Below are 144,179 nucleotides of genomic sequence, written 5' to 3'. Positions count from 1 at the left end.
GAACAGTTGGTGAGTGGACTGGAAGAACACAACAAAATATCACCTCCAACATGCAATAGTGTGAGAAATGTGTCTACATCTTTGTTCCTTTCACGCACAAATTCTGAAGAAATTTTATCAGTTATAAAAACCTTGAAAACAGGGTACTCATGTGGAATTGATGGAATACCAGATGCAATTATTAAAAAATGCTGCCTTGCCTTAGCTGAACCCTTGACACATTTGTGCAACAGCTCACTCCATCAGGAATCTTCCCTTCATGCTTAAAAACAGCAAAGCTGAAACCACTGTTCAAAAAAGGAAATCCAGAATGTGTTTCAAATTATAGACCAATAGCCCTACTGCCTGTAATTTCTAAAATTTTAGAAAAAGTTTTTTACAAGAGATTGTCTGATTTCCTAAATAAAAATAAAATTCTCTCTCCTTCACAGCATGGCTTCAGGAAAGGCTATTCAACTGAAAGTGCAATATTTGAATTTCTTAATGAAATCTATACTAAACTGGATGCAGGTGAGTTTGTGACAGGCATATGTCTTGATTTATCTAAACCTTTTGACGTCATTGACCATAGTACCCTACTGCAGAAGCTTGACCAGTTAGGAATTAGAGGTATATCCAATGATTGGCTCAAGACATACCTATGTGGTCGCAAACAGGTGGTTGAAGTGCAATATACTGACCATAACAAAATCAGCTACTACTATTCAGGATATGAAAATGTGAAATATGGTGTCCCTCAAGGATCAGTATTAGGATCCATTCTGTTTCTCCTCTATGTCAATGATCTTATGTACAACAAGTATTGCCAAACTACCCTCCAATTTGCAGACGATACAAGCTTCCTTATTAGTGGTAAAACAGAAGAAAAACTAAAAGACTCCGCTATCCAAACAATGAACAGTGTAGAACAGTGGTTCAGCTACAACAAGCTAATTATAAACAAAGAAAAGACAGTAGCACTGAATTTCTATAATGTAAAAGGAAGACACCACCCAAACATAGAAATAGAACTTAGGGACAGAGTTCTCGAAAGTGTTGACAGCACTAAATTTCTGGGACTCTGGCTCCAGAACAACACAAAATGGGCGGTACATATTGAATATTTGCAAAGAAAACTAAGCCAAACCTGTTACACGATACGGATCTTAAAAACTTGTTGCAGCCAGCCTGTTAAATGTATACTACTCCTATGTGCATTCTGTAATTACATATGGCATAATCTTCTGGGGCAATACAACAACAAATATTAAACTTTTCAGGATGCAAAAGAGAATACTAAGAATTATTGAAGGGGTAAACAATACGAAATCGTGCAGACCCATATTCAAAAAACTGTCAGTTCTTCCTCTTCCTTGCATTTTTATCTATGAAACATCAGTTTTCATCAAACAATATATCGATAGACACCCAGATATCTTATTAAAAAATGAATGCACACAATACAAGGCAAATATCTGACCTTCATGTGAAACAGGTGAGAACATCATTGTGTCAAAAAGGCACACTACATACTGGGATAAAGATTTTCAATAATCTACCTAAACATATTAAATCAATAGGTAAAACTCTGTAGTTTTAAGGCTGAAGTAAAGGCATATTTAATTGATAATTGCTTTTACAGTCTGACAGAATATATAAAAGCCAAACAACAAAAATAAAGATGCATTATTAATATTCTACTTTGTATGTTGCCTGTAATGTTTGTTGTATTTATGAATCTGTGCTAAATTACTTCAATATCTAGTCCTTAGGATTGCAATACAAACTGTATTTTATCTTGTAAATACCTAACCATGTCCAATATCCTTGTATATATTCTATACATATAGGATTTGAAGGACTAAATAAATAAAAATAAAAAAAATGTCGTGCAAGTGTCAATGATTCTTCATTCACTAAATCATAATGTATAGTACTTACATTTTTAGCAGTGTTGTTCAGTTTTATTTAGTATTTGTTTAACAAAGTCATTGTGCAAACAGTTCGTACGCACAGTGAATATATTTTCGAAGCAGAGTAAAGTGGGCCTAAAACGGCGAAACGCAAACGTTTCGTTGAGAGTCCACCAAAAACTGGACAGCACAAGAATACTGGAAAAAGGAGGGAATCGAAACAATATCATGAGTGAAGTTAAAGCCTAGTTTACATGACGACATTAGGTTGCGCCACTAGTTGGGTGGAATGAGTTGCACGCAAATGGTTTCATATTTGACTGTAGACACGGAGAAACCAGTATACACTTCAGTTTCGTCGTTTTGTGGGTTCCTGAGTCGTGTCTGAAATGAAAGTTTTGGCAGCTGCACGTCGCACAAGTTGTGATGGAGTTAAAGCATGTGTAGAATCGCTGCATGAGAAAAAAAATAAGAAACTTGTTTCGATCCGTGACTGGATTAAGGAAAGACGTCAGCTTGGTTGCTCAGCATCCTTGCTGAAATAATTTGTAATGGAAGACCCAAGAAGTTTTTTAATTATCTTAGAATGTCACCAGAACTGTTAACGTTTCTTCTAAATAGAGTTAATTATGCGATAAGGAATAAAGATATTGTAATGTATGACGCACTGCCGCCAGAACTGAAATTACATATCACATTGCATGCATTACAATCGAGAACACTCGGTATGCTATAAGATGCGGTTTTAGTTGGTGATGACGCTTTTTCATTAACACCAATAATTATTAACAGTAATGATTATTAACATTAACAGCAGTAATTATTCGAAGCAGGCCGCATTAAGAAGAGGATGGTTTGCAAACTACTCTCTCGAAGATAGATCTGTTCAGTGGCAGTATTTGAAAATTCAAACATACGTATGTGAATGGGGAGCACTGCTGCGACGTTTTATACAGATGAATACTCATTAAAGGCTGTAGCTTCTCGATTTGTGTAGCCTTCCCTCCTGTCAACAACATTTATTTATTCACTTGTATATGTGCTGCTAATTTAGTAAATTTTGCCCTGCAGCTCAGATAATGTCGAACTAGCTATGTTCTGATCGCACGTGACGGCAATATGTTGCTTATCTTTGTAATCAGCATCACTGAAATACCACAAACACCTATGCAATGCATAGATATCCAAAACGGGAACATTATTCTCCGTTTCCCACTTCGTATTTCAGTTTGTCTACACTCTGTGAACACACATAACCACAAAACTCACGCAACTAGTGTCGCCAAGTTGGAACACGCCGAAAGTGTTTAGTTTCACAGACGAGTTGCGCAAACGCGCGGCGCGCATGCGCAGTGGCCGGTTGCGCAGTGGCCTGCAACCTAGTGTCGTCGTGTAAACTAGGCTGAATATCGTATCTTCTACCACATATGGTGTTAAAAAACGAAAACTGCAGTTTCAAAAATTTGTCTCACAATCTGCTTCAGTTAAGAGCATAGAAATCAGGCAAACTCAAAAAAGAAAACCTAAGTTGGAAACCCTTGATGAAGTTTTGTATAAGTGGTTTGGTGCAAAGAGAGCAGAGGGAAAGTCAATAACGGGGTCTATGTTAATTGGAAAGACCATTTTTTTCACGAGGAATTAGATCTGCCCACAGATGACGTTCTTTCATTCTCGAAAGGATGGCTTCTTAATTTCAATATTCGTCATGGCACCCACAAACTAGACGTTCTGGTGAAATTAATTCCCCTGATGAGGCTGCTGCTAATGAGTACAAAACAACGTTTCAAAACCAAATTTACAACGCTGATAAGACTGGCCTGGTATGATGGTGTCTGCCAAATTCAACCCTGGAGGTAGCTGAGGAGTGCAGTGCAAATTATTTTGAAAAGAATAAAGACGTATGATCGTCTTAGTGTGGGGAAATGCTTCAGGCAATCATAAACTGCCTTTTGTTTGTGATTGGGAAATATCAGAAGGCAAGGCGTCTAAAAATGAGACATATCTACATCTGTGGTATTACTCTGCTATTCACAATAAAGTGCCTGGCAGAGGGTTCAATGAACCACATTCAAGCTGTCTCTCTACAGTTCCACTCTCTAACGGCGAGCGCGAAAAACGAGCACTTAAATTTTTTCTGAGCGAGCCCTGACTTCTCTTATTTTATCGTGATGATGATTTCTCCCTATGTAGGTGGGTGCCAATAGAATGTTTTCGCAATCAGAAGAGATAACGTGTTGAAATTTCATGAGAAGATATCGTCGCAACGAAAAACGCCTTTGTTTTAATGATTGCCATTCCTATTTCGCAATAATACAAAACGAGCTGCCCTTCTTTGCAGTTTTTCGATGTCACCCATCAGTCCCACCTGATGCATATCTCACACCGCACGGCGCACAGCAATACTACAGAATAGGGAGGACAAGCATGGTGTAAGCAGTCTCTTTAATAGGCCTCTTGCACCTTCTAAGTGTTCTGCCAATGAATCAAGGTCTTTGGTTTGCTCTGCCCAGAACCTTATCTATGTGATTGTTCCAATTTGGATTATTTGTAATTATATTTAGTTGATTTTACAGCCCCCAGGTTTGTGTGACTTATAGCATGATCGAAATTTAGCGGATTTCTTTTAGTACTTATGTGAATAACTCCACACTTTTCTTTATTCAGAGGGTCAATTGCCAATTTTCGCACCATACAGATATCTTATCTAAATCATTTTGCAATTCGTTTTGGTCGTCTGATGACCTTACAAGACGGTAAATGACAGCATCATCTGCAAACAATCTACAACGGCTACTCAGATTGCCTCTTATGTCATTAATATAGCTCAGGAACAATAGGGGTTCTATAACACTACCTTGGGGAACGCCGGATTTTACTTCTGTTTTACTACGAACTGTGACCTTTCTGACAGGAAATCGAGAGTCCAGTCGCACAACTGTGGCGATATTCCATAGGCACACAGTTTGGTTAGAAGACTCTTGTGAGGAACGGTGACGAAATCCTTCTGGAAATCTAAAAATATGGAATCAATTTGACGTCCCCTGTCAATAGCACTCATTACTTCTTGAGTATAAACAGATAGTTGTGTTTCACAAGAACGATATTTTCTGAATCTGCGCTGACTATGTGCCAATGAATCGTTTTCTTCAAAGTACTTCAAAATGTTCGAATGCAGTATATGTTCCAATACCCTACTACAAATCGACGTTAGTGATATGGGCCTATAATTCAGCGGATTACTCCTACTTCCGTTTTTGGGTATTGGCGTGACTTGAGCAATTTTCCAATCTTTAGGTACGTATATTTCTGGGAACGAGTGGTTGTATACGATTGCTAAATATGGAGCTATTGTAACAGCGTACTCTGAAAGGAACCCAACTGGTATACAACCTTTACTAAGTGATTTTAGCTGCTTTGCTACATCGGGGTTATCTACTTCTGTGTTTCTCATATTGGCAGTTGTTTTTGATTGGAATGCAGGAATATTTACTTCGTCTTCTTTGGGGAAGGAGTTTTGGAAAACCCATGGAGGTATGAATAGATTTACCTCCATGGGAAAACCATATTTAATTACTCTGCTTTAGTGGCACTGTCATCAGTGACTTCACATATGCCGGGTATCTATGTGCACATACTTGGACGACAGCTGAGATGTTCAAGGACTGATTTCTTCACCAAATCATTCCAGCTGTGAAAGAAAATTTCGAGAAAATACGATCACCAACAAATTCTAGAGAAGTTCGCATTTTGAACAACTGCCGAGCTCACCCCCAGGAATCAGAGCGTGTGTCAGGTAACATTTATTGCACATTTCTTCCTGCCAATGTTACATCACTAATCCAACCTTTGAACCAAGAACACAAAATTTCAGGTGCCGGTACTGAGGTACGTTTGTACAAAAACTGCTCAACTCACATTCAAGCATCAAAGAGTTCCAGTACAATTTTAACATTAAACACGCTAGATTCACAGCTGCAGTTGCTTGAACCTCTGTGAAAAATACAACATTGCACGGGGCCTAGAGAAAACTATGGCCTGAACTGGTCGAAGAAGCCGAGATGGAAAGCCATGTAAATGATGATGATTCGGCAACTGATCGCCCTGAAATTATACAAGTGATAAGAAGTAGTATATGAACTGACTGCCATTATGTGAAATTTTCCGCCTGCCGGGGTCTTCCACTTCGACTACTATTTGCTAATAATGCAACTTCACTACATCTCAAAAAACGAATTGTCAAACAAAATACTGCAAAATTAAATGTTAAAATTCATATAATATTGGGGGCTGTACTCATTTGGTCCTTTTTGTCTATCCACTGCTGCAACAGTCACTGAGTTACTGTGTGTCCACTGTAACTTGGTGTTTTATGCCAAGAATGACTAAATTGAACATTGTTTCAGAACTTTTTTTTATATCACCTAGTTTTTAACCTTTTCATGTACACAGGTGTAATGATAGATCAGTCTTATTACATATTCCATACAATTTGGCAAATCTGACATGCTTACTGCACGAATTTACATAACTACTCACATAAGCAATTACATGCTTCTTGCACAAAATTTATAAGATACTGACGTTTTTACTCCATCGAATGATCATAAAGCACTGCCTTCTTTTTGTGCCAACATGGCTGCCCCTTTTATATACAATTCCAAACAATCCTCAGTATTGCTATAAATGGTTTTTTTAATAAAATTACAATTAAAACTTTTACCTCAAAATTAATGACTCATTTCAACAGTTACACTAGCTCTTATAGAGCAAATACATAAATGAATTTTCAAGCGTATAACATTTTAAGAGTGTACAAATGCTCAAAATATGAAGTATTAACAATATTTTTACTTTTTTAATTAAATTCAAAAGATAATTGGTTTGGAAAATGTTCCTACCAATGTATATGTTTCCAAGTCTCCCACTGAATGTAGCAAAATAGGTCTTTTATTTATTATTGACAAAACACCTAAAGAACTAGCTATGTTTACACACCACTTACAACATTTTCGCTAATTACATTTTAATCTTCTAATCAATTTTGATTCTCTCAGCTGGTTTTTCCTTTAAATACCACAGACTTTAATTTAAATACTGTTTTGACACAAATCCATCTCAGTTTCAAAGAAATGACTTTGACCGTTGTACTACATCATTTGTTCCAGATTTCACCTAATTACGTTAATTCTAAATATTTCTACCAATTAAAGGACCTATATACTTCAATACAATTATAATTTAGTAACCAGTGTCATTGTAACAATTTTATACATATAGTTTTACCTAGACCACTATATTTTGTTTACATCAGTGATTCCTGTTTATTTCAAACTGGATTGAAAAATACGTGTTTTAAATGGGTTTCAATGGACTGTTGCGTCTCAATTGACAAAAGTATAGCCATTGAAGAAGTGACTGACGACGTGATATTACAAAGCGCTTTCAACCCATAGGGGTCACCAGAGACTGTGACCAGAAGAAGGAACGCCTACAGCTCGCTTCTCTAGGGCTGAGGCTTCAGGTGTCTTAAACACCTTTGTGAAATTCACTGAGAGTAGCAGACAATACAATGCTTCTGAAGTTCTGATTCTGCATATCATGCAAAATAATTTTTGTCAAGAAAGAGATCAATCCAATAAACTAGCTAGCATTTCTATAACGTTCCAGAGGGCTGAGATGAAAATTTCAGCTGAACCATCAGTGGCAGTTACCAGTCCCACATACTCCACACCGTCTACAACGTCAGATATCTGTACTATTACTAAAGACAATTATACTACACCAAATTCTTGGTATCAATTTTTATTAATTAGCTTTTTCCTGAACTTTTCAGTTCAGTGGTGGTTATTTTATTTCTTAACTGGCACACAAAAATTATTAATATCTATTGAATTTTTCTAAAACTTGGAGCATTAGACTTATTTTATATCCCTTTTTAAACCAGTTTTTTAAACGTAGCATTGATAGTCCGCTGTATTTGATAATCTGGTATTTACAGATCGCCAAGCAAGCCGGATTATCAATGTCCTACTGTACTCGGAAATTTTGAACTCCACACTTAGCAGAATCTATAGATTACTGACGTCACTGACACACTACTGAGGTGGTTGACTGCTGATTTACACACACGTACAAAAGGTGCACGCTCTTCGACTAGTCGATTTTGACCAGAAAGTCACTCATGTAAAACGGGCTTTACTGACCTCTCTCTCTAGATCAACGTGGTTCCATCTCTGCGTCACTGATGCCACAGATGCTTCTAAACAATGTCTCTCTTGCATATCGACATCTGCAAAATTTTGAAAAACTGCACTAATTTTTGAACCAGAGGATCGTTCTTCAGTACTACACCAAAACAACCTTAATAAGTTATAAGTGAAACCATCCAGGTAAAGACGTACATTGTATCTGAGAATCCTGACTGTGCTCATTATCAATTATTATAGCCCCAATGTCATCTCCACATCCTTCTGACTCCCCAGATACTGTTTATGTTGCGAGTGACACATTGATTAACAATGTCGTCCCTTTTTGCAGCTTTGTCTGTTTCAGCCTTACACTTTCGTTTTTGATGACCCAATGAAGTGCCGTAACATTTTTATCCTCTTGGGTCATTTGTTTCCATTATAACAAAACTTTTAAAACTGTATGATGCAACGATACAAAGACGTAACATCCTACACAACCACAAAATATTCATTGGACTGTTGCCTGTAAACATGTGCAGTGTCAGTGGTCTTGGAAGAAAGCTGTAGAGCGGCTCTGTTATTGTTCTCGCGTAGTGATTTGCAAAGATGGAAAAAATTGAGATTCGAGCAGTGATTAAGTACTTCATAAAGAAAGGTATGAAAGCAAAGGACATTCATGCTGATTTCCAGAATACACTGGGAGACTCTGCTCCTTCATATTCAACTGTTGCCAAATGGACAAATGAATTTAAATTTGGTTGGGAGAGCTTAGATGACGATCTGCACAGTGGTCGGCCAAAATGTGTCACTACTCCAGAAATCATTGCAAAACTGCACAAAATGGTCACGGAGGATCGCCAATTGAAAGTGCGTGAAATTGCTCACGATTGTCAGATGTCATCTGAAAGGGTATGTGACTTTTTAACTGAAGAATTAGAAATGAAAATATTGAAACTTCCTGGCAGATTAAAACTGTGTGCCCGACCGAGACTCGAACTCGGCACCTTTGCCTTTCGCGGGCAAGTGCTCTACCAACTGAGCTACCGAAGCATGACTCACGCCCGGTACTCACAGCTTTACTTCTGCCAGTACCTCGTCTCCTACCTTCCAAACTTTACAGAAGCTCTCCTGCGAACCTTGCAGAAGTAGCACTCCTGAAAGAAAGGATATTGCGGAGACATGGCTTAGCCACAGCCTGGGGGATGTTTCCAGAATGAGATTTTCACTCTGCAGCGGAGTGTGCGCTGATATGAAACTTCCTGGCGGATTAAAACTGTGTGCCCGACCGAGACTCGAACTCGGGACCTTTGCCTTTCGCGGGCAAGTGCTCTACCAACTGAGCTACCGAAGCATGACTCACGGCCGGTACTCACAGCTTTACTTCTGCCAGTACCTCGTCTCCTACCTTCCAAACTTTACAGAAGCTCTCCTGCGAACCTTGCAGAACTAGCACTCCTGAAAGAAAGGATATTGCGGAGACATGGCTTAGCCACAGCCTGGGGGATGTTTCCAGAATGAGATTTTCACTCTGCAGCGGAGTGTCGGTCGGGCACACAGTTTAAATCTGCCAGGAAGTTTCATATCAGCGCACACTCCGCTGCAGAGTGAAAATCTCATTCTGGAATGAAAATATTATCTGCAAAATGGGTGCCACGACTCTTGACGCTGGATCAAAAATTCATGAGAATGAACATATCAGAACAATGTTTGGTCTGTTTTAGGAGAAACGAACAAGATTTTTTGCCTGGTTTGTGATCACAGATGAAACTTGAGTGCACTACTGTACCCCAGAGACAAAACAACAGTCACAGCAGTGGAAACATGCTGATTCTTCACCACCAAAGAAAGCAGACAATTTCTTCAGTGGGAAAGGTCATGGCATCAGTGTTCTTGGATGCAAGGGGGATTCTATTTGTAGATTATCTCCCCACAGTTACTGGAAAATACTATAACCTCCTGGACAAATTGCAACAAAAGAGACGCAAAAAAAGGCCACGTTTATCAAGGAAGTAAGTCATCTTCCATCAAGAGAATGCGCGCCCACACACATGCCGTCGCTATGGCAAAATTACACGAACTGAGGTACAAATTGTTGCCACACCTGGTTATTCACCTTAATTGGCTCCATCAGACTTCCATCTCTCCCCAAAACTGAAAATTTTTCTTGGTGGACGAAGATTCACTTCAAACAAAGAGGAAAGTCATTTTCGAGATGGGATCAAGACACTGGAACATCGTTGGATCAAGTGCATTAATCTACAAGGAGACTACATTGAAAAATTAAAAAAGTTTCAGTGATGTAAGTCCTTTTTTCTATTCCGTTCCGAGAACTTTTCAAACCACCCTTGTATCACCCACAGAATTCCATATGCGTATCTGTTGATGCTACAGGTTGAGGTGTAGAGTGGCCACGCTATCCAACAAATTACTTCACTAGTACAGGGGTCGCCAAAAGATTTTACCAACAGACTTGTCAACTTCCAGATGTGTGGAATCCAAATACAGCTGCAATACTCTTACCCTCTACACCAAGTCAGTAACACCAAAGGGAAGCCCATCATTCGGGATATACCAAGCAACATTACAAGTGACTATAAAGGAGCAAAGACAACCCCACCATCCAGGATATACCAAGCAATATTACCGGTGACTATAAAGGAGCAAAAAGTATCTCATAAAGAATAACAGGAAATGAAGAACTAACGTTACTGTGATGTTTTAAGTCACAGAATAGGCAGAAAAGCTGGCCCCTCCATGTTGTTTGTAAGTTAAAACTTAGGCTAAGAATATTTTTCCTACTGCTTACTGGTTTTTGCCAAGAAAATGTGCATGACAACAGAATTATTGATGGCTTGGCTAACTAATGGTTAGTGCCACAGACCTTGCTCAGTAAGGGAGCTAACCTAGTGTTGGATGACTTCTATGGTCATTGCATACCTGAAGTAAAGAACAGAGTTGCTGCACTGAGCATAGACCTATTCATTATACCTGGATGTAGGACTTCAAAACAGCAAGTGCTAGATGCCATTGTAAACAAGCCCTTTAAGGACTATCTCTAAAAACACTATCCTGACAGATTTTTAGAAGGGCTCACAGACTCACTCCTTCTGACAAGTTCAAAAAGCCATCGGTCGGCCTTATGTCTGAGTGGATTCTTTCTTCACTGTGCACAGGAACTGTCATCAAAATGCTGTGTGCCCAATGGCCTAGTATTCGTAAGTAGACATTACAGCAATATGTGGAGAAGAAAAGAAGAATTTTTGTGTTTAACATTTGATCAACACGGAGATATTCATTTATTATAGATGTAGCAAAAGCTTGGATTGAACACTTTTTGAATGAAATAACTTAGTGGTCAGACAGGGATTTGAAATCCATTCCTCCTGAATATATGGCCAAACAGCTTAACCACTGTGTCATCTCGGTCAATGCATGAAGAAATCTTCATTTCAATTTGGATGCCCAGTGATGCGCAGTCTTCCCAACTATCTTTGATACAACAACCACAAATACTTCCCATCTGGAAAATTTTTATGGTGCTGTGAGTCAAATGCACAATGTAAAACACTTCTTTACAGATTTTCAAATGTGACATTACATGCCAGTCACTGTCCCATGTAGCTGAGATTTGGGCCACCATTATTGTTTTGAAATGTAACATTACTGGGGAAGAAATTATACCAACAAATAATTCACTTCTTAGAAGAAAAACATTAGCAAAACAATTTAGTCATGAAGAGGAACATCAAGAGTGTTGAAGATGGGCTGTACAGATTTAATGGCATAGGAACATACAAAAGCAAATTTAAGTGTATGAGAAACTAAACCACATTTCACACAAAATGCTTTATATTTTGTTTGATGTGTAGCTTACAGAGTACAGAAGGGTTGAGAAAACAGCTAGCCAATAATATCAGACAATGATCAAAGATAAGAACCAGAATACAAAGTGACAATGACTCACCCATGGACCAAACTGGTGGCTGAAGTGCAATTACGCTGCCACGGCTCTTGCATTGCATGAAGATTGGGTGACAGTATATGGTGCAAATGAGGATTGCTGAATCTAATGGTTTATTTCAATGAAAGATGTGAACTGATTATGTTCTGGCATAACCACAAATGCCAGAATGAAGAGGCAGCATGCAAGAGCAGAGAAGTCGGTTAAGAAAGGGCAGCTAATGGTGCGTGGAATCAGACTGCGCCGCACCAGGCGTGCCCTCTGCAGCAAGTAAATATATACACAGCTCCTGCTAGCCTCGGGCACTTAGATTGGCCCGAGTCTGCAACGTGTTTAGAGCTTCACAATCAGACTGTATTGTTTTCATGTGGCCTTTCGCTAGTGACATTTGCTATAGTCAAGTTAAGTAATTGTCAATTTGCTTTCTGGGAATAAAACTACTAATGTTATTTGACTGAATTGTTGTATAGCTTTCTGAGAATGCTTCTTCCCTTGGGCACCCTATTAGCAATGAGTGGGGCAAGGCACCACAACTGGCGACGAGTCTTATCACGGAACTCTGTGTCTGCCGGCCACAGACTTTTTTTATGTGTAGGTGCCTTAATTCTTTTACAGATTAGGTGCAGTGCTTTTGCACAGAATTGGTGATAAAGACAGAGCTATTGCTTTCACATCAAAAGTGTTATCCAAAGCTCAGTGTAACTATTCACAAATTGAAAAAGAGGCATTGGCTATTGTGTATGGTATCACAAAATTCCCCCACTATTTGTATGGTAGAAAATTCTACTTAGTAATGGATCACAAGCCATTGCAGTCATTGTTTCATCTGACAAAACCAGTTCCTGCATGAACTGCCCAAAAATTGCAAAGATGGGCTTTGTTGTTGTTTCAATACCAGTACAAGATTGTGTATTGCCTGACAGCTCAACGAGGTAATGCGGACACACTTTCACGCCTTCTGATTGGCCCTGACATGGACTTTGATGCTTCTGCTGCGTCTTGTTATCACATTGACGGTCAAGATTCTGAATTGCTTCAGGCTTTTCCACTGACCTATAAGAAAATTGCACAGGCCATGGAAGCTGATCCAGATGTGAACATTTTGCTCAGTTATATTTGCACATCTTGGCCTTACTCATTGAATAGCATAAAGAACTCTGTAGTGCACTGATACTTTGCATATCAGCATAGCCTCACTGTACAAAACGGTGTGATTCTTGTTCAAAATGACAATGAATAGTCACATGTATTGATCCCTAAAGTTTTGCTAAAGGAAGTGTTGCAGTTACTTCACCAAGGACACTGGGGGATTGTTCGTATGAAACAGGAAGTGCGTTAACACTGTACTTGGCAGGGAATTGATGCCCAAGTTGAACAGATGACTCACAGTGCCACACATATGCAGCAAATATGTCTGTTCCACCACAAGAGTTCTCTGATTGGCCTGAGTTGCAATCGTCATGACAACTTGTGTACATAGATTTTGCGGGCCCCTTTTGGAACACTCACTGGTTAATTGTGGTTGACTCATATAGCAAGTTTCCTTTTGCTGTGCCCATGAACTCAACAACAACATAAAGCACAACTCAGGTGTTGTCTTCGACTTTTTGCCTAGAAGGTTTACTTGAAGTAATAGTGTCAGACAATGGACCTCAGTTCACGTCACATGAATTTCAATCATTCTGTGAACGTAATGGCAGACAGCATCTATGTAGTGCACCATTCCACCCACAGTCAAACAGCAAAGCTGAACGTTTTGTCAGAGCATTCAAGCAGCAAAGCGCCAAGCTTCACTCTGCACTCATCAGGGATCAAGCATTGCAGCTGTTTCTTGCCTCCTATCATTCACACCCACAAGATGGACCATCACTGGGGGAATTGCTTTACGGCCGCTGCCATTGCACACTGCTCCTCCTGCTCCATCCTCCTTAGCACCCAGTGCAACAGGAAGGCTGCAAGTATCACTTCATGCCACATGATATTGTCTTTTACAGGGTTTTTAGCAGCAGCAGACGGTGGGCGTAAGGCGAGATTGTCTGTCGACTTGGTGCTTGCATGTATCTTGTTTCAGGTCCAGATGGTTTGCATCGCCACCATCAAAGTCAACTTCGCCTCTGTCATGTACTTTCAGTCCCCCCCCCCCCCGATTCACAGATTCAGAGCAGAGGACAGTGTGGTCACAGCAGCTGCCGGAGGGTGTCAGCACTACACCACGGGATGACCTGAATGAGACGGAGCCTTTGCCTCCTCTGCCACCTTTCATCCTACCCATGGAGATGGACCTGCCCACATCGCAGCTGTTGCTGCCTTCATCTGGTTCATGGCGGCAGGGGGTGCATGCGTAACTTTCTGTTCATTTTCCAGGGGATGTTTCCACCAGAGTGCAGTCTGGATGGCGGGGTATGGCCGGAAGCCGGTCATCCCCTGTAGCTACAGCTTCCAGCCCATCAGAGGCATTCACCCTCCTGCATCCCCTGCCATTGTCACATCCCCTGCCCTTGTCACACTGAATACATGATGATGGTCTGTCGCTTTTGGGGGGGGGGGGGGGAGGAATGTTCTGGCACAACCACAAACACTGGAACAAAGAGACGGCATGCAGGAGCAGAGAAGGTGCTGCTGATGAAAGGGTGGCTAATGGTGCACAGAATCGGACTGCGTCGCACCACACGTGCCTCCTGCAGCAAGTGAATATATACGCAGCTCCTGCTAGCCTCGGCCGCTTAGATCGGCCCGAGCCTGCAATGTCTTTAGTGCTTCACAATCAGACACTATCGTTTTCATGTCACCTCTCGCTAGCAACATTTGCTATAGACGAGTTAAGTAATTGTCAATTTGCTTTCTGGGAATAAAACTACTAATGTTATTTGATTGAATTGTTGTATAGCATTCCGAGAGTACTGCATCCTGTAGGCACCCTATTAGCAACAAGTGGGGCAAGACACCACAGATTACATTTGTTTTCCATATGGAGAGTGCCACAATAATTTTCACTGGTCTGATTATTATGAGTTTTAAGGTAGGTTACTGATTTTTGTATTCCTCTGCTAACCAGAAAAAAACTAGATATGGTGACACACTTACCTATAGCAAAGCACAAGACCTTGATTAGGTTGGAATGGGACAATGTGCTTGTCAGATGGCAAAGCCACAGAATCTCCACATCAAAATACAATTGGTGAAATAGACTGATGTGTAGTATAGTTCAATATATATGTTCATAATCACAATAACTTACTTGTGTATACCGGTATATGATTTGATTTTGTTGAAAATTCTAATGATATATTTAAATTCTAACCTAATAGAACAAAACACCATCTAAATTTATTTATGAACCATAGCAAATTTTGAATGAGCATTTTCGTTTGCTGCTGACAACAAACCCATCATTCGACATATTCAGTTCCCATAATTCATCATGTGAGTTGTTATCAACATCAGCACATAATGTAATAGCCATGAAACCGTGGTAGTTATTTGTGAGGGGACAAGCTTACAATTTTAACATAACTATCACGATTAGTTGGCAACAGGTCAGCTCACAAAACCACAAGATTGTCTGGTGATCTATGTTTCATTAGTAATTTTGCTTTAACTAGAACTCAGAGACTTTTATTACTATGTCAGGCTATTTTCCATCTATTCAAGACCAGAGAGGGTGATTTTATTTTGTAGGCTAATATTTGAACACAAATCTAGCTTACTGCCCTCATTTTATGACTGAGCAGTTATTTATTTTGTACCATGGAAATCTTACTTAAAAGGGAAAAAATAATAAAAAGGGAACTTCATATGAGGATTTTTGCTGCTATATTCATTAGGAGTTTCACACACTCCTCTCCAATAAAAAAAAGATTCAGTTAAAGCCTGTCCATATGAGGCATTAAGCTTTATTTGAAACATAAAGTATAGGAACTATCTAGTAAATATAAAATATGCATTACGCATGATGTAGCGAAGTGAATGGTAAAATAATCTACCCAATGCTGAGAGAATTTTCCTAACTGAAGTTAAATAATTCAGGAAAGCAACTCATCAAACAAACATCACTGCCAATGTGGTTGCATTAAGCTACACAATCAGAAGACAAATGATACAGCGGAAATATCAGATGAAAGAAATGTACTAGTATTAGAACACATCACACTATTTTCTTTGAAACAATTTGAAACTTTTGTACACTTGACCCTTGCCACTCCAATGGCAAGTGGCATTCAACACTGTGAATTTTGTTTTCCTCTCTGATGTCTTGCCTCACATTTGTCATGATTTTTCGGGTAGCTCCCTTATGCTCCATACCCAAATCTGACTGTACTGGCATGAATGCTGAATAGTACTGCTATCTAACAAGCCCTGTGTAAACTTCGTGTCGAACTGCAGCAGATGTGCTGAGAGAAAGGTGGTAATTATTATGTTCAAGTTAGCACGCGGAAAATGATTAGCCCTTCATGTACAGCCATTTCTGAGGAAGAGATTGTAGAGCTTTTACAGGAATCTCTAACAGAAAACAAGAGAAACAATTATTTTGATGATGATATTAATTCATGTGTAAACAATTTGCTTGAAAATGATGACAAAAACAGTGAAAATATTCATGTTTCTACTGATCCAGGTGAAGATTCACGGTGAATATGGAGTGACAATGACTGAATTTGCAGATTTTCTTTTCGATGTTTAAAAAATCAGTGAAACTAGTAATGTTCCATCATCACCAGTTGGTTCCTTTTGTTTAATTTTTACAAACAACCTGTATCAACAATCAGCAGCTGAAACAAACATGTATATTACAGTAAAAATATGGGGTGTGACATCACTTCCACAACAATCTGCAAGGTAGGCTGGAGGAATGTCACCATGGCAAAAATGAAATGCTTCATGGTGTTACAAGACTGTAAAAACTTGCAGCATATTTTTTCAAGAGACTTGTTACAATCATTTGCCTTCTTTTCTGACTACTTTAGTCACGTACGATTCATGCAGATTTTCTGAATGTTTCATGTCTCTAATCCAGAGGGTGCTTCAAATTTCAACACTCACGTTCAGTCAAGTCTGAGTAAACGAGTAAAGTGAGTCACCTTGCGGCAGGAGGGGGGGGGGGGGGGTGAAAAGTTAAAAATTAATTAATTAATTAATAAAATAAACCCAAAAACTTGATAATACTGGCAGGTTTCTCAACATTTATAGATCATATAAGTATCCAGCTGCGGAAAAATCTACAGTATTGTTTAAAGGTCCTATGTTACACAAAATGTACAATCCTCAAAAACCAACAAAATAGGGATTCAGAAGTTATAAAATTTTAGATTCATCAAAAGGTTATCTCTGCAGTCTGATACCTAATTTTGGTGCTACAACAACAGAGTCATAGGTTCATCAACACTTTAACTATTCTGGAGGAATAATTCTCCAATTGCTGGATAACATAAGAAATACTACAGGGCAATCATGGTATCATTTGTACCTTGACCATTTTTATATATCATAAGTGTCATATTAGCTGAAGAACTATTGAAACATAACATGCACCTCACAGGCACAATCCAGGCCAATCACAAGAATCTTCCAGCTGCCATCAAGAAAGGAATTCTATATTTAAAGAAGCATGAAATAAAATGCTTCCACAATAACAATATGATGGTTCTGGCATGGCAGGACACGTGAACTGTTCTCATGCTTTGTACAAAGGCAAATAATTCAGCCCCACTTACAGAAAAGAGGAACAGAAAGGAAATGGAACAAATAATAAAACCAATGTGATTACTGATTATACTTCAAAGAAGGGCAGAGCTGATCAATCTCATCATATTATTTCCACTTATGGATTATAATGAAAAGTCTCAAGTGGTAATGAAAATTGTACTTCTGTTTGTTGGAGGTAGGATATGGAAACAGCTATTTGCTATACAAGAATCACATTGGAGGGTGGGAGAAATAAAAACTTAAAAATAAATAAAATAAATCCAAAAATTTGACAATACTGTCCCACAAAGAATTTTGTAAAAGTGTTATAAGAAACTTGGTGAAGAAAGAAGATAAGTCAGAAAAGACATCTTTCAACTTCTGATAACGAGGAAGCTTAAATAATTTCACATAATTGATTAGCTTCATGGGAACAAGAATAGGAATTGTGCAATGTGTTCAGACAGAAAAAAGAAAGGTGGGAGGCATAAAATATGTATTACTGCTAAACATTCTAACAAAACCCAACTCTCCAGTCTGAAGAATGTTTCACAAAATATCAAAGTTATGTATTGTAATGCTTATGTAAATACACTGAAGGCAAAAACAAAAATCACAACACCAAGAAGGAATTGTGCAACATAAACAAAAGTTGGTAGGCATGTTTCTACACCTGAAAGTTGATGTCCATTCTGATCTAGCGCCGGTCACTTAAGAGTGGTGCTAGAAGCGCCACTTTGAGGATGCAAATCAGGTTTGTTTTAAATAGACACTATACTGTCATGAGCATTATGTACCTTAGAGATTGTACATGGTGAGTTGATGTTAGTCAAGAATGCCTTTGAATTGACAAGGACATTATTAACACCCCTGAGTTTGAACAAGCTTGCGTAAAGGGCTACATGAAGCTGGATGTTTCTTCTGCAGTTCTGCAGAAAGACTTGGTAGGAATGTAGCCAACGTACATGATTGCTGGCAGTGAAGGTTGCGAGCTAACATCCCAAATATGTTTGGGCTCACATGCAGTTCCTCTTTGTCGAAATGTCTTGGCTCAAACTTGCCAAGTGGTTGAACCACACATGTCACATTACACGCCCTAAATTAGGCACTTGTGACACTTTTGTTAAATTTTCTGGCTGCTGGCAAATTTGTATGAAACATACAATGTTAATATAACATGTAATAACAGTAATAATAATTTTGGGAGCTAAATTAATGACCAATAAATGATGTGGGCCACACAGTTGTGATTTGGTTAGAATAATGTTTATTCAGAAAGCAAACTAATAGCAAAAGTGGTCGTATTTAGAATTACTGTTACACTCGAGCACATATTCATTTGAGACAGTTTGATCATTCACAATCTCAACCTTGAAACGTAAGTCCAATAATCCACCTTGTTATTTATGCGAAAAGTTAAGAGTTCACACCAGGCGCGCAGCTGCTCACTGCTCAGAGACTAAGTCCCATGATATCACACAACAGATACGTTTCTACGTCATTTTACTTCCTAGCTACCTGAAGACCGACCATCTGCTTTCACGTCTCCACCAGCACTGTCCCTCTGCCTGTCTCCCGGCTGCGTTTCCCGTGCGCCTAACATACTCGCTCAACTGACTAGGGCAGTTCCCTTTCGTGACGCCATCCATCTGATTGGCTACTGCTTATTCTACATTTTAACATATTTAAATAATCACTTTCACATTCTAACTAAAGTAACAATAATATCCATTACATAATAAATATTACATTCTTTTACATAAAACCATTACAATTTCCTTCTTAGCTTTGGATGTCAAAGCCAGCAGCCTTGCACCGCTATGCCTTCTGATAAATAAATAAATAAAGAACAAAAGTAACTATTATGCACTAAACTTTACAACAAATATTCTGTAACCCAATGATTCAATAAGGTGTCATGCTGTCATCGTTCAATGTGTTTTGTGTGGAGGAAATGATGATCTCATGCTTAACTCAAAATACTGATAATTTAAATTTACTATATCTTTTAAAGAAATAAAGTTACAGAGTTGATATTTAAAACATTTGTCATTTTAATGATGTGCTCCTATATGAAATGTTGATTGTTAAGATCAACCAAAGCGTTCAGATTTTAGCATTCAGGTCTTTTTTGCAAGACTTGTTAATTACACTTTAACAGTAAATCCTAAATTATTATAGATATGATCAATATTCAAGTTTTATTGGCATCACCATGAAAATTTATGAAGGATGGTAGCTTAAAATTACTGTGGCTTCATTCCCTGAATTACTACAGAATTAAATAGTTTTCATAAATGCTACTCTTTATTGCCGATCTTCAGTCTGCCAAATTTAAGATTATTACATCTCCCTTGCCACAAACAGCTTCTACGGGGTTTCCCTATGATGTAGGTTCTCATCTGTCTCATTCGCACACTACAGTGCTTGGACCTCATTCAGCACAAGAGACGTCTGTGTATTTCCCCATCTTGTGGCAAATCTGTGCTCTTTATGACACATGGTCCTGGACAACAGGGTTCATTTCACAATTCCTGAAGGCTGACTCTTTTGGCCATATACTTAATTGAGAGTGAAATGCTCATTAACTCACAAGGTCATGAGACTGTTCAGTCACAAGAAGACCACGCTTAGATAGCCACGTGGCATTACTAAGAAAAAGACCATTGTGCTCTGTGTATGGCTCTAGTGCATCATACTACAACTGTAGCAGCAATTTGAGCAGCAGTTGGCACCACACTGACACAAAAAACTGTCACAAATTGATTACTTCAGGGACAGCTCTGAGCCACATACCCTGTAGTATGCATTCCGTTGACCCCAAACCACCACCATTTGCGACTTCAGCAGTTTCAAGTGAAAACACATTGCATACTAGACACACTGGACCTACACCTGGAGTTATGGTCTGGGTTGCAATTTCGTATGAGAGCAGAACTCTCATGGGTATCCCATGCACCCTGACTGCTTATTTGTACATCAATCTGGTGATTCGAACTTTTGTGCTGCAGTTCATTAACAGCATTTGAGGGGGTGGCTTTCAACAGGATAACATTCGCCCACATACCACTGTTGTAACCCAACACACTCTACAGAGTGCTGTCAGATTGCCTTGGCCTGCCTTATCCCCAGATCTGTCTCCAATCAAGCACATATGGGACACCATCGGATGACAACTCTAGCATCACCCACAAACAGCATTAACCAACCCTGTTTTGTTCAACCGAATGCAACAGGGTGGAACTCCATCTCACAAACTGACATCCAGCACCTGTACAACACAATGCATCCATGTCTGCATGCAACATTCTGGCAGTTACACTGGTTATTAATGTACCAGTATTTCAGATTTGTAACAGCTTATCTCACACTTACATTAACCTGTGATCCTGTAATGTTAATCACTTAAACATGTTTAACTAGACAAATGTATTCCTGAAATTTCATTACCCTAAATTAAATATTTTTGGTGTTGTGATTTTTTCCCCGTCAGTGTATATTTGAATGAAAGTACACTTTTTGTTTCAATGTGTAACCCATCTGTTTTCACATAAAGACTTGTGCAACTGTCTGTGGTGCACTCACAGCCCAGGCAGAAACGATTTAAATAAGATTGCACAGGGATGGAGTGCAAAGGGTTAATGACAATGACAATACTCATTAAGCTATCATCTCTTTCTCACATACGCATCTTGTTTTATGAATTCTGCACATTATACAGGGCTAGTCACATGAGATACACCCCTTTTATTTCAGGAACAGCTTCTGATGTCGAAATGAGGTTTCAGCAAATGATAGTACGCAAGGGGCATGTAGTTTTGTTACATGATAAACTCTTAACTTTTGTATCGATTAAGATTTTGAAGTAAGTATGATTTATTGTATAAAATGATATACCTTTTTTACTGGCATCCGAAGCACTTGAAAATATAAGTATAGTGATACAACACTTGTTCATTTTGAGGTTGTAACTCTTCACACAATAATCAGAGAAATATTCTAAAATTGTAAGGAAGGTCAGCCAGAATCTGCTATTGTGTTGTAAACATGCTCATGCTAGGTTACATCATTCTATCAAGCATTTTGACTGTTTACTTGCCCCACTGGAGAACTAGCAGGAACAATGTTGTCTATCAGCAGATATTTCTGTATCAACATTCCTTGCAAGCAGACATGCACACCAATGAGAAGTTAGATGTGCTACTTTTATACAGTGATTTGCACAGAAATGCTGTTGAAATGGTGCGGTGGTATGGGGATGACTATCATGCTCATTGCCATCCATTGTGCCAGTTGTCGCATGACTTATTAGATCACTAGTGGAGACAGACAGCTTCAATGTCAGAAGACGAGGACGAAGAATGCAACTGACAGAGCACTAGAGGAAACTATTCTGGCAATGATGCTTATCAATCTGCATGGTGATGTATTTTTAAGGAACGTAGTGTCAACCAGAAGAGGGTAATTTGAATCTTTCATCGACATAAATTCCATTCTTATCATGTGTCACTACATCAGCCACTCTGAGAATGTGATTTCAAACACTGTATTTTGTCGGTTTGCTCTGCAGCACCTGGGAGACGGTACTACATTTTTCCAGCAGGTGCTGTTTACCAACGAAGCAATGTTTACGAACAACAGTTCAGTGAATTTACATAACATGCATTACTGGGCAGCTGAAAGTCCATGCTCACTTCATCAGGAACAATACCAATGACCATGGAGTGTAAACATTTGGTGCAGCATCATACGAAATTCCATTGTGGGACCTCACTTCATTCCAGAGGAGTTAAATAGAAATGTGTACAAACACTTTTTGCGAGCATTCTGTTGTTCTAGAAGAGACAATCTATGTGGTTTCAACATGACTGCTGCCCAGCTCACTCTTTCTATTTTGCAACACTATTACTGAATGAAAAGATTCCTGACCGCTAGATAGGATGGAATGCTGTAGTACAATGGCTGGCCAACTCTCTCAATTTGACTTATCTTGATTTCTTTCTTTGGGGAGCACTGAAAGATGTAGTCCATTGTGAAGCACCAAATCCATCAGACAATATGCACTGGCTAATTGTCATGGCATGCAATAACTTATCTGTAATGTCGCGGAATAGTAAAGAGTTGGAAACGTGGAATATTGTCAAAGTTTCGTTGCCTATGCCGAGAGCCAGAGGCAGTAGGTTAGCCAAGAGGTAAGAGGATTGCACATGTATGGAATGTGTCATCACGCAGGGGCAATGGACTGGTTACACACAACAGGCGAGAGAGAATTGTTTAGCACGCGGGTTTGTGTTAGACGGAGACTTTCGTAGAGTGTAAGACAGAGGTATAGCGTCAGCTGTACTGCATTTCACAACTTCGCATAAGTCTGCCGTAACAACATGTAACTCTGTTGCAAGAACACCTAAGGGGCGAGTATGATGGATGAATATGCAGTGTAAGTGGAACGAATGCGTTCATTACAAACGAGCATGACGTCAGGACGTCGCTCGTGCTTCCTTTAAATAAGCCAGCTTTGATAGCAACAAGGCACTCGCAGTTAGATGTGTACTGGGTCGCTTGTAGCATGGATGAGCCACTAGGAAGAGCAGGGAAGAAGACGAGATGGGATACAGTACACTCCGCACTGCGAGAACACCCCTCATGCCGACAGTGCCGAGACTCCAACCCGGAGCCTCCTGTGTGCAGCGGCTTGCTGTCCACAGTTGAGCTGGCTGGCCAGCTGGGCGCCACCAGCCACGCGCGGCCAAAGTACAAAGTAAGGACATTCCTTTGCTACGTCACAGCACACGGCGCTGCGCTAGCAAGACTGTGCGGCCCGGAGCTGGTGTCATCGCTACGAGTCAGCGAGGACTTGGGGAAGGTCGTTGATATCACCAAGCCCCATTTTACTCGGCAGGAATAAAGGTGTTATGAATTAATAATATTTCTTTGGCATTTCTGACGTGTCCACAGTCATTTCCTAGCATCCTGACAACTGGAGAGGTCAGCGCTCGGCCTCCAGTCCACCGTAGGCGACCGGGACCACAGGGGCGCCTACAGATTTGGTGTCAGAAGTCCTCGCGCCTACTACCTACAGATTTGGTGTAGTGGTAAGTGCACGAGGCGATTTTTGTTAATAACTATGGATGCACGTTCTTTGTTTGGAGTGCACTTTGTGAGACCTGCGGAAACAGCATATTTATCTGAGTTTAAGGGAAACAGTTGGGAAACGTACTTGGTACCAGTCAGATGTACTGTGTGTAATTTAACGGGTCATGGGGAGCCATGCACGAAGTTTGTATCAGTAGAATGTTCAATAACTAGACGGTTTGGTCACGCAGTGCACAGTTGTAGAGAGTGTCACTGGGCGATAACAAGGCGGAAGAATTAATTTTGTTTAGTTGTGTATTGTGAGTCTTGTTTGTCTTCTTGTGTGTAGTGCTCAACTGTGACAAAGGAGTTGAGTAGCTAGTGTAGTTATTGTTCTGAGGAGTAAATTCAGTATAGAGTAAGTTGTTGGTAATTTGCACAAATCATGCCGGAAACAAGATCCGTTAGTACTGAAGTGAGTATAGCTGCTCTGACGGAGCAAGTCTCAAAATTGTTAGAAGGGAAAGCGCAGCGTAAGTTACGTCATGTAGAATTAATGACGCAAATGGAGACCTTGCATTCAGCGCAAGAGTCGCAAACAGGTTCAAGTGATTGCAAGTCAGTAGCAATGTCCAACCTTGCAATATATCCTTCAGTAGCTAACCTGATCATGCCTTTCTCGGGTAAAACAACAGAGGATGTCACAGCGTTCATTAACGATGTTTTGGCAACAGCTGCAATGAGCAATTGGTCGGACGTAACTACGTTACGTGTGGCAAATTTGCGACTTGCAGGGGAAGCCAAGACGTTCGTGATGTACCATGAGACGCTTAGTAAGGCAAGCACGTTTGAAGAATTGGCAGATGGGTTATGACAAAGATATCGTAAGCAGAATAGTGCAAGATGTTTTAGGGAGAAGTTAGCTAATTTGACACAGAAGGTCAATGAGACAGTGGAGTCTTTTTCAGATAGGATACGGAAAATTAATTCGCAGACCTATGAATTATCAGGTAATCCTTATACGGATCGTGTGTTACGATGAGAGGCAGAAAACAGAGCCCTCGATGTATTCCTCAGGGGAATTCCTGCAGAATTTTCTCGTAGGGTTAGGATGGAAAATCCTGAGGATTTAGCTGCAGCACTGCATATTGCAACGCATCTGCAGGAGATAGACATTGCAACAAGGGTTCGCAATGATAAACGCATCTTTGCGTCGGAGAGGAATTGTTACCGTTGGGGGAGGAAAGGTCGCGTGAAGGCTCAATGCAGACAGCCACACTGCTATGCTTGTAAACGCTACGGTCACAAGGCGAATGAGTGTTGTAGTAAGCGGAATGGTAACAGGAATAAACATGAAAAAGCATTAAACGGGAACGGGAGTGTTTCGTCCGTTGGAAAACGTTCCCAGTAAGCAGAAGTACCGTGAAAACTGGTACAGAGATGGATTGTTGTTTGATGGGTGTTGTAAGGAATAACATATGTAAGTTTTTGATTGATACAGGGGCACATGTATCTGTTGCTAGTCTAGACCTCGTGGGTAGGAGAAGACTAGGTGCTCCTAGGTATAGATTACGTGGAGTAGGGAATAATGAGTTGCAATCATTGGGTACAACACAGCTTGTTTTTAAGATTGGAGCTGTAGAGTTCGGAGAGCAAATGGAAGTGTTGCCAACTGTGGGGCAAGGGTATTCTGTGATTCTCAGACTGGACTTCCTCGATAAACACCATGCCAAAATTAATCTTTCACAGCGTACAGTTGAACTTAGTGGAAACTTGTTTTCAGTGAGTACAACAGCTGTGAATCCCAAGGTGATTATAACGTCAAGCGAACCGTCAAGGCATCTGTACTACGTGATAAGATTCCTCATTTGGAGAATGGTGATCGGAAACCTATGGAAGCTCTGTTATTAGTATTTAGATTTGTTTAATTCAGAAGGTCCATTACCAGCAACTCCTATTACACAGCACCGTATACCGACTGGCGATAGTCCGCCAGTCTATAGAAAACCATACAGGATAGCGAAACACTTACAACTACTAGAGGAAGAATTTATTAATCAACAGCTAAGGGACGGTATTATAGAGAACAGTGAAAGCCCGTGGTCTGCCAACAGTGGTAGTTCCTAAGAAGTCATTGGATGGTACTAAAAAGTATAGGTTTTGTTGTGACTATCGTTTTTTGAACGCACAAACTATAACAGATGCGTATCCTATACCGAACATCACAGAAACATTGGACAACCTAGTTCGGTGTAAATATTTTTCGACACTAGATCTAAAGAGTGGGTACCATCAGATAGAAGTAAGTCCCGAGGATAGACCAAAGACGGCCTTTACAACAAGCCTTGGTCACTTTCAGTATTGCAGAATCCCATTTGGGTTGAAAAACGCTCCTGCTACTTTCCAGCATCTGTTAGATGGTGTGCTTCCGGGACTGAAACCGAAGATTGCTATGGTATACCTCGATGATATTGTTACTTTTTCGCGTAATATAGAAGAGCACATGGAACGACTGAACGAAGTATTTAGTAGGCTAAGAGCAGCAAATCTTACGCTTAATGTCGAGAAATGTCAGTTTGCTCAGACACAAGTGACTTATCTTGGGGATATTATCAGTCAGGATGGGGTAAGAACAGATCCTCGTCTAACGTCGGCTGTGCGTGGTTTTCCAGTACCACAGACCACTAAACAAGTTCAGCAATATGTCGGTTTATGTAATTACTACAGACGATATGTAAAGGGGTTTGCGGAAATTGCAAATCCATTAACGAGATTGTTAAAGAAAGGTGTTAAATTTGAATGGACAGCGCAGTGTCAGGAGGCATTCGAGAAGCTCAAACAGATACTAACATCAGACCCAGTACTATCTTGTGATGCTAATAATATTGCTGTAGGTTGTATTCTTTCTCAGAGGGTTAATGGACAGGAACATCCAGAGGCTTACGCTTCCATGCAGCTGAATAAAGCAGAGAAGAATTATTCAACTACAGAGAAAGAAATGTTAGCAGTGATTTACGGTATCTCGTATTTTTGCTGTTATTTATATGGATGTAAGTTCAAGGTGATTACAGATCACACAGCATTGAAGTGGTTGTTGGGGTTGAAAGATCCTTCAAGTTGTTTGAGATGGGCACTGAAACTAAGTGAATTTCACTACGAGGTAATTCACAAACCAGGGGTAAAACATACGAATGCGGATGTGCTTAGTAGAAAAATAGCAGCTGTACAAGTTGTGGGCATAAGTGAGAAGGAGTGGATAAAGGCGCAAGCCACTGACAGAGAGTGTCAATTGTTCCGAACGCCCAACCACAGTTTGTAATGCAGGATGGGTTGCTTTGCAGGAAGACGAAGTGCGGACTACGCGTTGTAGTACTGGAGTCGCTGAGGGAAGAAGTGTTGAAACAAGCGCACAACAATGTATTGTCGGGTCATGGTGGTAAAAGAACGACTGATAGACAGGTAGCTGAAAGGTTTTGGTGGAAGACACATCGCAGTGATGTAGAGGAGTATACCGTGTGCACAGAGAGCAGATGTAAGTCATCAGAAAATTCAGTTACAGAGACTACCTGAAGTGGATCGTCCATTCGCATTCATAGGATTAGACATAATCGGGGCATTTAACAAGATCCAAGCGGGTAATCGATACGTATTAACAATATTAGATCATTTTATCCGATACCTGATAATGGTAGCTATTCCAGATCAGAGGGCAAGCACTGTTGCGCAAGCCTTAGTAAATAACTGGTTGCTGAAGTATGGTGTGCATGATACTATAATTACAGATCTGGGTAGTAACTTTATGTCGGAGCTGATGAAGCAGTTATGCCATTTATTGAAAGTTAAGAAATTGCGGACAAGCCCATTTCATCCTCAGTCGAACGGACTAACAGAATGGGTTCATAGGACGTTAGTTAAGATGATTAGTCATTACGTAAATTCAGAACACACAGATTGTGACATGTATTTAAATGTGTTGATAAGTGCATATAACGCGAAAGTTCATACAGGAACGGGACTCTCTCCGTATGAGGTAATTTATGGTCGGAAAATGCCATCACCATTTGATGTGCTCAAACCTCAGGTAGGTTCACAGGACGAGTTAGTGAAGAATTTCGCCAAGAAATTGAGAGAGATTTGGCAAAGAGTACAGCATGCTAATACTAAAGCTTTCGAGAAACAAGAGAGTATTGGGCAAAGAACAGGTAAACTGCCACAATACAGAATTAGTCAATGGGTATTGTTGGCTAATCCTTTTGTTCTGAAGGGTAAAATGAAGTAGTTTTTGACGAAATATTCTGGACCATATCAGGTAAATGAAATAGGGTCTCCAGTGAATGTAAAGTTGCAGCTACCAACCTAGTCGTCAGAAGTTCATGTGAGTAGGATTAAGCCGTTTAAGGGCGCAGTAGATGCGTTACCGCAGATTCCTCCAGCAGTAACAAAGGGTGTGAGGGTACCGAAGCTAAAAGAACAGCAGAGGAACATTCCTTACGCATTTAGGTCTAGGGATAAGTGTCCTCGGTGAGGAACATGTAATATTTATTATTATTAGGTAATAGGGTATGTGTAGTTTTTACTTATCATTTGTGTGTTTTAGACATGGTAAGGAAGGGAGCGATTGACATGGCTTCCTTTTTCTTCAGGTGCCGTGCCAGGATGTGGCCCGGGAAACTTTTTGTCAGTCTGGTACTGCTACACTGTTGCAGAGGAGAGGTGGTGCAGGTGCAACCATTAGATAAGGGAACTTTGTTTGCAAGACAATTAGATGTGGTATTGTCAAGCCGCAGGTGGACACTTGTGTTCACGTATAATATCTGGGGAGTGAGGAATGGTGTACGAACACTACAGGAAGGTATACGGCGCTACAGGTGGCCACGGAGAAGGAGGGGTTGTTTCAAGACATATGGAATGATTATCAGTAATTGAAGCTCTCATACGAAAAGCTGAGAAGGTAGCTGCAACAAGTAACGGAAGTGGTCCTGCAAATGCTCGTTCACAGGAAATGAGGGTGGTTGGATGCAGAGGGAAAATTACTGAAAACAGTGTTTGGAACCGCGGACGAGGAAGACATAAGGAGCTTAAATAGTATGGTGGGGGAGGTGCAGGAGTTGGCGGAGGAGACAAAGTCGAAAGTGGATTGGCACACAACATGTATAGGTAACATGGAGCAGGGGATATTGAATGTCACTAAAACAGTGCAGGAGTTGACGTCAGACCTGGAACGGTATGCAGCAAATACCAGGAAAGCTTTGAATGGGGATATAAAGGCTATACAGGCGAGATTGAGCCGAATAGACGGGAAAATACAAGTAGCAGCTTTATTGAGGGCATTAGCAGACAGGGTGGATGATGCGCGTGTCGAATTGGAAGCGTTATATGAAGCTATGCGTCAAGCAGTGCATGGGCAATTGACTGCCACTTTGTTAGGTCCAGATCAGATGCTGAAGGTGTTGCTGAAAGTGCAGAAAGAATTCTCAGAAGGTGTGCGTCATGTCTTGCCTCCGGCGAAGCGGAATTTACCGTTATTCTATCGCATGTCTAAAGTGAGAGTAATTACGGATCAGGCGAGTATACATGTAGAAGTGCAAATACCAGTGATGGGTATCAATTCGCGGTACCAGTGTTATACAGTACACCCGTATCCAATTAGATAGGGTGCCCTTGGGAAGTGGGTGCAAGTGCAAACTCGGGAAGTGTTAGTGTCAAGACGGAGGAGTGTTCATGTGGTAATGTCTACAGAAGATTTAACAGACTGTTTCAGGGGAAGTGTTTTTATTTGTCCAGCAAAGGAGGTGGCAACCCACAATCATTCGTGTGAGATGCAGTTGTTCTTGGGGAATATGGGAACCTTAGAATGCGAAAAGAAGGTGTTACTTCCCAAACCGAAATTTCAGAAAGTTGGGGAGCATTGGATTTACTCTGTGTTCGAACTAGAGACCGTAGTTGCCACTTGTTACGGAAATGGTAGATTGACAGATATATCAAAGCTTGAATTGCAGGGCAGTGGGTTATTGATTAATGGCACTGGATGTGAAATAGTGGGGAAGAATTTTCACCTACCAGCTTCTTACACAGGTACAACAATGATTAACGTGACACAGCCTATCTTGTATCATCCAGAGGAACCACCACATATAATGCCTCGCCAGAACCTAACGTTTATTAACGAGTCCTTGGATCCCACATTGCTACAATCTTTAAATAGCCTGATTATCTCGGAAAAAGAACAGATCTCAGTTAATCAACTACTGTAGCACGTGCAGCAATATCGGGAGAAACGTAAGCAAAACACAATTATATTTGGTGTGTCAACGACTAGCATAATCTTAGTTCTAGTATTTATTTGTGCAACTTACTTTTGTATACGGAAAAAGATGTCTCGTTCTGAAATAACAACTGTACATCAAATACCTATGGGACGGATCGGGAATAGTGGAACGTAATATAAATAGATAACCAATGATAAGATTGGAATCAGTATTAACTGTAAATAGATTATTAGCGGATAAGAAAAGTTTGACAGTGTTGAAGGAGTAGTTGTATTATACCTGTAGAGTATAAGGAAGTATGGCGTGCACAACCAGTAAGTCCAGAATTGTAAAATTCGGGACGAATTTACTTAAAGGAGGGGGATGTGTAGTGTCGGGGAATAGTAAAGAGTTGGAAATGTGGAATATTGTCAAAAAAAAAAAGTTCGAATGGCTCTGAGCACTATGGGACTCAACATCTTAGGTCATAAGTCCCCTAGAACTTAGAACTACTTAATCCTAACTAACCTAAGGACATCACACACACCCATGCCTGAGGCAGGATTCGAACCTGCGACCGTAGCAGTCCCGCGGTTCCGGACTGCAGCGCCAGAACCGCACGGCCAGTCAGTTTCGTTGCCTATGCCGAGAGCCAGAGGCAGTAGGTTAGCCAAGAGGTAAGAGGATTGCACATGTATGGAATGTGTCGTCACGCAGGGGCAATGGCCTGGTTACACACAACAGACAAGAGAGAATTGCTTAGCACGCGGGTTTGTGTTAGACGGAGACTTTCGTAGAGTGTAAGACAGAGGTATAGTGTCAGCTGTACTGTATTTCACAACTTCGCGTAAGTCTGCCATAACAACATGTAACTCTGTCGCACGAACACCTAAGAGGCGAGTACGACAGATGAATCAGCAGTATAAGTGGAACGAATGCGTTCATTACAAATGAGCATGACGTCGGGACATCGCTCGTGCTTCCTTTAAATACGCCAGCTTTGATAGCAACAAGGCACTCACAGTTAGACTTGCAGTTAGACGTGTACTGGGTCGCTTGTAGTGCTCAGCTCGGTGATCGACATGTTAATCTTTATTAAGGAGATGTTGCAGTAAGGGTGGCCCATCCAGCAGCAGACGTGAGGGGACAGTACCAGCTCTGGTCCTCTCTGCTGCCGCTGTCAATCTTCAACCCAGGATTAGCAGACATCGTGGCAGACTCGCTCGCTGCCAATGCTGACCACATCAGTGAGCCGCCGTCGAGATCGTGCGGGGCCTAGGCCCTGTGCATCCGCCATCGCAACCGGGTTAGTCAACGGCGCTGGGGGACTGCAGCCCGTTCTGCCCGTCCACCAGGAGGAGCAGGGAAGAAGACGGGGTGGGATAGAGTACACTCCGCACTATGAGAACGCCTCTCGTGCCGACAGCACCGGGACTCCAGCCCAAAGCCTCCTACGCGCAGCGGCTTGCTGTCCGCAGCCGAGCCGGCCGGCCAGCCGGGCGCCACCAGCCACATGCAGCCAAAGTACGAAGTAAGGACATTCCTTTGTTACGTCACAGCACACGGCGCTGCGCTAGCAAGACTGTGCGGCCCGGAACTGGTGTCATCGCTACGAGTCAGTGAGGACTCGGGGAAGGTCGCTGATATCACCAAGCCACATTGTACTCGGAAGGAATAAAGGTGTTATAAATTAATAATGTTTCTTTGGCACTTCTGACGTGTCCACAGTTATTTCCTAGCATCCTGACAAATGGAGAGGTCACCACTTGGCCTCCACTCCACCGTAGGCGACCGGGACCATCATATATATCATATCATATATACATATCATTCAATGTACTTCTATCTGTTCATTTATCTCTCAAACGGTGACTGCAAATGTGAGTTGCAGTCAATGGTAAACAATTGAGAAAATGCTTACGTAAAGTGTAAAACTATTTTACATTGAGAACAATATTTATTTTATGGATGAATGTCGTTAGTCATTCCGAAAAGTGTATACCATCTTAATCACAATTTTGAGTAGTACCTATTGACACATTTGCCCAACAGCAGGTATTTTACTTTAAGAATACTTCAGGCAAAGGCGAGTCAGGGTTTTTTCTTTCTTTTTTTCCAAATCTAAGAAAATTACGTAATATCTTGTTTTCCATGAATTGGGCAGTTCATCATTATAAAGTAAGAATGATTGACATTTCTGTTTCAGTTTTTACAAGTAAGCAGGAACAGGGACGGTTTAAATGAAAAACTACCTGACGAAACTGTAGTTGCTCCCACGAAAATCTGGAAACGTACACACACTTGAAATAGTTTTCCTAAGGCCCAGCTAGCAAACGCCATTGTTCCATATACAAGAATCATAGCTGACCCTGTATCTATGTCATGTGGGAAATGAGAGTTTATCTTATATTTTAGTAACATATAATGATGGAGCCTGGCACGAGAGCTCTACCTGGCAGTATTTACCCTCAATATTCAACTCTGTCTGCATTCCTTTCAAATTTTAGTACTTTTATGAGATTCTTTTGCAAAAGATTTCAGTGTCAATACTGACAAATGCTGTTATCACAGTAATTGTATTTCCAAGAGCTACTAAATGCAGTTATGAAAAATATATGGTTATATGTATTTAAAAAAAAATAATTCTTGTTTCAATATCTTGGCTAATACCATTATCCATACAAAACACTATGTGCTCCTTTGAGACTGCAGTCGTGTGTGTGTGTGTGTGTGTGTGTGTGTGTATGTGTGTGTGTGTGTGTGTATTGCTGACAAAGGCCACTGGCTCAAAGCTTTAAGTGTGAAAATCTTTTTGTTGTGCCTATCTGCGACTCAGCATCTCTGCTATATGGTGAGTAGCAACTTTCCTTCTCATAATCGCGTTAAAGTCCATCCTGGATTTTCCATTGTTTGATATGTGCTTCTTTGAATACTATGGATTGCAGAAAATCTTGTTTCGATACCTGGAAGAAGGAGGTGGTCTTCATGACCTTACTGGTACTAGTGTAAACAGCTTTTGATTTCTTTGGCAGGGGAGATGGGATGTTTCAACTGTTGGCTTTGCCATTTGCTCTCAGACTGTTGGAATGCTGTTGGACAGAATCATCCTGTTGCACAGTAAAATATGTGCCAACACTGCATACTGAACAAAGGCTACACTTCAGTGATTTGGTTGGAAAACACTGCAACATCCTCCGTACAGCCTGGATCTTACACAGTGCGATTTTACATCTTTGGTGACCTGAAGGAGGACAGACACACGTCAGTTTCAGTCGAACAAGGAAGTGCAAGAGTGGTTGTGGGCCTGATAGTGGCCAACCGCATTCTATGAAACAGGAATCGATCATCTTATTCACAGTGGCATAAATTTCTTACTGTGTATGGTGATTCCTTCCCTCTCAATGGAACCGTTCCCTAGTCCGGTAATGGCAGGTGTTTGGTCTTCATTTGACTGCTCCCCACAATACTCTTCATCTGAAATCAAGTTTTTCATTTTGGTTCTGTTTATCCTGACTGCTAGTTTGCTGTTACACCTTCACAACAGTTTCCCATCTTTCTGGGGAGGGGGCATCATAATCAGTACCACTATTGGTATAATTATTACACAAACTATTCAATAAAATACAGATGAATGGACTGATACTTACCTTCAACAGACTCAACTCTCAGGTCAGCCAACAGCAACACAAATATGCAAATAAAAAGCTGTATTCCTAGTTTTCACAACCACAGGTTCCTTCTTCAGTGTAAGAAATTACAAAAAGGAGGAGGAGGACACAAGAAGCATGAGAAGTCTGGTGTGGGTGAATGGACAGAAACCAATGAAATGTTCGGAGAAAAGGACATAAGAATTACATCTATTGTTTACAGACAAATCTAGTGTTAACAACAGTGACAACTGTAAGAGAAACACATTTTTCTGAGTATACACTCAGCCTGAACTAATGACCATCACATTTTTCACCTGAATCTAGGCTGACATTTAAATTGTTAACTTACAGAAAAATTTAATGTGAAATGAGTAGCATAACTGAATTACACCATCTAGCAGTGCCCCCCCCCCCCCCCCCCTTTTTTGAGTCATCAATCTTTTGACTGGTTTGATGCGGCCCACCACGAATTCCGCTCCTGTGTCAACCTTTCCACCTCAGAGTAGCACTTGCAATCTACAACCTCAGTTATTTGCTGGATGGATCCCATTCTCTGCCTTCCTCTGCAGTTTTTACCCTTTATAACTGCCTCTAGTACCATGGCAGTTATTCCCTGATGTCTCACCAAATGTACTTATATCCTGTCCCTTCTTCTTGTCAGAGTTTTCCATACATTCCTTTCCTCGCTGATTCTGCAGAGAACCTTCTCATTCCTTAAACATTTATTAGTCCACCTAATTTTCAACATTATTCTGTAATACCACAAAATGGTTCAAATGGCTCTGAGCACTATGGGACTTAACTTCTGAGGTCATCAGTCCCCTAGGACTTAGAACTACTTCAACCTAACTAACCTAAGGACATCACACACATCCATGCCCGAGGCAGGATTCAAACCTGCCACCATAGCAGTCGCGCGGTTCCGGACTGAAGTGCCTAGAACCGCTCGGCCACCGCGGCCGGCGGTGTAATACCACATCTCAAACATTTCGATTCTCTTCTGTACAGTTTTCTCACAGTCCATGTTTCACTACCATACAATGCTGAGCACCAAATGTGCATTCTCAGAAACTTCTGCCTCAAACTAGGACCTATGTTTGATACTAGTAGACTTCTCTTAGCCAGGGATGTCCTTCTCAGTGCTAACCTGCTTTTGATGTCTTCCTTGCTCTGTCTGTCATGTCATGGGTTATTTTGCTGCCTCGGTTGCACAATTCCTTAACTTTGTCTACTTTGTGATCGCTAATCCTGATTTTAAGTTTCTCGCTCTTCTCTGTTCTGATACTTCTCATTATTTCCGTCTTTCTTCAATTTACTCTCAGTCACTATTCCATATTCATTAGACAGTTCATTCCATTCAAATCAATCTCAAGATGGTGACAAGTAAAGAGTTAAATTAAGTTGTACATCCAGTTTTTGTAGAATTCTCGGAAGTTATCAGGCACCAAGGGTAAAAAGAAATACAAGAGCAATGCTCTGCAAAGTTCCAAGTCTTGTGCTACACAAAGAAACTACAGCAAAAAACTATCCAATACAAAATGTGAGAATGTAATGTGTGATGTGCACCCTGACAAATCCAAACTAATTGAAACTATTAACTCACTGCAAGAAATTGTGCACAGATCAGTTGAGGAGAACAGAGTGCTAGCTGATAGGCTGAGAAATACTGAAAGTGAATGTAATAAACTGAAAACCACCAAACAAGCTGAAAGTGGGTGTAACAAAGAAAAAGTGTACACAACAGCCGAAAATAACATTAATAATACCGTTACTCCCCCGCATGCTGCTTGCTACACAAATCATAGCATATGTACTGTGTCAGCTACGGTAAAAAATTCTCATGTGCTGCATCAAAGCATTTTATCAGACAACCATCAAACCATAAGCCAAGAGGAAAAGATTGCAAAAATTACACAACTCGTGCGTCCACTCCAGCTGAAATTGGCACTTGAAAATAAAAATAGTACATTTCCAACGCTCAAGAAGGCGAAACATGTAACTAACACAACAAATTCCTCTGGAAGAAAAGTGTTTTTATTGTGTGTTAGTCATCTTAGAGGTATTGCCCACGAAATAAAAAAACATTAACAAGGAGGTACGTGCCCTACGTTATATCAAACCAGGTGCTCGCATTGACCAAATACTATCAACAGTAACAGATACTTCTTAAAAGATAGCAAAGAAAGACTACTCTGTGATCTGTGGTTGTTCAAATGACATTGCACACAATGAAGGTTTGCATGCTGCTAATGTGTTACGAACAGCTCTACATCACCTGAAGCATTCTAACATAATTGTAGTTGATATTCCACACAGGCGTGACTTAATACAATCCTCTCGTATAAACAAGGCAGTAATAGCTGAAAATACACATTAGGCAGAAGTCTGCAGCAGTTTTGTGAATATTCATTGGATTGAAGCTCACAAATTTGGTAGACAACTTTACACCACTAATGGCCTTCACATCAACTGGCATGGGAAAAATCATTTAGCGACTATCATTTGTGATATAATTGCAAATGCAACGCACAATATCAACCCAGGAAAATCAGATCTGAATGAAGAGTTTACCACTACAAGAGATAATTGTAGGGCTAGGTGTAGGCAGACAACATTGGACAACTGGCTGGTGAAAAAACAAGGTAAAAGTGCTTCTACCCAATCAGTCAGTGTGCGTAAACAGACCAAATTGGAGAAAAGTAAAGTGAAAAATACTTTGCCCAGACCTTCAACCAAAACTTCTTTTTTAGAGAAAACAATGTAACTGCTTCTTCTAAAAAACTGTCAGTTTATCACCAAAACATTAGAGGCCTCTGCAGTAAGATCAATGAATTTATAATCAATATTCATGAGCCACAAAGTATAGATTATGCCCATGTTCTGTGCTTTAGTGAGCACCATATTAATTCTGGTATAAAAAAAATTGTGATAAATAATTATTACTTAGCAACATTATTTTGTAGAAAGTGTAAAGAAAGAAGTGGTATTGCCACTTATGTTAAAAAATTGTCACATGTAAAGCAATTGATGTACAGAATTATTGTTTAGAACAATATTTGGAAGCATGTGCCATAAAATTGTCTTTGAATAGCTCCAATATATCAGTAGTTACAGTGTACTGAGCACCTTCAGGGAACTCCAATATACCAGTAGTTACAGTGTATGGAGCACCTTCAGGGATGTGCAGAATTATTGTTTAGAACAATATTTGGAAGCATGTGCCATAAAATTGTCTTTGAATAACTCCAATATATCAGTAGTTACAGTGTACGGAGCACCTTCAGGGAACTTTAGTCGCTTTTTGAAGAAGTTAGATGCTCTCCTTATATACTTATTCAAACACAAAAGAGATGTGATAGTGCCTGGGGATTTCAATGTAAACTTTCTAATAAATTCCAGAGACAGATCAGACCTAGAAAATTTCATGTCCACATATAGTCTTGTTTCTGTAGTAGCTTCCCTACTAGAATAACTTCATGTTCAAGGACACTGATCAATAATAAATTTATAGACCACGCCTAAATAGGTGATACAACTATCAGGCAAGTCCTGAATGGCCTCTCTGATCATGATGGACAATCACTCACTACAAATAGTGCAAGTTTCTATGAAAATGATAGTGGCTCCAATAGGAAAATAACGAGGACAATTAATGATGAAACTATCCAGACTTTAAATCACATCTCCATGCCACAAAATGGAGACCTGGGTATAATTTAGAAAGTGCCAATTCCAAGTACACTCTTTTCACTAATGAAGTGGCACTGATATTTGAAAGTATCCCCCCCCCCCCCCCCCCCCCTCCCCAAAGACCCAAACCACAAAACATGCCAAAAAGCCCTGGATAACCACTGGTATTAAGAATTCGTGCAAATTGAAACTAAAGCTGTACAGAATGAGATTTTCACTCTGCAGCGGACTGTGCGCTGATATGAAACTTCCTGGCAGATTAAAACTGTGTGCCCGACCGAGACTCGAACTCGGGACCTTTGCCTTTCACGGGCAAGTGCTCTACCATCTGAGCTACCGAAGCACGACTCACGCCTGGTACTCACAGCTTTCGCAGAAGAGCTTCTGTAAAGTTTGGAAGGTAGGAGACGAGATACTGCAGAAGGAAAGCTGTGAGTACCGGGCGTGAGTCGTGCTTCGGTAGCTCAGATGGTAGAGCACTTGCCCGCGAAAGGCAAAGGTCCCGAGTTCGAGTCTCGGTCGGGCACACAGTTTTAATCTGCCAGGAAGTTTTTTAAAGTTGTACATTTTCACAAAAAATTCAGACAACCACAACCAGCCAAATCACTATAAAAATATTGTAAAATGCTAAGTAAACTTATTCAAAAGTCAAAAAGTTTGTATCTGTGCTCCAAAATTAATACTTATAGTAACAAAATCAAAACGGTATGGGAAGTGATATGGAGGGAGACTGGTGCAAATTGCACCAGTAGGTCCCAAAACATTCCCCAGTAGGTTCCAAAACATTGTTCTCAGCAATGAAGGTTGACAAATACAAAATAAAGAGACTGTGTCAAATATTTTTAATGAGCACTTTTTAAGTGTTGCTGAGAAAACAGGACATAATGGCTCCTTAGAAGAGGTCTCAAAAATACTGGAAGATCATTTTCAAAATTCCGTATAGCAGATAGGTATACCCCTATAACAGTAAATGAAGTAAGAAAAACCATTATTTCTTTAAAAAACAAAATTGCAACTGGTGTCAACAACATCTCCAACAAACTGCTAAAAGCCTGCTGCAATCAGTTCAGTTAAGTCCTAGCAAATACATTCAATGCCTCTTTCAGACAAGGTATCTTCCCTGACAGGATCAAGTATGCTATGGTAAAGCCCCTCAACAAAAATGGCATTGCCTCAGATGTTACAAACTATTGTGTCATCTCTCTTTTGAATGCACTTTCTACACTCCTCAAAAAATTAATATATGCCAGGATAATCAGTCACCTAGAAAACTTCGCAATAATTAGTAAAAACCACTTTGGTTTCAGAGAATGTATCTCCACAACTGAAGTTATATTTTCATTTACCAATAACATTTTGGAATGACTTGACATGAAGAAATTTCCTGTGGGTATATTTTGCGATCTGTCTAAGGCCTTCAACTCGTCAGTCATTGAATGCTTATAGAGAAAGCATGCCACTATGGACTCTGAGGACAAAAATGGGGAGAGTCCGACTGGGGGACAGTAAATTATGGAGTTCCACAAGGTTCTGCCCTTGGTCACCTGCTATTTCTCATATACATCAATGACTTACATTTATCCTCAAACAAAACAAACAACTTTACAATGTTTGCAGATGACACAAGTATTGTGACAGAGAATAAGACATCCCCTGACATAGAATTAAATGCCAACCAATCACTTAAGGCTGTTCTGAACTGGTTCACAGTAAATTCTCTATCAATAAACATCAGCAAAACCAATTACATTCATTTTGATTCTGTTACAAAAGCCCACAGGAGGTAAACATTGCATATGAGAGACAGCAGATACAGAGAGTAGATTTTTTGAAATTTTTGGGCATACATATAGATAACAGGTTTAACTGGGAACACCACATCCACCAAACCCTGAAAAAGCTTGGTTCAGCACCATTTGCCATCCGGATTATCGCAAAAACTAGAGACATGTCTCAAAATCTGCTTACTTTGGCTGTTTCCATTAACTTATGTGTTGTGGAATAATCTTCCAGAGCAATTCACCACTGTCGAAAAAAGTCTTAGCAAGACAGAAAAAGGTTGACCAAATTTTGTGTAGAGTGCCTCCATGAACCTCATCTCACAACCTTTTTAAGCAAATAGGAATATTAACCAGTACTTCATAAAACCTCTTTTTAATCATGATATTCATGCTTCACAATCCTCAATATGAATTGAATGAAACATACCACCATCATAACACCAGTAGGAAATGTGACATACACTGTGATCCAAAAAATTTGTCTCTAGTGCAAAAGATGTAAAATACACAAGCACAAAATTCTTCAATACACTTTCATGTAATATGGACAAACCTTGATATAACGAATTTCATGGGCCCATGAAAATTAAATTGTTGTACCAGGGTTATTGTTATAATGAGGTTTTGTTATCATGACTCGGAGCAAGGAGCCATGTTTTTGTGGCTGAGAAGGTGGTCTAGTGGCTAGCGTTGCTGCCTCTGGATCACGGGGTCCTGGGTTCGATTCCTGGCTGGGTTAGGTATTTTCTCAACCAAGGACTGGGTGTTTGTGTTGTCCTCATCATCATCATCATCATCATCATCATCATCATCATTCAAGACAATGGCTCGATGGTATTGTGAAAAAAAAATGGACTGTGTAAAAATTGGGATTTTGTACAGGCGCTGATGACCGCATAGTTGAGTGCCCCACAAACCGATCATCATCATCATCATCATCATCATCATCATCATCGTCGTCACTGTCGTCGTCGTGGCTGTGAAGTACATTACTGTAGTACTTTTCTGATGAAAAATAACATTAAAAGACAAATAATGAAACAAAATTTTGTTCACTTCACTTATTAATGCTGTACCTGCAGAATATCTTACTTTTGTGTACAGAAAAATTCACTTATTTTCGTTTGTTTCTTTTTTCTTAAAGACTCTTGTGAATATTGTCTTTATCCCCTCTAACACAATCAATTGCCATGCTGAAACACTGGGGATTGAAGATGCTAGTTGCTGATGGTTTCCAACAGACCTATTAGCTCCATCAGAGCGGGGGATTCACACTTATTACAACACTATCATCATCAGAATCCTCAACAGGCAAATTACTCTTTAACTCGCAGATGGTAATTTCTTCAGTATATGCTTCAAACACCAATGCCTCATCATCCACTAACAAGTTTTCAACTATTGAAGCATCTACGGTTTTACTAGTAACTGCTGAATAAATCTCCAGATCACTTTGATTATCATCCTGTGTTATTTCATCCACCACAACATTCTCACCAGCATCTACACTTTCAGAAATTTTTGCATTTTCACAGCAGTTCACAATCACATTTGGCTGTACACTGTTCCAGGAACTAGCAATCATGTCACAAGCCTGCTTCACATTGGAACTGTAGAGATTGCTCACCTTTCTTTCAATGTTTGTGATCATGTGCTGAACTAAACATGAATGGTATTTTGTCTTCAAGTTCTTAATTATCCCCATATCTAGTGGCTGAAGAATCGAAGTACAGTTCGGCGGGAAGCAGCATAGTTCAATGTTGTTCAAAGCTGGCATGTTGTTATGTGCACTACAATTATCTATCAGCAATGCAATTTTCTTATTCTTCACTGACATCTCTTTATCAAATGAAAGCAGCCACTCACTAAAAAGAGTAGACGTCATACATGCTTTTCGATTTGCCTTGTAATTGACTGCAATAAAGGAAATCACATTTACAATATGACTGTAGCAAAACTTTACAGCTGAAGCTATACTGTACTGAATTAACTTGTAAATTAAAGGAAGGCAAAATAAAAAGTATGTACCCTCTTGCCTGGTAAGCTTCTTACATTTTTGAAGCACCGTGGGCTTGCTGATCGTTCAGTCACCAATGACGTCAATTTGTGTGCCCCTGATGTGTTGCTGCAGAGAACAGTTAGGTGTACTTTAGACTGCTTCCCTCCTTTACAGTTTTCTCCTCTAAAGGTTATCATCATCTCTGGCATCAGCTGATAAAACAATCCCATCTTATCTGCGTTGTACAAATTTTCAGGACTGTATTTTTCTAACAGTTTACACGTGATGTTTTTTCTCCAAAATTCTGCATCACCTGAAGGGGCTGATTTTTCTTCTCCTGAAATCACTTTAAAAATGATCCCATGCCTATCCTTAAATCTTTGCAACCACCTGTTACTTGCCATAAAATTAGAATTTCCAAGCAACTCAGCGAAATCTGAGGCTTTTTGACAAATCAACGGACCATTAACTGGTACATTCTGCACATGCATCTCATCAAACCACCGCAGTGTAGCATTGTCCACATCATCAGCAGCAGCCATTTTCATTCTTTTTCTTGAAGGGTTAATATGCCACCTACAAAACTTTCTTCAATTTCTTTTCATTTTTTAAGGAATGTTGCTAACATTGATTGTGCAAGTTCATTCCTCCTCACCATGTCTACTTGTTTCATTCCATTATCAGTTTCTTTGAAAACCTCCATTTCTGTCTTCAACCTTATTGTTTCTGAGTTCCAGCCATTGTTCAAATCTTAGGTGAAGGCCAAAGCATTTACATCAACTAAAAACATTCACAGATTACAAAAATCATGGCGATAAGCTACGTATGAGCCAAACAAAACACTCCTGTCTGCTACTGAATTCAACAATGGGACAAGCTAAACACTCATTCAGATGTAGGAGCTCTTTGACATTTGCCGCTCAGCACCACTTGCCCACGGCTGTACGCTATTCTCTCTACCATCAGAATAAACACAGTACTGTAGAATGTAACAAAGCTTCTGGAAATAAAGTGCCGAAAGTCTAATAGCCAAATAAAGAATACCTACCACTATAGTGAGCTTCTTAGAAGTAGGAAACAGTAAATTCCTTGAAATTTTGTCTTCGTTATAACAGGTTGCTGCTAAATTGAATTCACTGTTGTAATGAGGGGTAATTAACATAGTACATATAGGAAATCAGCTGGGGCTATATAAAATTGTCACTGTACCTGGGTTTATCATTATACTGGTAATCGTTTAATGGAGATTTGACTGTATTAAGTGTTTATAATGTAATAATGTACTATTTAAAGGTAAGCTAAGTGAGTTCTTGCTTGAAAAAAGTTACTATTCTGTACAATGATTCTTTCAATTTGTATTCTTAATCTTGTTTACTGTTCTGATGGAAGCAATGTAATAATGAATTAAGTGTTCTAACTCATTCCACATCCATGTGTGGATCTATGGAATATGTATTGCAATAAATAAATAAACAGCAGTGCTAAACATAAATTCGAAAGCATTACATTGATTTTTTTTCAGTTTCAATATTTTGTTGATACAGGAATAGCAATGTTTTTAATGTTTCATGAAGCATTTATTACTAAATCTGTCACATTTGCAGTAAACATTTTTGGCAAGTAGTTTGGTACCAACTTGTTCATTCTCAAGCCTGATCTACGGAGGCTGCACTGAAAACTAAGAACAAGTGTCAAAATGGCAATTCATGCTTTATACAGTGATATTGGATTCTGACTTGCTAAGTAAGCATGTGTTGATTGTGACAGTCATCTGGGATCACTTTATAAAGCCTGTATTGATTTTGATGTTTGTTTTTAAGACAAGGTGCTTTCAGTGCCTCCTTAGAAGATCAGGCTTGAGAATGAACATGTTGGTTTGAAACAGATGTTGGTTTGAAACAGATGTACTGCAACTGTGACAGATTTGTTAATAAATGTTCCATGAAAAAAATAAAATAAAATAAAAAATCAAAACTGTCTGATATGAAGAAAAATTTGCTCATTAAATAAAGGGAAAAGTGGCAGCTATTATTTTTTAAGGTATCCACAGCTCACCAATTCAGTAAAAGTTTAATAAATAGTATTATCTGCAATACAAGACATCGTACAACATTTCATGAATGCATAAGGAAAAGAATGGCTGAGGAGGAGTTCGTATATACCCATAATCAGGAGAAAAATTGGAAATGGAAATACCATCTCCTGGCTAAACCAAGAAAAATACAAACAAAATTACAAACTTTATTTAAAATATATAAATATGTTACAATTTTAATATAATCTGCACTATGAGATTCATATGGATCATTCTTAGTACGTATGTGCAATACCTCATAATAAAATAACAAATATTCTTATTTTTCCTCTTGTCTCTATCCTTTACAAACCAGTCCACGAAAATGCTTCATAAATGCAAGATATTGGGATCCACTTTCTACAAGAAAGTGTATTTCATAAATTACATGTCACTAATTGCGTTTGTCTCACTGTAGTGACTACAAGTATACTGATGTCAACACTCCTAAAATGACATCAAGCTGATAAGAAAAGTGTAAACCTGTGAAACAAATATATAATATTAATCAAAATTAAAGCATAAAATTAAAATTAACATATCTGATACAGAATTGAAGCGCTAAGATTCCAAATGTTGATGTGGGAACAACTGGAACAGGGCTGATAAGGAAACCACAAAGAGAGTAAGAATTACAATGAAATCTCTATATTCCAGATGATTTAAAATTATATTCAGCAGAAAAAAAAGACATATGTAAAGGAGTGGAGGTAAAAATGTTTGTTCCTAATTAAATATCAAGAGAGAGACCCACCAACTGAGGAAAGAATCAGATTTAATAATGGCTCAACAGCCTAAATTCAAATTGTAGGGAACTAACACTTAGCAATGAAAGGGGTAAAGGGAGAGCTAAATGGATAATTGAAAGAAAAGCAAAGAAACTTTATATTAAACATGACTGGTTAATAATGTGCTGCAATACTCTCTATTTTAATTTGATACGCCTAAAAATGGTTCAAATGGCTCTGAGCACTATGGGACTTAACATCTATGGTCATCAGTCCCCTAGAACTTAGAACTACTTAAACCTAACTAACCTAAGGACAGCACACAACACCCAGTCATCACGAGGCAGAGAAAATCCCTGACCCCACTGGGAATCGAACCCGGGAACCCGGGCGCGGGAAGCGAGAATGCTAGCACACGACCACGAGCTGTGGACTGATACGCCTATAAGCCATGGACGTGCACTCTAACATAAAATTCTTGTCTTATGTTAAAATATGTAACAGGTCCATGCGGCACTAACATTTGTATTTGTGTATTACTTATACTTTTTTGTTGTTATTCACTGTACTGACATGAGGTTTAATAAAGGTGCTTAGTCACATTCACATTTAAAACGCAACATGCCCATTGGCTGTGGACATGCGCTTGTAGATGAGGCGCAATGCTAGCACCACTGTAATTTTCCTGTAGATGTTGGCTATGTTGACCTCCAGTTTGATTTTGGCTTGATAAGAGGCACATGTGAATTGTGGCATTCATTCTGAAAACATTTATGAAGCACGTGTTGCCACTTTGATGTTTATTATTAAGATCAGCCACTGTCACTCAGGTATGTTTGTATTCAAATAATTCGTTTGTTACATTTGAACTTTTTATTACAATTCCAGTTTTGTGTCGTCAGTAGGCCAGGCTTGAAATTTAATCAGTAAGTCGCCTGATATAAATAATGTAACTGTTGACAGGGTCATTAATAAACACTTTAATGAAAATAATGAAACCCACTATGGGGATTATATAATTCTTGACAGTTTTTAGGATTTTAGAGTCTTTCGAAAATAAGTTCTAATTCAACTGTTCATTGTTGTCAATGTCATTAGCAACACAATGAAGATGGGGCAGAGAATACAATTTGTGGTTCTGATGAAGGAACCATCTTAACAATCTGCTGGAACGGTTTACCAAACCCCTGTATGGTTTTTTGAAAGTTGTATTGGAATTTATACAAATAAAATTTATTTTCTGCTTTAGTCACTATATGATTCAATGGTCACACTGTCATCATCATCATCATCATCATCATCATCATGCTTGTCATAAGGTGGGTTTCAGTGTGTTTTACACTATGAACTGCACTTATGGCATGTGTAATAAGTGTCTCATCAATGACTACCAGAAAAAAGTCACACATGATTGCGACAGATACTTTATATAATGTAGAACAGAATGAAATGTACCAGATGATGACCACTGAAATGTGCAAAGAATTTGTCTAAAGAGTCACTGAAGCAAGCAACTGATATTGTTCGAGTAATCTATATTAGATGTAGATCAAGATGGCTAGAAAGGGATTTAAAACCTTCTTCCTAAACATAAGTCCTAGGTATTAACTACTATGGTACGTGTCTGCAAATAAGAAGATATTTTCTTAAATGTTCCATGCTGCTAAAATATAAAAGGATTTACATAAATGAGCTGACAAATAAAGCACAGCTTGTGTAAATGACACTTATTCTGCAGTCATAAAATATTCATTCAGAAAAGCAGATATTACATCCTTATAAAAGAATACATTCGTAAACTATATAGCAATTTTATTCTCTTTCACCTGAGTGTGGGTGTTTTTATTTTTATTTATTTATTTATTTGTTTGTTTGTTTGTATATAACATTTGATAAAGAAATGGTTGTAGGTCTATGAAAACACAGGAAAAAAATTCTACCTTTTTCCAAAATTGTATACGAAAAAGGAAGACAAGCAGTGCACCAGAAATATTTCCTAATAATCTGTTTCCTATCCAGTTTTTATAAATATTACAAGAGCATGTCATCTCACTATATTCAATAACTGAGATTCTGTATTTACTGAAATAATTCTACCAATGTTAACCATTTTACTAGGCAGTACTTTAGGTGACACTGCAGTTCTCAAAAAAATGTTTTATAGAAAAAAGGAGAAAAATACCTCATAGTACAAGAGTTATTTAATGACAGGCTTAGTGATAGTTACAACTGGGTAATAGTCCTCTGTCTTCCTAGACAATAACAACTTGCTTTACTTTTTTTCATTTCTTCTAAGAACTCATATCATTATCATACTACTATTCAACAAGTACAGCTAACATTAAATCAAGAATTTTACAATTTAAAAAAATTCCACTCCTGTGGAAGTCAATGAGACTGTGTGCTAGAAATTAAATGCGCAGCATACATTAGACAACTTACTAAAGTTCCATGTGTTTGTTTATTATTTTGGATTCAAGGTGTGCGTGCAGCTTGTCTGCTTTGCGAGCATGCTTCTTGATGCTGTCTTCCAAGTCTTCCAGTGTTGCAGGTTTCTCTCCTGCTGGTTTAGTAGCTCTATGTCCTGCGCCAAGTGCAGCTTCAGCTTGGAGGTGCCGGAGTTTCAGCAAACGATTCTCATAGTGCATCAACTCCACCTACAACAGAAGTTTTGTTAGGCTTAAACCACCTTCAATACAAATATGCACTAGTCAGAAGGAACTATAAGATCACCAATTTGAGTCTTCACAATGTACTAATTTAATTAAGAAGTGTAGCTACATTCTGCTCACAGTATAAGCTATTGCCAACAGAGATTATTTTTAAGTCTAGTTTACATCAACATTCGACCATTTGAGTTCTCCAAGTAGAAATTTTGTGCTCCCAAAACTTTTTCATTCTTTCCAACTTGGCTGCCCTTTCTTAATAAGCCATGGTATATGTGTCTGAGTATTTTTGTTTTAAGTCACATGTCTCTGTTCATCAGAGTCTTCTTTTTCCCCCCGTTTTTAATTCATTGCATAGTCAGTTATTATTGGTTTTATTTTTCCAAAAGCAGTTGAATATTTGTTTCACTAGCTCAGTTTCTGGTAACATTGATATATGGCAAAAGAAGGTGATATCTTTTTGCACATTGTATCTATTACTGATTCGCTTTCCCAAAACACCACTTCGTTTGGCACCAACCTCTAATGACCCTCTATTTGGTGTTTTTTGTTGATGACTGTTCTGATGACATTTTCTGTTGTACTTCTAAAATTTATCTGTTGTTGATTTGATATTCAACCTGAATAACGTTCTGCTTGTCAATGTTGCTTCTGTCTAACAATGGAGTATTAGTGTTTGGTGTTCACTGAGAGATAATTCATCTTGTAGCTGGCCAGCTGTTCCATTGTGCTTGTTTCAAATTAGTTTCATTTGACTACCAGGGTATGTTTTCACCACAATATTTAAACTTACTTACAATTTTAATTCGTTACCTTCAGCTGAACAGCTGGTTTTTCAAATTTAAGGGTTGGTATTTTTTGAATTTATTTAATTTAGTAAAATATAATTTGCTTGACTGTTAGTGGAATTATAAATACAGGCATATAACTGAAATATAATACATAATTTAATTACTCTGAAGGAAAGAGCAGGCTTTTTCACACTATGAAGTACCTTTAAAATTAATATAAGATATGGGTGGAATAGTCTACCCAAACATTACATGAATTCAGAACTTCAAATACAGATAACAAAACTGTTATATTATCAAGTTGCAAAAGATATAAGTGCTTTTCTGGCATATGGCCAACAGGCTGCTCTGCCTGCAACGCAGGTGACGAGGTACACAGTAAATATAGTATGCTTTGTCAAGTATGTTATTTCTAGCATATCTAACAAACACTAAAAAAGAAAAGTAAATTACTCTTGCATATTAAGCAAGGATATGTTGGAACAGCCTCCCTTCATTGTTCAACCATTTCTGACAACTGCTTAGGAAACTGCTCGTTACACTCTGCATTTCCTCTGAGAGATGGCATCAATTTCTTTTTAAGTTCATCTAAAGTGTGAGGATTTGATTTGTACACCTTCCTTTTTAATGCACCCAAGAGATAAAAACTGCATGGGATTAAATCGGCGTGAACGAGAAGGTTGCATGATATTACTGATAACTCGTATCTTGAAACATGTCACGGATTTCCTGTAATGAGAAGTTAGCTGTGTGAGGCATCACAGAGTCCTGCTGAAAGGTTGTGAAAGCACGTTCTCTCTTAGTCAATTGGCCAAAAAAAGGCTGCAAAATGTTTTCCATGTATCTCTCACTGTTAATTGTTTCCTGGAGAAAAATGGGGCCTCTTCTTTCACTGCTAATAGAACACACACTCACTTTTTATCATGCAGAGGTGCCTCATGTATTATGTTAGGCTTTTCAGAATTCCAATAATGGTTATTTTATGAAGTAATGTATCCACTTAGGCAGAATCATGAATCATCCAAAAAGAAAGTTAGGTGAGGGTTACTTTCTCTGTCATGCACCCTATCCAAAATCCATTCACAAAACTGCAGCTCCTTTGCAGGGTCACCCAGTTTAAGATCTTGTACTGCAGTTGTTTTATAGGTCTGTAACTTCATAACTTTGTAGCTGTCTGAACAGACCCATAGGAATTTTCCATTTGCCGAGAAAGACATCAAACCGATTTTCTAGGAGACCTTTCCATAGCATACCCAGTATTATCCAGAGTTTCTTCTGTGAGTACTATTTACATTTCCTGTCAAGGACACTTCCTGTTTCACAAAATTTGTTTATCAATCAGTGAATTGTGTTCCGATTAGGAACTCGAACATCAGGAAATTCCTCTTGAAATAACCTATTACTGGATGTGCTGATTCTGTATGCAAATATGAATTGTACATAAATATCATATGGCAAATACAATACTTGTATTTTACCATTTCAATTGAAGCACTTTCACTCAATACTCTGTACTGTGTCATTTAGTGAACACCTGCTACCAGTGCATGATTTCTACACACAGAGATCTTGCAGTGAAGGGGAAATGTACTCCCCCAAGAGTGCTGCTGCTGGCTGGCTACCAGCATGGTGACAAAATTCCCACCAGGAGGTTAATTTAGGGATTGATCACCCTGTACCAATGCATAATGACATAAAATCAAAGGTGAAATATAAACGTATATGAGCACAGAGCACTATTTGTCAAATTGACGAGGCACTGAGCAGCAGACAGGCACATAATGGTCAGAAAATTCAGACAAATTGAGTGTTCTCTCTCTCTCTCTCTCTCTCTCTCTCTCTCTCTCTCTCACACACACACACACACACACACACACACACACACACACACACACACAGAGAGAGAGAGAGAGAGAGAGAGAGACTACTGTCCTCTAATGGTGATGCCAGACTGGGGTGAGCAGTGTTCTTGGCTGCGGAGAGTGGAAGGGCACAGAGTTGGAAGCAGGAAGACAAAGGTGGGGTGGTGTTACAAAAGATCATGTTGGGATGGAAAAGGAAATGTGTTCAGGAGCAGGTTAGATGACAATACTGAAAGATCCAGACATGCAGTAAAAGATAGAGAACAGGGGGGGGGGGGGGGGGGGGTGGAGGCTCCGGAGAAGGAGAAACAAACTAAAAGCTACAGAAAGTTCCAAGAAGTGAGCTTGGCTGGGGTGAGTTGGCTAGGGGTGGGGAGATGGGAGGAAGGAGGTGAGAAGAGTTGGAAGACAGGGAATACTGGAGATTTAGGCCAGGGGGCTGCACGAACAAAGCTTACACTGCCAGGGAAGTCCATAAGTCAGTCAATGCTTAGAATGTGGATAAAAATCATTAGCTATGGAGGCTGATGGCTTCCGATATAAGGATTTGTGCTCATTCTGGCCACAGCCTTATCAAATGGGGCCACAGCAGCACACAGAGGTTCACAGCACTCTCTTGTTGTGGAAAACTGTCCCTAAATGCAAAAGAATTAGCAATGATCAAATAATGAAAATGTAGAAGTGAATGGAAACCACTACATTAACACACAGTGCATATCCACAAGAAACATAGCCTCCAACTGAAAAAGTGTCATGATGCTCTCTCTACTGGCAAAAGATAAGATTCCAGATTAGTCCCTCATCTGGATCTCTAGAAGAAGGCTACCAGGGGAGGGAAAGATTGAGAAACCAATAAAGTAGTGACATTATATGATCTGGAACATGGAATGTCAAGTCTAATGTAATAGGAAAGTTAGAAAATCTGAAAAGGGAAACACAAAGGTAGAATCTAGATGCAGTATGGCCCAATGAAGTGATTTTGGAAAGAAACTAAGGTTTCTGGTCAAATGAATTGATCATAATGTCAATACCAACAGAAAGTGCTATAATGGTGGAAAGATTACTGTCAGCAGTGACAGAATTATTCTCATCAGAACTGACAGCAAACCAAAACTAACAATAGTTAAGGTACACTAGTCAACATCACAAGAAGAAGATCATGAGATAAATATAGTATATGGGGTATAATGTAAAGAGAGATGAAAATCTAAAAAATGGTGGGCAATTGAAATAAATATCGTACAGGAAGGAATGGAAGGTAGAGTTCCATGATAATAAAGGCTCAGAAATAGGAATGAGATAAGAAAGAGACCCCCCTTGATTCTGCAAAAAAATTCATCTAGTAATAGCAAATAGACTCTTCAAAATACACAAGTGGAGGAAGACTGTGATGACACAGCCTAGAATGTCATACAATTTTTTTTAATGTGTCCCCCCCCCCCCCCCCCCCAAGGGACCAAACTGCTAAGGTCATCGGTCTTTTAATGTTTTCTGCATATTACATGACTATAGGGATCTAACCTAGTGTGCCATCTAGTGCCTTAAGGTGCTAAATCTGTATGGAAATTACCCTGTAAGAGAGTAGCACCCGCCACAGTCTAGCATAAATACTTAACAGAATCGCTGTTTAAGTTAGTGCCATCTGTCGAAACCTAGCGTAATTATTTAACAGAATGCACAGCTTCTGATTATCAAAAACTGCTAACTGGTAACTTTGGGCTGCATTTGTTGATGATAATTATCAAATAAACAAGATGTTTGATGCAAAGAAGGATTCATAAAACACATTTGTGTGGAAAAAAAAAAAAAAACGTAAAACAAGAAAAGGCATGTTAAAAGAACACAAGAAATCTTTATAATGAAATACAATTAATATTCTAATTAGTTGTACTTATTTATAATACATAACATGTTAATATGGCTTGAAAGAATAAGTATCGTAAAATCACTGAATGTGGGAACCACTGTCCTGTCTACGTTTGTCTGGAAAATTTGAAGGCTGTACAGAAACAGACTTTCCACTAGAAGTAAGAATCTTCCACAACCATAATCATTTAACAACAAGTAAATGGATTCCAAATGATAACTCTGGGCAACAGTGCACAAAGTTGTGCAATAGTATCAAAATATTGATACTGATGTACATTTTGCAATGGTTCAGATAAAATATCAAATTGAATGTGATGTTAATCTCATTAAAATGTTAAGTATGAATTTAACAATAATTGTGCCCATTTCAATAGCTCCCTGCACTGTATCTCATTACACTGCAGCCTACATCTACATCTACATTTTACGCTCTGCAAGCCACCCAACGGTGTGTGGTGGAGGGCACTTTACGTGCCACTGTAATTACCTCCCTTTCCTGTTCCACTCACATATGGTTCGCGGGAATAATGACTGCCGGAAAGCCTCCGTGCGCACTTAAATCTCTCTAACTTTATATTCGTGACCTCCTCGGGAGGTATAAGTAGGGGGAAGCAATATATTTGATACCTCATCATGAAACGCAACTTCTCGAAACCTGGACAGCAAGCTACACCGCGATGCAGAGCACTTCTACTGCAGAGTCTGCCACTTGAGTTTGCTAAACATCTCCGTAACGCTATCACACTTACCAAATAACCCTGTGACGAAATGTGCTGCTCTTCTTTGGCTCTTCTCTATCTCCTCTGTCAACCCGACCTGGTACGGATCCGACACTGATGAGCAATACTCAAGTATAGGCCGAACGAGTGTTTTGTAAGCCACAGCATATGTGTGAGTGCCAGATTAAGCCAGTGCAGAGTCCATAGCAAATTTTAAGATGAGGCCCTTGGTTTGCTTTAGACCATAAAGTTCAGGAAATAAAATAAAACAGCACTATACAAAAAAACTTTTCTCAATTTAATTTGGACAAATTTAGAGATAAAAATGGTCAAATCAATGTCTCTCATCAAATTGCATTCAATGTTCATTAAGGTGATGTCATTTAGATATTCTTGTCCCATGGTGCTCCTTAATTAATTTTTATGTATTTTAAAGTTGGAAAAGAATGTTCTCCACTGCAGTTGGTGATCATCAAAGATAAGTAAATGCATAAGAATATTTCCACATTTGGGAAACACAATTCTATGAATCATCCATTAAAAGCTTATTCATAATACTGCTGTTCTAGGGGCCCGTGCCTCTGCTGCCAATAGCAGCAGCCACATCTGTTCTGGGCAGCTCAGCAAACTGCACCAGTTCGTCACTTAGGCTTTCTTCAAAATCATCTGGGTAAACACTGATGATAACTGGAGTTCTTTTCAAGATGCCTTCTGCTGTTAAAGACTTAAATTGCTAGAGTATTCCAAACACACTATTCACATGATGGTACTCTTTCATGTGCTTATCTAATGCATACAGCACATTACCTGTTACGACAATAAAGACCTGAAATTCTAAATGTTGTCCAGATGTTTGATTTTCCCCAATTTCATTGAGTATAGTAGAGCAGAATTTTGGTAATCTGTATTTCACTCCATCATCTTCAAGTCTACTGCTGCTTACATTCTTCACAGCTGGTCAGCACATTCTATATTTCTGACTGGTGTTAAATACTATATGACACCAATGACTGATACCAAGAGATAATTGTATGGAATGCCTTCACAAATATGTGATTGATTTCAAGACTTTGTGCAAACCGAAGCCAATATGTTATATAGAGTATAAGTAACATCATGTGTTCTGGAAGGAATCATTAACAGAACCACTTGTGTTTCCAAGATGTCAGGTTGTTTGTTGCTGATGTTACTTTCAGCAGGAAATTGATGATCAAAAAGGACATGCAGAATGATTTAGTACTTCCATTGACCTTAAGGATGGGAGCTACCTTTAAATATGGATATATCTGTGATAATGCTCATAACAAAGAAAAAGAATCTGATAGTATCCAGTTACAAGATCAGTGGTAAATTTCTGGTGCACATCACATCATTTAAATATTTAGGGATAATACTACAAAGTGAAATGACATCGGACAAATATGTAAAATTAAAGAAGGGACGGTGAATGAAATCCTGATATTTGTTGGAAGGTTTCTGGGAAAGTGTGGTTGTTCTGTAAAATAAAGATGTTATGAAATTATTCACACTACTAGTTGAGACACTTGATGCCAGGAGTAGTCACTCCACACAAAACAGTAGCACAGATGCTGAGGGAACTTAAAGTACAAACCATTGGAAGAAGGTCACTGATGTTCTCATGAAATTCTGTACGGTACATTAAGGACAATGAAGAAAATTCTGTTACCTCCAACATACATCTTGCTCAGGAGTCATGAAAAAAATTGAGAGAGACTAGAACAATTATTGATGCATGCAGATGGAATGTTTCCCTTGTTCAATTAGAGAAGGGGATAGGACAGTATTTCAATATTCATCATTTCAATATTGGTATAAAAAACCTTTCACCACGCAACATACAATGGCTATTTGTAATTTACTCTTCAGTTCATTATTAAGAAGAAGAATTGGGACCCATGCATCAAAATGCACTGTCTCCGTGCTACAACCATTTGAAAACATGTTGGAAATGCGATCACTTTTACAAGTAACTTAACTGATTGGATGTGACCCAATAAATCACTTGTTTTACAGTTCCACTCTTTAATGGCAAAGAAATAGCTTGTGTACTCATTGATGGGTTCTCTTCAACGAGATGCATTATAGCCTCTTCCAATTTGGGTATGCGGTATCTCCTTGGAGTACCACCACAACACCTGATGATGATGGAGATACTTTTCCTCAAAATCATTGCGTAACTGTTGCAAAAAGGGGAAGTGATGGAGTCAGACATTGTGCAGAATGATACTGATAACAGCAACGAGCAGCTCCTCCATTACCATGAGCTTTCACCATTCAGAAGGATCATGTCAGCATATTCTGCAAATGTGTACTCAACCATGCTGCTCTAACACTCACAGACACCTGGTAAAAGAGGTAGGACAGATGATAAATGACATCAGCGGACCTGAGATAACAACCCCATTCCCCTCCCAACCACCATGACTAACCCTGTAACCCCGCTGCACACCTACCTAGTAAGCATGTTTTCAAACAACTGTAGCACAGAAACGGTAAGTTTTCAGATGTACGTTCCTGTTCAAAACATTATGTGCTTATTCCCCTCTACAAGCCCGATAAGTCTGTAATGGGAATTTCAGAATACTCTGTATGTATAAGTACTTACAATGCTTCTCCACATAGTCACCACTCAAATTCAAACATTTGTTGTACCATCACACCAGGTTCTTCATCACTTGAAAGGTGCTGTCTTGTGCTTCAGCCAGTTGTCAACAGCATTCTCGATCTTGTTGTCAGTCTTGAAGTATTGTGTAGTCCACTTGGCCTTCATCTTTGGGAGGAGATGAAAGTTTCTTGGTGCCGATTCTGGACTATAGGGAGGATGTTTAAAAGTATTCCAGCCAGAGTTTTTCCTTCCTTCAGGTTTTTGGCAGTAAGTGATTGCACATTGTTGTGAAGGAGAATGATTACTTCTGTAATCATCAAATGTTGTTTGTTTAATATTGACCTTCAGTGTTTTGGACGAGTCTCACAATAAATCCTTGATGCCACAGTATTCTCATGTATTACCCTTATGATGTCTGCCATCAAAATTCCTTTGCAATACCAGAAAACAGTAACTATCATTACGTGATTAAACAGTATCTGCTTGAATTTTTTGGGCTTATTGGGAGAATGAGTGTGCATCAACTGCTTGGACTGTTCCTTGGTTTCACAGTTCACGTACTGCACCCATGTGCAATCCCCAGTCACAAGTCCATTCAGGAATTGCTTCCCCTCTTCATTAGTTGCACACTGAAGGTTCGTCCAGGCTAAATTCAGCAATATGGAATAGGTTCCCTGAAATGTAAGTAGCTCGAAGACTTCTTGAGAACAGAATACAGTATGTTGCTCTCGGCAGAGAGTGTTTATCATAGATAAGGGTATCATCAGGAGTAGTAGCACTGGGAAGTGTGATAGGACCGCTGTTATTTTCTATATACATAAATGATCTGGTGGACAGAGTTAGCAGCAGTCTGCGGGTTGTTTGCTGACGACACTGTGATGTATGGGAAGTTGGTGGTGTTGAGTGACAGTTGGAGGATACAAAAGGACTTTGACAAAATTTCTGGTTGAAGTGATGGATTGCAGCTAGGTCTAAATGTAAAAAATATAAAAGCTTCAGTAGTGCGCTGCTTTAAATATCTAAGCAATACATTGCAAAGCAATATGAAATGGAATGAGCATGTAAGCACTGTTGTAGGGAAGGCAAGTGGGTGACTTCGGTTTATTGGGAGAATTTTAAGAAAGAGTGATTCATCTGTGAAGGAGGCTGCATAAAGGACACCAGTGCGACCCAATGTTGAGTACTGTTTGAGTGTTTGGGACCTATACCAGTTCAGATTAAAGAAGACATTGAAGCAATTGAGATGCAGGCAACTAGATTTGTTACCACTAAGTTCGAACAACACACAAGTATTACGGGATACTTCGCGAACTCAAATGGGGAATACCAGAGGGAAGGTGATGTTCTTTTCAAGGAGCACTGATGAGAAAATTTAAAGAACTGGCATTTGAGGTTGACTGCAGAAAGAATCTACTGCTGGCGATGTACAATTTGCGTAAGGACCCTGAAGGCAAGATCAGAGAGATCACAGCCTGTACGGAGGCATAGAGACAGTCATTTTTCCATTGCTCTGTTTGCGGAGTGGAACAGGAAAAGAATGACTAGTAGTGGTACAGGGTACCACTCTATACAGTGGCTTGCAGAGTATTTATAAGGATGTAGATGTAGATTTCTCAATTTTGTGAACATCAGTTAGACATTTTTGTACCCACTGTGCATAAAACTTATGGTAACCTAAACTCTCTGTGGCAATGTTAGAGAGAGTTGCCCTGGACACGTGAGGCATATCTTCAGAAAGTTCAGAAATTGGAAAACAATGTCTCAAATACACAATTCTGTCTACATGTTGCACAAATTTATCAGTCACATCTAAATGTCAGCCTTTAACACCTTTGTCATGTCATCCATGTGACCACCCTTGAATTTTCTGCACCATTCTGTCACAACATCACCACCTGTAACCCCATCCCCTCCACACGATACAATCGATGATGAATCTTGGTGACATTGACTCCTACTGCTTGCAGGAAGAATATGACAATGTACGTAGCAACTAGTGGGAGATGCAACAACACCGTCCATTTCAGTTACTTGATGTTTACACACTGACGAATGAGACAGAGAGCTCATTGACACAACGTCAAGTTTAAAGTCTCCTTTTCGAACCACACAAGAGCCATGAGGGTACAAGCATTTCTTTATTTTTAACAGCCAGTTGGAAGTTAATTAATGAATAGTCCTTGAATGTTGCCATAGAAGAATGGAAAGGGAAATCAACAACTGTGCTTCTGAGCTGCCTTTCATTCATATGTTATATTACATCTGCTGCTGCCTGTTAAACAGAAGCCATATAACCTTTATACAACCAGAATGATGTATAGGCGGGATCATTTCTATATGTAGTAATCAAAGAGCAACATCTGGGGAGAAAAATAAAACACTACACTGCTATTCATCCACATAGAAGGATTCATCTAGCCCAGGGATACTCCAACTTTTCCTCTGACGAAACACTTTGAGAAACCTGGTGCTTTGATGTAAAATGTTGTTTATTTTGAAGGTTAGTAAAATTTGCTTTATTCAATGATTACTTCAATTTTAAATCATACCTAATAACACAAAACTCATACCGAAATTTTAAAAAATAATTTGTATCATTAAAATGTCAAAAATGCCATTCCTACAAGACTATCATAAAAGGAATATTAACCAGCATTGTGTGGTGACTACACTTACAGTAATCAGCGTCAAGTATTGTACAATCACTATCTCTTAAAATGACTGTTGAAAGTAATAAACAAGTTATGGACATTTAAATCTATATCCACATCTACATCTTACTCCACAAACCACCTTGAGGTGAATAGCAGAGCGTATGTCCCATTATACCAGTTATTAGGGTTTCTTCCAGTTCCATTCACGTATGGGGCACGGGAAGAATGATTGTTTGGAATGCCTCTGTGCTTGCAGTAATTATTCTAATATTATCCTCATGATCCCCATGTGAGCGATACATAGGGTGTTGTAGTATATTCCTAGGGTAAGCATTTAAAGCTGGTTCTTGAAACTTTGCTAATAGACTTTCTCGGGATAGTTTATGCCTATCTTCAAGAGTCTTCTAGTTCAGTTCCTTCAAGTATCTCTGTGACACTCTCCCACGGATTAAACAAACCTGTGACCATTGATGCTGCCCTCCTCTGTATACGTTCAATATCTCCTGTTTGTCCTATTAAGTATGGGTCCCATACACTTGAGCAATGTTCTAGGACTGGTCACATGTGTGACTTGTAAGCTATCTCCTTTGTAGAGCGATAGCACTTCCTCGGTATTCTACCAATAAACCGAAGTCTAATTAAATATAATAGAGGGAAACATTCCACGTGGGAAAATTATATCTAAAAACAAAGATGATGTGACTTACCAAACGAAAGTGCTGGCAGGTCGATAGACACACAAACAAACACAAACATACACACAAAATTCGAGCTTTTGCAATCCACGGTTGCTTTGTCAGAAAAGAGGGAAGGAGAGGGAAAGATGAAAGGATGTGGGTTTTAAGGGAGATAGTAAGGAGTCATTCCAATCCCTGGAGCGGAAAGACTTACCTTAGGGGGAAAAAAGGACAGGTACACACTCGCATGCAAGCACGCGCGCACACACACACCCAAACACACACACACACACACACACACAGTCACAAGCAGACATCCCATCCCCCCCCCCTTCACCGACAAAGCAACCGTGGGCCGCGAAAGCCCGAAATCTTGTGTGCGTGTTTGTGTGTTTTTCTATTGTGCCTATCTACCAGCGCTTTCCCGTTTGGCAAGTCATGGAATCTTTGTTTTTAATATATTTTTCCCATGTGGAATGTTTCTTTCTAATATATATATATATATATATATATATATATATATATATATATATATATATATATAAAACAAAGATGATGTGACTTACCAAATGAAAGTGCTGGCAGGTCGACAGACACACAAACAACCACAAACATACACACAAAATTCAAGCTTTCGCAACAAACTGTTGCCTCATCAGGAAAGAGGCAACAGTTTGTTGCGAAAGCTTGAATTTTGTGTGTTCCTTCCCTCTTTCCTGATAAGGCAACAGTTTGTTGCGAAAGCTTGAATTTTGTGTGTTCCTTCCCTCTTTCCTGATGAGGCAACAGTTTGTTGTGAAAGCTTGAATTTTGTGTGTTCCTTCCCTCTTTCCTGATGAGGCAACAGTTTGTTGCGAAAGCTTGAATTTTGTGTGTTCCTTCCCTCTTTCCTGATGAGGCAACAGTTTGTTGCGAAAGCTTGAATTTTGTGTGTTCCTTCCCTCTTTCCTGATGAGGCAACAGTTTGTTGCGAAAGCTTGAATTTTGTGTGTATGTTTGTGGTTGTTTGTGTGTCTGTCGACCTGCCAGCACTTTCATTTGGTAAGTCACATCATCTTTGTTTTTAGATATATATTTCCTACGTGGAATGTTTCCCTCTATTATAACTATATATATATATATATATATATATATATATATATATATATATATATATATATATATGTGTGTGTGTGGATGGATATGTGTGTGTGTGTGTGTGTGTGTGTGTGTGTGTGTGTGTGTGTGGGAGTGTATACCCGTCCTTTTTTCCCCCTAAGGTAAGTCTTTCCGCTCCCGGGATTGGAATGACTCCTTACCGTCTCCCTTAAAACCCACATCCTTTCGTCTTTCCCTCTCCTTCCCTCTTTCCTGATGAGGCAACAGTTTGTTGCGAAAGCTCGAATTTTGTGTGTATGTTTGTGTTTGTTTGTGTGTCTGTCGACCTGTCAGCACTTTCATTTGGTAAGTCACATCATCTTTGTTTTTAAATATATTTTTCCTACGTGGAATGTTTCCCTCTATTATAACCATATATATACTTTTTTCCCCTTTTTCCCCCCTAAGGTAAGTCTTTCCGCTCCCGGGATTGGAATGAGTCCTTACCCTCTCCCTTAAAACACACATCCTTTCATCTTTCCCTCTCCTTCCCTCTTTCCTGACGAAGCAACTGTGGGTTGCGAAAGCTCGAAATTTTGTGTGTGTGTGTGTGTGTGTGTGTGTGTGTGTGTGTGTGTGTGTGTGTGTTTTTATTGTGCCTATCTACCAACACTTTCCCGTTATATATACATATATATCTAAAAACAAAGATGATATGACCCACCAAACGAAAGCGCTGCCAGGTCAATAGACACACAAACACACACACAAAACTCAAGCCCCCGCAACCAACGGCCGCCCCGCCAGGAAAGAGGGAAGGAGAGGGAAAGACAAAAGGATGCAGGTTCCAAGGGAGAGGGCAAGGAGCCACCCCAACCCCGGGAGCGGAAAGACTCACCCTAGGGGGAAAAAAGGACAGGTACACACTCGCGCACGCGCACGCGCACGCGCACGCGCACACACACACACACACACACCCATCCGCACATACACAGGCACAAGCAGACATTTGTAAAGGCAAAGAGTTTTGGCAGAGATGTCAGTTGAGGCGGAAGTACAGAGGCAAAGATGTTGTTGAAAGACAGGTGAGGTATGAGCCGCGGCAAATTGAAATTAGAAATTAGCGGAGATTGAGGCCTGGCGGATAACGAGAAGAGAGGATATACTGAAGGGCAAGTTCCCATCTCCGGAGTTCTGACAGGTTGGTGTTAGTGGGAAGTATCCAGATAACCCGGACGGTGTAACTGTGCCAAGATGTGCTGGCTGTGCACCAAGGCATGTTTAGCCAAAGGGTGATCCTCATTACCAACAAACACTGTCTGCCTGTGTCCATTCATGCGAATGGATAGTTTGTTGTTGGTCATTCCCACATAGAAAGCTTTACAGTGTAAGCAGGTCAGTTGGTAAATCACGTGGGTGCCTTCACACGTGGCTCTGCCTTTGATCGTGTACACCTTCCGGGTTACAGGACTGGAGTAGGTGGTGGTGGGAGGGTGCATGGGACAGGTTTTACACCAGGGGCGGTTACAAGGGTAGGAGCCAGAGGGTAGGGAAGGTGGTTTGGGGATTTCATAGGGATGAACTAAGAGATTACGAAGGTTAGGTGGACGGCAGAAAGACACTCTTGGTGGAGTGGGGAGGATTTCATGAAGGATGGATCTCATTTCAGGGCAGGATTTGAGGAAGTCGTATCCCTGCTGGAGAGCCACATTCAGAGTCTGATCCAGTCCCGGAAAGTATCCTGTCACAAGTGGGACACTTTTGGGGTTCTTCTGCGGGAGGTTCTGGGTTTGAGGAGATGAGGAAGTGGCTCTGGTTATTTGCTTCTGTACCAGGTCGGGAGGGTAATTGCGGGATGCGAAAGCTGTTTTCAGGTTGTTGGTGTAATGGTTCAGGGATTCCGGACTGGAGCAGATTCATTTGCCACGAAGACTAGGCTGTAGGGAAGGAACCGTTTGATGTGGAATGGGTGGCAGCTGTCATAATGGAGGTACTGTTGCTTGTTGGTGGGTTTGATGTGGACGGACGTGTGAAGCTGGCCATTGGACAGGTGGAGGTCAACGTCAAGGAAAGTGGCATGGGATTTGGAGTAGGACCAGGTGAATCTGATGGAACCAAAGGAGTTGAGGTTGGAGAGGAAATTCTGGAGTTCTTCTTCACTTTGAGTCCAGATCATGAAGATGTCATCAATAAATCTGTACCAAACTTTGGGTTGGCAGGCCTGGGTAACCAAGAAGGCTTCCTCTAAGCGACCCATGAATAGGTTGGCGTACGAGGGGGCCATCCTGGTACCCATGGCTGTTCCCTTTAATTGTTGGTATGTCTGGCCTTTGAAAGTGAAGAAGTTGTGGGTCAGGATGAAGCTGGCTAAGGTAATGAGGAAAGAGGTTTTAGGTAGGGTGGCAGGTGATCGGCATGAAAGGAAGTGCTCCATCGCATTGGTAAGTCACATCATCTTTGTTTTGAGAAGTCTAATTAAATATTTTTATCTGCTTCCATTCTTCTAGGCAGTGAACAATGTGACATCCTAGTTACTTGTTTCTCTATTCATGCTTGCAGGAGACAATGGACAAAGGGGGAGAGGTCAATGGAAACAACTGCATGCATGAGATACTTAAAAGGTTATTTTTTATGGACAATATTGTAGATGGTCTTACCCGAAGAGACTCCAACTCCTCAGTACTAAAATTACCATTCAATGCCATCTGCCACAATCCTTGTACTTTTGGCTCCACAAATTCTTTGCTATTAGGGCCCTTTGCAGCTATTCGGTGCAAGCGATCGTATCCATCTCTGATGTCACGATGGCGTTCACTACAATTAATTTTAAAATTCAATCAATTATTATATAATGGAACATTAGAAAACCACAGTGTTGTTTTAAATTATAAAAGTTTAACCACAAGAGACAATTTTATGCATCATAATACATAAACTCACAAACAACAGAAAAGACTAAATATACCAATATCAGCAGAATAATATAAATACGCCATATTACACACAACACTGCTGCAGGCTCCATTCCTAATTTTACACAATACTGCAGAAAAATTTTTATAGACTGTGAAAATACAACTTTCCCAGGTTACTCTTAATAATATCCACTGAAGATAAATTAAATAGAGAATATCAGTTGTCAGACTGGTCATATACAAGACTATAAGCACAGTTGCTTCTGCTCCTCGATGATAATTCAAAACAACCCCTGATAAAGTGCATGGAAATGCGTATTTAATATGCCTTGCTTTACACTTTTTGACACAGCACTCTTGCATAATGCTCTGTCAAACAGTATGTTTTAGACAGGAAGAGAAAGGAGGCTGGTGCAGCTCACAAAAGCAGTCCAAGGAGTAGTCATGATTATTTTACTTATTATTCAGTATCAACAAAATAACCGTTATTGTACACCTGATCATTATGAACACATTATTATTATTATTATTTCTAATAATTTCTTTGAATTTGGTGAAATTCTGAAGTGGTACTAATTTGCTCTTATTTGATAAGATATTATATATTTTGACTTTAAATTATTACTTGGTGTCAAGCAGGCAGGCTGTGATAGTTTACTAAAAACCTTTATATAGGTTATTTTGTGACTGTTTTTGGCTACTACTGTCAGTGTCTTTGGAGTAATTAATATTTACTTTGCGTACTGTGTTGTGGTAGTGAATGACTCACAAATGTAAAATTATGTTTTACTGGACATAAGGCCCCTTCCATAAACACTACTCTACCAACCTCTCCAATGTTGTTACTGTGTGTGAAGTTCCTCATCACTGCATTCACAACATTGTAAGCACTCTGATGTGAGAATTTTTGCATGTGCCATCCTCCCACTTTGTAATCCAGCACACATCAGAAATAAAGATCTACTCTATCAAAGTAGAGGTATTTGTAAGATGACCCATAATTATGTGAAATTCCAGATAAGCTTTCTACATCAGCATATTGACATCTAAGCTCCAGATAAGAATGAAAGGACAATAATACAGTTGTGAATCACAACTGCCAGCCTGACTCAAGCAGGCTGGCTGGTGCAGTATGTTAACTGACCACTGGTTTGATATCACCAAGCTCCAGTTGCCAGAGACTATCTTGTTTGAGCCACTGGCCTAACCAGCTATCAATGACCCACATAACAGCAGGCAAAGTTAACTTGCTGCACAGTGCCAAATCTAATCATTGTCTACAGACACAGTGATCCCTTGTGTGTATGCTCTGCTGTTGCATTATTAGGCTCTTTAAATATAAAGAATAAAGTTTACCACTGTTTTTCAGAGGTATGGAGTAAAACAGCAGCATTGCCACGGCTGTTGCAAAAGGGCTGTGGAAGCCTGCAAGTGCAGAGCTGACCACAGCACCGTTACATCAGATGCATCAATACCACCATCCTGTTCCCTTGTTACAGGCTGGGGCCAGCACCTGCAATACCAATGACACAGCAGAAAGGCAGGACAAACACAGCAATAGCAGGTCAGTTGCTTCACCTTCTGGCCATGTATTGTTTTAGAGTAAATGGATGGAAGCAGTGCCTCAGGACACCATATACGCATTGAACTTGTGTAAATACCCATCATTTTTAGCTAAAGGGTTCACAGCCCGGCAACAGCATCTATGAGAGGACGACTGAGGACTACACCATGCGGTGGGATGACGTGGTTCTGTAAGCAGCCTCTGCAGGACTTGGGCTCCACCAGGGATGAGCCTACTGCTAGGTCTAAGTCTGTAGGAGTGGACTTACCATCTTCCAGCTGGTGGGCCATCTTCCAGCTCACTGCAGCTGCAACCAGCCTTCTGCCCCAGAGGGCAGTCTTTCATGAGAGTGGTGGTGCAGCCACTTCATACTGACACTGTACACATCCGTTCACAATGGCGGGCACCACCACTGGGACTGCCATCTGCTACGTGAATCACAGTGGGTTTCCGAATCTGTCAGCACGCCCTGTCCTCAATTGAAAAGTCACACCAATATGGTGCATGATCTGCCACCATCAGCAGGTTGCTGGTCCCCTGCTGCATCATCACTACTACACTTGCTGCATTCAGAAAACACCAAGGGGGCACTATAAATGCTGCAGCTTGTGTTCTAATAAAATGTGTGCTGTTAATGATGTTTTCTTGAGCCACCATCGGTCAACATCCTGATGACAATCCAATGCCTCAATTCAACTCTGCCACTCAACCTTGCCACAGCAGAGGCCACCCACCCTGGGCCACAGCAAAAATATAAAATTTACTTATCTTAAGAAGTAAGTACAGTTTTCTTTAGGTTTATTATAAAGGAATTCCACTGTCATTCAGCTTTTTCCTTCATAAGAAAGAGGTTTTTAATCTAGGGAAACAATTCTCACATAACTTTCAGTGATAAAGCATTAATAGTAACATTCAAATGTAGAGCCTATTTCCTTCATTTGAAGATTACTACAATGGGGAGATGGAGCTCAATACCACAATAACTGAGTGATAGTCATTCAGCATTTCAAGTCTTTACTATTTCCTTTGAACAAGTAGAAGTTTAATAGTATTTAATTTTTCATTTAACCTCTAGAATGAAAATGTGTGGTTGATCAAGCAACAGGGAAATATTTATGCACCTTTAGTTGTACTGTACATATTACCTGAAAGTATATGACACTCTCACAATACGGCTTAGCCGCACCAGATGAACACTGCATTTCAAATGAAGAGGTAGCACACAATGTAGTGGTGTTGTGGCTGTTAAGAATCAGAGCATGTGTTGGGGTCTAGCCTGGTTGCGGGACTGAGGGTGGCTGGTGGCCAGCATCCACACACTCTGTCTGAGAAAACTTTGTGTGTGTGTGTGTGTGTGTGTGTGGCGGGGAGGGGGGGGGGGGGGTCCTGGCTGCAGTGCTATTACAATTTTCAAATCTCATCTGCTACTAATATTTAATTGTTGATTACAATCATATATTTTGCTGTCTTCCTTGAATGAAAGTCGTGTGTAGTCTCATGTCCTCCAACCTCTTTATCTCTTGTCAAAAAAACGCATCTTTGTTTCTGGCAGATAACATGTCTTTGACTATATTTGTCTGCATGTTGATGTTCCTGCTTGGTAAGTACTATTTTTTATCAAAATTTAATTGCCCTGTATGTAGAGTGCAATTTCACAATTAAAGTTTTCAGTCATTTTCAGTCATTGGCCTTCATCAACTATAGACACATATGTGAGCATGCATGCAAGCGCGCACGCGCGCGCGCGCGCGCGCGCGCGCGCGCGCGCGCGCGCGCGCGCGCGCGCGCGCGCGCGCACACACACACACACACACACACACACACACACACACACACACACACACACACACGCAAGTCACACACATGACTGTAGTCTCAGACAACTGAAACCACACTACGAGCAGCAGCGCCAGTGCATGATGGGAGTGGCAACTGGGTGGGGGTAAGGACGAGGCTGGGACAGGGAGGGAGAGGGATAGTATGGTGGGGATGGTGGACAGTGAAGTGCTGCAGGTTAGACAGAGTGCAGGGGAGAGGTGAGGAGGGGGGTAAGAAGCAGGAAAGGAGAGACTGATGAAATGTTCCCCACGTGTTAGTGGATTTCATGACTGTGTGTTTGTGTGTTTTTGTGCAGTAGTGCTGAGACGATTTTATTGCTGCATAACAGACACTGTGATTACAATAAAACCTGTCTGTAATTTCATTACCTATGTTAAATGAACTGGACAGGCAAACTTTTTTCTCTCTCTCTTCTTGATCAACCATTGTCCAGTACAGTCACAGTTAAGCAGAGATTCTATTATTTGTGCTCATTTTGTGGGGAACTTGCCCCTCAGTATATCCTCTCTTCTCGTTACCCGCCAGGCCTCAACCTCCGCTAATTTCAAGTTGCCGCCGCTCATACCTCACCTGTCATTCAACAACATCTTTGCCTTTGTACCTCTGCCTCGACTGACATCTCTGCCCAAACTCTTTGACTTTACAAATGTCTGCTTGTGTCTGTGTATGTACGGATGGACGTGTGTGTGTGTGTGTGTGTGTGTGTGTGTGTGTGTGTGTGTGTGTGTGTGTGTGTGCGCGAGTGTGTACTTGTCCTTTTTCCCCCTAAGGTAAGTCTTTCCGCTCCCGGGATTGGGATGACTCCTTACTCTCTCCCTTAAAACCCACATCCTTTCATCTTTCCCTCTCCTTCCCTCTTTCCTGATGAAGCAACCGTTGGTTGCAAAAGCTTGAATTTTGTGTGTATGTTTGTGTTTGTTTGTGTGTCTATCGACCTGCCAGCGCTTTCGTTTGGTAAGTCACATCATCTTAGTTTTTAAATAATAATAATAATTATTATTATTTAATTTCATTGTGTTTGTAATTAAGAATAATCATACCATTTTTCCTCAGTTTTTTTTCATGAATTTGAAAAGTAAATGTGGCTTACTTTGTGTGGGGGTGTCTGTTGGTGAAGGATCACGTATTAACGGCACCAATCAGTGTAATACGTTTAGTTTGCTTTCAAAATAGAGCCTGCATCTAAAATTTCACTTTTAGCAAAATGAAGTCTGATAGGTTTTAGGCATAAATCACGTCCCAAAATTATACTCGCCAACAGACAATCCCAGTAGAGAAGCCTAGCTAAAAAATATGGTGGTAATTAAATTCCAAAATTTCAATATTTAATTTAAAAACGCTAAAATAAAAGAAAAAATGGCCACCATAAAAATGGCTCCCTTAGTACAGGACTTATGTCTATATGTATGTATACGTATTATTGTAAATTTGGTATCTATTACATGAAAAACCACTGTAACGAGATACAAGACAATTTCAATGAGCTGGGTAATATGAGATGTGGAGCACGATCTTTAAAAGAAAAAAACATGAGTCGAGATGTTGCTGAAGCACAGTACAAAAGGAGGTAAGGATATTACTGTTTTCCTTTACTCTGGTGTGCAAAAGTCAGTTAGGGAGTGTTAAATTCTAAAAAAACATTGCTCACAATAGCTTGCAAATTTTTTCTGTGAATTTTGCAAAACATAATGTCGGCAAGATTGCCGCTTTCTAGAACAACGGGCAATTTTATTAAATTCAGTGAGGTGCATTTTTTTTAAATTCATGGGCTAAGTCAGTAGAAACATTAAAATGGCTACACCGCCCATAGTAGAATCGGATGTAGACAGTGACAAGCAAACTACGGTGAGTCACAAAACTCAAAATAATGAATTATCGGCAGGTGAAAATGCACCTATGGCCGAACATACTGAAGAACCCACACAGAGTGAATCATTACCTACTAATTTTGCAGAACTGTTCACATTTTTCAGAGAACAGATGTAAGGTTTACATCGCGCTGTTCATGAACAAAATGTACACTTTATAGAAGTTCAGAAAAACAGTAACAGACAGTTTAGATGTAAAACTGCAAACTGCAGCCACTGAAATGAAAACTAATATGAGTGGTAGTTTAGACACAAAACTACAAAATGTAACTGACAGATTAGATGCAAAACTTCAAAATCAGACTGACCGTTTAAGTAGAAAACTTCAAACTGTGGCCGCTGAAATTCAAAATAACATAATAACATTAGTAAACAAAAATTTGAATGCCACAGCCCATCAGATACTAGAAAATGTCGCCACACTTATTTGTGACGACCTTGATAGAAAATTCAGTAAAATTGAAACTAACTTCAAAAATATTAGTGATGAATTTGATGAAATGCAAAAAATATACAAGTATTTGCCCGAAGCTGTCAATGATGTAACCAAGCAGGTCGCGCAAGTTAATGCAGCATAAAGTTCATTAGAAAATTCTGTGCAGCAAATAACTACACAGGTACAGGCACTCACTATCGAACAGGAGAAATCTGTACAAGCGAAGTTTGTAGAGAAAGGCAATCAGTTTACTCTTGACTTTGTACACTGGTTGAACATGAAAGATGACGAATTTCAAGATTGTTTATGGAACGAACTGCCTGTAACCATAAAGAAAGTGACAAACAAAGCTTTGCCTGCAGCAAACACGTTAGGTGAAAACACCGAACAGGTTTCTGAATGGAAACAGACACTTACACAAGAAGTAGATACGTTAAAAAGGGAGCTGGCAGTGATAAAAAACGCAGCAGGTGCAGCTGATTTACGTGTCAACAAGTTGCCAGAGGCACAGACCATGACATCTCAAGGCAGCAACACTAAATAGCTGTTTGGCAACAATGCTCAGTCTGCAATCTGTTCACGTAGCTTGTGAACAGTGGGTGGCCAGTTCTCTTTCTAACAAACTTGTGGAAGAGAGTTTACTAAAATACAGACAATTCCAAAATTTTACACCTGATCACAAAACACCACACCCTGTCATTTTTATCAAAAGCTTCCATGGTATACTACCAAAGTCATTGAACAATAAAAAGAAAACACAGTTTGTCACAACCCATATTCAAGGTGATGGAGCCTTATGGGCGAGTGAAGTAATAGATTATTGCCATACTTATGAGGAATTCGAGAAAGCTATTCTAAATAAGTATTGGTCAGCAAAAACACAAGAACATTTAAGGTGTGAGGTATATAATCCCGAGATGTACAATAGTAAAGCAGGTATACTGCGTAAATATTTTGAGAAGCATATAAATAAGACGGCATATTGGGATGAACCAATGCCCAAACAAGAAGCCATATGGCTTTTAAAATCAAAATTACCAGTATCAATTAAAGAAAAGCTACTTCATGTACCAGATTCAGATGTAGAACTTTTAATGTCAACGCTTGATTCTGTTGACCAGTTACACGAAGAAGCGAAATTGAATGGGGGCAGTAATGCTCGAGTTTCGAGTAACAACAGTAATAACTATTGGCTGGCTCTGAGCACTATGGGACTCAACTGCTGTGGTCATTAGTCCCCTAGAACTTAGAACTACTTAAACCTAACTAACCTAACTAACCTAAGGACGTCACACACATCCATGCCCGAGGCAGGATTCGAACCTGCGACCGTAGCAGTAATAACTATTAACAATATCACAATAAAAACAGTAATGGTAACAAAAACGGAGATAGTCTGCCTCAATCTTACAATGGTAATAATAACCTAGGACAAAGGGATGGAAGAAATTCTCCTGCTTTTAATTGGAGGTGTATGCAACACAACCATCGAGCAAGAATGAATAATGTTCAACTGACTGATTATTGTAAACTGTTTTAAAAAACGTATTTCTGTAATAAAAACCTATATGATGATTCCTAAAAATTACTACCTTAATGTTTTTTCTAACAATGTAATTTGTTCATCCTGATTAATCATACTAAATGATCGCTTTTGTCAATGTGTAAAGTTTTTAAATTCTATGAGAAAGGAACTGGATGCCTATGCCTTTCCTGTCGTTCCGGCAGGATCGCACCCAAATGGGAGGGCAAATTACATTCCTAGCAAAGCTAAAACAGGCTCCAGCTGAAACAAATAAGATGAAAAAAATAAGAATAAAATAAAATAAAATGGACAATCTAAAGACTAAAAGTTAATGAAGTGTTGTAAATTTTTAAATTTTTTTTCTTAAAGAGTTAAAAAACTTAAAAATTTAGGGGGCTGTGTAATGTTCCCCAAGTGTTAGCGGCTTTCGTGACTCTGTGCTTTCGTGCAATAGCGATGAGACGATTTTATCGCTGCATAATAGACACTGTGATTACAATAAAACCTGTCTGTAATTTCATTAATCTATGTTAAATAAACTGGACTGGCAATCTTTTTGTTCTCTCTCTTCTTGATCAGCCATTGTCTGGTAAGGTCGCAGTTAAGTAGAGATTCTGTTATTTGTGCTCATTTTGCATACTGATCAAGAAGAGAGAGAACAAAAAGATTGCCAGTCCAGTTTATTTAACAGAATTATTATTATTATTATTTCTTTCTTTTCTCAGACGTTATGTCTGGTCAAAAATGGAAAGTCACGCGGACCTTGATCAAGCGTGACTTCCTTTTAACTGTACGGTATACGTTATATTGCATTTAGGAACTTTCGGGTAATTGAACATGTATCAATAATTACGGATTTCTGTAGTTGTATATATCAGTTTGGATGTAGCTGTATTGCATTGATGTACTGGTGGATATTGTGTGGTATGACTCCTGTAGTTGATAGTATAATTGGTATAATGTCAACTTTATCCTGATGCCACATGTCCTTGACTTCCTCAGCCAGTTGGATGTATTTTCAATTTTTTCTCCGGTTTTCTTTTGTATATTTGTTGTATTTGGTATGGCTATTTCAATTAGTTGTGTTAATTTCTTCTTTTTATTGGTGAGTATGATGTCAGGTTTGTTATGTGGTGTTGTTTTATCTGTTATAATGGTTCTGTTCCAGTATAATTTGTATTCATCATTTCCCAGTACATTTTGTGGCGCATACTTGTATGTGGGAACGTGTTGTTTTATTAGTTTATGTTGTATGGCAAGTTGTTGATGTATTATTTTTGCTACATTGTCATGTCTTCTGGGGTATTCTGTATTTACTAGTATTGTACATCCGCTTGTGATGTGATCTACTGTTTCTATTTGTTGTTTGCAAAGTCTGCATTTACCTGTTGTGGTATTGGGATCCTTAATAATATGCTTGCTGCAATATCTAGTGTTTATTGTTTGATCCTGTATTGCAATCATGAATCCTTCCATCTCACTGTATATATTGCCTTTTCTTAGCCATGTGTTGGATGCGTCTTGATCGATGTGTGGCTGTGTTAGATGATATGGGTGCTTGCCATGTAGTGTTTTCTTTTTCCAATTTACTTTCTCCGTATCTGTTGATGTTATGTGATCTAGAGGGTTGTAGAACTGGTTATGAAATTGCAGTGGTGTAGCCGATGTATTTATATTAGTGATTGCTTTGTGTATTTTGCTAGTTTCTGCTTGTTCTAGAAAGAATTTTCTTAAATTGTCTACCTGTCCATAATGCAGGTTTTTTATGTCGATAAATCCCCTTCCTTTCTGCTTAATGTGAATCTTTCTGTTGCTGAATGTATGTGATGTATTGTATATTTGTGGCATTGTGATCGTGTAAGTGTATTGAGTGCTTCTAGGTCTGTGTTACTCCATTTCACTACTCCAAATGAGTAGGTCAATATTGGTATAGCATAAGTATTTATAGCTTTTGTCTTGTTTCTTGCTGTCAATTCTGTTTTCAGTATTTTTGTTAGTCTTTGCCTACATTTTTCTTTTAGTTCTTCTTTAATATTTGTATTATCTATTCCTATTTTTTGTCTGTATCCTAGGTATTTATAGGCATCTGGTTTTTCCATCGTTTCAATGCAGTCGCTGTGGTTATCCAATATGTAATCTTCTTGTTTAGTGTGTTTTCCCTTGACTATGCTATTTTTCTTACATTTGTCTGTTCCAAAAGCCATATTTATATCATTGCTGAATACTTCTGTTATCTTTAGTAATTGGTTGAGTTGTTGATTTGTTGCTGCCAGTAGTTTTAGATCATCCTTGTATAGCAAATGTGTGATTTTGTGTAGGTATGTTCCAGTAATATTGTATCCATAATTTGTATTATTTAGCATGTTGGATAGTGGGTTCAGAGCAAGGCAGAACCAGAAAGGACTTAACGAGTCTCCTTGGTATATTCCATGCTTAATCTGTATTGGCTGTGATGTGATATTATTTGAATTTGTTTGGATATTAAGTGTGGTTTTCCAATTTTTCATTACTATGTTTAGGAACTGTATCAATTTAGGATCTACTTTGTATATTTCCAATATTTGTAGTAACCATGAGTGGGGTACACTATCAAAAGCTTTTTGGTAATCAATGTATGCGTAGTGTAGCGACCTTTGTTTAGTTTTAGCTTGATATGTCACCTCTGCATCTATTATCAGTTGCTCTTTACATCCTCGTGCTCCTTTGCAACAGCCTTTTTGTTCTTCATTTATAATTTTGTTCTATGTTGTATGTGTCATTAATTTCTGTGTAATGACTGAAGTTAATATTTTGTATATTGTTGGTAGGCATGTTATGGGGCGATATTTAGCTGGGTTTGCTGTGTCTGCTTGATCTTTAGGTTTCAGATAAATTATTCCATGTGTAAGTGTATCAGGGAATGTGTATGGGTCTGCAATGTAACTGTTAAATAATTTAGTTAGATGTGAATGTGTTGAGGTGAACTACTTTAGCTAGAAATTTGCTATTTTATCATTTCCAGGGGCTTTCCGATTGTGTGTAGAATTAATTGCTCGGGTGACTTCACATTGCAAAATTATCACTTCAGGCATTTGTGGTATCATCTTTTCTGTTTCTGCTTGTATCCACCCTGCATGCCTGTTATGTTGTACCGGATTTGACCATATGTTGCTCCAGAAGTGTTCCATGTCTGTTATGTTTGGTGGATTGTCTATTTTAATGTGTGTGTTATCTATTGTCTGGTAAAATTTCTTTTGGTTTATGTTGAATGTTTGGTTTTGTTTCCTCCTATTTTCACTTTTTTTTGTATCTTCTAAGTCGTTTGGCCAATGCTTGTAATTTCTGCTTCTTTTCATCTAATTGCTCTATCGCTTCTTGTTGTGAGATTTTACATAACCTTTTTCATTTTTTTTCTGACATTTCATTTCTTATAAATTGTGTTAGCTGTCCGATGTCTTTTCTCAGTTTTTCTATTATGATCTGTAGCCTGTGTTGCCATGCTGGTTTTGTGGGTTTCTTCTGTGTATTGGTTGGTTCTGATCTCTGCCTAGTGCGTATATTTAGTGTAGTGAGTGCTCCTATATAAACTCTTCCATAGTTGTGTTTTCATTTATTTTGTTGTGTATGATTGTGTTGATAGTTTTTATTGTTGTTTCGACTTGTGGGTTATTTGGCGGTCTATGCAAGAATGGTCTAATGTCTGTATTTGTGTCTTTGTATTCTATATATGTCAGCTGAAATTTTTCTTCTATATCTAATATGTGTGTCACTTCGTGTTCTATTTGTGCTTGTTCTGGTGGCTGTCTTAAGATTTCCTTTTCCTCTGACTGTTTAATTGATGCGTGGTGTTCTTTGCTTGTTTGCTCTGGGATGTTTGAGTCCATTACTGTATTTTCTTCTTCTTCTTCTTCTTCTTCTTCTGATTGCACATTATTTTGTTCCAGTATTTGTTGTACTTGTTGTTTGATGTTTTCTAATTCTGACTGGGGTATCCTGTTATTTTTGATTATTACACGGATCTGATCAGCTAGTCGTCGTCCTGTTAAAAATTTTAATTCTGGGTATCTGGTAATAAATGTTGTGTATACTTGTGATCTGTATCCAGTTGTGTTGGTTCCTAGGTTTGTTGCTTGGTAATAACAGAACATGAGGTGTCGGTTAACTTCACCTGATCATCTCATCCTCTGTCTTTGTTTTCCTTCTAGGGTGGTTGCAGGAAGCATATCCTGCAAAACGCCTCTATTTGGATTTAAATCATTTTCCAGTTGGCTAGCAGTGTCGTTACCATTGTGGGCGGGCATAGGGTTCAAGCGTCGTCCCCGACCATCATGGCGCTTGTCCGAGGCTTCTTTAGTTCTGTCCTGAACCAACTAATCACACTAAAAGGGGGGTTAGCCCTATTAGTGGTTTGTTCTTTTCGTCGCCTTTTACGACTGGCAGAACATTCCGGAGGCCTATTCTTTTCCTGGGCCTCCACGGGGTTTATTATTATTATTATTATTATTTAATTTCATTGTGTTTGTAATTAAGAATAATCATACCTTTTTTCCTCAGCTTTGTTTTTTCATGAATTTGAAAAGTAAATGTGGCTTACTTTGTGTGGGGGTGTCTGTTGGTGAATGATTGTGTATTAACGGCACCAATCAGTGTAATATGTTTGGTTTGCTTTCAAAATAGAACCTGCATCTAAAATTTCACTTTTAGCAAAACGAAGCCTGATAGCTTTAAGGCGTAAATCACGTCCCAAAGTTATACTTGCCAACAGACAATCCCGGTAGGGAAGCCTAGCTAAAAATATGGTAGTAATTAAATTCCAAAATTTCAATATTTAATTTCAAAATGATAAAAGAAAAAACAGCCACTATACTGGGTATGTGCAACCACTGTGCTGCATTCTATGTAGGCATGACAACCAACAAGCTGTCTATCTCCATGAATGGTCACTGACAAGCTGTGGCCAAGAAACAAGTGGATCACTCTGTTGCTGAACATGATGCCAAAAATGATATCCGTCATTTCAATGGCCACTTTACAGCCTGTGCCATATGGGGCCTTTCCATCAACACCAGCATGGGAACTTTCCTGCAATACATTCTACGTTTCCGTAACCCTCCTGGACTCAACCTTTGTTAGCCAACGTCCTCATCCATTCAGCCCCTTCCCTGTTCCCATTCCAGCACTACACAGCTGTCATTCCACCACCACACTGAGTCTTTTTATTTCTCTTCTTTTCTGCTACTTCCCCCCCCCCCCCCCAACCCCTCCCACACCTCTCCTCTGCCCACCGTCTAACCTGCTGCACTTCACTGTCTGCCACCCCCACCATACTATCTCTCCCCCTCCCCACCCTAGCCTCCTTGTTACCCACATCCAGTCGCCACTTCCATCATGCACTGGTGCTGCTGCTCGCAGTGTGGTTTCAGTTGCCTGAGACTGCAGTCATGTGCATGAGTCGTGTGTGTGTGTGTGTGTGTGTGTGTGTGTGTGTGTGTGTGTGAGAGAGAGAGAGAGAGAGAGAGAGAGAGAGAGAGAGAGAGAGAGAGAGAGAGCTCGCACGCATGTCTATTGCTGGTGAAGGCCAATGGTCATAAGCTTTAACTGTGAAAGTCTTTTTGTTGTGTCTATGTGTGACCAAGCATCTCCACTGTATGGCGAGTATCAACTTTCCTTCTCATGGTATTTTTACATTCCATCCTGGATTTCCCATTTTTTGATTTAATTGCACTCTAGTATTAGTGCATATATTGTTTTTTGAAGTAAATATAATTCATATAACCTTACTTTCTTTGATCACTCTAGCTGACATTTTATTATTTACATCTACAGGAGTAAGTAAGGAAGTTTAGACTTAAAATTCCTCTCAATAGTGAGGTTAACTGACATGGAAAATAAGCTCATAAAGTGCAAGATTAGGCATGGCCCTTTTGAAGGGTACGGCCTAGCATTCAACTGAAGTGACCTGGGTAAGTCACTGAAAGGATGGACAGATGGACACTTGAAACACACTTATCACAAGTACGAGTAAATTGTCTCTATCACTGCACCAGGTCACACAATTCTTGTCATCCAATTCCTGATCACATTTGATGCTAAAAAAGTAGTGGTATCCTTCCTTGGATGCTAAAAGTATTGGGTTGATGCATAAGTTCGTAGTTTCTTTCCACAAGTTTAATAAACCCCGTGTATACACATCACAGAGACTTTAGTCACCATCAATGATATACACTATGTGATCAAAAGTAACCAGCCACCCCCAAAAACACACGTTTTTCTTATTATGTGCACGGTGCTGCCACATACTCCATATCAGTGACCTCTGTAGTCCTTAGACATCGTGAGAGAGCAGAATGGCGTACTCCGTGGAACTCACGGGCTTCGAACGTGATCAGGTGATTGGGTGTCACTTGTGTCACACGTCTGTAAGTGAGATTTTCACACTCCTAAACATCCCTAGGTCCACTGTTTCTGATGTGACAGTGAAGTGGAAATGTGAAGGGACATGTACAGCAGAAAAGCATACACGTAGACCTCGTCTGTTGACTGACACAGACCGCCGACTGTTGAAGAGGGTCATAATGCGTAATACGCAGACATCTATCCAGACCATCACACAGGTATTCCAAACTGCATCAGGATCCATTGCAAGTACTATGACAGTTAGGCAGGAGGTAAGAAAACTTGGATTTCATGATCAAGCGGCTGCTCATAAGGCAGACATCACGTCAGTAAATGCCAAATGATGCCTCGCTTGGTGTAAGGAGCGTAAACACTGGATGACTGAACAGTGGAAAAACATTGTGTGGAGTGACAAATCAAGGTACACAATGTGGCAATCGAATGGTAGGGGTGGGTATGGCGAATGCCTAGTGAACATCTGCCAGCAAGTGTAGTGCCAACAGTAAAATTCAGAGGCGGTGGTGTCATGGTGCGGTTGTGTTTTTTCATGGAGGGGGCTTGCACCCCTTGTTGTTTTGCATGACACTGTCACAACACAGGCCTACATTGATGTTTTGACCACCTTCTTGCTTCCCACTGTTGAAGAGCAACTCGGGGATTGTGATTGCATCTTTCAACACGATCGAGCACCTGTTCATAATGCATGGCCTGTGGTGAAGTGGTTACACGACAATAACATCCCTGTAATGGACTGGCCTGCACACAGTCCTGATGTGAATCCTATAGAACACCTTTTGGGATGTTTTGGAATGGCGACTTCATGCAAGGGCACACCGACGACTGACATCGATACCTCTCCTCAGTGCAGCACTCCGTGAAGAATGAGCTGCCATTCCCCAAGAAACCTTCCAGCATTTGATTGAACGAATGCCTGCGAGAGTAGATGCTGTCATCATGGCTAAGGGTGGGCCAACACCATACTGAATTCCAGCATTACCAATGGAGGGTGCCACAAACTTATAAGTCATTGTCAGCCATGTGTCCGGATACTTTTGATCACATAGTGTATTCTACTTCACTATTTACAACAGTCAGCGAATGCTAGGGCAACTTTTTGATTACGTGACTGTAGAAATCATGTGGTTTGAGGTGAAGCACAGCAATTTCATCCAGAAAGGAAGTATCTTTAAGGCTTTTCAACAGAGAGTGGAAAAAGTGAAAATCTGAGGACACAAGATCAGGTGACTAAAGTGGGTGCAGAATGACTTCCCAACACAACTCCTGTACAGTGTTTTTTGTCAGTCTAACAGAATTTGGGCAGGCATTATCATGGAGTAGCATCACTTATCATCTTCCTCGTCATTGTTATTGGACTGGGTCCGCAAAACGTCTCAGCTGCTGACGATAAATGTCAGGAGTCATGGGGAAGCAATTTTTAGTACACCCACAGTTCCTGTTCCACCAGATGCATAACATCATCTTGGATGTGTGCTTCATCATATTTGCCATTCCTCAGGTACACTGACATGGATCATTGTGGATTAATATGTTTAAACGACCTTCATCAAACCCCAAAGTTCTTCCTGAACATGGAGAGCCACTAATGTTAAAACAATTCTCCTTCAAAAAAAACAGAAGAGCATGTTGAAAATGTTCTGATTTCTCCACTTGGCACACCATTTTCCACCAGCATCTACAGCTCCACTCAGTATCTCCAAATGACAAAACAACAATATGTACACTCAAATAGCAACAGTGAACTACAAATAAAAAATGACAATCACAGAATGAACCAACAGCAACTGGAATAGTGACATGTGAAACAAAAACGCTATGGACTAATGCACCAACCTAATACATTCTTCCTTGCATGCAGCTCGTTTAAGTAATGTGAAAGATTATGTGCATTAAAAAACAGTATAAATAGAATAATGGGGGATACAGGATGGAATAACAACAATATGGAAGGGATAGATTGGCAAGGTTGGGCCTTAGCACCTAGACAACAGTGGCTGTGTGTGTGTGTGTGTGTGTGTGTGTGTGTGTGTGTGTGTCTTTTCTACTTCTGAAGGACTTTGTCCAAACGCTGAATATTTCTAGCATTATTTTTTCATGGTGTTTGTCTGCCACTCAACACCTCCTCTATGTGGTAATTAACAACCAATCCCTTCCCTTTTTCCGATAATGGAAGATGTTACACAGCAAAGAGTGACCCACCAATATTACCTACTGGAAAGTCCGCCCCGGTAGCTGAGTGGTCAGCGTGACAGACTGTCAATCCTAAGGGCCCGGGTTTGATTCCTGGCTGGGTCGGAGATTTTCTCCGCTCAGGGACTGGGTGTTGTGTTGTCCTAATCATCATCATTTCATCCCCATCGACACGCAGGTCACTGAAGTAGCGTCAAATCGAAAGACCTGCACGAGGCGAACGGTCTACCCGACAGGAGGCCCTAGCCACATGACATTTCCATTTCCATTTACCTACTGGAAAAAAAGGAGTTAAATTCAAGTGACAATAGAGGAGTAGGTACTAATGTTGCACAGATTTAGCTATTGACATCACAATAATAAATTGTCTGGCAGTGAAATGTTAGCAAAAAACAACAGAGATGCAAAGAATAAAAAATGTGACTGGATGACAAGAACACAAGTCAAATGGCAGAATGAGAAAAAAGGAAAAGGTATGAAAACCAAAAGTGTCACTCAGCACAGTACAATTCCTTATTTTTTGCATCATCATTGCCAGCTTTAACTGTTGAGCCTCTTGGCATTTCTTTCAGCTATTCCTCACAAGCTAATGAGTTCAGTCACTTTGAAAACCTTCCTCTTATTGATTATTAGTGATTACACATGTCAGGTTTTATTATGATACCAATTACAATAGGGACTGATGACCTTAGCAGTTAAGTCCCATAAGATTTCACACACATTTGAACATATTTGAACCAATTACAAGGCATGTGCAGCCATGCTAGAGAGATACTTGGTTGGAACTTAACCTCACAGTTTCTTTTGATTACTGAGGGTGGCTCCACAGTGGAGTAAAGAAATCACTGCTTTAACACTTACAGCACGGTGCCCGTACGCCATACGGGCGCGGCCACCCTGACCTTGGTGACGGCGCCCATATAGCGTACGGGGGAGCCTTTGTTTGGCTCCGTAAACGTGTTTAGCGTGTCTCCGAAGCAGTTTCGTCAACTAATGTGGAGGTATTTCATTGTTCTTCCGCAAGAGGCAAGCACTTATCAGCTATCTCATCCTGGGAGCGGCTGGGAGCTCTGCAAAGATGAAGTTACCTGCACTTCATTCACAGATGTTTACGATCGTGAAAATATCGTGCAGCGAGTTGACGGAGGCAGAGATCTTAGATATTTTTTATGGAGATGCAGGATCTGAAATTGACGATTCTGACAAAGAGGATTCATACTCTCTACATGAAAGTACAAGTGATTATTCAGGCATGCATTGTCTCAATTGTTCATAAAGTGAAGAGTTCATTACTGCATTTTGTATTGTGAGTAGTGTTCATTACTTCACTTGCATTTAGTACCTTTTAGTACCAATCTTAGCATTATTTTTGTTCTATGCAGACAATGGTACAGACCATCAGTCACCATCTGTGGTACCTGGTCATGTGTGCCTCACTGAGCACAAAGAGCAAGATTGGTCGGAACTGGACGATCAGCCAGCCTGCCGGATTTCCAGGAAGTAGTCGGCGTAGCATCGCATTTTTCAGATGCCACTGAGAAGCTTCAATATTTTAGTTATTACTTTGATGACGACCTTATAGTTCATCAAAAGTGAAACGAATCTGTACGCTGGTAACGTTATTACGACAATGAAATGCAAAGGTAACCTGAAAATAAACTCTGTTAGGCATAAGTGGTTTGCAGTAAAATTGCAAGAGATTTACTGGTCTCTCAGTATTATTTTGCATATGTGCGTCGTCAAATTGCCGAAAATCAGTGATTATTGGTCAACAGACCTGTTTCCGCAGACAGGATTTGCGAGTTAATTGTTGAGTCGCGATTGATTTTGCGCTACATTGTCGATGTTACACTTGAACGACAATGCTACGTTCATCAGCAGATGCGAAGAAAAGCACGATCCACTTCACAAAGTGAGGCCTTTGTTTGATTTCTTTGTGAATAAAAGCAAAATTAGTTTTCGTCCAGGCATGAATCTGACAATAGATGAGGCAATGTGTCCCTTTCGTGGTAGAATAAGCTTCAGAGTATACATGAAAAACAAACCCAATAAATATTAAATAAAACTGTATGCTCTCTGCGATTCATCAACTGGTTATATGCTAAATTGTGATGTATATACAGGTTCTGCAGGCAGTGTTGACAATAGTATCCAGGGCCTCGTAAAAAGGTTGTGTTCACAGTACTTTGGCAAAGGACATTGCATTTATATGGATAGGTACTACACCAGTCCATCTCTTTTGGACATGTTGTGGGAAAATAAAGCTCTTGGAGAGGGAACTCTAATGAAAAACAGGAAAGGTTTGCGATGAATATTCAGAACACTAAAACTAAAAAAAGATAGTTTTTCAAAGGAAACACCATCTCTTGGCAGTGAAGTGGAAGTCAAAACAAGATGTTTTTCGTCTTTCCACAAAGCATAAATCTACCAGCATTAGTATTCAAGTGGGGGCCAAAGGTGGAATAGCACAAATTGTAAAGCCAGACGTTATTATTGATTACAATAAGAGTAAAGCTGGGGTTGACAGAGCAGATCACTTCTCCAGCTATTATCCGGTTACCCGAAAAACTTCGAAGTGGTGGTTAAAGCTGTTTTTCCACTTGTTTATCGTGTCAATTGTTAACAGTTTTATTTTATATAAAGAGAACACTAGGAAGAATGTATCCCTAGTAGACTTTATTCACAAAGTGGGGAAGAAATTGGCTGAGAAGAGTGGAAATATTTTTCAGCAACAAGCCGTTTCATCCTCACAAACTGAAAGGACATTTGCAAGGCACTTTCCAGAGAAGGTCCCACCCACTGCAAACAAGGTCAATACTACTAGGTATTGTAAAGTATGTTCATCACAGACAGGGGGAAGAAAGAGACAGATAAGCGCATCAGGAAGGAAATTAGATGGTGGTGCAAGGGCTGTGGCGTTGGCCTTTGCGTCCCACAGTGTTTCCAGGATTTTCACACAAAGGCTAACTACATCTGAACTATTAAAATACTCTAGTTTACGGGTACCTGCAGTTAGACAGTCCAGTGATATTTTGTTTTAAATTTAGATAAAGTAATAATGACATTACTCAAGAGAGAGATCATGTAAAACTTTTTTATCCACAATATTTTTGTGCTTTCTTTTTTAATTATAACACCCATTTGTATTTTATATTGTAAAATAAGCTCAAATTCATGTAAAGCTCTTACTTTTTCCTTTTAAGTGATGCAAGAACCATATTCATATCATTTTTCAGTTCTTTGCAACCTAATTTCAAACATTCATTAAATATGCCAGTTCACAGCCAAGTGCCGGATGTAAAGAGGGCAGTGTTGAAAGTGTTAACTGACACATGTAGTGAAAAATCATTCCCACATTCTGAGGTAACTCTCAATCATTACAACAAATATCAGAAACTGAAATAAAAACTTTGCCACCAAAGAACCTGCTGCAGACCTTACACTGTGTGACAGTTTCAGGAGGTGAGACAGCCGTCCACACTGCATGCTAGCCAATACTAGTCCGCATTATCAAACAAACTTCTGCTGTGTGATACTGGCTTGACATTTATCGCAAGGAAATAATCAAAAACTCTGCACCATGTGAACTTGGAATACATTCATCATTATTATCTAAATTACAGTTCACATTATCACCTCTTATAAAAATCTTTTCTACTGTGCAAATTGTATCTTTTTGTTTCTGAGTTTATGACACCTGTTTTGTAAAAAAAAAAAAAAAAAAAGAGAGAGAGAGAGAGAGAGAATAAGAAGAAGAAGAAGAAGAAGAAGATTTGTGGCAAGCAAACTCCCTTTGAATCACAATAATTAAAAACAATAGTAAGGCAGCAGGCAATTACTGCAGAAAATGGCTTTTGGCTTTTCTTCGCAGTTAACATACGCAATAAGCAAGAAAAAATATAAATTATAGATTAGAAGGACGCTCCTGACGGAGTCATAATATTTATGAATAGCAACAAGCTATGCTGTGACTTAGAAGGCCTAATTATAAATAAAAAATAGGTCACAAAATTTTAAAAAATTATAATTAATAATGATCAATGTAACCAAACTGTACCGTAACATGTTGGCTTTGTGCCTGTGATCCTTTGCAGGCTCTTCCTGTTCTTCAAGAGCATTGAAACGGTCTAATGTATTATCTACAGAATCTGTTGGACATAAAGGCATACATATCAACATTTAAAAACAAATGAATATACACTTCACTACTATGATGAGATCTTAAGACACTTTACATATGAAGAGTGCACATTCATGCAGTTATCAAAATAATAGAAATGTTTGAATAAACTTTTCTGTTAGAATCTTGGAACATATTCAGTCTGCAATACAGATACAATTCTTCACATCAGGGACACAGACAACCAGTGAATTGTTTCCACATAAATGTTGAATCCCCTTCCATGAAACATGGACCTTGCCGTTGGTGGGGATGCTGGCATGCCTCAGTGATACAGATAGCTGTACCGTAGGTGCAACGACAATAGATTTAAGTTAGATGATATAGTGGGAATTAGTGAATTCAGTGGCAGGAGGAACTGGACTTCTGATCAGGTGCATACAGGGGTATAAATACAAAATCAAATATGGGTCATGCAGGAGTAGGTTTAACAATGAATTACAAAATAGGAATGCAGATAAGCTACTATGAACAGCACAGTGAATGCATTATTGTAGCCAAGATAGACACGAAGCCCAGACCCACCACAGTAGTACAAGTTTATACACCAACTAGTTCCACAGATGAGGAGGAGATTGAGGAACTATATGATGAGAAAAAGAAATTACTAAAATAGTTACAGGAGACAAAAATTTAGTAGTCTTGGGGAACTTGAGTTCAATAGTAGGAAAAGGTAGGGAAGGAAAATTTGGAGGTGAATATGGACTGGGGAAAAGGAATGAAAGAGGAAGCTGCCTGGTTAGGCAGTTGTAGCCGGCCGAGGCAAAAGCAGCTACAAGGAAGTAACTGATATTGTGACTTTTACGAGTTCCTAACCAGGAGCAAATTTTATATCATCATCCGTGTGCTTTAATAATTTAATTTCTTGAATTTCTGCATGTTAATTTAATATCTAATAGCCACAGTTCTCGTGTTTTCATTTGCGCCAGAAAGTAAACCAATTTTGTGACATATTACAAGTTCCTAATCAGGGGCAAATTATTTATTTTGACCTGAGTGCTTTGGTAGTTAGTTTTCTGAATCTCTGCACATCAATCTAATTTATTAGACACAGTTCCAGCATTTATGTCAGGGTCTACTGTAGAGTTGCGCAGCATGTGCCGATAGTCCGTTTATCTGCATAGTTTAGTTTTCCACGGTCTTTAGTATGGACTGGGACTGCAACTGTTGTGTGCGGATGCGAGCCGAGTTGGTGACACTTCGCTCTCAGCTTCAGGCTGTGATGGCTTCAGTTGCACAGCTTGAGGCTGCAGTGGATGGGCACCACTGTTGTGGGCCAGCTGTGGGGATCCAACAGATGTCCAGCACGTCCGAGTCCTCAAATTGGTCCTCACTAGTGGCCAGTCCAGTTACTGCTTGCACTGAGGTTGACCCTTCACCTGTGGTCGACTGGGAGGTGGCTCCTGGGCATAGCAGGTGGCGAAAGACTTCCCAGGCGGCTGCACGTAAGGCCTCCCCAGTTTGTCTCATAAACAGGTTCCAGGTGCTGTCTGTAGCTGACACTGTTGCCTGTCCTGTTTCAGAGGAAACCTCTGAGCCTGCAAGATCTGGACAACCACAGAGGGTGGACCCTTAGGGACATGGCTGCTAAGAAGGGAAAGAAAACCAATGTGCACTCAGTGTGCATAACGGGTGGAGTCATTCCATATGTGGAATGGGTCCTCCCAGATGTCATGAACAGCAGAGGGTGCAGCCAACTGCAGGTGGTTGCTCACGTCGGTACCAATGATGTGTGTAACTTTGGCTCAGAAGAGATTCTCTCTGGTTTCAAGCAGCTAACAGAAGTGGTAAAGGCTGCCGGTCCTGCTTGCAAGATGAAAGCAGAGCTGACCATTTTCAGCATAGTCGACTGGACCAATTGCAGGCTTCTGGTACAGAGCTGAGTGGAGGGTCTGAATCAGAGGCTCAGATGGTTCTGCGATCTTGAAGGCTGCAGATTCCTCAACTTGTGCCAAAGGGAGGTTAGGTTTCGGGTTCCACTGAATAGGTCACATGTCCACTATACTCGGAGGCGGCTACACGGGTAGCAGGGGCAATGTGGTGTGGACTGGGCAGTTTTTTAGGTTAGAGTGTCGGGAAAACACAATGAGGGCTTCAGTCACAAATGGTGCATGTCGAACATAGGAAGAACATAGATACAGGAACCACCGGTATACGGTCGTAAATTGTCATAGGTGTGTTGGGAAAGTGGTGGTGGTGGTGGTTAGTGTTTAACGTCCCGTCGACAACGAGGTCATTAGAGACGGAGCGCAAGCTCGTGTTAGGGAAGGATTAGGAAGGAAATCGGCCGTGCCCTTTCAAAGGAACCATCCCGGCATTTGACTGAAACGATTTAGGGAAATCACGGAAAACCTAAAGCAGGATGGCCGGAGACGGGATTGAACCGTCGTCCTCCCGAATGCGAGTCCAGTGTGCTAACCACTGTGCCACCTCGCTCGGTGTGTTGGGAAAGTACCAGAGCTCCAAGCACTAATAGAAAGCACTGATGCTCAAATCATTATAGGCACTGAAAGCTGGCTAAAGCCGGAGATAAGCTCAGCTGAAATTTTTGCGAAGAACCTAATGGTGTTCCGAAAGGATAAGTTAAACACGGTTGGTGGTGGTGTGTTTGTTGGTGTTAGAAGTAATTTATCTTGTCCCAAAATTGAAGTAGATGGTTCCTGTGAGTTAGTATGGGCAGAGGTCATTGTTGGCAACTAGAATAAAATAATAAAACAATAATTGGATCCTTTTACTGACCTCCCAATTCAGATGATACAGTTGCTGAAAGTTTCAAAGAAAACTTGAGTTTGATTTCAAACATGTACCCAACTCATACGATTATAGTTGGTGGTGACTTTAATTTACCCTCAATATGTTGGCGAAAGTAGATGTTTAATTCCAGAGGTACACATAAAACATCATCCGAAACTGTGCTAAATGCATTCTCTGAAAATTGTTTCAAGTAATTAATTCATGAGCCCACGCAAATAGTAAACGGTTGGGAAAACACCATTAACCTCTTAGCAACAAATAATCCTGAGTTAATAATGAGCATCAAAATGGATACAGGGATTAGTGAACATAGGGTTGTTGTAGTGAGACTGAATATTTTAATCCCCAAATCCTCCAAAAATAAACAAAAAATATACCTGAATGATATTTTTACTCTGCAGTGGATTGTACGTTGATATGAAACTTTCTGGCAGATTAAATCTGTGTGCCGGACCGAGACTCGAACACGGGACCTTTGCCTTTCACGGGCAAGTGCTCTACCATCTGAGCTACCCAAGCACGACTCACACCCTGTCCTTATAGCTTTACTTCTGCCAGTACCTCGTCTCGTACCTTCCAAACTTCACAGAGAGGACGGGACGTGAGTCGTGCTTGGGTAGCTCAGATGGTAGAGCACTTGCCCGCTAAAGGCAAAGGTCCCAAGTTTGAGTCTCGGCCCGGCACACAGATTTAATCTGCCAGAAAGTATCATATCAGCGCACACTCCACTGAAGAGTGAAACACAGATTTAATCTGCCAGAAAGTTTCATATCAGCGCACACTCCGCTGAAGAGTGAAAATATCATTCTGGAAACACCCCCTAGGCTGTGGCTAAGCCATGTCTCCGCAATATCCTTTCTTTCAGGAGTGCTAGTTCTGCAAGGTTCACAGGAGAGTTTCTGTAAAGTTTGGAAGGTAGGAGACGAGGTACTGGCAGAAGTAATGCTGTGAGGACAGGGCGTGAGTTGTGCTTGGGTAGCTCAGATGGAAGAGCACTTGCCCGAAAAATATACCTATTCAAAAAAGCACTGACACCTTCTTGAGAGACAATCTCCACTCCTTCCATATTAACAATATGGAAGATGTGGCTTAAATTAAAAGAAATAGTATCGATAGCAATTGAGAGATTTATACCAAATAAATTAACAAGGGATGGAGCTGATCCTCCTTGGTACACAAAACGGGTCAGAACACTGTTGCAGAAACAACGAAACAAACATGCCAAATTTAAACAGACGCAAAATTCCCAAGATTGGCGATCTTTTACATAAGCTCAAAATTTAGTGCAGACTTCAATGCGAGATGCTAATAATAGTTTCCACAACAAAACTGTCTCGAAACCTGGCAGAAAATCCAAAGAAATTCTGGTCATATGTGAAGTATGTTAGCGGCAAGAAACAATCAATACCTTCACTCTACGATAGCAATGGACATACTATCGAAGACAGTGCTGCCAAAGCAGAGTTACTAAACACAGCCTTCTGAAATGCCTTCACAAAAGAAGACGAAGTAAATATTCCAGAATTTGAATCAAGAACAGCTGCCAGCATGAGTACTGTATAACTAAATATCCTCGGAGCAGTGAAGCAACTTAAATCACTTAATAAAAGCAGGTCTTCTGGCCCAGACTCTATACCAATTAGGCTCCTTTCAGAATATGCTGATGCATTAGCTCCATAAACGATCATATACAACTGTTCGCTCGAGGAAAGATCTGTACCCAAAGACTGTAAAATTGCACAGGTCACACCAATATTCACAAAAGGTAGTAGGAGTAATCCACTTAATTACAGCCCATATCATTAATATTGATGTGCAGCAGGATTTTGGAACGTATGTTGTGTTTGAACATTATGAATTACCTCAAAGAAAACTGTCTACTGACACACAGTCAATGTGGGTTTAGAAAACATCGTTCCTGTGAAACACAATTAGCTCTTTATTCGCATGAAGTGTTGAGTGCTATTGACAAGAAATTTCAGATTGATTCTGTATTTCTGGATTTCCAGAAGGCTTTCGAAACCTTAACACGCAAGTGGCTTGTAGTGAAATGGCGTGCTTATGAAATATAATCTCAGTTATGTGACAGGATTTGTGATTTCCTGTCAGACAGGTCACTGTTTGTAGTAACTGACGGAAGGTCATCGAGGAAAACAGAAGTGATTTCTGGTGTTCCCAAAGGTCGTGCCATATGCCCTTTGCTGTTCCTTATCTGTATAAACGATTTGGGAGACAATCTGAGCAGCCATCTTAGGTTGTTTGCATATGATGCTCATTTATCGAGTAATAAAGTCATCAGAAGATTAATTCAAATTGCAAAATGATTTAGAAAAGATATCTGAATGGTTCAAAAATTGCCAGTTGACCCTAAATAATGAAAAGTGAGAGGTCATCCACATGATTGCTAAAAGGAATTCGTTAAACTTCAGTTACTCGATAAATCAGTCAAATCTAAAAGCTGTAACCTCAACTACATACCTAGGAATTACAATTATGAACAACTTAAATTGGAAGGAACACATAGAAAATGTTGAGGGGAAGGCTAACCCAAAAACTGCATTTTAATCGCAGGACACTTAGAAAATGTAACAGATCTACTAATGAGGCTGCCTACACTACGCTTGTCCATCTCCTTTTAGAATACTGCTGCACAGTGTGAGATCCTTACCAGATAGGACTGACAGAGTACATCGAAAAAGTTCAAAGAAAAGCAGCGCGTTCTGTATTATGGGAAAATATGGGAGAGAGTGTCACTGAAATGATACAGGATTTCAGCTGGACGTCATTAAAAGAAAGGCATTTTTCACTGCTACAGGATCTTCTCACGAAATTCCAATCACCAACTTTCTCCTCCGACTGCAAAAATATTTTGTTGACACCAACCTACATAGAGAGAAATGATCACCACGATAAAATATGGGAAATCAGAGCTCTTTCGGAAAGATACAGGTGTTTGTCCTTTCCGAGCACCATAAGAGATTGAAATAATAGAGAATTGTGAAGGTGGTTCAATGAACCCTCTGCCAGGCACTTAAATGCGATTTGCAGAGTATCCATGTAGATGTAGATGATACAATTTTGCACAGAGCATAATTTAATCATAGGTAACATTTGGTTTAATAATCATGAAAGAAGGTTGTGTACGTGGATGAGACCTGGAGACATCAGAAGGTTTCATATTGATTATGTAATGACACCCCCCCCCCCCCCCCCCCCCCCCCCATGAACCATGGACCTTGCCGTTGGTGGGGAGGCTTGCGTGCCTCAGCGATACAGATAGCCGTACCGTAGGTGCAACCACAACGGAGGGGTATCTGTTGAGAGGCCAGACAAACGTGTGGTTCCTGAAGAGGGGCAGCAGCCTTTTCAGTAGTTGCAAGGGCGAAAGTCTGGATGATTGACTGATCTGGCCTTGTAACAATAACCAAAACGGCCTTGCTGTGCTGGTACTGCGAACAGCTGAAAGCAAGGGGAAACTACAGCCGTAATTTTTCCCGAGGGCATGCAGCTTTACTGTATGATTACATGATGATGGCGTCCTCTTGGGTAAAATATTCCGGAGATAATATAGTCCCCCATTCGGATCTCCGGGCGGGGACTACTCAAGAGGATGTCGTTATCAGGAGAAAGAAAACTGGCGTTCTACGGATCGGAGCGTGGAATGTCAGATCCCTTAATCGGGCAGGTAGGTTAGAAAATTTAAAAAGGGAAATGGATAGGTTGAAGTTAGATATAGTGAGAATTAGTGAAGTTCGGTGGCAGGAGGAACAAGACTTCTGGTCAGGTGACTACAGGGTTATAAACACAAAATCAAATAGGGGTAATGCAGGAGTAGGTTTAATAATGAATAGGAAAATAGGAATGCGGGTAAGCTACTACAATCAGCATAGTGAACGCATTATTGTAGCCAAGATAGACACAAAGCCCACACCTACTACAGTAGTACAAGTTTATATGCCAACTAGCTCTGCAGATGACGAAGAAATTGAAGAAATGTATGATGAAATAAAAGAAATTATTCAGATTGTGAAGGGAGACGAAAATTTAATAGTCATGGGTGACTGGAATTCGAGTGTAGGAAAAGGGAGAGAAGGAAACATAGTAGGTGAATATGGATTGGGGGACAGAAATGAAAGAGGAAGCCGCCTGGTAGAATTTTGCACAGAGCACAACATAATCATAACTAACACTTGGTTTAGGAATCATGAAAGAAGGTTGTATACATGGAAGAACCCTGGAGATACTAAAAGGTATCAGATAGATTATATAATGGTAAGACAGAGATTTAGGAACCAGGTTTTAAATTGTAAGACATTTCCAGGGGCAGATGTGGACTCTGACCACAATCTATTGGTTATGACCTGTAGATTAAAACTGAAGAAACTGCAAAAAGGTGGGAATTTAAGGAGATGGGACCTGGATAAACTAAAAGAACCAGAGGTTGTACAGAGATTCAGGGAGAGCATAAGGGAGCAATTGACAGGAATGGGGGAAATAAATACAGTAGAAGAAGAATGGGTAGCTCTGAGGGATGAAGTAGTGAAGGCAGCAGAGGATCATGTAGGTAAAAAGACGAGGGCTAGTAGAAATCCTTGGGTAACAGAAGAAATATTGAATTTAATTGATGAAAGGAGAAAATATAAAAATGCAGTAAGTGAAACAGGCAAAAAGGAATACAAACGTCTCAAAAATGAGATCGACAGGAAGTGCAAAATGGCTAAGCAGGGATGGCTAGAGGACAAATGTAAGGATGTAGAGGCCTATCTCACTAGGGGAAAGATAGATACCGCCTACAGGAAAATTAAAGAGACCTTTGGAGATAAGAGAACGACTTGTATGAATATCAAGAGCTCAGATGGAAACCCAGTTCTAAGCAAAGAAGGGAAAGCAGAAAGGTGGAAGGAGTATATAGAGGGTCTATACAAGGGCGATGTACTTGAAGACAATATTATGGAAATGGAAGAGGATGTAGATGAAGATGAAATGGGAGATACGATACTGCGTGAAGAGTTTGACAGAGCACTGAAAGACCTGAGTCGAAACAAGGCCCCCGGAGTAGACAATATTCCATTGGAACTACTGACGGCCGTGGGAGAGCCAGTCATGACAAAACTCTACCATCTGGTGAGCAAGATGTATGAAACAGGCGAAATACCCTCAGACTTCAAGAAGAATATAATAATTCCAATCCCAAAGAAAGCAGGTGTTGACAGATGTGAAAATTACCGAACTATCAGCTTAATAAGTCACAGCTGCAAAATACTAACACGAATTCTTTACAGACGAGTGGAAAAACTAGTAGAAGCCAACCTCGGGGAAGATCAGTTTGGATTCCGTAGAAACACTGGAACACGTGAGGCAATACTGACCTTACGACTTATCTTAGAAGAAAGATTAAGGAAAGGCAAACCTACGTTTCTAGCATTTGTAGACTTAGAGAAAGCTTTTGACAATGTTGACTGGAATACTCTCTTTCAAATTCTAAAGGTGGCAGGGGTAAAATACAGGGAGCGAAAGGCTATTTACAATTTGTACAGAAACCAGATGGCAGTTATAAGAGTCGAGGGACATGAAAGGGAAGCAGTGGTTGGGAAGGGAGTAAGACAGGGTTGTAGCCTCTCCCCGATGTTGTTCAATCTGTATATTGAGCAAGCAGTAAAGGAAACAAAAGAAAAGTTCGTAGTAGGTATTAAAATCCATGGAGAAGAAATAAAAACTTTGAGGTTCGCCGATGACATTGTAATTCTGTCAGAGACAGCAAAGGACTTGGAAGAGCAGTTGAATGGAATGGACAGTGTCTTGAAAGGAGGATATAAGATGAACATCAACAAAAGCAAAACAAGGATAATGGAATGTAGTCTAATTAAGTCGGGTGATGCTGAGGGACTTAGATTAGGAAATGAGGCACTTAAAGTAGTAAAGGAGTTTTGCTAATTGGGGAGCAAAATAACTGATGATGGTCGAAGTAGAGAGGATATAAAATGTAGGCTGGCAATGGCAAGGAAAGCGTTTCTGAAGAAGAGAAATTTGTTAACTTCCAGTATTGATTTAAGTGTCAGGAAGTCATTTCTGAAAGTATTTGTATGGAGTGTAGCCATGTATGGAAGTGAAACATGGACGATAAATAGTTTGGACAAGAAGAGAATAGAAGCTTTCGAAATGTGGTGCTATAGAAGAATGCTGAAGATTAGATGGGTAGATCACATAACTAATGAGGAGGTATTGAATAGGATTGGGGAGGAGAGAAGTTTGTGGCACAACTTGACCAGAAGAAGGGATCGGTTGGTAGGACATGTTCTGAGGCATCAAGGGATCACCAATTTAGTATTGGAGGGCAGCGTGGAGGGTAAAAATCGTAGAGGGAGACCAAGAGATGAATACACTAAGCAGATTCAGAAGGATGTAGGTTGCAGTAGGTACTGGGAGATGAAAAAGCTTGCACAGGATAGAGTAGCATGGAGAGCTGCATCAAACCAGTCTCAGGACTGAAGACCACAACAACAACAACATGTAATGGCAAGACAGAGATTACAGAACCAGGTTTTAAATTGTAAGATAGTTCCAGGGGCACATGAGGATTCTGACCACAATTTATTGGTTATAAATTGCAGATTAAAACTGAAGAAACTGCAAAAAGACAAGATTTTAAGGAGATGGGACTTGGATAAACTGAAAGAAACAGAGGTTGTAGAGAGGTTCAGAGGAAGCATTAAAGAACGATTTACAAGAACAGGGGAAAGGAATACACAAGAAGAAGAATGGGTAGCTTTGAAGGATGAAATAGTGAAGGTAGCAAGGTAAAAAGACGAGAGCTAGTAAAAATTCTTGGGTAACACAAGATATACTGAATTTAATCGATGAAAGGAGGAAATATAAAAATGCAATAAATTAAGCAGGCGAAAGGCACTACAAATGTCTAAAAATTGACACTGACAGGAAGTGCAAAAAAAGAACGCAAGTGCTGACAGGTGTGAAAATTATGAAGTAGCAGTTTAATAAGTCATGGGTGCACAGTACTAACACGAATGCTTTACAGAATAATGGAAAAACTGGTAGAAGCCGACCTCAGGGAAGATCAGTTTGGATTCTGGAGAAATGTAGGAACATCCAAAGTAATACTGAAGCTAAGACTTCTCATAGAAGATAGGTTAAGGAAAGGCAAACCTACGTTTACAGCATTTGTAGACTCAGAGAAAGCTTTTGACAATGTTGACTGGAATACTCTCTTTCAAATTCTAAAGGTGGCAGAAGTAAAATACAGGGAACAAAAGACTATTTACAAGTTGTACAGAAACCAGATGGCAGTTATAAGAGTCAAGGGGCACAAAGTGGAAGCAATGGTTGAGAAGGGAGAGAGGCAGGGTTGTAGCCTATCTCCTATGTTATTCAACCTGTATATTGAGCAAGCAGTAAAGGAAACAAAAGAAACATTTGGAGTAAGAATTAAAAACCATGAAGAAGAAATAAAAAAACTGAGGTTTACCGATGACATTGTTAGTATGTCAGTGACAGTAAAGGACTTGGAAAAGCAGTTGAACGGAACACATAATGTCTTAAAAAAGAGGATATAAGTTGAACTCAATAAAAGCCAAACAAGGATACGGGAATGTAGCTGAATTACATCAAGTGAAGCTGAGGGAATTAGATTAGGTAATGAGACACTTAAAAGTAGTAAATGAGTTTTGCTATTTGGGAAGCTATGTAACTGATGATAATTGAAATAGGGAGGATATAAAATGTAGACTTGCAACGGCAAGGAAAGTGTTTCTGAAGAAGAGAAATTTGTTAACATCGAGGATAGATTTAAGTGTCAGGAAGCCATTTCTGAAAGTATTTGTATGGAGTGTAGTCACGTGTGGAGGTGAAACATCGATGATAAACAGTTTGGACAAGAAGAGAATAGAAACTTTTGAAATGTGGTGCTACAGAAGAATACTGAAGGTTAGATGGGTAAAACTTCCTGGGAGATTAAAACTGTGTGCCAGACCAAGACTCGAACTCAGGACCTTTGCCTTTTGCGGAAAAGTGCTCTACCAAGCACAACTCACGCCCCGTCCTCACAGCTTTACTTTTCCCAGTATCTCGTCTCTTGTAAAGAGCTTCTGTAAAGTTTGGAAGGTAGGAGACGAGGTACTGCAGAAGTAAAGCTGTGAGGACGGGGCGTGAGTCATGCTTGGTAGAGCACTTTCCCGTGAAAGGCAAAGGTCCCGAGTTCGAGTCTCGGCCCGGCACACAGTTTCAATCTGCCAGGAAGTTTGATATCAGCGCACACTCTGCTGCAGAGTGAAAATCTCATTCTGGATTAGATGCGTAGATCACGTAACTAATGAGGTGGTACTGAAGAGAATTGGAGTGAAGAGAAATTTGTGGTACAATCTGACAAGAAGAAGGGATCAGTTGGTAGGACACATTCTGAGGCATCAAAGGGACCACCAATTTCATACTTGTGGATGGTAAAAATCGTAGAGGGAGACCAGAGGTGAATACAGTAAGCAGATTTGGACAGATGTAGGTTGCAGTGGTAACTCACAGATGAAGAGCCTTGCACAGTATAGAGTAGCATGAAGAGCTGCATCAACCCAGTCTTTGGACTGAGGATGACGACGACAACAGCAACAAATTGTTGAATCATTTATTGAGACATACAATACAGACTTCCATCAGTGGTGATCTGAGGAGAAATCTGCTCGGTGTTGTCTGAACTACAGACAATGAGAGAGAACTGATAACATTCAAAGTAAGCTTAACCCACACTTTCCTACATTCCTCTCCTACATGTTGTTTGTTAGAATTTTACCGCTTTAATGCATAATTATTTATTTTGTCCCTCTCTTCTAAAAATTCCCTCTCCTTTGCCTTTATTTCTTTCCTTTATATTCTGGTAATTGTGAAGTCTCCTCCCTTTTCATTTTATCTTTAATTCTTCTCTGTCCCTTTTATCACTACTGAACTGCTAGCATAACACTTTCTAAGGTCCTATCTTTGATATCCTACTGTGATGGTTTTTCCTTCAATATTATCTCTCGTCCTTGCCGTAACAGATGCTCTTAGTCTATAAACTATTCTACAAAATGTTATGAGTGCTGCTATCAATCTCAAGCGTTTATGTAAGCAGTGCTCATGGTTTGCCCCTCCTGGAGAAAAGTATGGGCCAACCTTTTGCCATATATTACACGAGAAAGAATGAAAAAGAATAAAAAATGAATTTCATGGCTTACTACTGTCTGAATCGTCTGCTGCCATTCCTTCCTTTACTTCGTGCAGGAGAGAATAATACTGATCTATCTTGTCCTGATGATGACCAAATTCCTCTTTTAAGGCTTGTAACTCTTCAGCTGTATGGAAGCAGAGGCAAAATAATAAGGGCAATTTATTATTTTCTAAATGTACATTAATGAAAATGGCTTAATAATATTTTAATAACAAAATGTAATGATGATTTAGCAACAGTTACATTACAGACGGTCAAAAAACTTTAAAAAAATAAGAACATATCCAAACAAAGTGTATACAACCATGTACGAGAGTGGATAGTAAAATGCTCTTTCAGCTACCTTGAAAAACCATACCTATACTTTTCTGCAGTTTAAAAATCTTATGAATATCAAGTAGTCACCTGTGAAACCCGCCTTTTCTGCTTTCTCCCACAACTTGTTCAGTTTCTTGTCCTTAAATAGACTTTTATTTATATAATCCTCAGATGCTTCATTAAAAGCCTTGTGCTGCTTGTACTGCTTTGGGTCACTGATATCTTCAAAATGTTCAAGAAGACCATATGTACTCATTATTCCTGTAAAAAAGAAAACTCTTGAATTATTGATGTCACCTAAGTGTCTAAGAAGACTTTACATACTCATTATACCTGTATGTACAATAAATAACTTAAAAATTCATGCAGAGAGAAAAATTTAGCTAAAAAAACAACCAAGGCTGCTACTGCAAGAAATTATTAACATAAATAATTAATATATATGAAGTGAATTCTGAAAGTGGAATAACAACAACATGTAAAGGATAGATTGTTACCACACAGAGGAGGCAGTGGCTCACAGACAAATACAATGAAAAGATTGACAAACTTCAAGCTTTCAAACAAAAAAAGTCCTTCTCCTGAAATAGTGTGTGTGTGTGTGTGTGTGTGTGTGTGTGTGTGTGAGAGAGAGAGAGAGAGAGAGAGAGAGAGAGAGAGAGAGAGAGAGAGAGAGAGGGAGGGAGGGAGGGGGGGGGGGTGGGGGAGAGGGGGAGGGAGGGAGGGAGGGAGAGAGAGAGAGAGAGAGAGAGAGAGAGAGAGAGAGAGAGAGCATGGTTGCATATTCTATTTTGGAAGAAGGACTATATTGTCCAAAAAGCTTGTAAGTTTAGCGATCTTTTAATTGCATCTGCGACTCAGTGCCTCCTCTATAGACTGAGTAGCAATCTAACATTTTCATATTGTTGTTAAATTGAATATGGTCTATTCTTTTCATGATGGCTACTTGTAACTAATAAATATTAAAATTCACTACACACAACCATCCATACCAAAAAATTACAGGGCTTTTAGGGAATATGGTTGGTGGATATGAGATTTAAGATACTCAACAGCACAGTTATCACCATAGATTTGTGTTTGTAATGGAATGGATATAGTTTAAAGAGTTTTAGACAGCCTAAATATATACCATAAACTACTAAGAATGCCATCTGTATTCACATAATAGCCTTGTACATAAAAGTGCTTTCATAAACATGTTCAAATCTATTACAAATTAGCACATACTAAGAGAATAAATCTAAACAAATACCTAAAACAATAATGCAGGTGCTGTACATCTGAATGGTTAATCACACAAAATCAAAAATGAGTCAGTCATCTGGTCCCACACCAAAATGTCTTCTCAATCGAAACTGGCTGCAGACCTAATCCTGCACAGAAACCTAAAATATGTTTTTAACCAATCATTACTACAGATGGATATTAGGTTGAGTAATAAGTCAAGGGCCTCCTCCATACAAAATACAGGAGATTAAAATATGGAGCACATTAACAAGTAATAGATCCAAGTGAATCTTCATGCCAGAGGACGAAAATATGCGTCAAAAGGCACAAAAGGAAAATGAGATCCATTTCTCATTGCCTATAAGAGAATGAAGAGAGGTACCACAGTCTATTTATTTCACTAACAGTAGAACCTTTTTTTTCCCTTTGCCCCTAACTTTTCATGTTGACTAATTACTCTGCTTCACTACTGTGAGAAAAGTTTGAAGAAGAACATGACAATATTCCAGAAGGCCAGCCTTTCGAGTTGATTTCAACTTTCGACCAGGGAGTTTTTATTTCTATCAAATAGTTTTCCTTGCACCCAGTACCCACAAGAATATCACAATCTGCAACTGCCTCTTGGAGAAGAAGCATCCTCAATTTGCTTCACTAATTTATCTGCTCAACTACTTTTACTTGTCTCTGGGAATTAGAGCAGACAAGGAATGTCCCGTTATCATGAAGCCTCATCTAGTGCTGTGCATGTAAAGAAATGTCTGCTTGTGACTGTATATGTGCGGATGGATATGTGTGTGTGTGTGTGTGTGTGTGTGTGTGTGTGTGTGTGTGTGTGTGTATGTGTGTGCGCGCGCGCGCGCGAGTGTATACCTGTCCTTTTTTCCCCCTAAGGTAAGTCTTTCCACTCCCGATAAACAAGAAATGCAAGCTACAAGAAAGTGATGGTAAAAACATATTGTGATGTTTCTAAAATTATGTAGATAATAAGTAGAGATGTACATGAGCCACATAAACTTTGGAACAGTATGATGATAAGTTTCTAACAACATTTTACATTATGTGACTTACCAAACGAAAGTGCTGGCAGGTCGAAAGACACACAAACAAACACAAACATACAAAATTCAAGCTTTTGCAACCAACAGTTGCTTCATCAGGAAAGAGGGAAGGAGAGGGAAAGACGAAAGGATGTGGGTTTTAAGGGAGAGGGTAAGGAGTCATTCCAATCCCGGGAGTGGAAAGACTTACCTTAGGGGGAAAAAAGGACGGGTATACACTCGTGCGCGCGCACACACACACACACACACACACACACACACACACACACATACAGACACAAGCAGACATATTTAAATATTTAAATTTGTTGCGAAAGCTTGAATTTTGTGTGTATGTTTGTGTTTGTTTGTGTCTCTTTCGACCTGCCAGTGCTTTCGTTTGGTAAGTCACATCATCTTTGTTTTTTGATAACTTCATATTATAATATACATGAAGTACATACGAATTTTAATGTGAATGGATAGATAAAAATAAATCTACTCACAAGTGGCGGCAGGGGGAAACACACACACACACACACACACACACACACACACACACACACACACGCTTACACTTTTACATGCTTTCAGAGCCATGGCTCCTCCTTTTAGCAGAAGAGTTGAAGGGGGAGGAAAAAGGGGGAAGGAAAAGGACTGGAGTGGTTTAGGGAATGGGGTACAGTTTAGAAAAGTCACTCAGAACCCTGCGTCAGGGGAGACTTACCGGATAGAATGAGAAGGAAAGACTGATTGTTGGGGGCTGCACCAGACGAGATTTGAAAACCTCAAAGCAGGTTTTCAAATCTTGTCCAGTGCAGTCCCCAAAAATCAATCTTTCCTTCTCATCCTGTCCAGTAAGTCTTCCCTGACCCAGCGTTCTGGGTGACTTTTGTAATACCCCTTTCCCTAAACCACTCCAGTCCTTTTCCTTCACCCCTTTTCTTTCCCCTTCAATTCTTCTGGCAGAAGGAGCCACTGGCTCCAAAAGCTTATAAAAGTGAAATCCTTTTGCAAGTGTGTTCCCCTGCTGCCACTTGGTGAGTAGACTTTTTTATCTATTTGTTTACATTATATTATCAAAAACTGATTATTTTCGTTATTATACGCTATGAATTTTTACATGTGTATATCACTTTTCACATTAGACAGGCATCATATTAGGTTTATTTTCATGGAAAAACTAGTCAAATATTATTGATGCTTTTCTGTCATACAGGGACTTGATGAAATGTCCAACCAAAAAAAAAAATAGTCAAGTTTTTATTCAAACAGCAGGTTATCTGGTAATCATGATATTCTTCAAATATTTATAAGTTGTGGGGCACTAACTAAATAAAATTTACAACAATAATGAAAATTCGTGGATGAAAACATAAGTAAAACAGGGAAAGGTTGGTGCATGGTGCACAGAAACACACAATAGAAAACAACACTATCTTTCAAGCTCTTGCTCTTTGATAATTTTATACTCATTTGTTGGACATTTTTGTCTGTGAATTAGTCTACTGTTTAAGGAAATGTTTCTGCAAGTGGTCAGGATTGGCAGGATTTTTTGAGTACGAATATGTTCCTTTGTCTCATCCTCAGTCAATTGGCAGCCACACAGAGGTGCAGTCATTTAAGGTGATACTTTCTGAAAAGGGAGGAACCATTTGACTACATTATCAGTTAAGATCCAAAAGCATTTAACAACACACCACATTGAACCTCAAGTTCTACGACCCACTGGCAGCATTGGATAGCTGTAACTTTTGTTAAAAATAGCAATCTTGAGCACACATTTGCATTATGTATAATAACTATGCCTTTCAGACTCCACATTGTAACATCTTGCAGCATTCAGAGGGAGTCTGCAAGTTCATCGATTGTGCAGATGACCAAATAATGGTATTGACACTGGCAGTATGTGTGGCAGAGTATGTGTGGCCTTCTGCACACTGAGAAGCTATCATCAGGTGGTGAGAAGCAATAATTCAGGTAAAGCACAGAGGCTGCGTATGGAAATCTGTTTTGATATGTTCCTACTAAGCAGCCAAACCACTACTCTTTCTGAAAGGATCTCCAAATATTACAACTAAACAAGCTAAGCTGTAGAGTGAAAAGTTGGCAATTTAGCTGTTTTGGTAGTTACAATGACGTGGCCCAATACTCCAAATTATTTTATCCAAAAAGAAAAAAAAAACTGTTCTACGTCTGCGTTCCGCCAAACGTAATGGCTTTACAATTATCCTCTCCATTACTTTTGAAGGAGAGTTTTACTGGCAGCTTCATAGCTGATGAAGTATCATATTTTATGAACTACAATACGCACCTTAATTTTTAAGCATTTTTTTTTAATAAAATTTTTATTATTAGACTGAAAAGCTGGATTTAAAAAAAAATTCTTAATTTATAAAACTAATCTAACCTTAAAAACCCTGAAAATCATCATCTGAACTTTCTTCTTCTTCTTCTTCTTCTTCTTCCTCTTCATATATAAGGTTGTCTTCACTGCCATCAAGAGCGTTACTTATGCTGCACTTCTTGAAAGATTTAAAAACAATGTTTTCTCTCACTCTAGACCACAACTGTTTTATCCACTGACACACTTGTTTGATTGTAGTCAAACAACGGAAAATCCAGGATGGAATGTAAAAATATTGTGAAAAGGAAAGTTGATACTCACCATATAGTGGAGGAGACACTGAGTCGCAGATAGGCACAACAAAAAGCCTGTCACAAATGTAGCTTTCGGCCAGTAAGGCCTTCGTCAAAATTAGATGACAAAACACACATACACACTCACGCAAACACAACTCCCACACACATAACTACAGTCTCAGGCAACTGAGGCCCCACTGTGAGCAGCAGCACCAGTGAATGATGGGAGTGGCAACTGGGTGGGGGTAAGGAGGAGGCTGGGGCAGGAAGAGGGAGGGATAGTAGGGTAGGGGTGGCGGCCAGTGACGTGTTGTTGGGGAGCACACAGGGATGAGATGGAAAGAGGGTAGGGCAGGTATGTGCATTCAGAGGGTGGACGGAGGGCAGTGGAGAGGTGTGTAAAAGAATGTGTGTTAAATTTTGCTACAAAACCAGAGTAAAGTGCAGTGAAGATTTCAAAATGTTAAATATTGCTTTTGGTGAATCTGCTATATGTGCAACAAGAACTTATGAGTGGTATAAGAATTTGAAAGAAGGCCCTGAAGATGTTGAAGATGACGAGCAACCTGAATGCCACAGCACATCGTCAGCTGCTGTAAGTGTGGAAATAGTGAAAGAAATAACAATAAACGATTCCCAAATCATGATTAGAAAGGTTGCTGACAATGTAATGCAAAGTTCTCAGTAGTCACTAGAAGAAGTCAACCAAAGATCCAAATTACTTAAATGTGTCATAACAGGTGATGAAACACAGGTATATGGTTATGTAGGTAAAACCAAAGTTTAACTGTCTCAGTGGAAGCACATTCAATAATGCACCTGTTCACACTTTGGTGCTTGTACATAAACTTTTGGTCAAATAAAGCTGTAATTATGCCTTGACTGACTTATTCGTCAGACATGGGTGACTTTTTTTATGTTATCAAAAATAGAGAAAACTTTAAACAGTACACACATAGATATGATTAAAAATGTGTTGGTGAGAGAGCTGAAAGCTACCCCAAAGATGAATACCAGAAGTGTTTCAGAGATTGGATTGGTTGGCTGGTTTGGGGTATAAAGGGACCAAACTACAGGGTTATGAGTCCCTTTTTCCTGATGCAAGCAAGGTTCAAGGTACAAAAACACCCACCACACCTAAAAAGAAAACGAATGGAACAAACAGCAAACAGGGCAAACATACACCACAAGGAAAAGCAGAAGGTGTTAAAACCATAGAGCAGATGGTCTGGGCTGGCTGAACACAATAATAAAAGAGGACGAACCAGCCACCTTGCAACATATTAAAATGTCCACCCCCAAAAACACAAGGTGAGATGAACACATGTAGGGAAAAGACAATCACCAAGACAAACAAATGCAAAGAAAGTGTGACAGAGTTAAAATGCAGGGAGGGTGGCAACCTCAGAGAGAAGGCTAAATGCCCACCCTTAGATGGTACGATAAAAATCCCCCTCAAGAATAAAAGATAAAACTAAAACTGCTGTTGAGGCATTGTCGTTCAACACCGCGCAGCTAAAAGAGAGCAGTCCAGCAAGATGTGGACGACAGTCATATGTGAGCCACAGTGGCACCGAGGTGGGTCCTCGCGACAGAGGAGGTAGCCATGTGTTAGCCACGTATGGCCAATGCAGAACCGGCAGAGAACCACAGAGTCCCTTAGAGAGGCCCGCATGGAAGTCTTCCACACATTCGTAGTCTCCTTAAGGGCATGCAGTTTGTTGTGTGTACTGAGAGTATGCCATTCCATCTTTCAAAACTGAAAAATGTTGTGGCGTAATTATGATCGCAGGTCAATTACAGGGTTGCTGATCTCCAGAAGCAGTTTCTGTGTAGCCTGTTTGGCCAGCCTGTCAGGAAGTTCACTTCCTGGGATTTCAGCATGGCCTGGGGTCCACACTAACACCACAGAATGATCGGACCATTCCAGAGCATAGATGGAGTCCTGGATGGTCACTACCAAAGGATGGAGAGGGTAGCACTGGTTGATAGCTTGTAGACTGCTAAAGGAGTCAGTACAGAAAAGAAACAACTCACCAGGCCAAGAGTGGGTGCGTTCAAGAGCATGAGAAATGGCCGCCAGCTCCGCAGTGAAAACACTGCAGCCATCTGGCAAGGAGTGCTGTTCAATTTGTCCTCCACGAACACACGCAAAGCCAATGTGACCATCAGCCGTCGAACCATCGGTGTAAACCACTTCATGGTGCTGGTACATGTCAAGAATCGAGTGGAAGTGACAGCGAAGAGTCGCGGGGTTAACTGAGTCCTTAGGACCATGTGTAAGGTCCAGGCGAAGATTCGGCCTAGATATACACCATGGAGGTGTACATGACTGGACCTTGAGTATAGATGGTAAAGGCAAGGACTCCACTTCAGACAGAAGAGATTGGATGCCAACCACAATTGTAAGCCCTGACCTGGGCCTTCGATGCGAGAGATGAACCACTGTGGGTGGGAAAAGGAGACGGTAATTCGGATGCTCAGGAGAACTACGAATGTGTGCTGTGTAACGTGCCAGTCAAACACCACTGTGGTGCACTGGGTAGTAAATGCAAAGATGAGGACACTGCCGAACCATAAACCAGACTCCTGTAGTCAAGGTGGGATTGAACAAGGTCTCTGTAGAGCTGCAGCAGCGTAGAGCGATCTGCACCCCAGTTGGTGTTGCTCAGGCAGCGGAGGGCGTTGAGGTGATGACAGCACTTCCGCTTAAGCTGACGAAGATGAGGAAGCCATGTCAATCGGGCATCGAAAACCAGTCCTAAGAATCAATATGTCTCCACTACAGTAAGTGGATCGTCATTAAGATACAGTTCTGGTTCCAGATGAACGGTACAATGCTGACAGAAGTACATGACACACAACTTTGCAGCTGAAAACTGAGCCCATGACTATGCCTTGTGGATGCCTCCCTGTAGGCGCCGCTCAACGACACCAGTACTGGACGAGCAGTATGAAATGCAGAAGTCGTCTGCATACAGAGAATGTGAGACCAACGGCCCGACAGCTGCTGCTAGACTGTTAATGGCCACTAAAAATAGAGATCCACTCAATACAGAGCCCTGCAGGACCCCATTCTCCTGGATATGGAGGGAACTATGGGAGGCACCAACTTGGACATGGAAAGTACGTAACGATAGGAAATTTTGGATAAAAATCGGGAACAGGCCAGAGACCGCACTCACGTAATGTGGCAAGGATACGATGTCGCCAAGTTGTGTCATAAGCTTTTCGTAAATCAAAAAAGACGACAATGAGGTATTGGCGTCTGGAAAAGGCTGTTCGGATGGCAGACTCGAGGGAAACTAGATTATCAATGGTAGAGCGACCCTGGCGGAAACGGCCCTGCATGGAGCCAGTACACCATGTGACTCCAGGACCTAACACAACGGCCTACTTACCATAGGTTTAACAGGAGACTACGAATGTGTGGAAGACTTCCATGCGGGCCTCTCTAAGGGACTCTGTGGTTCTCTGCCGGTTCTGCATTGGCCATACGTGGCTAACACATGGCTACCTCCTCTGTCGCGCGGGCTGATAGCTATCCACATCAAGCGGGTTTTTACCGGGTTTGAGCTCTGGAATAAAGGTGCTCTCCCGCCATTGCGATGGAAAGAGGCCATCGCACCAGATCCGGTTGAAGATGACACAGAGATGTCGCTTGTAGTCGAACAAGAGATGTTTGATCATCTGACTGTGGATCCGATCTGGCCCAGGAGCTGTGTTAGGGCAATGTGCAAGGACGCCGAGGAGCTCCCACTCTGTAAATGGAGCACTATATGGTTCACTGGGACTTTCAGTGAACAAGAGGGCTTTCCTTTCCATCCACTGTCTGAAGTTGCGAAATGCTGGGGGATAATTCTCTGACGCAGAGGCTCGAGCATAGTGCTCAGCAAAATGCTTGGCAATTGTGTTAGCGTTGGTAGATAACACGCCATTGATGTTAATGCCAGTAACACCCTTCAAGGTCTGGTACCAACAAACACGTCTGATCGTCCAGTCTTGGGAAAGTGACATACGGCACCCAATGGTCGAGATATACCTCTCCCAACACTCCTGTTTCTGTATTTTTATAAGCTGGCGAACGGAGGCATGGAGCTATTGAAAAGCTATTAGGTGCTCTAGGGAAGGGTACTGCTTATGTCGCTGTAGATCTCACCAACGCTCTTTAATGGCCTTAGCGATTTCTGGCGACCAACAAGGTACGGACTATTGCTCGGTGCACCCTAAAGAACAAGGAATCGTGTTTTCTGTTGCAGAAACGATCGTTCTAGTGACCTGCTCAACTACCACATCGATGGTACCATGTGGGAGAGATTCAACAGTGACAGCAGAGGTACAAGCTTCCCAGTCTGCACTGCTTAAAGCCCATCTTGGTGGTTATCCAGGGGATTGGTGCTGGGGAAGTGACAGGAAGATGGGAAGGTGGTCACTACCACACAAGTCAACGTGGGCTCTCCAGTGGACAGATGGGAGAAGTCATGGGCTCCAGAGGGATAAATCAATGGCCGAGCAAGTGCCATGAGCATCACTGAAACGTGTGGGGGGCCCCAGTATTTAAGAGGCAGAGGTCGAGTTGAGACAGAAAAGTTTCAACATCTCTACCTTGGCCAGTAAGCACAGTGCCATCCCAAAAGGGGTTATGGGCATTAAAATCTCCCAGAACTAGAAAAGGTTTAGGGAGTTGATGAATCAGTGCAGCCAATGCATTCAGGACTAATGCACCATCTGGAGGAAGATATACGTTGCAGACAGATATTTCCTGCATCATCCTCATCCTGACAGCTACAGCTTCACGAGGGGTTTGAATGGGCACAGGTTCACTCATACTGAGTTCAGGACATAGACACAAACTCCACCTGACACTCTACTATAGTCACTACGGTTCTCATAATATCCCCTATAGCTGCAAAGGGCAGGGGGCTGTATTGTCAGGAACCAAGTTTCCTGGAGGGCAATGCAGAAAGCAGATGTTAAACTTAACAGTTGCCGTAGCTCAGCCAGGTGATGGAAAAACCACAGCAATTCCACTGGAGGATGACATTACCGTGAGGTTGGAAAGGCATGAAGCATGCAAGAAGGCAAGTTACGCCTCAGGGTCACCTGCTGCCACCGGTTTGAGTATTTGTATCCATTCCTATTGTGGATGAGGTATCACTGACAACCAGGTCCTCAGGGGACACTGAGATCTCCACCTCATCCACAGGTGCAGAATTGGTAGCTTGAATTTTGTGTGTATTTTTGTGTTTGTTTATGTATCTATCAACCTGCCACCGCTTTCGTTTGGTAAGTCACATAATGTAAAATGCTGTTAGAAACTTATCATCATACTGTTCCAAAGTTTATGTGGCTCATGTACATCTCTACTTATTATCTACATAATTTTAGAAACATCGCAATATGTTTTTACCATCACTTTCTTGTAGCTTGCATTTCTTGTTTATCAGCAGTGGATATGAATATAATAAATCCACTCTGACTTCATTTTATTACTAACTTCATATTATTATAATAGAGGGAAACATTCCACGTGGGAAAAATTTATCAAAAAATAAAGATGATGTGACTTACCAAACGAAAGCGCTGGCAGGTCGAAAGACACACAAACAAACACAAACATACAAAATTCAAGCTTTTGCAACCAACAGTTGCTTCATCAGGAAAGAGGGAAGGAGAGGGAAAGACGAAAGGATGTGGGTTTTAAGGGAGAGGGTAAGGAGTCATTCCAATCCCGGGAGTGGAAAGACTTACCTTAGGGGGAAAAAAGGACGGGTATACACTCGTGCGCGCGCACACACACACACACACACACACACACACACACACACACACACACATCCATCCACACATATACAGACACAAGCAGACATATTTAAATATTTAAATTTGTTGCGAAAGCTTGAATTTTGTGTGTATGTTTGTGTTTGTTTGTGTCTCTTTCGACCTGCCAGTGCTTTCGTTTGGTAAGTCACATCATCTTTGTTTTTTGATAACTTCATATTATAATATACATGAAGTACATACGAATTTTAATGTGAATGGATAGATAAAAATAAATCTACTCACAAGTGGCGGCAGGGGGAAACACACACACACACACACAAACACACACACACACACACACACACACACACACACACGCTTACACTTTTACATGCTTTCAGAGCCATGGCTCCTCCTTTTAGCAGAAGAGTTGAAGGGGGAGGAAAAAGGGGGAAGGAAAAGGACTGGAGTGGTTTAGGGAATGGGGTACAGTTTAGAAAAGTCACTCAGAACCCTGCGTCAGGGGAGACTTACCGGATAGAATGAGAAGGAAAGACTGATTGTTGGGGGCTGCACCAGACGAGATTTGAAAACCTCAAAGCAGGTTTTCAAATCTTGTCCAGTGCAGTCCCCAAAAATCAATCTTTCCTTCTCATCCTGTCCAGTAAGTCTTCCCTGACCCAGCGTTCTGGGTGACTTTTGTAATACCCCTTTCCCTAAACCACTCCAGTCCTTTTCCTTCACCCCTTTTCTTTCCCCTTCAATTCTTCTGGCAGAAGGAGCCACTGGCTCCAAAAGCTTATAAAAGTGAAATCCTTTTGCAAGTGTGTTCCCCTGCTGCCACTTGGTGAGTAGACTTTTTTATCTATTTGTTTACATTGTATTATCAAAAACTGATTATTTTCGTTATTATACGCTATGAATTTTTACATGTGTATATCACTTTTCACATTAGACAGGCATCATATTAGGTTTATTTTCATGGAAAAACTAGTCAAATATTATTGATGCTTTTCTGTCATACAGGGACTTGATGAAATGTCCAACCAAAAAAAAAAAATAGTCAAGTTTTTATTCAAACAGCAGGTTATCTGGTAATCATGATATTCTTCAAATATTTATAAGTTGTGGGGCACTAACTAAATAAAATTTACAACAATAATGAAAATTCGTGGATGAAAACATAAGTAAAACAGGGAAAGGTTGGTGCATGGTGCACAGAAACACACAATAGAAAACAACACTATCTTTCAAGCTCTTGCTCTTTGATAATTTTATACTCATTTGTTGGACATTTTTGTCTGTGAATTAGTCTACTGTTTAAGGAAATGTTTCTGCAAGTGGTCAGGATTGGCAGGATTTTTTGAGTACGAATATGTTCCCTTGTCTCATCCTCCGTCAATTGGCAGCCACACAGAGGTGCAGTCATTTAAGGTGATATTTTCTGAAAAGGGAGGAACCATTTGACTACATTATCAGTTAAGATCCAAAAGCATTTAACAACACACCACATTGAACCTCAAGTTCTACGACCCACTGGCAGCATTGGATAGCTGTAACTTTTGTTAAAAATAGCAATCTTGAGCACACATTTGCATTATGTATAATAACTATGCCTTTCAGACTCCACATTGTAACATCTTGCAGCATTCAGAGGGAGTCTGCAAGTTCATCGATTGTGCAGATGACCAAATAACGGTATTGACACTGGCAGTATGTGTGGCAGAGTATGTGTGGCCTTCTGCACACTGAGAAGCTATCATCAGGTGGTGAGAAGCAATAATTCAGGTAAAGCACAGAGGCTGCGTATGGAAATCTGTTTTGATATGTTCCTACTAAGCAGCCAAACCACTACTCTTTCTGAAAGGATCTCCAAATATTACAACTAAACAAGCTAAGCTGTAGAGTGAAAAGTTGGCAATTTAGCTGTTTTGGTAGTTACAATGACGTGGCCCAATACTCCAAATTATTTTATCCAAAAAGAAAAAAAAAACTGTTCTACGTCTGCGTTCCGCCAAACGTAATGGCTTTACAATTATCCTCTCCATTACTTTTGAAGGAGAGTTTTACTGGCAGCTTCATAGCTGATGAAGTATCATATTTTATGAACTACAATACGCACCTTAATTTTTAAGCATTTTTTTTTAATAAAATTTTTATTATTAGACTGAAAAGCTGGATTTAAAAAAAAATTCTTAATTTATAAAACTAATCTAACCTTAAAAACCCTGAAAATCATCATCTGAACTTTCTTCTTCTTCTTCTTCTTCTTCTTCCTCTTCATATATAAGGTTGTCTTCACTGCCATCAAGAGCGTTACTTATGCTGCACTTCTTGAAAGATTTAAAAACAATGTTTTCTCTCACTCTAGACCACAACTGTTTTATCCACTGACACACTTGTTTGATTGTAGTCAAACAACGGAAAATCCAGGATGGAATGTAAAAATATTGTGAAAAGGAAAGTTGATACTCACCATATAGTGGAGGAGACACTGAGTCGCAGATAGGCACAACAAAAAGCCTGTCACAAATGTAGCTTTCGGCCAGTAAGGCCTTCGTCAAAATTAGATGACAAAACACACATACACACTCACGCAAACACAACTCCCACACACATAACTACAGTCTCAGGCAACTGAGGCCCCACTGTGAGCAGCAGCACCAGTGAATGATGGGAGTGGCAACTGGGTGGGGGTAAGGAGGAGGCTGGGGCAGGAAGAGGGAGGGATAGTAGGGTAGGGGTGGCGGCCAGTGACGTGTTGTTGGGGAGCACACAGGGATGAGATGGAAAGAGGGTAGGGCAGGTATGTGCATTCAGAGGGTGGACGGAGGGCAGTGGAGAGGTGTGTAAAAGAATGTGTGTTAAATTTTGCTACAAAACCAGAGTAAAGTGCAGTGAAGATTTCAAAATGTTAAATATTGCTTTTGGTGAATCTGCTATATGTGCAACAAGAACTTATGAGTGGTATAAGAATTTGAAAGAAGGCCCTGAAGATGTTGAAGATGACGAGCAACCTGAATGCCACAGCACATCGTCAGCTGCTGTAAGTGTGGAAATAGTGAAAGAAATAACAATAAACGATTCCCAAATCATGATTAGAAAGGTTGCTGACAATGTAATGCAAAGTTCTCAGTAGTCACTAGAAGAAGTCAACCAAAGATCCAAATTACTTAAATGTGTCATAACAGGTGATGAAACACAGGTATATGGTTATGTAGGTAAAACCAAAGTTTAACTGTCTCAGTGGAAGCACATTCAATAATGCACCTGTTCACACTTTGGTGCTTGTACATAAACTTTTGGTCAAATAAAGCTGTAATTATGCCTTGACTGACTTATTCGTCAGACATGGGTGACTTTTTTTATGTTATCAAAAATAGAGAAAACTTTAAACAGTACACACATAGATATGATTAAAAATGTGTTGGTGAGAGAGCTGAAAGCTACCCCAAAGATGAATACCAGAAGTGTTTCAGAGATTGGATTGGTTGGCTGGTTTGGGGTATAAAGGGACCAAACTACAGGGTTATGAGTCCCTTTTTCCTGATGCAAGCAAGGTTCAAGGTACAAAAACACCCACCACACCTAAAAAGAAAACGAATGGAACAAACAGCAAACAGGGCAAACATACACCACAAGGAAAAGCAGAAGGTGTTAAAACCATAGAGCAGATGGTCTGGGCTGGCTGAACACAATAATAAAAGAGGACGAACCAGCCACCTTGCAACATATTAAAATGTCCACCCCCAAAAACACAAGGTGAGATGAACACATGTAGGGAAAAGACAATCACCAAGACAAACAAATGCAAAGAAAGTGTGACAGAGTTAAAATGCAGGGAGGGTGGCAACCTCAGAGAGAAGGCTAAATGCCCACCCTTAGATGGTACGATAAAAATCCCCCTCAAGAATAAAAGATAAAACTAAAATTGCTGTTGAGGCATTGTCGTTCAACACCGCGCAGCTAAAAGAGAGCAGTCCAGCAAGATGTGGACGACAGTCATATGTGAGCCACAGTGGCACCGAGGTGGGTCCTCGCGACAGAGGAGGTAGCCATGTGTTAGCCACGTATGGCCAATGCAGAACCGGCAGAGAACCACAGAGTCCCTTAGAGAGGCCCGCATGGAAGTCTTCCACACATTCGTAGTCTCCTTAAGGGCATGCAGTTTGTTGTGTGTACTGAGAGTATGCCATTCCATCTTTCAAAACTGAAAAATGTTGTGGCGTAATTATGATCGCAGGTCAATTACAGGGTTGCTGATCTCCAGAAGCAGTTTCTGTGTAGCCTGTTTGGCCAGCCTGTCAGGAAGTTCACTTCCTGGGATTTCAGCATGGCCTGGGGTCCACACTAACACCACAGAATGATCGGACCATTCCAGAGCATAGATGGAGTCCTGGATGGTCACTACCAAAGGATGGAGAGGGTAGCACTGGTTGATAGCTTGTAGACTGCTAAAGGAGTCAGTACAGAAAAGAAACAACTCACCAGGCCAAGAGTGGGTGCGTTCAAGAGCATGAGAAATGGCCGCCAGCTCCGCAGTGAAAACACTGCAGCCATCTGGCAAGGAGTGCTGTTCAATTTGTCCTCCACGAACACACGCAAAGCCAATGTGACCATCAGCCGTCGAACCATCGGTGTAAACCACTTCATGGTGATGGTACATGTCAAGAATCGAGTGGAAGTGACAGCGAAGAGTCGCGGGGTTAACTGAGTCCTTAGGACCATGTGTAAGGTCCAGGCGAAGATTCGGCCTAGATATACACCATGGAGGTGTACATGACTGGACCTTGAGTATAGATGGTAAAGGCAAGGACTCCACTTCAGACAGAAGAGATTGGATGCCAACCACAATTGTAAGCCCTGACCTGGGCCTTCGATGCGAGAGATGAACCACTGTGGATGGGAAAAGGAGACGGTAATTCGGATGCTCAGGAGAACAACGAATGTGTGCTGTGTAACGTGCCAGTCAAACACCACTGTGGTGCACTGGGTAGTAAATGCAAAGATGAGGACACTGCCGAACCATAAACCAGACTCCTGTAGTCAAGGTGGGATTGAACAAGGTCTCTGTAGAGCTGCAGCAGCGTAGAGCGATCTGCACCCCAGTTGGTGTTGCTCAGGCAGCGGAGGGCGTTGAGGTGATGACAGCACTTCCGCTTAAGCTGACGAAGATGAGGAAGCCATGTCAATCGGGCATCGAAAACCAGTCCTAAGAATCAATATGTCTCCACTACAGTAAGTGGATCGTCATTAAGATACAGTTCTGGTTCCAGATGAACGGTACAATGCTGACAGAAGTACATGACACACAACTTCGCAGCTGAAAACTGAGCCCATGACTATGCCTTGTGGATGCCTCCCTGTAGGCGCCGCTCAACGACACCAGTACTGGACGAGCAGTATGAAATGCAGAAGTCGTCTGCATACAGAGAATGTGAGACCAACGGCCCGACAGCTGCTGCTAGACTGTTAATGGCCACTTAAAATAGAGATCCACTCAATACAGAGCCCTGCAGGACCCCATTCTCCTGGATATGGAGGGAACTATGGGAGGCACCAACTTGGACATGGAAAGTACGTAACGATAGGAAATTTTGGATAAAAATCGGGAACAGGCCAGAGACCGCACTCACGTAATGTGGCAAGGATACGATGTCGCCAAGTTGTGTCATAAGCTTTTCGTAAATCAAAAAAGACGACAATGAGGTATTGGCGTCTGGAAAAGGCTGTTCGGATGGCAAACTCGAGGGAAACTAGATTATCAATGGTAGAGCGACCCTGGCGGAAACGGCCCTGCATGGAGCCAGTACACCATGTGACTCCAGGACCTAACACAACGGCCTACTTACCATAGGTTTAACAGGAGACTACGAATGTGTGGAAGACTTCCATGCGGGCCTCTCTAAGGGACTCTGTGGTTCTCTGCCGGTTCTGCATTGGCCATACGTGGCTAACACATGGCTACCTCCTCTGTCGCGACGGGCTGATAGCTATCCACATCAAGCGGGTTTTTACCGGGTTTGAGCTCTGGAATAAAGGTGCTCTCCCGCCATTGCGATGGAAAGAGGCCATCGCACCAGATCCGGTTGAAGATGACACAGAGATGTCGCTTGTAGTCGAACAAGAGATGTTTGATCATCTGACTGTGGATCCGATCTGGCCCAGGAGCTGTGTTAGGGCAATGTGCAAGGACGCCGAGGAGCTCCCACTCTGTAAATGGAGCACTATATGGTTCACTGGGACTTTCAGTGAACAAGAGGGCTTTCCTTTCCATCCACTGTCTGAAGTTGCGAAATGCTGGGGGATAATTCTCTGACGCAGAGGCTCGAGCATAGTGCTCAGCAAAATGCTTGGCAATTGTGTTTGCGTTGGTAGATAACACGCCATTGATGTTAATGCCAGTAACACCCTTCAAGGTCTGGTACCAACAAACACGTCTGATCGTCCAGTCTTGGGAAAGTGACATACGGCACCCAATGGTCGAGACATACCTCTCCCAACACTCCTGTTTCTGTATTTTTATAAGCTGGCGAACGGAGGCATGGAGCTATTGAAAAGCTATTAGGTGCTCTAGGGAAGGGTACTGCTTATGTCGCTGTAGATCTCACCAACGCTCTTTAATGGCCTTAGCGATTTCTGGCGACCAACAAGGTGCGGACTATTGCTCGGTGCACCCTAAAGAACAAGGAATCGTGTTTTCTGTTGCAGAAACGATCGTTCTAGTGACCTGCTCAACTACCACATCGATGGTACCATGTGGGAGAGATTCAACAGTGACAGCAGAGGTACAAGCTTCCCAGTCTGCACTGCTTAAAGCCCATCTTGGTGGTTATCCAGGGGATTGGTGCTGGGGAAGTGACAGGAAGATGGGAAGGTGGTCACTACCACACAAGTCAACGTGGGCTCTCCAGTGGACAGATGGGAGAAGTCATGGGCTCCAGAGGGATAAATCAATGGCCGAGCAAGTGCCATGAGCATCACTGAAACGTGTGGGGGGCCCCAGTATTTAAGAGGCAGAGGTCGAGTTGAGACAGAAAAGTTTCAACATCTCTACCTTGGCCAGTAAGCACAGTGCCATCCCAAAAGGGGTTATGGGCATTAAAATCTCCCAGAACTAGAAAAGGTTTAGGGAGTTGATGAATCAGTGCAGCCAATGCATTCAGGACTAATGCACCATCTGGAGGAAGATATACGTTGCAGACAGATATTTCCTGCATCATCCTCATCCTGACAGCTACAGCTTCACGAGGGGTTTGAATGGGCACAGGTTCACTCATACTGAGTTCAGGACATAGACACAAACTCCACCTGACACTCTACTATAGTCACTACGGTTCTAATAATATCCCCTATAGCTGCAAAGGGCAGGGGTCTGTATTGTCAGGAACCAGGTTTCCTGGAGGGCAATGCAGAAAGCAGATGTTAAACTTAACAGTTGCCGTAGCTCAGCCAGGTGATGGAAAAACCACAGCAATTCCACTGGAGGATGACATTACCGTGAGGTTGGAAAGGCATGAAGCATGCAAGAAGGCAAGTTACGCCTCAGGGTCACCTGCTGCCACCGGTTTGAGTATTTGTATCCATTCCTATTGTGGATGAGGTATCACTGACAACCAGGTCCTCAGGGGACACTGAGATCTCCACCTCATCCACAGGTGCAGAATTGGTAGGGAGAGGTGGTGCTGGGACCACCAGAGGGTCCTTTTTCTTAGCAGACTTCTTTGTTTGCTTGCCCACTCGCTTCTCTTTTGGGGCTTTGCTGGGAGGACTTCTCCGAAGCAGCTTCAGTCATGGAGGAAGACTGTGAAGCTTTTTGTCCAGCACCTTTTGGTTCCTTTAGCCACTGGCAAGTGTCCACTGTGGCATTAGTGGAGAACTTGGGAGAGAGGGTCCCGAGGGGCCTCTTCCGCACAAGAGGAGCCGGAGGAGGCTGCTGCTTGTCCGGCTGGGGGCAGGGGAGAGATGTCCCCTGCATTTAGGGGGGGGGGGGGGGGCTTGCTCCCGAAGTAGGTACTTTGGGAGCAATGGAAGGAGATTTTCCCCCTACCACCAAGGGGGCGGATGTATTCTGGAGGGCTGAAGGGCCCACTATTCGTGGCATATAGTGTGGTATGACTGGTACTTGTGATAGCGATGATAATGTAGCTGCAGTGTTTGTGGACGTCAACTGAAAGGGGTGTAATCATTCAAATTTACGTTTAGCCTCTTGGTAAGTCAACCAGTCCAGGGTCTTGTACTCCATGATTTTCCACTCCTTTTGGAGTACTGTGCAGTCTGGTGAGGAGGGGGAGCGCAGCTATCCGCAGTAGATACAAGTGGAAGGAGGCACAGAGGGAGTATCTGGATGCAGTGGACATTCGCAATCTCGAAATGTGGCACTAGAAGTGCAGCGGGAAGACGTGCACGAATTTCCAGCACTTAAAGCACTGCATAGGGGGAGGGATGTATGGTTTAATGTCACAGCAGTAAACCATTACCTTGACCTTTTCAGGCACTGAATCACCCTCAAAGCCCAGTCCCCTGTAAATGTGCCGGATGAAGTGAACACCCCCGCCGTTCTAGATTGGCGCAGAGCTCGTCATCAGACTGCAAGAGGAGGTTGCGGTGGAAAATAACCCCTGGACTATGTTGAGGATTTTATGGGGAGTGACAGAAACAGGAATATCACCCAGAAGGTCACAAGCGAGTAACGCCCAGGATTGGGCTGGGGATACTGTCTGAATCAAGACTGCACCACTTCTCATCTTGGACAGCGCTGTCACTTCCCCAAACTTATCCTCAAGGTGTTCAACAAGAAACTGAGGCTTTGGGGGTCATCCGCCCTGATGCCACCCACTCTGATCAGGGGCTCTCCCCATTGGTGCCACCCAGCCACAGCAAAGGCCACCTGGTATGATGGCTGTTGCCAGGAGTCCTGATGCCCCAGGAAGGCAGACATCTACTCCTTGGCACACAATGTGGAGTTTACAGCTCAGGCATCAGCAGTGCGATCCCCATGTTGTCAGGAGGCTATGACCAAATGGGTACATGACAGCCCCGCCACATAGGACTGGTTACAGTGCTGGATAATGGGCATAGAGAAATCCAATATTGTCATGGGGGCGAAAGAGGACAGGAGACAACAGAAGAAGATGACATACACTGGAAACTGTCCTCGCCCAAATAGTTGAATTGCAGGTGGAGATGCAAAGCCATGACAAGAGGTTCAGGGGATCGAATCTAAGGGCACTATGGGGAACTCGTGCACCACGTAAGGCTTCTTCCCTGTAAGGTCCACACTCCTGTAGAATTTGGAAAGTGGCAGGTCAAACTATAAAATGGGACCTGAACTTATAGGACCAAAAAGTGTGAGACTCCTTTTAGTTGCCTCTTATGACAGAGTTGAGATTCCATGTTTTAGGAACTTGCCTAAAACAACAGTTGATGATCTGTTCAAGGATCTTCCTGATACAGACCATGGTATTTCTGAAAGGATCAAGGAAGGAGGAGGAATGGAGGGGTAGAAGGAAAGTAAGCTTACAGCTGGGAGGAAGAGGTGGTAGGGGAACAAGACAAGAATGTGGCAACAGTGAGCCCAACTGGAGCTGGCAGGGGAAGCTGTGTGTAGACATAATGAAGAGGAGTGAGTTGAGAGGGAAGGGAGCTAAGAGAATATGCCACAGAGAGAGAGGGAGACCACAAAGAGAAAAGTCTGAGTGTACATTAATGAAGTAAAGTGGGAGGTATTGTGAGATGGGTTTGATAGGACATTAACACATCATATCAGTTAAAGTCAGCACAAAGCAGGTAATGTACAGTAATATACAGCCAATGGTCATTTATTCTTTCAAACAATATGGTATGACTGTGGCTCAGCACCATAAAATATTTTTTTTTTTTTTTTTTTTGCTTGGTTTTATTAGGTGAAGTAATCAGAGGAAGTTCAGGGGTGAAATGCCTTCTACAGACCTTCGTTATCACACTTATATTTGTGTAGGCAATTTACATGGATATAAAGCTCTTCTACCACATCTATTACTTCTTCAGAGGAAGAGTAATCTCTTTTCCCTAAATTATATCCCTCAACTTCTCACAGTGATCAAACTATATAAGTGAAGTTTACTTTATAGAGACAGATAACGGAACTGCTTCTGTTCTGTATTAAGTAAAACTCTTGAAAGCTTCAGAAACAAGAGTTAGTTGCAAACTCATCTTGAATACTATGCAGAAATTTTCAGAGATTAGAAGTTAAAGTCATTAACTTTGATCTTCTAATAAATGCTAACTACTATTCAAAGGTACTCAAGTTCAAAGCAGTGTCTTTGAGACTTTTACACTTGTCATCTGTTTGTAGCCTGAATTCCCACCTCATATAATGAATTCAGTAGCAGTTCGGTTCTCATCATCTAGCTTTGGTGGCGATGCTGGTACAAACAGAATCCCCTTAAGCCATTGAAAACAGTCTTTGTTGGTTGCATATGAATTGTTTATTTTATAGAGCAATTTAGCTGCAATCTTTAATGATTAAATGCACTATTCTTGAGTGCCGTGAGCTAATTAGTCTCATTTTTGTGGTAGGAGCCAGCTTTGACTGTGGTGCTGTGTGACAATCATCATGTCACTAGTGTCACAGAAATTTCTTACCTGGAGGGCAGCCAATTCCGGATAACTTAGCATGCTCTTGTATGGAGATAAAATTCACTTGGTTTTGCCAGTCCTAATGCTTCCTGCTGTCTTACTGACTCCAGTTTTGTCATACTCAACACGTCAATAAACCTTAGTTACTACTTGTGAAGCCGAGGAATATGTCTTCAACTGAAAAATTCTCTGTTGACTCTTAATGGTCATTACAAGCTTTGTGAAATGGCCACAGTTAGTCAAACATGTTGTGGTCAACTGCATGTTCTGCTCTTGTGCTGTAAACTCTGTTCATCACCCAGTTTGCTAGTGACCATTCATTTGGATGGACAGCAGGTTTGTGTTCACATGTATATAAATCACTGTGCACAACTTCCTATACAACATGAATATTCTCACAGGCGCCACTGAGTCTGAAAGGACAGGATATGCCCGTGACAGGACTGGAATAAGAAACTGTTAGAGTGTTGTTTTAACAGGTAGAACAACTGTTTGTGACAAGTTGAAACTATACACTGGACTGAGACTACTATACACTGGACTTAGACTCAGTCTACAATACCTCTTGTCTGTGAATAGTAGTCCTTTTGTCTGAACCAATAAAGTACGCTTACGGAAAAACTCACAGTTTCAATGTGCCACTGTCTTTCCTCCATTCCTTTAACACATTACAGAAGATCTTCTGTAATGCTTCAGGACTTGCATCACATGAAGGAGGAGACCTGGAAAGAATTGAGGGAAACCCATGGCAGGTTAAAGCTTTGACTTGAGCTGTGAAGCAGAATTTTAAGGGGACTACCTACATATGGCATTTATCTCCATTAAGATCCCTGTCTAGCACACTGTTTATCTTGTTGCAAATAATTAATGCATTATCCTGACAAGAGTAAAATATGAGATGATTTGAAAGTTCCTGGCACATTAAAACTCTGTACTGGACCGAGACTCGAACTCAGGACCTTTGTCTTTCGTGGCCAAGTGCTCCATCAATGGAGATACAAAAGTGCGACTCATCATCTGTCCTCAAAGCTTTACTTCTGCCAGTACCTCATCTCCTACCTTCCAAACTCCACAGAAGTTTGCAAGACTAGCACTCCTAGAAAGGCTATTGCGGAGACATGGCTTAGCCACAGACCAGGGGGTTGTTTCCAGAATGAGATTTTCAACCTGTAGTGGACTATTAACTAATATGAGGTACTGGCAGAAGTAAAGCTATGAGGATGGGTCACAAGTTGTGCTTGGGTAGCCCAGCGGTAGAGTACCTGCATGCAAAAGGCAATGGTCCCAAGTTGGGACCTCAGTCCGGCACACAGTTTTAATTAGCCATAAAGTTTCATATCGACACACACTCCACTGCACATTGAAAATCTCATTATGAAATTATTTGTTAATATCCACTGATTATTCATTCACAAGCAAATCAGATGCTGTTGTCTGCACTATCCATTTTAATATCACTTACCAATCAGACGCTTTCTCATTTTTGCTTCTTCTAGGCCATCTTTGTCTAACCCATCTGCTTTCATCTTCTTCCACACCAGTTCTTCTTTGTCATGGATCTTCAGTTCACTATACAAAGACTTCAGCTTTGGTTCTGTTAATCTCTGCAAAAATCATATTTTAAAAAAATAGGTATCATCAATGGATAAAGGTTTACATACATTTCTTTTTTCTAGTCTGATGCGTCACACTGACTTCCAGTCCCCAATTAATACCCAACACATAGCTACCAGTAGTTTCAGTTTTACAGTCCAGTTCTCTTTCAAAATGTTAATATTACTTCATCACTTTCAATTTTATATCAATACATTTTGAGTCTTCAGAGTCTAAATGCTACTTCAGAGGAAATTATATGGGCAACACAAGACACTATTTCACACAGTTTCATGATCAGTTAATAAAGTTTCCACAGCATAATGGACTGGATATGAGAGACAATATAAGGTATCTATATGAAATACAATGATTTTGGCCTCCAATTCCAATTGCTTCTGTTTGCATAAAAGTTATAATAGATCAGGACTCTACTAGACAATTTTTTCTGCTAAGTAGTTTGCATTCAGTTTACAGTTTCTCAAAATTGGAGGTGATGCTCGGCATATTCGTAGCATTATAAAAAAGCTACACATACGCACTACACTGTGGCAAGCACCTCAAGAAAATGTGTCAGCTTTCACAGCATTGGTGAGAACAGCTGTAGTACTTGAGTTGTGCAAAGTTACTTATTTCTTTTGATACTTCTAACTGGAAATGTATGATCTCTAGATTTTGTGTGTACATATTACTCTTTGCTTTTTAAACTATTTTGCTTGTCTATGTATTTACAAGAGCCAGGGATGCACATGAGAATTTTGTAATGTAGAGCCCTACTGTCATGAAAGTCACAACTGCCTGATTATAATAGGTCAGTGACCATTGAAAACATAGCTCAGTAAGGCAACAGCTTATGCAATAGGGAGTTTCAGAAGCAATATTTACAGCAACCGTGGTACTTTGTTCATTCAACAGGCCTAATTTACTTAATTCATCACACTTTACCAGTCCTTTAGATTCTTTCACACACCTGGTTACTTCTATCTGATTACGAAAAATTGGCTGAGGACTGTGTGAGTTGTGTGCAGATGAAGGTGGAGTTGGCTGCCATCAAAAAACCTGAGGTGCTTTACATTGCTGCATACAATCCTGTTGATTCAATGTCAGCCAACGATGAATGGCAGACAGTGCCAGGGTCAAGAATCTCTGGGCAGGAGGTTGACGAGAAGATACCTGAGATAGCATATGCCACTTCATCACCTGAGTTGGGTCTGATCAGCTTGCAAATACAGACTTGTACAAAAATATGGATTGCTTGTCACTGCAAACTCCAATGCCAGATGGTTAATAGAGAAACTGCAGACAAGTTGGGAAGGGAGGCTAACTGAGGGGAGATCTCATCTGACACACGGAAGAGGTCCTACTAGCAGCTGTTGCCTGCAATGGGCGCAACAGTCTGGCAGTTGTCATTCAAGTCAGATACAATGATGCCTGTCATTCATGTACAGTTCTTTTCGGCTGGAGGAATGGTACATGCAATGATTGAGCGTAGTGTTAGTATTCACTTAACAGGTGCTTCTGTTACAATAGTTGCACAAAGAGATGAAGCAACTTAAACACATTATTTATTAGATGTCCAGACACCTTCCCTAAGCTATGAGTTAATCTGTGACACGTAGATAGTTGCTTGATTTTAAGTAGGTGTCCAGAAATAAACATTCATTACAACAGCATAAAAGTGGTAACCGAACATTATTTTCTTTTAAAATTGGAATGCTTTATTCATTGCTTCTGAACAGTGTTCTGACCCATTTTGTGTCCCATGATGGATCAGAATATTCTCTTATTAATTTATGTCTCAGTTGTCACTGCTTACCTCTTAGATGCCATTGATATCACTTCTTTGAATTCAAACCACACTCGGTCCACACTTAGATAGCAATAGCAGGAACTATCTCAGAAAAGTGTAGAGCAAATTTTTATCTGCCTTTTTTTTAAATAGCTGTACATAGTGTTTATTTTTGGTGGATTTGGATGCTATGCTATTCAATCTCACTATAACTGCTTTGTCACTAATCCCTGTATTTGACAGGATGCTCCCTATTTGCTCAAGATTATTTGTTGCTGCGAGGTCAAGTATTCTTTCACAACTATTTATACTTTGAGTGGGTTCCTAAACTAATTGTTCAAAATAATCATCTGAGAAAGCATTCAGTACAATTTTGGATGGTCTTTTTTGCCTACCATCGGCTTTTAACATCTTTTTTTGCCAACAGCTCAAGAATAAATCAAAGTCACTGTATGGGTGAGGTACCTTTTTGAAATAAGACTCAAGTTTTCTGTTAACTGTTCAGCAACTGTATCATCTGAGTTTGAGGGGCGGTGAAACAAAACAATTCTTAATTCAATCCGGTTGTGAATTATAGCTTGTTACTCCCAGATCGCTGTGATATGCAATGGGCACAGTGGTTGCTGAATCATGGTGAAAACTTATTGATACTATTATAGAGGACTGGCAAGACTCCTGCTAGGAATCTGAGATTTACCATTTCAACTGGTTCCAATGGAGGAATTAGAGCTCTTCACACAGTCAAGGCCACTGTCCAAGAGACTCATTTCAAATGCACTGATGACACTTTGCTAACAGGTTATAGCCCCCATTTTGTATGGTGAATTGTTGTCTTTACTCATTCCACTGCAGTACTAAGATAGATACTTAGAAGTTTCCAAACTTAAAGTTCTTTTGCACAGCCACCAGCAGAATATTATATTAGTAAAGCAGAAAGATGACTCCTAAGTGTAACATAAAAAATAGGGTCCTCATCAATGCAGCTCCTAAAAGAGAATAGTGGCTGGTATTCCATTTAATGGTCTCTCCTACACTACTTGTGAAACCAACTCTTTGACACCTGATAATGAATGTAATATAGCAGCAATGGAATCATCATGATCTTCCAACAGAAGTCCCTATGAAGTCCTTCAAACCATGTTTCATTTAAATATCAGGGATTGTCTGTGTTGATCTGACGTACCGTGTAGTAGTAATTTATATCCAGTGCCAATCTGTTCTTCATGCCATATCATATGCGATAAATAAGACACTGACTCTGAAGGAAATAGGGCTGTTACAAGCTTTTCAGTTTTCTGAAGTAAAATGTAAGTTTCCTTCTCTGTGGTAAGTCTTCTGACGTCGAATGTGGTGCTCTGATTGTCATTCAATGGGGTTGTTTTTGTGGTCTTCGATCTAAAGACTGGTGTGATACAGCTTTCCATGCTAGTCTATGCTGTGCAAGCATAACTAGCCCACCCTATATCCACTTGAACCTGCCCCTGTAGACAAGCCTTGGTCTCCCTCTACAATTTTTAACTACCACAATTTTTGTTTACACACAGTTGCGTATAAGCCAAATTTGTGGAACCATATTTTCGTGTTATTTAACTGACTTATTCTTAATACTCTATTATGTTTATCATGAGTGAGAAGTGCTCGACCTGCCGTAGAATTGTTAGGTCGGGGCTTTGGTGTAATGGGTGCTGTAGTTTTTTTCCATGTGGGCGACTGTAGTGGCGTGGGAATAGGGGAAGTAAATGAGACTCATCAGTGGCTTTGTAGGATTTGTAGTAGAGACAGGAAGATACTAGAACAGGAGAGGAAAATTGCCGCCCTTCAGGCTGAGTTAGACAAGGCCAGGGGAGATATTGATAGGTAAAGGAGGGAGAAGGGTAAGGAGAGGTGGGAAGTGGCAACAGGCAACAGGAGGAACAGGCCTAGAACTTTGTCTGACAGCTTTGTGGTGAATGTGGAAAATAGATTTTACCTGTTGCTTCAGTTAGAAGCTGGTGAGCCTCAAGCAGTTGCAGGTGTAGACAGGGCACAACAAACTTTCAGCAGCAAATTGAAAAGTAAGAATGTAAGGAAATCAGTAAAGAAAAAGAAAGTGTTGTTGTTAGGTAGTTCCCATGGAAGAGGTGTTGGCCAACTTTTGCAGGATGAACTACACTCCTGGAAATGGAAAAAAGAACACATTGACACCGGTGTGTCAGACCCACCATACTTGCTCCGGACACTGCGAGAGGGCTGTACAAACAATGATCACACGCACGGCACAGCAGACACACCAGGAACCGCGGTGTTGGCCGTCGAATGGCGCTAGCTGCGCAGCATTTGTGCACGCATTTGTCTCTCAGACCATGACATGCAGTTCCTTCTGTTAAATGTTAATACTGAACAGGATATAAAATCTGTTAAATCTGAGCTCAAGAGGGTAATCAATAAGCCCAAAAATTGATTATTTTAGGACACTCCTCAGAGACATTCACTGGACTGATGTTTACAGTGCTCATGACATGAATGAAAAATATAACACTTTTGCTAATAAAGTGCTTACCTTATTTGAACACTGTTTCCCCCAAAACTTACCAAGGTTAGAGCAAAGTCTACAAAGAAGCCATGGATTACTCAAGGAATAGGGGTACTTGTAAAACAAAAAGAAAACTGTGATTCTTGAGTTTCTCCCGGCGTATTTGATAATCAAAATATCCACGGGTGTGCTGCTGGTCTATAGTGTCCAACGGGCACAATATTTTGGCGATCATACATGTCGCCATCATCAGGTGAACTGAAGGACTGAGCTCCCGTGAACGTGCCGGCACGGAGATCCGTACGCTATGGCTGCTCAGAGGGAACTGGGTTTGGTCGCGGCGGCGGCCGATTTAAATGCCCTCCGCCCGCGGTGCGCTCCCTCCGCCGTCCACGCCCCGCGCCACGTCGCGCAGTGGAACAGATTGCGACGGCGTCACAACTATACGTTTGCTCGATTTACTCTTGATTAACCCAATCGCTGGTTCCCAAGCCTTGCTAAAATTATAGCCATGGCGACATGTATGATTGCCGAAATATTGTGCCCGTTGGACACTATAGACCGTCAGCACACCCGTGGATATTTTGATTATCAAATACGCCGGGAGAAACTCAAGAATCACATCATACACCTTTACGGAGAGGAGATGTATCGCAGCATGAAGAAATTTGAAAAGTTGCGCCACCGTAGATGTCGTTTGCTAAGTACTCTTGCCTTCCTAAAGAGATGTCGTTCCGAGAATGTTGTTCCAAATTTTGCTAAGGTTATGCATCACATCGATTCTGCAGCAGCTAAGAGAATCAAGAAACGAGCCAGCCTCGCATTGGTACGTGAGAGAGTGCAATTCACCCGCCGGAGCCTTGAGTTTATCTCACAGGAATTACTCAAACTACATTTGCAACTGGCTAGTAAGTTCACTTCTTGTTCCTGGGATTGGATTGATGGTGTCCGCCCATAAGAAGGCTACGGGACGTCAAACAGCTAAGTTCTCACGTCTCCTTGACAAACCATCCCTGCAGGTTCCGTGCAAGACTGTCATCAATTTGAGTGGCATGGTGTTGAGTGATGATGCGGTCTCGGTTTTGCAGAAAGGTCTCAACTTCGCTCCCACCCCCAAGTTCACTCCGGTCGCAGAAATTGTTAGTGCTGTTGAACAGGTTGCAGCTCGATTTCCGCCAGAATTAGCCGAGGAAATACGTCGTGAAACTTGTCGTGCATTGACGAAATCCAAGCCGATGAAGTCAAATATCAGCAGTAAAGAGAGGGCGGCCATTCGTGATCTGAGAGAGCGCTCTGAAATTGTTGTCTTACCGGCTGACAAAGGCAATGCTACAGTTGTTGTCTCCCATAAGGACTACACTGATAAGATGCAGAGCCTGCTAAATGACGATTCCTATCGGAAGATCAGCGTTGACCCTACAAAGAAGGTGGAGAACAAGACGTGGGCGCTTCTCAAGGACACAGATTTACCGGAGGGTGACGCTAAGAAATTGTTACCCCAAGGTCCGGTACCGCCTAGACTACACTCCTGGAAATTGAAATAAGAACACCGTGAATTCATTGTCCCAGGAAGGGGAAACTTTATTGACACATTCCTGGGGTCAGATACATCACATGATCACACTGACAGAACCACAGGCACATAGACACAGGCAACAGAGCATGCACAATGTCGGCACTAGTACAGTGTATATCCACCTTTCGCAGCAATGCAGGCTGCTATTCTCCCATGGAGACGATCATAGAGATGCTGGATGTAGTCCTGTGGAATGGCTTGCCATCCCATTTCCACCTGGCGCCTCAGTTGGACCAGCGTTCGTGCAGGCCGCGTGAGACGACGCTTCATCCAGTCCCAAACATGCTCAATCGGGGACAGATCCAGAGATCTTGCTGGCCAGGGTAGTTGACTTACACCTTCTAGAGCACGTTGGGTGGCACGGGATACATGCGGACGTGCATTGTCCTGTTGGAACAGCAAGTTCCCTTGCCGGTCTAGGAATGGTAGAACGATGGGTTCGATGACGGTTTGGATGTACCGTGCACTATTCAGTGTCCCCTCGACGATCACCAGTGGCGTACGGCCAGTGTAGGAGATCGCTCCCCACACCATGATGCTGGGTGTTGGCCCTGTGTGCCTCGGTCGTATGCAGTCCTGATTGTGGCGCTCACCTGCACGGCGTCAAACACGCATACGACCATCATTGGCACCAAGGCAGAAGCGACTCTCATCGCTGAAGACGACACGTCTCCATTCGTCCCTCCATTCACGCCTGTCGCAACACCACTGGAGGCGGGCTGCACGATGTTGGGGCGTGAGCGGAAGACGGCCTAACGGTGTGCGGGACCGTAGCCCAGCTTCATGGAGACGGTTGCGAATGGTCCTCGCCGATACCCCAGGAGCAACAGTGTCCCTAATTTGCTGGGAAGTGGCGGTGCGGTCCCTTACGGCACTGCGTAGGATCCTACGGTCTTGGCATGCATCCGTGCGTCGCTGCGGTCCGGTCCCAGGTCGACGGGCACGTGCACCTTCCGCCGACCACTGGCGACAACATCGATGTACTGTGGAGACCTCACGCCCCACGTGTTGAGCAATTCGGCGGTACGTCCACCCGGCCTCCCGCATGCCCACTATACGCCCTCGCTCAAAGTCCGTCAACTGCACATACGGTTCACGTCCACGCTGTCGCGGCATGCTACCAGTGTTAAAGACTGCGATGGAGCTCCGTATGCCACGGCAAACTGGCTGACACTGACGGCGGCGGTGCACAAATGCTGCGCAGCTAGCATCATTCGACGGCCAACACCGCGGTTCCTGGTGTGTCCGCTGTGCCGTGCGTGTGATCATTGCTTGTACAGCCCTCTCGCAGTGTCCGGAGCAAGTATGGTGGGTCTGACACACCGGTGTCAATGTGTTCTTTTTTCCATTTCCAGGAGTGTATATGGACTCCCGAAGGTTCACAAAGAGGGGGTACCATTACGCCCCATTGTCAGCAACATCAGGGCACCTACATATTTGGTGGCCAAATACCTGACGGGAATATTAAGTCCTTATGTGGGTAAATGCCCTCATCACATCCGTAATTCCGTGGATTTTGTTACACGCCTTGATAGCTTCCGGTTGGATGAGTCAGATATCATGGTGAGTTTTGACGTCGTTTCCTTGTTTACGAGGGTACCCCTGCGAGAGTCACTAGAATTGATTAGTCAGAAGTTTGACGAGAAGACCACTGAACTTTTTAGGCATGTCTTGACTTCCACGTATTTTCTTGTTAATGGAGAATACTACGAACAAACGGAGGGAGTCGCCATGGGTAGCCCACTCTCACCGGTGGTAGCGAATTTGTACATGGAGAACTTCGAGGAGGAAGCCTTGTCGTCATCCGTATGGAAACCTACTTGCTTTTTCCGTTACGTGGACGACACGTTCGTCATCTGGCTACATGGTATGGATAAACTCCTTGACTTCCTTACACATCTAAACTCCATACACCCCAACATCCAATTCACTATGGAGACTGAAACGGAAGGTAAATTACCTTTCCTTGACGTCTTGGTCAAGAGAAGGGCTGACGGCACCTTAGGTCATGGGGTGTATCGGAAGACTGTGCACACTGATCTGTATTTGCATGCAGACAGCTGCCACCACCCTTCACAGAGTAATGGGGTACTTAAAACTCTAGTACATAGGGCGCGCACTATCTCTGACGCAGAGAGTCTACCCCAGGAATTGGAACATCTGAGAACTGTATTTCGAAAAAATGGGTACTCAGAGTGGCAGATTCAACGTGCTCTCCGCCCAACCACTGCAGCACAACCTGTTGAGATGGATGAAGTCACGAGGGAGGAGGTAGGCACTGCATTTATTCCATACACAGGCGCACTCTCTCGGGGAAAATCGCCCGCATTCTGAAGAAACACCGGGTCGGAACTGTGTTTTGTCCTCCAAATAAAACTCGTGCACTGGTGGGAAGCGCCAAAGATGACCTCGGTTTGAGGAAGGCCGGCGTGTACCAGATTCCGTGTCAATGTGGCAAGTCGTATATTGGTCAGACGATGCGTACCGTCGAGGATCGATGCCGTGAACACCAGAGGCACACTTGACTGATGTATCCGAGCAAGTCGGCGGTCGCTGAACATTGTTTGTCGGAAAATCACGCCATGGAGTATGACCGCACGAGGATTCTGGTACAGACGTCGAGATACTGGGACAGCGTTGTTAGAGAGGCCATCGAAATTCGCACCAATGACGACCTCATAAACCGTGACTGTGGCTATAATCTTAGCAAGGCTTGGGAACCAGGGATCGGGTTAATCAAGAGTAAATCGAGCAAACGTATAGTTGTGACGACCATGGCGGACAGAGCCATCACACCGACGTCATCTCAGACGCCGTCGCAATCTGTTCCACCGCGCGACGTGGTGCGGGGCGCGGACGGCGGAGGGAGCGCGCCGCGGGCGGAGGGCATTTAAATCGGCGCCGCCGCGACCGAACCCAGTTCCCTCTGAGCAGCCATAGCGTACGGATCTCCGTGCCGGCACGCTCACAGGAGCTCAGTCCGTCAGTTCACCTGACGATGGCGACATGTATGATCGCCGAAATATTGTGCCTGTTGGACACTATAGACCGGCAGCACACCCGTGGATATTTTGAAAAAGAAAACTGTATCTGTCAATCCGAAACAGTTCCGATGTTGATGCTGTAGCACATTAAAAGAAATACCGCAAAATATTAAAGACTGTAATACGGACATCAAAGCAAATATATACAAGGAAAAGATAGTCGTATCAGATAACAAAATAAAGACTATACGGGATATAGTGAAGGAGGAGACCGGTAGAACCAGACATGAAGAGGGACAAATAGCATTAAGAGTAAATGATACATTGGTGACAGACGTATATAGTGTTGCAGAACTTTTTAACAAACATTTTATAACTGTTACTGACAAGATGGGGTTGTCAGGTTCTGTAGATGCTGCTATGGAATACCTTCCATAATATGAATTTGACCCTCACTACCCCAGCAGAAATAATATCCATCATAAAATCATTAAAATCAAAAACATCTAGTGGGTATAATGAAATATCAACAAAGTTAATTGAAGAATGTGATTCTGGGTTAAGTAACATATTAAGCTATCTGTGTAACCAGTCATTTATCAGTGGAATATTTCCTGAATGGTTGAAATATACTGAAGTTAAGCCACTGTTTAAGAAGGGAGATAAAGAAATAGCATCAAATTTCCGTCCAATTTCACTTTTGCCAGCATTCTCAAAAATTATGGAAAAGTAATGTACAATCGGCTTTATAACCATCTTATCTCAAATAACATACTGTCAACATCACAGTTCGGATTTCTAAAGGGTTCTGGTATTGAGAAGACTATCTACACTTACAGTGAAAATGTGCTTAATTCATTAGACAAAAAATTGCAGGCAACTGGTATATTTTGTGATCTGTCAAAGGCATTTGACTGTGTAAATCACAATATCCTTTAAAGTAAATTAAAATATTATAATGTAACAGGAAATGCTGCAAAATGGTTCAAATCTTATATCTCTGGCAGGAAACAAAGGGTGTTATTAGGAAAGAGACATGTATCAATCTATCAGGCATCATCTAACTGGGACTTAATTACATGTGGGGTCCCACAAGGTTCCATTTTAGGCCCCTTACTTTTTCTTGTGTATATCAATGGCCTTTCACCAGTAACATTACCAGAGGCCAAGTACGTTTTGTTTGCCGATGATACAAACATTGCAATAAATAGCAAACCAAGTGCTTTATTAGAAAGGTCAGCTAATAAAATATTTGTGGACATTAATCACTGGTTCCTAGCCAATTCTTTGTCACTAAACTTTGAAAAAACACACTACATGCAGTTCAGAACTTGTAAAGGGTGTCCCACGAGTATATGCCTAACATATGATGACAAGCAGATAGTGGATAGTGTTAAATTCTTGGGATTACAGCTCCATAATAAATTCAACTGGGAGGAGCACACCACAGAACTGCTGAAGCATCTTAACAAATCTCTATTTGCAAAGCGAATTGTGTCGGACATAGGGGATATAAAAATAAAAAAGCTGGCATACTATGCTTACTTTCATTCCATAATGTCATATGGGATTATTTTTTGGGACAATTCATCAAGCCAAGCTAAAGTTTTCCGGGCACAAAAACGTGCAGTAAAAGTTATATGTGGTGTGAACTCACGAGCATCTTGCAGAAGCCTGTTTAGGGAACTGGGTTACTAACTACTGCTTCCCAATATATGTATTCCTTGATGAAATTTGTCATTAAAAATACATCACTTTTTAAAAAAACCAACAGCTCAATTCATGGAATGACCCCACCGACACCGCACACCCCTACCTTCTACCTTCTTCCTAAAATTCACAAACCCAATCATCCCGGCCGTCCCATTGTAGCTGGTTACCAAGCCACCACAGAACGTATCTCTGCCTACGTAGATCAACACCTTCAACCCATTACATGCAGTCTCCCATGCTTCATCAAAGACACCAACCACTTTCTCGAACGCCTGGACTCCTTACCCAATCTGTTACCCCCGGAAACCATCCTTGAAACCATTGATGCCACTTCCTTATACACAAATATTCCGCACGTCCAGGGCCTCACTGCGATGGAGCACTTCCTTTCACGCCGATCACCTGCCACCCTACCTAAAGCCTCTTTCCTCATTACCTTAGCCAGCTTCATCCTGACCCACAACGTCTTCACTTTTGAAGGCCAGACATACCAATAATTAAAGGGAACAGCCATGGGTACCAGGATGGCCCCCTCGTACACCAACCTATTCATGGGTCGCTTAGAGGAAGCCTTCTTGGTTACCCAGGCCTGCCAACCCAAAGTTTGGTACAGATTTATTGAGGACATCTTCATGATCTGGACTCGAAGTGAAGAAGAACTCCAGAATTTCCTCTCCAACCTCAACTCCTTTGGTTCCATCAGATTCACCTGGTCCTACTCCAAATCCCATGCCACTTTCCTTGACGTTGACCTCCACCTGTCCAATGGCCAGCTTCACACGTCCGTCCACATCAAACCCACCAACAAGCAACAGTACCTCCATTATGACAGCTGCCACCCATTCCACATCAAACAGTCCCTTCCCTACAGCCTAGGTCTTCGTGGCAAACGAGTCTGCTCCAGTCTGGAATCCCTGAACCATTACACCAACAATCTGAAAACAGCTTTCACATCCCGCAACTACCCTACGTGGGAATGACCAGCAACAAACTGTCCATTCACATGAATGGACACAGGCAGACAGTGTTTGTTGGCAATGAGGATCACCCTGTGGCTAAACATGCCTTGGTGCACGGCCAGCACATCTTGGCACAGTGTTACACCGTCCGGGTTATCTGGATACTTCCCACTAACACCAACCTGTCGGAACTCCGGAGATGGGAACTTGCCCTTCAGTATATCCTCTCTTCTCGTTATCCGCCACGCCTCAATCTCCGCTAATTTCAATTTGCTGCCGCTCATACCTCACCTGTCGTTCAACAACATCTTTGCCTCTGTACTTCCGCCTCAACTGACATCTCTGCCAAAACTCTTTGCCTTTACAAATGTCTGCTTGTGTCTGTGTATGTACGGATGGATATGTGTGTGTGTGTGCGAGTGTATACCTGTCCTGTTTTCCTCCTAAGGTAAGTCTTTCTCCTCCTGGGATTGGAATGACTCCTTACCCTCTCCCTTAAAACCCACATCCTTTCGTCTTTCCCTCTCCTTCCCTCTTTCCTGATGGAGCAACCGTTTGTTGCGAAAGCTTGAATTTTGTGTGTATGTTTGTGTTAACTTATAAATAAATAAAGAAAATTATTTTAAATTCAATGCATTAGTATTTGTAAAATGATTCTTTCATATAGAATTCATTAAAAAATGACGACCATGCCACTTGGGACCTGTGAAATGGGAAATTAGCTTGCTTGTTTGAGTTATAAATATCTGTCATGTATTGTTGTTTTTCTGACATGTTCTACATCCTGGAGGACCTCCTCACTACAGATCAATTGGAATGAAAGTAAATCTAATCTAATCTAATTTCAAAGTCTTCTATTTGGTGTTTGTTACTGTTTCTCTACAAGTATCTCATAATCTCTTTGTAAAGCACTGTCCATTCTGTCAACTGATCTTCCAAGGCCTTTGACATCTCCTGCAGAATTACAATGTCATAAAAAAAAAAGCTTTTGAAGTTTTTATTTCTTCTCCCTGAACTGTAATTCAGTTTATAAATTTTTCTCTAGTTCCATTAACTGCCTCCTCAATACACATATTGAATGAGATGGAGTACAGTCTACAACCCTGTCTCATTGCCTTCGCAACTACTGCTTTCCTTTTATGTAGTTTCAACTCTTATAACTTCAATCTAGTTTCCATACAACTTCTCGTAAACCTTTCACACCCTGAATATTTTATATCTGCTATGTTTAAAATTTCAAAAAGTGAATTGCAGTCAACACTGCATGCGAAAACCTTTCTCTAAATATACAAATTATGTACTCAAGATTTTTCGTCACTTGGAAAATATTAACTAGGGATGACAAATGATTGTCTAATGTTACCGACTGGCACTGCAAACATTTCCCTGCAGCCTTCTCAATGGGACTCTACAACAGAAACAAATTCTTCCATGAACGTCTACCATGACCTCCTTTCCTTGCTTTATTACTTGACTAGTTTTTGCTCTTACTAGAAAAATTAGGTAGCTGTGTGTTGGAATAATTTTCAACACCTACTTCTTACGTGCTTACAAGTACTATTATCAGCACAAACACCTTATCTATTTAATACTGTGATAAGGAGTGATACTAAGATAAATATTGGGAGAATAAAAGGAAATATGGAAGCGTCCGATCCCACCCGTCTGCTTTGACCCATGACGTCACAAATATGGCGGAAACGACCAACAAACCACGATTCCAATATGGCGCATATAAAGTCGTACATGTTATGAGGACGAAAATACATCGAAAAACAAACACACATACTTTCCACAAAAAGCCTAATGACACTAACGGGACAAGCACGGGAAATGGGGTGTTTTTGAGAGCAAAGTAAATATAAACAAATTTAGACACCCACCCCCATACAAAACCACACAAAATGACGAAAAAAACCATCACCACAAAACTCCTCAAATACCACTAAACACAATATCATCTGGAATCGGACACTTCCCTTGACCTATATAGCTCAACAGCAGCTCCCGATCCCATAAATTAGGATCAAACACTTCCCTTGGCCTATAGCTCAAAAACATCTCCCGATACCAATATCAACATACACAGCCACACATTGGGATCAAACACTTCCCTTGACCTGCGCACTGTTAATTTTATCCGTCATATCCGTCCCTGAACAAAAACAACAACCGATTAATTTTACTAAAATTACCACACGATGTACAGTGAACAACACTAAATAAACCTTCACACAAAATCGTTAACTCACTGAAGCGAATTCCACTACAAACACAGCCGACACTCGAACAATTCTGGACAATGAGCAAAAGCAAACTGAGCCCATTACACCACACAAACGAAAACCCTGAACATACCACAGAGAGCACAACAAACCACAACACAATGACATCTACAAACACGCCACACTCACAAACCAAACTCTGCGCCGTCATGACGTCACACACGACAACACCCTTACGTCACGGGTCAAAGCCGACGTGTGGGATCGGACGCTTCTGTCGACCCAAATAAAAGAATGAGAAAGATGTTCTTGAAACCTTTGAGAACTTTAGTGCTTAGTGTTATACAGCAAAAGTATGAAAATCTATGAGACGAAATGTGCGAATAAATGTTAATACACCAGCTGGTGAAGTGACTAGTAGATTGTAAGTGAAAAGTGAAACAAAATAAGAGCAGTCTCTCTTTTGCTTTGTATGTCTATGTTACCACATTTCACATTTAGTTGACCAAACACACGATTAGCAGTTTTGTTAGTAAAGTTAAGAGTACTAATTGTGTGTTACATTAATCTGTATGGAATCCCAGCACCAACATAAAACAAATAAAAATTTATTCCTTAATGAAATTTGTTGCAAGTAATACATCTCTATTTCCAACCAACAGCTCAATACATAGTATCAATATTAGGAATAAGAACAATCTACATAAAGACCTAAAATCACTTATCTTGGTCCAAAAAGGGGTCTAATATTCAGGAACACACATTTTCAATAAACTGAAGGCAACCATTATAAACTTGGGTTCAGATAAAGCAAGGTTTAAACAGAGTTTGAAAGACTTTCTGATAGGCTACTCCATAGATGAATATCTTAACAGAGACTGTTAAGCCAGCTTAAGTAAAAATATCTGTTAAATTTCAGTTTTGATAGCACTTGATAACAACAGTCAAGGTTAGGTATTTTCTGTACGATAAATTTATTAGTAGTCCATAACAGTGTTTCATCCTGACAGTGTGTTAATTCTGTAAATATTAGCTGCTTCAGTTTACCACATTGTATTCACCTATTTTGACAATCTCCTGACAAATTATCAGGGTAGAAAGTATTATATTAAAATGTTTTATGTTATATTTTGTGACATGTTCCACACCCACGAGAATCATCTCATTTTTTGGGTCTATGGAATGAAAAATGAATCTAACCTACAACAACACGGATAAATTGACACAGCAACCTCATGTATGTGGCCGCATATGTCAGGGCAATACGTCACTATCCATCTGTTTTCTGAGGTCAGCCCCTCATCACAGAAGCTAACAGTATTTTGATAATCACACAGAAGCATCTCCAATCTCTGGAAATTCTCAAACCACAAAAATGGCTCCAAGCACTAAATGACACAATAACAGGGACAGAGAAGAACTTATAGCTACAAAGCAGTGTCAACTGATAGACCCGTAAATAAACGTTTGCTGTCATAATAATACGTTATTTCTTGGATCTAGCACACAATGCTGTCAGTCAGTACATTCTTTCAAGTATGGTGTCATGTGAATGTTTTTACAGTGCTATAATAGGCCTAGGTGTCATTTGTGCAACCTGTTTAATGTATGCTGTTTACTTTTTGTATGTGTCATGGTGTTTGCGTGATTTTGTGATATGCTCATATTTCAATTGTTACAAATGTTGGTTAGGGATATGATGACATGAAAAATTTGTTTACAGCCTAATCCATTGAGAAGGTGGCGACCTGATTCATGTTGTGTGCTAATTCTATACAGATCTAATGGAATGATGATCCAGTGAGGAGGCTGTGTTGGTCTAGATCATATGATTAATACAACAGGTTGATTTTCTTTTCTTGTGTTTGCCCACTCAAAATCCATATTCCCATGCAAGCTCCTGTTTCCAGCATGTGGATGACACTGGTGGTCTATCAGCATGGTATCATGTTGCTTACTAACCCTTATTTCTTCACCTGGTATCATGTTGTTTACTAACCCTTATTTCTTCACCTGGTACAAGTTAAAAGGAAGAAAGCTCGAAGGAAACAAGACAAGTAAGAGGGAGAAAGTCGCACAGAATCTTTTGTCAGTTTTGACACAACAGGTCAAGACAAATGAGGAAAGCTACAGTGTGATAATAATTCTCCCTGCCCCAATTCTGCAAAATATATTCAAACAAAGGAAAACTAGTACTTAATGTCCCATCTACATCTAAGTCATTAGAGATGGTACACCCTCTTGGATTAAGGAAGACTGGTCAAGTAAATCAGCGATGCTGATTGAAGGAATCATCCTCGTATTTTCCTTAAGCGATTTAGGGAAATCACAGAAAACATAAATCAGGATGGCCAAAAGGGGGGTTTAGATCATCATACTCCTGAATACGAGTCCAGTGTGCTAATCACTGTGCTACCTCACTCGGTTCAACTAAATCTAAAAGTGACAATTAGGTGAGTACAAAATAATACTCTGGTAAAATACTGATCTTTACTGTAGGCCAAATTCTACACTCATTCCTAAATAAATGCATTTTTGTCTAAAATTTAGGAACGCTGAGTTGTATAATGTAGACAAATCTCCAATCAGTATTTGGATGCATATTACATACATACATCAACTATGAAAAATGCAAAAGGGGAGAGAGGACACTACATAAAAAGTGGCTCTGAGCACTATGGGCCTTAACTTCTGAGGTCATCAGTCCCCTAGAACTTAGAACTACTTAAACCTAACTAACCTCAGGACATCACACACATCCATGCCTGAGGCAGGATTCGAACCTGCGACCATGGTGGTCGCGCGGTTACAGACTGTAGCGCCTACAACCGCTCGGCCACTCTGGCCCGCGACGCTACGTAACTCTTAGCAAAGGATGAATCAGTAATATGGACGGCAGTTTAATAAACAAAGGATGCAAGAAGGAAAGACTGAAAACAAAAGCATACAAGTGAAAAACATGAGCAGTGGAAGAGGAAAACAGTGAGAACCAAATTATTGGAAGGTGAAAAAAATATGAAATTGGAAAATTAATATTTATGTTAAGAATATGGTGTAATGGAATGTTACCAACAGTTATACAGAATTGGAAATATTTGTAGATTTACATCATATTTGTACAGAAATGGGTTTCAGAGAGATAAACAGTGCGATAAATATATGGTATTGGAGGATTAAAGATCTTTTGGGGGGCTGCAGAGAAAACAATGGGTAATGTGAGCTTATCTTCAGGCATGAGTTCAAAGAATAATGCCCTTGGTGTTAATTGGTGCAATCTGGATAGGACAGTATTGTGTAATAAGAACATGATTTGTTGTTTGGAAACAGCTATCACTTCTAAAATCTGCTAAAAATTATAAGCAACTAAATTGTGAAGAAAGTGAGGGGAAAATATTATACATTCAAGTAATATGGAAGTAAGCACCAAGGACACTGGTGCCAGTGTCAGAAAATCACTCGATGAATCTTAGCTTTAAAAGTTAATTAAGATGTTCTTGAAATTTATTGAGTCCATTGAGCGAGATTTAAATGGTGCATTTATCTGTATTGGAATTGCATGTAGCACTAACATTTTTCAACACTCTGTGGCAGCACATCTAAACAACCTAATCTATTTACATGGGTGTCCCATAAATATGAAATATATAGTTTTATATGATTTCCTGTTGTCCTGTCCTGCTTTCTATCAGTTGATCAAAAGTTCTTGTAGACCTCCATACTACACCCTTGGATAGTCCCAGCCCCTACACCTTTTCTTTTCTTTTGCCAGCAGATGGATGTATTCTCCATCGAAACTAATATTGTGGGGTCAAATGACTCCAGCAAATCCAGACATCAGCTTTGACCCATACTGCAGCGATCATGGGTGGTGTTACATGTTTTTTCCATTTTGATAGCTGCAGTGTAATTCTGTTCCATAAGCAAATTTATTTATTTCTTCTTTATTTTGTTGCACGTGAAAATTTATAAAGTCAAGAATCAAATTTTTGTGCAGAAAACTAAAAAATCCTGATTCATATAAAGTGTCACTATTTCACAATTGCATGTGGCATTCCTTTCAAAGAGGTCAAATTCTTCAGCATTACTGATTCAAAGAAAGAATGGATACAGGATACAATACATTCTTACACGAATAGGGCGTCCAACACGTAACAAGTGCTGACAAAATTACATGTTCGTTTAGTCAAGATTACTTATAATTCATTACAGCTAGAAATCATCCACAGGGACTGGCTTTATTGGGCAACGCCTCGTATCGCAGCTGTGCCTGCATGTAATTACTAACATTGCAGAAAAGTAAAGCATAAATCAATTTGTTGCTTTCAAGCCACATATGCAAAACAATAAAAAAGCACAAGCAGTGTGCCAAATGGAGAACGATCGGATGAACCAGGACACAAACAATATCCAATTAAATGAAAAAACTGAACATCAGCCACCGATTTAAGTACTCACGAAATGTAGACATACGTGCAGAATGATAACAATATAATTTTATGCCACTCCACGTAACCATAATGTGATAAGAATGATGAGAAACGTCTTAACGAATAACTGTGGATACTTCGTTTCAACCCGCGACATTCTAATAAAACCTTCTATCATTTAATATCATTCCGATTAATTTGCTCCTGTCACGTGTAAAAGCGCTACATAAATCTTAGTACAGCAGATGACGTCACTCACCAATTGTGCCTTGGACCATAACATATTTAATTTTGCCATTCTAAATGGTTTTTGCAGTGTTCTAAAGTAATTTCCTGATTCACTTAAAATGTCAGATTTCACATTTGCACCGGCAGAATATTTGTTATGATCACTCGCAAAAACGAAACCGAATATTAAAACAATTATTAACTCCCGTACAAACATCTCAACAACTCCGAGTTGGACACACAGTCCTCAACACAACTTATTTCAACCGCGATGACGCAAACTCCTAAAGCGTACAGCAGTGCTATACTCTGGTTTACGCCGAAATCGTAAACAATGCACAAAGTAGTAACGTCTGCTTAAGAAGATATAACACTCTCCACGGATCATTATACACTTTGAAAAACAAGTTCTCGTTTAAAAGCAGCGTCATCAGAGGCATGGAAAACTAGCAAATACGTCACCATAATAATACCACTGTGATAATACCGTTAGAAAATGTGCCAAACGTGCGGTCGGAAATTCTCATAGCACAGTTTGCAAAATGCCAACAAATGAAGTAATTTCAAGGATGTTACTGTGGTTGAGCTGCTTTGACCCAAGAGACTACAATAACGTTAACAGAGGAAACGGACCCTAAATATGGTATACGAAAATCCACTCTCTGTTGATATCATTTGGAAGCGTCAAACACGCTAACAAAAATACTATCGACAGGTATCGAAATTTCCTACGTAAACCAATTTTTAATGTGACGAACTAACTATGAATGTAGTTCAATAGACCAACTCACAGAAGAGAATCAACTGCAAAAATAATTGTGATGGATATAGTGTTGGCAGGTGTTCGTGCGTTTATATTTTCCAAAAGTGTAACATTATGTGATCGTGTGTATATGTCTACCAGAAGTGAGAGTCTAAATGAGTATGGGAATTGTTGCTGGCAGAGTAAAGGTGGGTTCACACTTACTGAAACGTCACCGTCACGTAACCGTTACGTTTTTGAACGTCGACGGTCAGAGGAATTCGTGAGCATTCACACTACACAGCACTTCAATGCCGAAAGAACTTCATGACGTTACAGCTGGTTCATATAATACCCAGCAGAGCTGCTATTTCGTAACTCATGGTAGATCATCATAAAATGCCGGTATTCAGTTTAAAGCAGTTTACAATTATTGCTGTTGCACTTGATGATGAGGAACACAGAGCAAAAAGAGTCTGGGTTTGAAAAAGTTAAGAAATCGAGACTGTGAAGGATTTCAGAATGTCCAAACAACCACTTCTTTACTGTTAAGCAAGATACAAATATAAATTACGAAGATAAATTCAAGATTTAGGCGTCTAGTATCACCTTGACAGAAGCTGATGGTTTGCCTACAATATGTCTAGATGGGCCGTTTGAGTGTACTTGAACTATGTTTACTTATATTTCTGCTACTTGCTGTTCATCGTTAATTTATTACTATTCTTATTTTAAACTTCTGCATGTCGCATCAGCTGTATTCCACGTTTTTCTTTTCGCCATTCCACTGGGAAAATACAAGATATGTATCGTTCATTTTGCAGTGTATGTATAAAATAAAATACTTTAATTAAGCACATATTAAGATCTTTTCGCGATAGCACTCAGTGGAGAATACTTCCGTATTAATTCACACTGTGTACTTAACGTAACAGTTGCACCCCAAGTAGGCAACACTGTGGCCCATCAGAACATTCTTCCTGAGAAACCTTGACATGACGCTGATGTCAAGAGAATCTGTTGATGTGACGGCGACGTTCTGTTTGTGTGAAACCACCTTAAACTTCATAGTGTATGTTTGTGTCCCTTGTAACAGACTCAGTTTGTCATAAGTTTACTCTTAGGAGTTAGAGATCACTCTCCACATTTTCATCACATGACAGTTTGTGTAAGTTCATAAGTTATGAGTTGATAAAACTCATTGAACCAATCAAAGTATCGTTTAGTTGTTTTGCTAACACGATGCACATGCAGGATAGCTCAAAAATTGGTGATTCCGAAAATGCAGAAAAATTCGCAAGCGGAAAAATTCTATGATAAGTCATGCAGTATCATCTATCAAGAGTTTAGTCAAGCTCAGTCTGAGCTGCAGCTGTTCTTATTATAGGAATGCAGGCTAACAGAGACACATGTCCACAATCATTGAGAGACGGCAGAAATTCTGTAAACAGGCAATCAGACAAACACAATACAAAAGTGAAGTCAAACATCAAAGTGCAAACTCCACGGTCCTTGGCAGAGAAGCTGGAATTATGGTTAGCAATGTAACAAAAAATGGTTCAAATGGTTCTGAGCACTATGCGACTTAACTTCTGATGTCATCAGTCGCCTAGAACTTAGAACTAATTAAACCTTACTAACGTAAGGACATCACACACATCCATGCCCGAGGCAGGATTCGAACCTGCGACCGTAGCGGTCGCTCGGTTCCAGACTGCAGCGCCTAGAACCGCACGGCCACTCCGGCCGGCCAGCAATGTAACACCTAGCATTTGTACAGAACCAGGTGACGGACGATCACACAAAATTCGCAGTGACGGTAAACTGTTTGGATGTTAGGGCGAAGCCGGCTGGAGTGGCCGTGCGGTTCTAGGCGCTACAGTCTGGAGCCGAGCGACCGCTACGGTCGCAGGTTCGACTCCTGCCTCGGGTGTGGATGTGTGTGATTTCCTTAGGTTAGTTAGGTTTAATTAGTTCTAAGTTCTAGGCGACTAATGATCTCAGAAGTTAAGTCGCATAGTGCTCAGAGCCATTTCAACCATTTTTTGTTAGGGCGACTGCTATAGTCACGGACGTTGTATTGAAACCACAGAAGAGCAACAATAGATACATGGAGCGACAATGAACTAATGAGACTTATTTTCTTTGCAAGAATGGCAACCCTGCATTATTGCTTAGGGATAATATCTTTGACCTTGGTATGTAAGCTGCTTCTAGTCCAAGCGGCACATCGATGCAACTGGTCAGTCGTGAGTTGTGCAGTAATAAGTTAACATTTGTTTGTGTATCTCGTCACGGAAATGGAATCGCATAATATTGCGCAACAGTATGCCATTTTTTTTGCATTAAATTGGGTGGAAACGCGATGACAACTTACGGTAAGCTTCAGAAGGCTTTTGGAGAGGAGGTAGTGTCAAGAGCTCAAGTTTTTCATTGGCATAAAATGTTTAGTGAAGACAGAACGAATGTTGAAGATGAAGACCGCAGTGGACGACCATCAACCTCACGGACGGATGTCAACTTGGCCAGGGTGCATGAACTCGTATGATGTGATCAAAGGTTATCCATGAAAATGATTGCAGAAGAACTGAACATCAATCAAGAAATCAATCAAGAAATGGTTCATCTAGTTATAACTGAAGATCCTGGTATGAGAAAAATTTGTGCAAAAATGGTCCCCAAAAATCTCACACCACAACAGTGAGAATCATGGAAAAATGTGGCAGCCAATGTGTTAGAGCAAATAGAAATCAATCCAGAATTGTTGACCCATGTTATCACTGGTGATGAAAGATTGTTTTTTCAGTATGATCCAGAGACAAAACGGCAAAGTTCGCAATGCTGCTCAAAGGGATCACCCAGACCAAAAAAAACTCGCATGTCAGAATCAAAAGTGAAATGCATGCCTGTGTGCATCTTTGATACCAAGGGATTTCTTCATAAGAGTGGGTGCACCCTGGACAAACAGTTAACCAATATTACTACAAAGAAATTTTAGAAAGAGTTCGTAAAAGAATTCTTCGTGTCCATGCCAACATTGCTGATAATTGGATTCTGTGTCTTGATAATGCGCCATCTCATACTGCTCTGTCAGTACAGCAATTTTTAACCTCAAAACAAATTTCAGAACTACCACAGCCACCTTATTCTCCAGATATCGCTCTGTGCGACTTTTTTCTATTTCCAAGAGTCTAAATGTTGGTCAAAGGACACCAATTTTCAAAGAACACAATATGTCCAAACAGCTGTGACGAGGGTCTTAGAGGATATTACAGAAGATCAGTTCCAGAAATGTTACCATCAATGGCTGAAGCGCTGGAAAAAGTATGTGCAAGCAGAAGACAGCACTAAACTTGACTAAAAAGGTAATCAACATTTTTTCACATCAGTGTCATTACTTTATTGTCGCACCTCGTATATGATATGTGATATTGCTGGCAATGCTGGACGAGGCAAGCACGTTGAGTGTAATAAAACTGGCTGAAGAAATCAGCACATGAGATACTGTATACCTGTCTGAAGGAGCATTGGATCATAATTCGGAATAACACAGGCACTGCAATATTGTACTTATCCCACAACACCAGGCAAGTGACTTTCAAGTAAAATGTCTCCCTGTACAGGAATATACATACTGGATGTTGTTGGCAGTAGGGGGACATGGGTGGCGTCACCCCAAGTGCTGTTATACAACATGGCAGCGATGACATCATCCTAGAAGGTGGCCATGACTCCATCTGATGACGTCATCCAAGATGGAAGATTTTGGTGGGCTACCTCCACTAACCTAACCAACCGTCCCCCCCCCCCCCCAGAAAAATGGCGGTAATATCAAATTCTATCAGCACAATGCAACACACCACAGCTACCTCTACTAATATAAGAAAATGGCGGGAATATACGCCAGTTGGGCTACCTCCACTAACCTAAGTCATCCGACCGCCGCCACTTCCTTGGGATTGGAGGGAAATTTGAATTTTGGAGGTAAGGAAAGGCCACTTGGGCTATCTCTACTAAAGTAAAAAATGGCGGTACAGTAGGTCACTTGGGCTGCCTCTACTAACCTAAGTCACCTGACTGCCACCTCTTCCCAGGAACTAGAAAGGAAAAGGACTCAACTTGTGCTGGACATAAGTCTTTATTTTTCATTCAGTCTTTATTTAAACAATTTGAGGCACTACGACCATCCAGTGTGTTTGCCACAAGGTCCAGAATCCAACTGACCTAGTACACAGTATGCCACCAGAGGGCACTGTCATCCATTCTGTGACATAATTCAAGATGTCGGGGAAAATGGCGGGATAGAATGTGTTCGCCAGGAGGTCAGGGCCTAGTACACAGTACAGTCACCAGGGGCGCTGCCATCAGTTCCGTGACGTAATCCAAGATCGTGATCTGGAGGGGAAAAAGACTCAGCCTGCGCTGGGCTGCTGGAGAGAGAAAGGAGTGGAACAGTTTATTTAGGGATGGATTTGACATAGTTTATTTATTACACTGATACAAAACACACGCTCTGATGTGCTTGGGGTCGCAATTCACAGTGTACAGACCCGCAAACTATTTGTAAATTACCGAAATAACACATGTTAAACGCTCTGCAGACACGCTCACTAATTCTAAACTGTCCAAATAATGCACTACACAGCACACAGACATGTAAACTATTCTTAAATAATGCAGTATACTGATGTACAGACATAAAATCAACTCGTAAATTACCGAAATAATGCATATATAACGCTTTGAAAAACACACTCACAACGCTTAAACAACCGAAAGTAATACACTACACAAACACTCAGCGCAGGTAAACAATGCTTTCGAACTATAGCCAATCACAATGTATCAGGCTACAACGTGCACATGCATCAACACCGCCACGAGCCAACGCCGCTGCCGTACCACATTTAGGTGTACCTTCTAGTTCTGCAAGCTTGGGATGGTGGCATCCCTTTCATTCTTGACATGTGAGAAATTCATGTCGAAAATACGTGTTCACCTACGCATAGCTGCAGCGGGGGTTAGTTGCTGAGAGAGATGTGTGCATAGCAGCTATAAGGTTCGCAATGTTACACTGACAGCACAGATCGCGCTATAGAAATATGTTCGGCTGCGATCCTAACTGGACAGCCCGTTCATCAGTGAAATTTCCCGTCAAACTGTTGCCAGTGTGGGAGCACTGTCCGCCATTGTTTTCTGCAGACAAGACTTTCATAGACAAAAAACTATTTTTCTTTTTTACAGATCGCCATGTAGCACTGACAGTTAAACCCCGTAAAAGAGCCCTACATTTCGTCAAATACAGAAATACTCTTACTCAATTACACTGCTCTGCCACTGAGGACAGGAGCGAAGATCTATTTGCAGAGCGACTCACCCTCGCAGACGCTGCAGAAATGCGTTGCATTGCTTCCCATAATAGCACAGTCTGTTTTCTCCCTAGCAATCCTAACGGGACATTCCAGCTGCGTCTAGCTCAGGGTGGCTGACGCATCGCCGCGAAACGTCCACATACCATCTGAAAGTTTCTCAATGTTATACTGACATCACATATATAAGAAAAAAGTCGACCATTCGGAAATTGTATAGTGTCCCAGAAAAAGTTAACACTTGCTTTTGTAGGAGCTTTCGTGATGTCTCAGCTTGTCTGCATGGAAATTCCTGCTCTAACAGAATCTGTTTACGAAAATAGCGCAGAATAACGTCGAATCCGTTCTTCCCCGTGGTACTAATGTAGCACCCCGTCCATCACATGTTTTCCTTCCTGCTTTCAACATACGCAAACGCTCTCACCACTTTATGGAGACTCATATGTCCTGTTTTGTCAATGAATTAATGGAGCATTATGATTGGTTCTTATTGAATTTATCCGCCGAATTACTGATGCTGCCGGTGTGGAAGCACTGTCCACCCTTTTTTTGGTTTTCAGCGGCAAAAGCTATTTTACACAGATCGCTGTATTGCACCAAAAATTAAACCCTGCAAAGTGCCCCTACATGTCTTCAAATACGGAAAGACTCTTACTCAATTACACTACTCTCCCACTAAGGACAGGAGCTTGAATATTAGAGCGTGAAACTGATCTCCAACCCAGCAATATATCACCGTGTACTGTGTTGATGTAGTAAACATACAACTGGTATCCTGCGCCATATAAAAATCGCTCCTTTTATACGATTTGTATAGCTATCGACACCAGACACTCATACATATTCCACGAAGACAGACTGCACTGTAGCTATACTCGCACTAGATATTTCCTGCAAGGACGAGTGGTCATCCACTCCCAAGGTGAGACCAGAGCACCCTCAGTGGACTGAAGTCACTCTCAGAACTGTTCTACAAATTCGGGCTCTTTTTCCCTTGTCACTAATGCATTACTGTTTCTGGTCCGGACCTGCTTACTTGCTTTTATACACCCATGTCCAGACTCTGGGATTACAAGAACACATATATTTTCGCATGGTTTTCCATAATATTATACCATTTTCACGGTATTTCTCGATATCAAGCACACAGCAGTATCCTACTGATCACTCGCACACCATAATTCCGAAGATATAGACTGGAAATTATTTCTCTACAAGTCGGAACTTTAGCGAGGTGGAGCATGCTGTAAACCACTAAGTAACTTGAAACTTATCCTGTCTGCAAAGACCTGTACGTGAGAACTCGAAAAAAATAGACGAAACTGATATGTCCACTTGTGAATACCAGAATCAGTGATGCAAAAGATTTGAAATCATCCCTACAATTTACAAAGTCAACTAAGGTGTTTCTAAACATCTAGAGAATCAGCAAATGTGTGTTCCACCTGTCTTTTACCTGCTAGATGCACACACCACAATCGATGTTCTCTCAACTAAATAAAGGCGCGAAATATGCAGAAGCAGTCAACCAAACAGTTTACATGGGAGGAAATAATGGTCCAGCGCAAACACACGTCCATATTGAATCTTATCAAATTTCCACACGATCTCGACAGCTATCCAACACATACTAGGTATTAGTTCGCTATTCGGCCGTCTAGAGGTCAACACGGTTAAGTCAGCTACATTCTACAATCCAACAGACCTCTGCATTCGGATGGCTCCTACAATTAATGGCAAGTGTGAATAATTCTTACCACAGATCACCAGCGCTGCATGCCAAGCACGAATAGACAGAATCGTCCTAGGAAAAAACTGGCCTCATATATATTTTGTCCCTGTAATCGCAACTAAATGTTACAATTGCAATCGCAGTTGAACGACATTTGACAATGAACGAAGTATTGGAAATATACCCTGCTGACGGCTGTGGGACTGGAAATCGAAATATCGGTACCATTCTTATGACTTGACATACTCCTCTCTTTGCTATCACAGTACTGCACGTCAGATCCATACCTTCCTTATGACTGGACATAGTCGTTTCCATTGTATATGTCGGAACACAAACACATACTTTATAAGCCTGATGCTCAAGACGAACCTATCTCGCACTCCCTACTACTAAGTGTAATACCGATTGCTGGCGATACGAAATAATACTGACCTAAAATCAACGATGGGTGGTGTCATGCTAGAGCCAAGGTAGCCAGTGAGGGCTGGCAACCCATATTACACCACAGAGGATGGAGTTGTCTACGTCCAAGGCATACCAAAAGCACCATGGTAAACACTGGCTATTTACATACAAGATAATGGAAACAGACATTCCGAGCACTACTTCCTGCAGGGGGAGCTCGAGCCACGACATGCAGGAAGTATCACTACACCAAAACCTGATTGGCTGGAGACAGCTATTTAGGGGCTAGAACCAGCCCTGAAGTTCAGTTCACTCTGGATGCCGACCTCCTAGACATCGACCACTGAAGATTACGTTTTCGTCTAGGATTTGGACTTTTACTAGTGTGTGTGTGGTGTCACGAACCTGTATGGAAAATTAGTAGTAAACTTATGTTTGCCTCAATTAGGAGACTTTTGGCATCTTTATTGTTACCTTTCTTTTGTTGTTCAGTCATCAACTTTGTAACTTACATAAATAAAAGTAGTGTT

The 144,179-nt window shown here is 40.8% G+C and overlaps 1 protein-coding gene and 1 long non-coding RNA gene across 3 annotated transcripts; one reads left to right on the top strand and one right to left on the bottom strand.

Moving 5' to 3' along the window:
* The first annotated feature begins 5,296 nt into the window (after positions 1 to 5,296).
* On the top strand, positions 5,297 to 6,172 carry LOC124801129. The gene is made up of 2 exons (XR_007017108.1): positions 5,297 to 5,685; positions 5,764 to 6,172. It is a non-coding gene; the product is annotated as an uncharacterized LOC124801129 (long non-coding RNA).
* Positions 6,173 to 43,430: 37,258 nt separating this feature from the next.
* Positions 43,431 to 135,732, bottom strand: LOC124712386 (alpha-2-macroglobulin receptor-associated protein). 2 transcript variants are annotated; one of them, XM_047242685.1, is made up of 8 exons: positions 135,430 to 135,732; positions 116,855 to 116,996; positions 94,187 to 94,360; positions 93,789 to 93,905; positions 81,694 to 81,784; positions 61,564 to 61,720; positions 46,408 to 46,622; positions 43,431 to 43,720 (listed from the first exon to the last, which is right to left on the bottom strand). In XM_047242685.1, coding segments are annotated over exons 1-8 (1,083 nt in total). In that variant the 5' UTR covers positions 135,616 to 135,732; the 3' UTR covers positions 43,431 to 43,719. The 2 variants fall into 2 exon arrangements, with proteins under 2 accessions (XP_047098641.1, XP_047098648.1); XM_047242692.1 differs by lacking the exon at positions 43,431 to 43,720 and having other exon boundaries at positions 46,407 to 46,622.
* Positions 135,733 to 144,179: the final 8,447 nt, after the last annotated feature.

This window comes from Schistocerca piceifrons, chromosome 1 (assembly GCF_021461385.2).
Source record: "Schistocerca piceifrons isolate TAMUIC-IGC-003096 chromosome 1, iqSchPice1.1, whole genome shotgun sequence".
Taxonomy (NCBI): Eukaryota; Metazoa; Arthropoda; class Insecta; order Orthoptera; family Acrididae; genus Schistocerca; species Schistocerca piceifrons.
The sequence above is the reverse complement of the archived record's forward strand: the minus strand, read 5'-3'. Positions and strand labels throughout refer to the sequence as shown.

Coding starts and splice junctions, on each gene's coding strand:
- LOC124712386 (XM_047242685.1), bottom strand. CDS start 135,615: ATGTTTGTACGGGAGTTAATAATTGTTTTAATATTCGGTTTCGTTTTT. Junction 93,906..94,186: donor AGAAAAGGCGGGTTTCACAG/GTGACTACTTGA, acceptor GCTTCCATACAG/CTGAAGAGTTACAAGCCTTA. Junction 61,721..81,693: donor CACAAAGCCAACATGTTACG/GTACAGTTTGGT, acceptor AATTAATTGTAG/TGAACGCCATCGTGACATCA.